Source organism: Symphodus melops (genome assembly GCF_947650265.1).
Source record: "Symphodus melops genome assembly, chromosome: 17".
Classification (NCBI taxonomy): domain Eukaryota; kingdom Metazoa; phylum Chordata; class Actinopteri; order Labriformes; family Labridae; genus Symphodus; species Symphodus melops.
Window position 1 is genome coordinate 2585718 of NC_136707.1, and position 139381 is coordinate 2725098.

The following is a 139381-nucleotide window of genomic DNA, read 5'->3' on the forward strand; positions in this document are numbered from 1 at the left end:
TTGAGCTCTATGGGTGTTTACTCACTTTTGGTGGCAGCCTCAAGTGGCAAATCGAGGAACTGCAGTGTTTTTTTTGGCACTTTGTTGTTTCCATCTTTTCTTGCTTCGTGAGGTTTCTTCCTGCTCTGGCACCAGACTGCTCTGCAAACTTCAGTCATGTCATTTTATTTCCTTTAAAGATAATAGTGAAACATCAGCAAAGTCGAAAACCGTTTTCTAAAAGTCTGCACATTCCCCAGGTGATGCTGTAGCTGCGAAAGAAGTGTGCATAATATATACAACAGCTTGTATTGTGATGTTGAAGTCTCTTGATTACGGTCACTGATTGGTCCCCTGCAGAGCTCACAGATCAGGACGAACAAGTGAAAGAGCAACTTCCACACAAAAAAAAAACAACCCCAGAGACAGACAACTGAAGTAAATCAGCCCTGCAACAAATCTCTTCTCCTCGCCTCTTACAATCAAGCGTTCTGCACACGCAGAGTATTGCCTGTCCAGAGTAATCACAGAGCTGTCTCAGAGCTCAGCAAGCCGGGATGCTGTGCACCGGAGGCTGAATATGACAGACACATTCAGATAAAACACAGCTGAGTTCAAACAGAAGAAGAAGAAAGAGGGGGTAGAAAGAGAGGTTTTCTGCTGTGACTTCTGCAGCAATGGAAGATATGTTTGTTCTTGAAGTGAAGATGTAAGAAATATTAAGTTGCAACAAACGAGACTGGACGGGTTAAAAGCTGTACACTCAAACAAACAGATGTGTATTTGTGTATGCACTTGAGACCTGCAGGTTGGAGCTGAAAAAAACAACAAGCTGTTATGTTTCAATTATTTATGTATCTCCCCACGTTGATAGGGAGATCAGTGCAGCAACTCTTCATATTCTGGATATTGACGATGTATTAACAACAGAGGGTTACTGGGTTACTGCATGGTGGAGTTGCTTTTTTTTTTTTGTGTGTGTGTGAAGCCAAGCAGCAACATTTTAGTGTTGAAAAATTAAGCCAGGGTGGAAGTGGGAGAAAAAACTGTAGTTCCTTAAATGTCCACTTGAGGCTGGCTGCAGAAGTCACATTAACAACATGGTTAAATGTCCCCGTTTGACATCAGAAATAAAAGTGTTTACAGCCTAGCACAACAATGTTTTTGCTTTTATCTGGATTTGCGCAGGCTGTAGAGGATGTGAACGCTTTATATAACGTATATGTTTTAATAACATTAATGCAAAGAGTTATGTGTAATAGGGGTCTGGCTGAGTTGACAGACAGGTGGGTGCAAAGTAGCTGTTTGTTAGGAGGCTAAGCACCTCTTTGTCTGCTGCTAGGTTGACAGAAAGTTAGTGTGAGACAGCATTTGCAATATGGTGACCACCATTGTTGGGCTTCAAATCCCTGCTCCAGAAACCAACAGGTGACGTCACAGAAATGAAAGGCTATGTGGGAAGCTAACAGCTAATTTGTTTTTAACAAAGCACTGCTGTGATCGTGTGTCTTTCATGAGCTTCCTAATCCGGGCATGAACTGTCTTTATGGGGACTCCAAACAAAGATGCTCATTGTCTTTTTGGCAGTATTTATCCATTCTTCCTTGTTAATTACTTTTAGCTGTCCATTTAGCCCGGTGTTGGGTCCATTGGTCAATGAAAGGCTGTGTTACAAATGTTTGGTGTCTTGACACAGATATTAATCAAAAGTGATGTCAGAAGACAATCTGCTTCCTTAACCGAACCCACGTTTGTCCCAATCGCTAAAAACACTCAAAACATCACAACTAGTAATGCAACTTTTTTTAAATGAGCAGAGAGCTCATTTTAATGATCCTTGTACATCCGTATAATCCTGAAGGGACAGATTAAGGAAGTTTGCCGAGTAGGGAAGTAGATTAATTTGACACAGCTTCTCTTGTTTTTTTTTTATCTTCGACTTTATCTCTCCTGTCGTCTTTGTTTGGAGAAGCCGCACAGCTTCTGCATCATTTGTTTGCATTCTGTACTTCAGTCCCGTCAAGAGCTTCACCTCTTGTTGTGGAATCGCTCACTCCGCATTACAGAGCAAGACCCGGAGCAGAAAAAGGAAACTATGTTGTAAAAGTCTATTTGAAAGCTATTACTGACCCTGCATCCTGAGCAGCAATTTCTTCTCCAATCCTCCATTACTGCCCGTTTTCTCTGGTGTCCTAATTTGCAGGGCGGCCATATTGTTTGTTTTCTCTGTATAATAGGCTGTGCAGTGGAGTAATGTCCACGCTGCTGCAGAGTTTTATCCTTTGCTCATTATTTCTAATGCTGTACGAGGCCATGGTCCCCCATTATTGTCTCTCAAACGGCAGCTCTTTCTCTCTCTCTTTCTTTCTCTTCGTCGTCTCCTTCTCATCATGGGAGTCGGGGATGGAGGGCGAATCTCCCGGGGAAACTGAATCTAGACCGAAGCCTTCCTGTGCACTGGCCTCATAATTAAATTGGCAGATTACATTCTGTCTTATTGTGGAGGGTTTAATGAATATTCAGCAGGCTTTGGTTTGTCCTGGTGATGTGAGCTTTGCTTTAGTTATCACGTTGAAACGTCAGACTGCAGCACACACACTGAAGACCTTTGGAATTAATTGATCTGACACTTAAAGACCAATATCCACTTAATTTGTCTGGAAGTTTATTGATATGTGCCCAGTGCATTCAATACCGTAGAAACGTAACGTATAGGACCATAAAGGGAGTGCAACACGAGAAAAGTGACAGTGTTGGTCACTTCGTGGAACGCCGTCGTCCTCAAGCCGCAAAGGAAGCGATATATGATGTATAACCATCGCCTCCCCTCTCTTGGGAGCGGGCTGAGGGAGATATGAGGCCATCAGAGGGTGTGACTAAGTCGGAGGTCACGGCATCTCACTTCTTCGAGTCGTTCTTCATGTAGGAGTTGGTGGTTGAGAACCGATGGTTTACAGTCTACTATAAAGGCAAACAGAAAAAAAGTGTGAAGCAGAGGAAAAAGTGCTGTTTCCTGAGTCTCCGATATGTCAGCACAGGACGCACACACACACACTCACACACTGATCCTCTCCTCTTCACATTTTTGTTTGTGTGTTTTGTGTTGAAATCTTTTTTTTCTGTCAGCGCTGATGTCCTGTTGGAGCAGACGACAGGGTCTGTCTCCTCATTATGCGTGACCTCCTCCCCGTGTGTGATTGTACATTTGCCCGCTGCTGTCTGTCACACGAGCAAATCACATTCACCCACTGGAAATCACATTACATGTTAACTGACACTGTGGAGGGGTTCAGGGCGAGCGGCTGGAGCGTCCTAATGAAAGACGGACCATCAGAGTGACAGAGATAATGGCATGGAAGAATGTCCACGAATATCTCCAGCTGTCCTCCACCTGTCCTCCTCCTGATCCAAGCAGGCAGGTAACACACACTCCGATGTGTCTGCGTTTCACCTCTGTCCCACGTCCACAGTCAGGGGACACACTACAAGAAATAATCAAGTGGCAACGTCTAAAGCAGTTGTTCAAAAGGTAAAATCCTGCTCTTTGATATCCCATTTTAGCGATCAAGACTCAGACAATGACTTTTACTTTTTTCCTGGTTTTTCAAAGTAAAACTGGACCAATCAACCTGACCCACATATATGCTTTCAACATATCTTTAAACACGTCTATTTGATCACTGTAGCGATTCAGCAATTTAAGATCAAACTTTACACGTAAAATATAAGAACAACAATTTAAGAATATTGTTTTTGTTCTGTTTCATCCAGTCTGAATCCAGCCCTCTGATTGGATCAGGATTAGAACCACAACAACGTCCAATACCTTTTTATCCAATTAGATCACTTTTAGACTATTTCGCCCGGGGGATGAGAAATGACGCCGGTTTACAAATGCCAAAAAAAACTGCAGTTCATCACAGGTCAAGTTGAGTTTGGTTTCCAAAAGTGAGTCACTCCCCGTCAGCAAACTTTACAACTTCACATGTTTTTGTAACTTAATCATTTAAAAAAAACAAAAAAAAACTTTTAGATACCTAATTTACTAAACTGGTCTTCACAAGTCAACACAAACCTTTGAGTAAACTGCTTTGGCTGAAAACAGAAACCGTGTTTGGATGTAATTTCATCCAAACATGTAAAGAGAAGGGAAAAGTCTATATTGGCTCATAAGAGCAAATGAGCATCAAAACACTATTGTGTCTCCGAGCTCTCGTCTAGAGATTTGTTTCCAAACCAAAGACGATTTAAACGACCTCCAGTCCAGTCGAATTAAAGTGTCCGATCCCGGGTTACTCACACAGTTGTATAAATAGAACAACTGTGAGCCCACTGCAGAGAAATGAATGTCTCTGCTCGGACCGGCTCAGGTCCCCGAGGTCTGCCTGCACAGCGGAGGAGACCGGATGTAATCCGTGATAAAAGAAGCTGTATCACATCTACAGTTAGAGTTTCACACTCACAGAGGCCAGATTAGAGAAGTAATAGGATGACCTGCTGTGCCTGAGATTACACAGACTGATCTTTTCCCACTGTTATTTTTTACTCAATTTTACCGGCGGGAGTCCGATTTTTTTCACCTGCAGCTGCCAACGACTTAAAGCGGATCATTTGAGGCCGCAGCGAAGAAGAGACGTATCATCCATTCTTCTCTCTTCGAACCAGAACCTCGCCTTCTTTTTTTTTTCTTTTTTTTTAATGTTTCCTCTGTTTGGGTGAAAGTGCGATAAATCCCCTCAGGAGCACAAAGAACAGCAATAACAACAACAACAACAACTCTGGGAGAAATTATATGATCTGATTGGATTGTGAGGACGATGGGGCAACGAGGAGGAACGATCATTTTCAGCCTGCAGGCTGTGCAGGAAGGAAAAAGAGAATTTTAATCAAATACAATGAAACAGCTTTTTATTGCCTCTGGTCAGGAATGAACAAATATTAAGAGAACTGAAAAAAAAAGACTACAGAATAGTATTTCAATACTTTTTCAGCACATATCAGTGCACACATAATGCCGAAAGTACAAAACATTTTTGGGCTTATTTTCATGTACTGCAGGTGTGAAGCAACCCTGCAGCCAAAGCCAACAGCTGAGATAATACCTGCCAGTCAGTGCTGAGGACAGAGAAGCCCAGGAGTCTTTGGCTAGGCTGGACCTCGGGGCCATCCTGAACAAATCTATGTTGTAAATTCAAGGACTTTATTCCATACATTAAAAAAAATATATAAAAATTACAGAGCATTTCCTGTAAAATTGCATTGTTTTTACAGGTTTCATATTGGTGCACTTAATTTGTATATTCAAAATGTGAAACCTCTGATTAAAAGTCACCCTGTGTCTCTCTCTGCAGCAGTAAAAGTTTTTCTAGCATAAATCTAACCCAAGGACACAGCCTGGGATTTATGGAAAGGCTCAGATTATATCACCACTGTTCGATGATAATAAGCCTCCACCAATTCATCACCAAAGCCGGGAAGCCTTACCTCAGCTAAAGTCTCCATTCATTTCTCCTCAATAGAAACATCCCCCCCCCCACACACACACACACACACATCTCGATCTTCCCCCATGATAAATGAAAAGTTCCCCGGGCTCAGTGTCCACTCTCCTATACGTAATGTCTGCATGTCTTTGAGAAAACATTTGACTGGATTCATTCATTTGGGCTGGGAGTTGATGTATCTCATTCAGCTGACAGAAAAAGCTGTTTGTATTCACTTAAATAAATGCTGTTATCAGGGATTTTGTCCTCTCGGAAATATATTTCCGGTTATTTTGAGTTCTGTTTGGGAGCACACACTCAGCCTTTTTTCTCTCTTCACACAGAGACACACAGGCGTTAAAGGTGAACGCTGGAGGATGGACTTCATAAAAATTGGTGTTTTCCAGTGACTCAGCGTTTTTTATTGCAGAACAATGCTCAAAGAAAATAATGTGTAGTCACATTACAGCTCAGGGGAAGGACAAAAGGGAGACGTCCACGGATGTTTATTCCAGAAAATAACAGCTGAGGAAACAAAACGGGAAGACGGAGAATTATCTGTTGTTTGCAATGAATGAGTTGTGAAATAGAAGTAAAGAGAGCAAACCCAGAGACACAGACTGCTCAGATGCACATCGTGCGTTTTTCAGTAGCTCTGTGAATGTGAATGATCACGAGTTATCAACAGTTTTTTCAACAAACTTGTACTTACTTTTTTACATTTTTGAAAAACGGAGACGACGTCGTCAGCTTATAACTGTGGACTCCACGGGAGGATAAGTCTGCTTTCTGATCAGGGCAGACAACTTCGATCACGCCGTCTCCCTGTAGAGTTCAAGCGCCTGAGAGTCTCTGTCTATAAGTCAATATCACGTGTAAAATAATAACGTATATATCTGATTCATTTACGTGTCCCTGTTGATTAAAGTGCTTTTATATTTTAACTGCCAGATAGATTCTGTAAATGCTCATTCGAAGCTGGTTGATGGATGTTTGGCCTTTTCTCTATCTTAAACATCGACTCCCCCCTAAAATAACCCAGACATCATTTTAGAGTCATTTATTTGTGCTAAGTCTCGTCTCGCAGTGTTCCCTGTTGTCACTAGCACAACAACAGGCGATTTAGTTGATTCCAGAAAACAATGCCAAAGAAGGAATAAAAAACCTCCCAGATGACTCATTGTTTCCTGACAGAAAACACAAAACTCAGGTGTTTCCTAATGAGTACAACATAAAACTAACTCAGCTATTTGTCAAGCTAATAACATTCAAAGACAGGCCAGACACCATTAAGAGCAGGCTGATACATTCCTCACAAAGCTCGCAGTTAAGTTTAAGCTTTAATGCTCTGTTTTTACACGTTGTTAAAACTCATTTACGTCCCAATACCTCGAAGTTTTCTGCAGAGTTTTTTTTAATTAAGGGAACTTTGGGGCTGAAAGGCATCACGTCTTTGCCCACTAAAACAGAGGCCAAGTGACTGCACGAAAAGTCTCGTCGTCTTTTCCTCATTTTAAAAAAAAGTTGGGGGGAAATATTGCTGACATTTTGTGCTGCTAGCATGAGTTGTGAATCCAAAACATTTTGAGCTTCCCCTTACTCCCCTGACTGGCTGCTGTATTGGTTATGAAGGACGCCTGCAGCAAGTGCAGAATAAATTCTAGTCTGGATGGAGTCAAATCCCTGACAATGTACTCTCAGTTGAAAAAGAGTCAAAGATTGGTCTCATAATGAAGGCTCAGTTAATCAAATCTGTGAATGTCACTGGAGCATCTTTAACTCTGAACCTGAATGTGACACTTGTTGGGTTTTTACACTTGCAGAAATCTCTTTTAAAAAAACTCCTGAGTTCGAAGGTCTGGTTCTTGAGATGTTTTCTCTGGACCCAAGTATGAATCGTAAACCTGGGGCACCAGTAGCTGAGTGGTTAGTTTGCACATCCCATGCACGGAGGTCATAGCCCTTTAAGTGCACGGCTCAGCCCGGAGTCTGACCTGTAGCTCGTTTCCCGTATATCATTCCCCGCTCTCTCTCTCTCCCATCCTATCTCTAAATAAAGGCATTTAAAAAAACCACCCAAATTAAAGCTTTAATAATATGAGTTTAGACGTGTTTCTGTCATTTTCACCACAGAATCAGTTCCTATCGTTACGCCTGTTATATGTCTTCCATTCCTACAAATCAAATGCACAAAACAAAAGGTCAAACGCCCAGCTACGAGACAGGAAGTGCAGAGAAAGAGGTTCTGCAGGAGATTCAGTGACAGAGGAACTGAAGTGTGAAGGTCGAAGCATCATGTGCGAGAACTTCTCCACGCTCCGTTGGCGTCAACATGACCTGTGGAAAACAGGTTAGCAGATTCTCTTTAGTTACAGGAACTACTGGTGAATATTGAACATAAGGCAGAGACATGATTTTTGTTTCGCACCTACGATTCTATAAACCTGGATGAAGACACGTGCATGCAGCTGCCAGCTCCTACCTGCCTGCCTGCCTGCCTGCCTGCCTGCTGGCTTGTAGCAATTAACTGGAGCATTGAGGACGTGTGTCTGTGAGCTGGAGTTAGAAAAGGAAGCGGGAGAACGGCAAATTGCACAACAAAACATCAGGTCCATCTGCACTCGATCCACGCGTCGTGAACAGAGAAGAAGCCGGTCTGCTCGTCTCAAGGGAGCCGCCGGCATCGACGCAGACTAAGCAGCTGAATTCACCTGCAGAACAAAAAGGCTCTATGCGGGACTGAGGTTTTTCATTTACAGCAGACGTTTGGCTTGTGTAGAAAGGAGCAGCACAGGTGTAGTTAATTACAATCACTGCGTCGTTGAGATTCTAACAATTAAAAAAAGACCCTGCTTTTGTGTCTCTGGCTTTCTTGGGCTACTTTCTGATTAAACCAAAACAAAGGCGTGTTTTTCAAAGCCACCTTCTAGAAGAATTACTGAAAATTAATGCATGTAGTATGCAGTTTAACAATGAAGGCAGCATCTGCAGAATCCCGGAAATAACCAGATGGCACACAGATTCAAAGAAAATCTCCAGTATGTGTTGGATAAGTCGTCTCATAAATAAATGAATACATCTGCTATGCAAATATTGGTGTTGCCCCTCTCTTCTTTTCTCTTTTGAAAAGAGGGAAAATTAGTCGTACAAGTTCTGACTGCATGCAAATTCAGGATGATAATTTCGCTCCACGGCATGGAAAAAGAATCACTGAGACTTAAAGTTCAAATCCATCTCAGGGAAATGATCACAAACGGATTAGATGGCAAGCGTTGAAGCAGCCAGCTGGTAAAGTTTTTAGGATATCCAGGGATTATAAGACCACATTTGAGTCGATGTGCGCGCAGGTTGCCATGTCATGGACACTGAAGCTTCAGTGTTTAGCCAGCTCTGCAGCAGTCTGCAAAACCTTGCTGCGTTCTAACTTCTCTCTATCTTTCAAAAGCTTCTCGTCGGACTTGAAGCTGGGACATCTGCTTGGAGGACTACAGCCTCCTTACATGGTGCAAACACACTAACCACGAGGCCGCAAGTCCCAACACACTGATGATTATTCAGTAGGATTAGAATTAATATGTGAGTCACTATGACGACCGCGTTTTATTGACGTATGAGGCATGTTATAGGAATGAGTCACTGTGGCCTGAGCATGCAACACATTTTATTAATAAGTACACGACTCATTGCGACAGATCGATGACCTGACTTTAAACAAACAGTATATGCATGACTTTCATTAGAGCAGATCAATAACTGCAATTAATGAACAAGCAGAAGTATTATGAACACAAGGATTTAGTTGTGACGGTGAAACTATAAGATGTGATTTCTGCACAAGATACCAAAAAGACTTAAAAAGTCCCCTTTAAAGAGGATGTAAAATATATAATAAAACTTTGTGTCTGCAACTAAATGCAAAACATAAATGACCACTTACTTCCTGTTCCAGAGAAGAGAGGCCACTTCTGCTCCATCTGCACGGCTCGAGAGCTCGCTCTATAGTTTTGTTATTATGTTAAAGGAGTTTAAGTACGTGTCCTTTAAATTAAAAGTCCACATGTTGTTTTTGGATCATAAAGAACAATCAGCGGATAGTTTTAGAGTCCTTGAAACTTAAAGCAGCGCGTCACCTTCCTGTCACCTCTGTGGAGATACACATACAGCTCAACATGACTCTACACAGAGGCTGCTTGGGGCCCCGGTCCAGGAGGGGGGGCCCCTGAGGGCTGATAAAGTCAAACCAAAGCAGCAGCCCAAAATGTACAAAAGTAGGTAATCTCCCATAGGGGGCCCCATCTGAGAGCCCTCACTCTTCTCCCCTGCTTAACGCTGCTTGCATCATTGCTGTGAAGACCAAAGGTTTGTCAGTAAAGTCAACCAATAAAAATGAAGAGGAATCATCGGACGATAGGAGAGAAAAAAGAAACCGAGAGGAAGAGGAGTAATTGTCGTGACGCTGCAGACATGATGGATGACTGCTGGTTGAAGGGCCCCCCCATTGACTTTTGCTTAGGACCCCAAGAGACTCTAGAATCGCCCACGTCTTGACAAGCCACCCTGAGTTCTGCAGGAGTTTCATAGTCATCGAAGAACATCCAAACAAAACAGCTGAAGTGATGTCAAATCTCTTACATGAAACTAAAGACCTCTGGAGCTGCAGGAGATTTCAAGCACAAGCAAAGCATCAGAAAATGTGAACATTGATCCCCAAGAAAAAATGGTGTACTTTGAGATTTCTTTTAAAGAGAAGCTACCTGATGAAACTCACATCGGAAATGTATATCATAAGTTAAAAGTAATGCATGTGTCGAGCATCTTTTACTGCGCGCCAGCAGGCTCCTTAATCCTCTAGAAGTCTTTATCTGAATGTCAAAATAACAAACCGGGGGAAAAAAAACGAGAAATCAATACGAGTTTATCCAGCTCTCCGTGTATAAAAAAAACAAAGATGCTGCCTTCTGCCAGCAGAGCTCTTCTTTATTCACTCAGCAGCAGGCAGGTGAGATTGATGCGTCGACTTCTTGTGAATATCAGAGCAGCTGATGGTTTTCTCAGGTGTTTGAGGATCTTTACTGAGTGAACATGCAGGGACAGGTGAGCGTCGCTGTCTCTCCTTTCTGTTGCACAATAAAACATTTCTACTGTTAAAGTTATCACGTCTTGCTCAGACATCTGAACCGAGCTGCTGCTGTGTCTGCGTTCAGGTTAAAAGTCTCTTTAACGCTTTTTGTTACCGACCTGCGAGGTGAGCTGCTGCTAACTGTAGCTCATATAAACTGGCTTAAATCTTGAATTTAGTTCAAATCAGTGTCTAAATGATGATATTTGGATTTCAAGGCAGTGTTGGTTATTTAAAAAAAAAAAAAAAACGAGCATGGTTTTGAAAATAGCATTCTGTCTACACCCCTGTGCTCCCTCAGAAGCCACGCCCCCTCACTTACACGCACATGCATTATTTTAGTACTCACAACGGCCAACTATGTACAAACTCGCAGTATAAACTCTGTCATCGGTGTCGCGTTTTGAGTGTGAGCTCGTGCACAAAAGGTGTAGAGAGTGAGCAGTTTTTACAGGCTTACAAACTGCTACTGGTGATTTTCTTTGTTCCTTTTTCGGAGCACATTAGTTATTATTTTCTGTCAGGACCGAAAGACAATTTAAACAAAATCTTAAAACCTAAAGACAATTTAAACAAAATCTTAAAAAGTGGATGGGGGGGGGGGTACTCCTTCAATATGTTCTACAGTAGGAGGAATAAACATCTTACTGCTAACACACACTTAGTATAAGTAGCTCAGTTTAATTATCTAACAGACAAATATTTTTGATGGCTAAACTGACAATGCTGCTGCCATTTCTTCTGTTTTTTTGTTTTTTACATCCACTGGAAAAAAAGGTGTTTGCCCGAATGAAAGTATGGATGTGAGCTGACAGCTGTCGAAGATGCAGGAATCCTGGTCGTATAAGGTGGGAGAGATGGTGTGCACACAATTACTGACCTGTCCGTGTGACGGTGCTGTGCCGAGCAGGACTGTGACCTCCAATCTCAGAAACCAAAAAACCCCCGCGTTTTCTTTTTGTCTTTTCTAAACTCCACACAAGTAACCTCAGCCTTTGATCCTCGCGGGGGCTGCTCTCCGAATCACCAGTCAGGCAGAAAATGTGTGGCGAGGGCGAGCAGGCTGCATAATTGGCTTTGGACTGAAGAAGGGGATTCAGGTGGAGGAGGTGTGTCTGATTGGTGGCGACCTGCTCCGCTCAGATCTGTCTCTCTTCATTCCACGCCAAATAAACAATGACAGGCATAATGTAGTGGACAGGCAGGTTTGGTGAGGTTACATTTTTATGACTTTCACTCTCAGTGTGTGAAGAAAAGTTACTGAACACAGAGATGGTGAAGAGGTCTTTTGAAAAATTGTGTATGATGCAATCAAAGCAACAAAAAAAATGTTTGAAAGCAAAAACCATGTTTCACAAACACTAATATGTGTCTCTAGTCTGTCTATAAACTATGGTGGCCCTGAAGGTCAATTGTCCAAATATTTCCCCTGCTGCTCGTATATAAAGGGCAGGGCTCTGAGGATTGCAATGATTGAAATCAGCAGAGTTTTACATTTCTAATCCTACTTTGTAAAAATGATTAATACTTTGAATAAATATTCATAACTTTGACTTGCTGCAGGGTCCTCAGGAAGTAAAGAATAAAGGATTTTAAAAAAGGGTCAATTGGGGTCATCCTCTGGGGAACATGAATATTGTAATTTATGTCTTTGTAATGAAAATCCAGCCCTTCGTTTAACAACTTTAAGATAATGAGTGCTTCATAGTTTCAGGTGATCTGAGGAGAAGAATCCATAACAACAAAACAAAGGTGTTAGACCTTTAAACAAACTCTGACATCTCTAACAGTTGTAAGAGTATTTAAGTATTCAATCTGACCCAAACAGAAAATTAGTCAAGGAAACATACAGGGTGTCCAGTCAATTTAAAAAAAAAAAAAGATCTTGCAATCATATTTTTCATCACTTTATCTCCATTGTGTCAAAACAGGCACCGAACAAACCTCTTTACGTTCTCCTGCGACGTGTGCGCAGATGATCGTGGCTCCTCTCAAGTTTCAGAAACGGATCCAGGCGCTGTGCAGCAGAACAAAAGCAGTATTCAGGGTTTTGGGACTAGTTTTGTGCCCACCTGGTTTGTGACGTTAACGTAAGCGAAGGTTACTAGAAGTTTGCTAACCTTTGAAGCGCTGCATTACCGCCCCTAACTGGATTGGAGTGGAACAAGAACATTAACCAGGAAAGAAAATAAAGGCTAAATAAATAATGGCTCTTTTATTGTTGGGGTTTTTTGTATGGTCTCTGTTGGTTAAATACATTTCTATTAAACAGTTTAGATTACACTTCCAAACGTTTTGTAAAAGAATTCCTTAGCGAAGTCGATTGAGGGTATGAAACCTCTGCTCTCTGAATACAGAAATATTCCCCACTGCTGCTTTAGCCATGATTAGGTATGTCAAGCCACCTTTCTGACTCTTCCTGCTGCTTATCGTTCATGCCTTCTCTGACAGACGCAGCCCCCCCCGGCTGCAGCAGGGACCCCCTTTAGATGGACTGCAGGCTTAGATAGCGATGCATTTTCATCTCACCTCTTCACACTCCAGAAAAAGAGCTAATCGCCGGCTAACCGCTCAACCCACATTCTGGCACCTGTCTTATCTGCAGAGAGACGGGGATCCTCTCTGTGGCAGAGAGAGCTGACTCTTTAGCTTTGAATTCAGAGTTAACGCATTATATTTAATGGGAAGTTTGATGACTTTAAACTGGGAGGTAGTGCAGGAAAAGTGCTGCAGAACGAGGTGGTGGTGAATGTTTCCTCACTCTCTATAATTGAAAGGTCAAGCCCCTGAAATCAAAGTTCATCTGTGCCTGCAGACACTGTGGATGACATATGTGTTCAAAGGTTACACAAACAAGACAAACCCCATTTTAGAAGTTTAAACCATCTTCACACAGAGCCAGTATCTGTGATATCGTCCCGTGGTGGATGAAACGGAGCGGACAATTACAAACAGCTGACCCCCCCCCCTCTGACAGATGAAATATTTCCTCCTTTCTGTGATCAGAGCAGATTCCTGCAGCCAGTGCGCCCTCATGTGGCTGAAGGCTATAAATCCCTCCTTATTACAAACGTTAGCTCATTTTGTTTTTTTCCATGTATAGACCTGAGTAAAACCAGTAACGGCTCACTTACGCTCCCACGTGGATTAATTTGGAACTGTCATTTAACTCTTTAAGGCCTCTGAAGTTCTTTCATTCCCACCAACAAACACACGTTTTTGTTTGTGGCTAATCTATTAGCTTGTAAATTATTATGTTTTATTTATGAAGCTGTCCTCTCTTTGGGGGAAAAGCCAACTACCATCCTGTCTTTCATGCTCGGGCTGCTGCAAGATATCTAATAAGCCTAAAGGCAGGGTTGGTCATTTTCTTCAGATACACTTTTTAATATGTTGGTTGAATCGTCTTTATGTCCTGACAGTAATTAATAACTCAGGTGCTCTGAAAAAGTTTGACATGGTGTTGCATTGCTTTTATAGTGTTTAATGGTAAAGAAAAACCAGAGTTAGAGCTCGTCTTTGTACACTGCTATGTCATATACATGCTTTCTTTAAATCCTCCACACAGGGAAAGTAAAATTCATTTAAATAGAAGAACTCAGGATGCTCTCAGTGCCAGTCTCTTTTCTGTTTGTCTCAGCTGGTTTTCAGCCTCTTCGTCTCCACGTTGTGCGACGCTGCCTCCTCCTCCTCCTCCTGCTCTCTTTTGGCCCCGGCGCTTCTCCTCTCGTCCCTGTTCACCTCGGAGCCGCCGCCACCTCTCGGCTGTCTCAGCTCCCTCCTCTCTCGTCTCTCCTCCATCTCTTCGATCTCTTCGGCAAAAAGGGTTTTCAGTGCGGGGACGAGTCCGGGGAGGGTTTTAAAGTCCCCGAAGCGGATCTGCGCAAATAGGAGACGGAGAAAATGACTGAAGGAAGGAAAATTAAATACTAACATCGTACGCCAGATTTGTAAAGCTGCTGGAGGGAACAGCTGCTCAAACCTTTGCCGTTGTATTTTTGCATACAACGAAAAATAAAGTTTCTAATTGCGTATCCATGGATCTGAAATGCAGAAGCAGAAAGCTGTCGGGTGCTTTTCAAACACGCCACTGGGATACTTGCTCTCATGTGGTCGAACGATATCCCGACTCTCTCAGTGAAGTCCTCACTGAACAGAGGGATCTTGGCGTAGCGCTGGCTGAAGTGGTTTAGCATGATGAAGTCGGCGTTCATCCTCATGCCGATACCGATGGCCTGCGAGGTCGTGCTGTCAGAGAAAAAAAACAAAAACCAACAAGCTGAAGAGAGAGTCAGAGATGAGGAATACGACTTTCTCTGCTCATAAAAGAAGTCTTTGTGAAGACAGATGCTCGCAGTGACATCATAAAGAAAGGAACTAAAAATCGATGTCAACTCTGACAGAGAGTAAAGAAATGCACAATTCCATGAAACATTACTGCAACAACAAACGGCCTGTAAAGTGAAGTCGTTCTGCTGACTGATGGGACTTTAAGTGCAGCACTTTGCTTTCTTTTTTTATTCTTTTTATTAGTTTGTATAAACCACATTCACTGGGCTTGTGTTTTTACTCATTTTTTTAAAACCTATTTTTTGGGTCTAAATGACAAATAGGTGCATCAAGTGTTTAGAATATTTCAGAGGGCGGTCGTTAAAACGGCTGTAATGGATGCAACCAAGCTTACATTGTCGTGCTACTAACTACTGTTAAAAAAACACCTGTGTCGTTTCTCTACAGCCTCCTCCTCCAGCCCGTCTTCCAGCGTGGCCTCGTGGATGAGCAGGGTTGCATTTTTTCCTGCAAAGAAAAAGAAAGAAAGAAAGAAAGTTGAAACCAGAGGCTTGAATCCAAAGAAGCATTTACAGCCTCTTCCCGTCTCAAAGGAAATCAATCAGGTCGTGGGCGTAATCAAAGAGCGGCACGCCCCGACTGTCTGCTGCAGCAGGCCGTCTGTAATGAACAGACCGGGGATGCACTCCGCGTCTTTGGGACGATTGGCTTGGACTGGATCCAGTCAAGCAATTTAAGAAGAGTCAATGAAGAGGGATCCCGCAGGAACCGTTAGAAGAGGCTGCCAGCTGTGTGTGTGGCTCGTCGAGAGCATTAAGAAAAGATCCGATCAATTATTCAGAAGCAGCCGAGGATCAGGCTGCCGAGGTGACCCGACGTGAATCTGTGCAGTATGAAATGCTCGTTCAGTTTGCCGTTAGCAGCGAGTTATAGCTACAGTGGAACTCACCGATGTGCACGAAGGCATCGCAGGGCATGGTGTCCCCAGAGAAAGCCAGCTTCCAGCCGGAGCGGTGCGTGAAGCTGCAGGCGAAGGCGTTCTTACAGTGACGCACGAAGCACGTCTGGAACTGAGACACAAAGAAAACCAAGAGGCATCAAACAGGAAGTCAAGCTTTATTTACACGACACAAATAAAACAGCATCACGGCCTCCAAACACTCATTGAAGAGATCAGTACTTTGTTGATCTCCAGGGAAGTAGGGGTGGGAAGCGAGGAACTTGCTTTAATTTTGAAAGATTTGAAATTAAAAAAAAATAAAAATAAAAAACAAAAAAAAGGCTGCCAACCTTTTCCAGATCGTTCTTTTTCAGCAGCGCTTTGATGAACGATTGAGTCTTCGGCCAGGGAGCCTCGGCACCGTCAAACAGACTCCTGTTGGGGATGAGACTGAAACACGGCACGACAGAAAACTGAGTGAGCAGAAGAGCAGACACATTCATTAAGCAGACTTTTTTTTTTATTCTGCACTTTTCTGAAAAAAAACGATGTAAAATACTCCAGACGACTGGAGGAGTCACTGAGACGTGAAGGCACAAACGTGACCTTTGATCTGCTCATCCTTTAGCACCTTTAGCATCATTTTTGTTAAAAAGCTGAAATATCCCCTCTTGGAGTTCTTCTTCTACATCCTGAGCATGAAGCTACAGTGTTAAAAAGAGGACGGGGGTAAAGTACACAGGACAGAAACAGGACGAGGCTGATTCATCCACAGTGTGAAGTCTGCGTTGTCATGACGACAGTGCGTCTTCATACCTGATGTGTTGGAGGATCTCCTCACAGTGATGGTGGTACTGGTTCAACCAGGTCATGAGGGGCGTCGGAGCCACCAGGTAGACGGGGCTGAACGTCTTTCCTAAAGATGCCTGAGAGAGAAAAAACAAAAAAACAGGTTTTAAACACAACCTTCAAACTGGCCCCGCCTCCTGAGCTCAGCGCTACCACTGCACGACGCTACGCAGCAAGCTAACGCACCCGAGCTCAAGACACAGAGTCACATGCATGAGGCACAGAAGTGATCACTGAACGGCTTTACTTTTATTACAGGTCTATATTTGAGAAGGAAATTCATCCTTTTGCATTTGGCGCCTTTTTTTACTTCTTACAAGAAATTCACGACCTCTTTGTTTCGCTTGTGAAATCTTCAAACCAGACGTGTATCTGGACTTGTCAGGTGAGTGGGGCCGAATATTTCTGACTACAAAGAAGAGAAATAATGGCTCAGATTGGAGTGTTTGCAGTGTGTGATGTCGTACCAGTGCTCGCTCCCTCTGATACAGCAGCTTCAGAAGCCCCTACAACAAAACAAGAGGCCCGTTAAGATCAGCGTTTGAAGCAGCTGAACTCATGTTGAGACACGGCGAGGTGTTTCATTGGCTCACTGTGTGGTGGTCGGCGTGCAGGTGTGAGATGAAGACGGTGGAGATCTTTGACAGAGCGTCGTCCACGCGCTCCCCGTAGTGTCTGCAGAGCTGACCGAACGTTCCCTCTCCACAGTCGAGCAGCAGAGACTGAGCCGGGCTGATGTGGAGGACGGAGAGAGTTTCAAAGGAGGAAACAACAAGAGGAAAGAATCTCACTGTCATCTACTGGCAGATTTGGTTCGTACCCGATGTTCACCAAAGTGCCGCTGACGTTTCTGATCTTCATCGGGAGAGCCGATCCTGTTCCCAGGAAGACCACCTCGGGGTATTTCTCTGCGTTTCCTGCAGCGGAAAACAAAAAAAAGACAAATGAAGCACCGAGGAGGAACAAACAAAAGAAAACTTCAGAAGTTGTTCAACTTTTTGTGACAGGAGACGTCACTTCCAGAGTTCAGAGACGCTTTGTTAAAAGCTGAAAACCTCTTTGTGGGCTTTCAGAGGAGGGCTCACCCGAAGCCTCTGCAGCGTCAGCGGAGCAGAGCCTCCTGCACGCCTCCACCTCCCGCAGAAAGTTCGGGACCTCGGACGCCTCCTTCACAAACTCGTCCGTGTTGCAGCGGGGGATGGCATCTCTAACGAGCGCAGAAGACACACACCGCTGCGTTTAAAAACAGCTCCACCGGTACAGAAAAAAAAAAAAAAAACTGACACTTGCGAGACGAGGTTAGAAAAGAAGAAAGCGTCTGAGTGCATCGGTCCGCTCCAGATTGTTGCTCTGAGACGAGGCGTTGCTCGGAGCTGCAGAGACAACGTCGGCTAAATTGGGCAGATTGAAGGACAAACTAACCTTTGCCACTCCATCACAGGTCTGAGCTGGAACTTCAGCAGACACTCGGCTCGCACGTTCGGAGTGTGCAGGGCGGCCTGAGGCTCCTGGAGAATACAAAGCACACAGAGACAAAAGTTTTGATTTCCTCTAACTACGCCTCTTGCACAACTCTTGAAAGAAGAGTCCACACTGCTGTAAACAAACAAAACTTTATAAAGAACATGACGATCACACCAAGTTTCTATCAGTACAAATGAAGTTCTGCCACAAAGGTTGGCATTAGCACGAGTCTCACTTTTGTTCTGTACGACTGGAGTTCTGGAAAGATCTCTGGGTGGATCATGTTCAGCTGCGTCTGCAGTTTGTGACTCCTGATGTTGTGGACCGTGCAGACATGTTCGTTCAGAATCAGGTGTTCTGTCGAGGACGGAAAGCTGCAAAAAAAAAAAAAAAAAAAAGATTCAACCTCAGAGTGTTTGAAATCAGCAGAAATCTTCATGGAGTCTGGTTTAGAGAAAGAGAACTCCAACCTGTCCATCCACGCCTTGTACTGATCTGAATTTAAAACAGACTCTGGAGTCATGTGGACCACGAGCGCTGCAGGGTCCTCTGACCCTCCTTTTTGGAATCTGGAGGAGATCATACACAGGTTGAAACAGATTTTAAAAACGTTTTACATTTAGAGAAAGAAAGGAGGATCGATTACTTTCTGAGCTGCTGATTGGTGCAAACAGCGTCGACGAAATCCTCCGACGGACACTCTGTGACGATAAATATCGGACCCGGGTCAGTGGGAGTGCAAACCTGCTCGGGTCGGATCTGCAGGACCACAGAAACAGGTTTCATAAATCCAGATCAGAGCTGCAGGCTGATGAAGACACTCAGGTCAGAGAGCTTTTTTCCCACCTCTTTCCCTTCATACGTGATGCTCCGCCCGTCCTTTAGAGCTCCTATAAGTGGACCAATCCCTGCGGTGCCTCTGAGGGGAAACGAGGAGAATTATTAATCATTAACTGTATAACACGTGGACGTAGAATCAGTGATTTCACTAATTGATTACTGAAGGGGAATTTTGAAGCCAACTGGAAATGGAATATGATGAGGAGAGGAGAGAAGTGATGCTCCAGCTTTTTTTCCATTCTGAGGTTTAATGTAAATTTTTAGAAAAATAATAGAAAATATTTTGATGAGACGGGACGTTCTCCCATCAAATTTCAAAACACCACCGTTCTCTTCTAGATATTTTGTCCTGACATTTAATGAACCAAAAAAACCTTGATTGCAGTCTGTGACATGCAGAAACACAGATTCAGATTTATCCTCTCATTATTAAAACACACATCATAGTTTGTTCCTGTGCGTGTGTATTTATATCGTCACTTACACGGGCAGGCCGAGCTCTTTGGCCTGAGCCACGAGGAAGTTTCCTTTCTTTGGGTGAAGCTGTGAAATCAGAGAAGAAGAAACTCAGACACACAAACTTTCTCATAGCGTGTGCGTGTTACAAACAAACAGAACAGGTTTTTTTTACCTTACATATGAAGGCGACGACCAAAGAAGGATCTCGAGTTGTTCGTTTTTCGCCTAAAAAAAACATGACATCCGTCTCTTATTGCTGATTACTTCAAGACAACGTTACAAAAATGACGTAAACACATGAAAGGTGGAGTCAGTAACATTTGTTTGTTGTAAACACAACATTCAAACGTGGCCCCTCCCCCTCGTCTCATCACCCCCAGACGCTCACACTCCCTGCAGGTCGTGGCGTGCATGTTCACTCTTTGTACCTACACTCCAAGCTATGCTAGCACAAGCTAACCGCCCAGCCTGTTCAACAACAATCTGACCAACTGTGTCTGAGGGTGCAAGCCAACCCAAAGTGTGTGCAGACACATTCACCAGCACACACATAAAGAGGCCTATAAGTGATGACTGACTGACATCACTTTAGTAAAAGTCTAAACATTTAGTTGAGGAAAAAAGTTACCGACTCTCCCTTCTTCAATCAAACATCCATCTTCAGCCCAGAGGCGACACTTGGACTCACCTGGAGTGCCCGTGTCCTCCCCGAGGCTGTTAGCGAGGACGTCGTCTTTCCTGGGAGACGGAGGACTTGGAGACGGGCTGCTTCCGCCTGATCGGGGTGACGGCTGTCCGCTGTCAGCTCTCAGCTTGGCTACAGAGAGAGGACACGAGAGTCAGAGGTCGACGGAACACTTCAAAACGTCTCAGTGAAACAACAAAAAAAAAAAATCACGAGAAGAAAAATGAGAAGCAAGAGCTTACCAAATATGGGCACTTGATTCACCGTCATGGTTTCATCTGTGTGTGTGTCTTCAGTGTACGGTCGGACCGCTGTAAAAGAGAGACTCAGTGAATACACACTAAACAAACCCGGAACAGACTCTTTTCTTGAGTTAAAGAAACACTTCTTACACAGTTTGATGTCTTCCAGCGGTCCAGAAAATGACTTGATGGCAGTCAGGTAGTTCTCCTGTGAAGACAAAGAGACAGACATAGATACCATGACAACTTCATTTAGAAAGGCACCTTTAAAAACAAACCACATGTTGTTCATCGGGTGTTTGAGGGCCTCACCAGCTGAGGAGGTCCAGAAAGGACGCACTCTGGGACACCGGTGTCCTTCAGGGTCAAAATCATTCCTGCACATCAAACAGACTGAATTAAACATTCAGAAGCTCTGATAGTAAGAGATTCAAATAGCAAGAAAATTCACAATCAAAGAAAAAAAAAGTAATTTTCAGCAGATTAGAGTGAAGTTCTGCAGCATGCTGTGGAGTCGATCACTGATCACTGTCTTTCTCAGAGCCATTTGTCTTACCTGACAAACCTCCCACGTTCTCCCAGCTCAGTCTGGTCAAGAAGATGTTGTCCAACCGCGCAGCCTTTAGTCTGTCAGAAGAAAAAAAAAAAGAAAATCAATGACTTCTTTCTGTTTTTGTCCATCCATAATAACAAAATGAGCACAAAGAGATGCTCAAACCAGCGTACTTGTGCTCCTGCATGAGTCTCTGCGTTCCTTCGCCACAGTTGAACAAATATCTGCAGCAGAGAGGAGAAGGAGGGTCAGACACATTTAGGCCTTCATATTATCATTGGACAATATGATTATGTAGTATTCCGTTTCCCTTTGACTGATTCCAGATTTGACTTTAAATCATCCGACAACACTTTGTATCTCAGATAATTAAGTCCCATAAAAAAGGTAGAGGAAAGAGGAAGAGGTTTCTACAGGGTCATATCATGTCTTCTTTAAAAGAAAACCTCAGAGAGGGAGGACAACAGACCCAGTGACAGCTAAGAACAGAACAACAATAATCCGATCAGACAGCGTCGTAGTTACCTGTTGTATTCAGAGAAGACGTAAAGTGACGCAGAGTTGTCTCTGCTCCCGGCACCGAGCACCTGCACGTGCACCGTGGACGGTCCGTGAAGGTCCCCCCTCCGGGCCCGGCTCTCTTTGGTTTTGACCCTCCGCAGAGGCTCCTTCGGCTTGTTCTTCCTCTGACCCGGCGGCTGCTTCGCCTCCACGTTGTTTTTATTATTATTATTATTGTTAGATGGAGTGGAAGCCATTGTTCGGAAAAACTGAAACCCAGTCCAGTGAAAATAAAAATGAGAAGGTGCGACAGGAGCAGACAGAGCTGTGCCTCTCAGCAGCAGGAAAGTGAAGGACCTGAGCTTTGAATGGACAGCATTCATAATAAAAAAAATACGTCAATAAATGAATAAAACGACACGAGCAAGTTGATGCATTTAAAAATAATCGACTTCATACATTTCCACACGCTGCTTCTCAACAATGCATTACCTAAAAGTAGCTGAGTGCACACTAAGCTGGACTTTAGAGGTTGGTTGACACATGTGACACTTGATTTCCGGCATCTAATGATGACGTAATTCAGTCTTATTGCTCATTGGTTTCATCAGACGTTGTGTGGACCAATCACACATGCGCTTCAAAGAAGGGGGCGCGGCTAAAAGTAGCGATAAAGACGGATTAAAAAACGTGATAAAGTTATTTAAAAAAAAAATAATAATATATATATATATATATATATATATACATTTTAAGCATAAGCGTCTCTCATTGTATTAATTAAACATGCAGTAACTCCTAATATTATGATTATTTCTAATTCAAACAAATAACTTAATACTAAATGCATTTCTCTCTACATAAACATTTTCGTGACATCCGGCTGTGCAGGAAAATGAAAGCAGTTTTTTACAAATGCACAGTGACAAAAGCTCAATCCATTTACCATTTCAAACTGGATAACATAGTCTGTTATTAATCCCAGTTTGGAACACCCTCCCAGTTCACTTTTCCCCTTTAAGTCCCTGCATTTTTAGTTCACAGCTTTATTTCTTCAAAAGTTCTTTTTGTTCCTATTTCTGTTTCTTACAGACAAACTGTGTAAAGTAGCAACTGTAAAGACCATGTTTAACCCTGAGGATAAATATTATCAATATTGCATCTATCATCTATCAGTGGAATTTGATTCTTGAAAGATGACAAAGGTGAATCCCAAATTTAAAAAAGAAGTAGTCAGACAGCGAACTGCTTCGCCGTCAAATACGAAGTTGACCTGACAGCATGCTGAAAACAAATAGTTGAATAATAGAAACAAAAAGAGATTCATCAATGCAAGCAAACCTTGCATTTTCCTTTCATGGATTATAGTTCTGACTGCTTTAAAAAACAATTGCTGAAGGTCTGTCATGGAAACAGATGATGTAAAAACGACTCAGGTGACACGTTTCTTTGTCTTCGTTTATTCATATATCAGCATATATTCCACTGCAGAGAGGACAGCTGCCTGTCAGCACCGACCGCCCGCAGGTCTAACACGATTCAGACCACCCACACTTTAAAACAGCTTAATACCCGGAGAAGCAAAGTTCCATTAAGATAGCAAACACAATGCTTTTCATTGACGCACATGGAAGAGGTGGTTTGATTCACAAAGAGCATAACTCCATTACGTTGCAGAATCTCCAAATCAAAATACTCCACATGATTTTGGTTTTATAAATACAACGTTCCAGGCTTTCTTTTTTTTCTTTCTTTTTTTTAATTCAATCACTGTACTAAGCACTGAGATGTGTCCATGATTACTTGATTTATCGAGCTGCTATTATACTTACATGACTGTGCGTTTGTGTGTGAACAAGAGAGAAACAGAAGTGTTGATATATTATACAGACATGACTGGAACAAACACCATCTCTATCGCAAATGGAGTTTGTTTTTAGGCCTTTTTTTTTTCTTTTCTTTTTTTTTACATTTCTCTTTTAACACTGCAAGATGGGAACCAAGCAAATTTACACGAGGGATTTTTGTTGTGTTTTCTTTTTCTTTTCGTTTTTTCTTGTTGCAGACTAGTGTGTGTGTTTTTATTTATTTATTGTGGATTTGTCGTCCCGTCCTTTCTTCAGTCCATGTACATGGGGGAGCTGGGAGACGCCGGCATCTGATCCATGAGCCTGCAGACGTAACTGGCGACATCGACCGAGCGCTCCTCGTACATCTGGATGAATGGATCTTTCTGTAACGGGGAAAAAAATCGTCAGTAAAACACCTTCAAAATATGTCTATTAGTCATTTAAAATTCGGTCTCAGAAATTAGGAACAATGTTTAAAAACAGCAGCATTCCTCTTTGAAACATATAAATGCCTGACTTTGTGCTTTGAGTGCGTTTACAGAGAGGATGAACTCACCAGCAGCTCTTTGTACTTTGGCCTCTTCGATTCATCCTTTGTAAGGCTAGAGAGAGGAAAGAAGACGTTAAAAAGGAAGAGGGTGCAGTTGAGCCATTTGTCCACTAGAGGGACACAAGAACAAACGGGAGCTGGAGACTGTGCTTCATGAGAATGTGAACGTTCCACTGTTTCCTTTCCCTGATTAAATAAAAATCTAATTTAAGCCAATAAAACTAAAACGGACAGCTGCAGTTTGTTCTTTAGAAGCAGCTTAAAAACACATATGCATATTTTACTAGCTCTTTAATTATTGTTTTGATGCATATTTTTTTCTACACTTTTATATTTTTATCTATTTTAATTTTTTGCACCGAGTGATTTTCTTCTGTAACACTGTAAATCCGCCGATGAATAAAGGATTATCTTATCTAACACAACTTAAGTAAATTTATCGTCAATTACAAATAATGTTTTGGGTTTTTTTAGCTCATGAAGTCTGTTGCTGAATCATTTGGACTTGTACTAAATTTTCCTGCTTCACAGTTCTGGGACTCGGTTGGTTTCCCAACAGTGATTCCTCACCACAGGTTGACAAAGGAGATGAATTTTGGCGAGAAGCGTCTCTCCTCGGAGTTGCTGAGCTGCGGCGGGTCTCCTCTCACCACCTGGGTCAGCTGGTCGAAGACGCTGTTCCACTTCGGGTACGGAAACCGCCCTGTGGCCAGCTCGTACTGAAACACACACACACACACACTTGAAAGCACATGGCGAAACGTGCATACTGAAACACACAATCACAGTGGAACACTGAGACTCACCAGTGTGATTCCCAAACTCCAAACATCTGAGCGCACGTCGTAGCCCTGCCGGGACGCACTCGGATCTATTCGCTCCGGCTGGAAATTAGAAACAGGAAACAATATGAATTTGTGTTAGCAAGGGCAAACAAAAACTGTGCAAGTGAAGCCAGACAAAAAGCTCCATGGCAACAAGGATCCAGAGAGCAAATCAAATGTGATCAAATATAAGCAGAGATCTGTTTTGTTGTTCACCAGAGGAAACAAACACTTGAATGAACGACCAGATTCTTCATCCTGATGCACCGAATGATGATCTACTCCATTCACAGAGGAGACGCCACACGACCCTGTTCGGATGTGTGTGCACTGAATTTAAAACCTCAGAGCCAACTTGTTCTTCAAAGTTCTTCCACTGTTTTCCTGATCCAGGATCAGAGAACCCGTCTTTGGTTTTCAGACCTGATCCAGCTTGAGAAGACTTTTTTACCATCACAGAATCGGGGTTAGCTGATCTTTTAAAGGGGGACTGCAGAAGACACACACGGTCCACAGGGGGCTCCAAAATCCACACAATCATCAAATCTATTCACTTTACATTTAAAGAGTGGACACTGATGCTTCCAATACTCTGTCAGCATTATGAGAAACCCAAAGCTAACACTCTTCACATCAGTAGAAGAAAAAAAAAAAAAAAGGAAAGTCGATGAAGCTTTAAATCACTCGTGCTTCGTGACGCAAGATTTGGGGGAGATTTTTTTTTTAACAAAACAGAAACAGGTGTTTAAGTCCAAAGTGGGACAAAACAAACCCAGTGAGAATACCAGACAGCCTCCTCACCTGTGGGCATGTTTCCACCTGCAGCTCTGTAATCCCTGCTCTTTGTCTCAAAGGAAACAGTGCAGCTCGGCGTGACAACATGTCCGCAGGCTCTTTCGCTTTTCAGCCTCCCCCCCCCCACTCCGCTACATCTTCATCACAACAGAAACAAGATGTGGTGATGAAGAGGAGTGAGGAGAGGAGGGAAGCACGGTGCTGGCCCATTTACAGCTCCTGATTTAGACGCTGATGTCACCCACAGCAGAGCGGTACACTCTGTGCTGCAGAGAGACGCTGCAGCAGCAGCAGCACACACACATCTGCACTCACTGCAGGAGTTCAGCCTCCAAATTCATTCCTCCAAATAAAACAATTTGACGAGTATTTAGACAGAAAGTCATGGCAGTGAAGTATGAAATATGAATGGATGAAGTCTGAGTGACATCTTCCATCTGTTCCTGCAGCTCTGGGGGCTTATCAGCGGCAGCCGCCATGCTGGACATGCTGTCTCAGTCGACCTAAAGACAGGCTGAGAGCTGGAGCTGAGGCGGGTTTAAAGCTCTTACACCATCCCCACCTGTCAATCATGTCAGCTATGCGCCTAACTAGCCATCCATCCGTCTTCGACCACCTATCCAGGGCGGGGTCGCGGGGGCAGCAGTCTTAGCAGAGACGCACAGACTTCCCTACCCAGCATGTCCTGGGTCTAACCCGAGGCCTCACCTCCCCAGGGAGGCGTCCAGGGGGCATCGGGATCAGATGCCCGAGCCACCTCAGCTGACTCATGTTTTTTTTTGTTAAGTTTTATTGTGCTGCGTGGCGGTAAAGAGAAGCTGTTTGAGAGTTTAAAAGAAGTGAAATCAGGAAACAGAAATGTGTAAAAATGTCTGCGACAAACCACAACATGTCAAAGAATCACCATCGAGCGGAACAACTTCTGTTCAAACGAGCTGTGAGTCACAGCTTCTGTTCATCTGCACCTGCACGCCGCCTGAGGTGAAACACACGGCGTGCGCCATCCATCCCAGCAGCATTATTTCAGGCGGCCAGCTGCTCTGAGGTCAGCTTTGTTCGTCATCTCACGCGTCTGATCCAACACCTGCACGGTCAGAAAGTGGAGCCCAGATTCCTGCTGAGTGAGCTCAGCGCTGTGACTCCACCCACATCCACCCTGTCATGAATGAAGCCGCCTGCCCGTGTGTGTGTGTGTGTGTGTGTGTTTGGAGGTGATAGTGCCTCACCAAATTTAGAATGGAAACTAGTGTGGAGACCCCCCCCTCGCCCCTCCCCCTCCCCTCCCGCTGACGTAACCCGACAACAGAAAATAACCGGAGTGATGACGACGAGGTGAGATCATCTCTCTGAACCGACAAAGATTCAGTACTCTTCAATAATGTTACACACACACACACACACACAAATACACACACACAACCTAATAATGCATGAGCACGACAGACTCATTCATTCAAAACCCACGGATTCATTCTTCTGTGGACGAGTCACTTCACCCGCCCTGATTCAAATCCAAACCCCGTCTCAGTCCTGACTCACATTTCTTCATGACACTCCACGACTATCACTATGAGTGTCTCTACTTTCTCGTTACGTGAAATAGCTGACATCTCCACGATCACGTTAAGGGTTCAGTTGAAGTCAACGTACAGGAAGGTCAAACCCCGTCCACTCGTCTTTTAATGTGACGAAGCACCAAAATCCAACAACACGGCGCTCATGTTGGCGAGGCAGACCAATGAGGAGACGCTCCTTACAAACCGCCAGCTTGACTTGATGCTTACGCAGAGAGAAATGCAGAGAAGGAAAAACATTGCAGACGTGTGCATCCCCTCCAGGACGATCAAGAAGCAAAGATCAGACTTTTTATGATCTTTTTTTGGTTTGCTGGAAGCTCTAACTTCTCCGCTTTACTTACGGCCATGTACGGCCTGCAGCCTGCATCTCTGGTTTTGGCGATGGAGTCCACCAGCTGACCGCTGATGCCAAAGTCACACAGCTTGATGTTTCCGTTCCTGTCCAGGAGGATGTTTGACGGCTTTATGTCTGCAAGAGAGAGAGAGAGAGAGAGAGAGAGAGAGAGAGAGAGAGAGAGAGAGAGAGAGAGAGAGAGAGAGAGAGAGAGAGAGAGAGAGGGAGAGAGAGGGAGGGAGAGAGAGAGAGAGAGGGCATGGGTTGTGAAAAGACGCCTTTAAATGCACAGCACATAAGATGTTTATGTGTGTGTGTGTGTGTGTGTGTGTGTGTGTGTGTGTGTCGTCTCACCTCTGTGTATTATTTTCAAGTTTTCTTTTAAGTGGTTAAGAGCCTTCACAGTCTGAAAAAAACATGAAGCAGCAGAGTCAGCGAGAGTCTGAAGGGGTTTCTTTTATTTTAGAAAAGAGAGGATGAATCACAAAGATGTAAAAACTTACAGCTAATGTTATTTTTCCTAATATTTCCTCTGGAATCACCTCGTCTAATGAGCAATACACAAATTTGTAAAATTTGTCTAAGGAGGTAGCCATAAGTTCCATACAAATCCAACAGTCGCCCTGAAAGAAGAAAAGAAAGAAAGAAAAGGAAGTCATTAGTTTGAGGGAAATATCTGAGCTTCACAAACACAAGCAAGCTGACAAATCAAGGCAACAGTGGAGCAGAAAATCTGGTTTCTATGTGGTAAATTATCTTTTTAGTAGCCTAGTTGTTATATTACCCAACACTTCCTGTCTCTCTTCAGCTGTCTCATAAAAGGTCCCAAAAAATATTCAAAGAATTCACAATATACGCTGGAGATATCAAAGAGTGTGCTGGCTCTGATGGGAGTGATCTAAAGGCTGCAGAAAAAAGACCTGTAAGTGGACGTACTCTGATCTCCTTAAAAACTTAATAGCAGCTGTTGCAGTCGGTTTCTCTCCTCCGGGCTCAACTTCAGAGCTGGACGGATTTTAAAACTGTTTGTACTTCGCTGCCATTTACACCCCAAATATGTCAGAAAGACAATTTCCCCTTGAATGCAGAAGCTCATTTCACCTCTCTGAACAGAGCGCCATAAAACTGCACGATGTACGGACAATCACTACTCCTCATGACCACGTCCAGGTCCATCAGCAGCTGTTTCTGTTCTTTTTCATCGACGGTGGATCGAATCCTCTGCGGAGAAAACGGAACACGCGTTAAAACACGTTTGGCGATGGCGTCTTTGATCTGCTTCTGGAGAGACACCGAGCGCAGGCTAACGTCTACCTTCACGGCCATGATCTGGTTACTCGGCTTGTGCACCATCTTGTTGACTGAGCCGTAAGCACCTCGGCCGATCTCGCCCAGGTCTTTGAGATCCTCGGCCGTGAAGTCCCAGTGCTGCTCAGGAGAGATCTTCAGCTTCCCTGATGACTCGATGCTGTGTGTTCTCAGTCGCTCTCTGCAGAGAAGAGAAAGAAAAAAAAAACGTGGGCAAAGCTTCAGCTCATGAGGTGAATGTTTGTTGGAGTAATCCCAGGATGAGTCAGCAGAGGGCGCTAAGCCGCTTGTTCTGCAGATCACGCGTACTTCCCCGATTTGGAGAATTGAACGAGAAACTGTTTAAAAAAAATAATAAAAATCAATCAATCAAAGCCGACGGTATCTTGCAGGTCTACTCACATGTGGGGGTTCTGGAAGGGCGGCCCCGCCGTGTTCAGTGTGAATCTAGTGGTGGGTTTGATCGGAGGGTTGGCGAAGTTCAGCTTCAGGGCTTTACGTTTACCTGAGCAGGAGAAGAAACCGTGACGTGATCAGATAAAAAAACAGAAAAAAAAACAACAACAAAAAAATCACACAAAGCAAGAAAGTGAGAGGGATGTGAAGCAACAAACCAAATGATCAAATAAAAAGATGATCCCACAAGAAAGATGAGGTGAGAGAATAAAGGGACGGGGAAACCACTCACATCTAGAGCCGGACTGATTCATCCGCCGGGATGCTATTAGCCTGTCCCGTCGCTATCGGCATCAGCTAATTTAGTCTCTGATTTGTGAAGTTATTACTCGATTTATTCTCCAGTCACAAATTTCACTGGTGAAATTTAACGAGCAGATTTCTTTCACCAGCAGAGGGCGCTATATGGATGACAAGGAGCATCATCACTCTCCAGAGTGTCGAGTGAGTGATGTGCAGTTACTTCCTCGTTGAGTGACCATCTTCTCTTTTTCACAAACGTGAAAACACAATGTTTATGTATCTCTAAAGCGTGACAATAGATCGAAGAGAGATATCGGCCGTTACATCATGATCAGATTATTTCTCTCCCTCGTGTCGGCATCGGCCTCAAACATCGCACATCGGTCTGGCCCTACTGCAATCACTGGATTCATTTGGTGAGAGCAGGTGGATCTTCTTCACTGCCATGACTTTCTGTCGTCGAACATGTTCAGCTTTCTTCTGATTCATCCGTTTTGTGTTTGCGGCTTCCTTCACAGTCGTATTTAAACTCGATATTGGAGACAGAAACGGAAAAACAAAGCATGCTGCTCGAATCCAAAAACACCTACATTCACGGTGCAGACACGACAACCCCACAAGTAAACACAAAACTGGGAGGGAGAAAAAAAAGAAAAAAAAACAACAAACCCACATCAAAGTCATGACATGCTCGTCAAGGCCAACTGCTTTGATTTCACCTTCACATCGCAGGCAAAGCTCTCCACGCTGGCTCCGCCCCCCAAAATACCACAAGAATGTGTGTACTTGAATTCCAATAGAAAAACACGGCTCGAGATGACAACTTTGGAGTGTGTGTGCCGTGTCTCGACAAGCTAAGGTGCACCCATGCCAAAACACATAAAGACAAACCAGTTGAAAACGGGACACTACAGACTTCAGCTTGTTAGTTGCACTCTGAAAACCAGTGAAGAAGAGCTTCCATGAGCGTATTTGACTGGGGGGGGGATTGATTAATAAAGGGAGTGTTTTGTTTTAGTGTTTTATCACACAGACGGGTGAGACGACCTGGCTCCTTCATGTCGATGGAAGCTCTGATTTTTAGGCTTGTGCCGAGGAGAATGAAACCAGCTTACCTCTGACGGGTTTGTTCTTAAAACGCTGCTCGCAACTAAAAAATACAACTTTTATGGCAGCACACAAACTCAAAAGTGAGTCGTTGTTTAGAGAAAAAAAAAATGAAGGTATCGAATACAATTCTGGTTTGTGACTAGCTGCGGCCTGTTCCCTAATGAAGTTACATTAAAAGGGGAATTCCTTTTTCTTTTTTCTTCAGCCAGGACCGTACGCTCACATATTTTGGAGTCTTAATGACTGATGGGTACAAAATGTTTTTGGAGTTTCCCCACTTGATTTCTTCAGCCAAGTTGCTGCAACGTAATCTTTCAAAAGACAAATCAGCACGATCACAATAAGTCCAATAAAACGATTCAGACAAGATTTCAGAGAGGCTCCAAGAGAGAGAGAGAGAGAGACGACGTAACATCGCTCTTTCACGTCCGCCATGTGTGATCGAGTGTCAAACGGTTACCATGACGACCTCGTCCAGCGTCTGACGTTGTCAGACACTTTAAATCGGAGTCTGTCAGTGACAAGAACAGGACGTTCTGCGATATATATAAGCGCACGTTGCAGGACAAATCAGCTGAAGAAACCTCCCGGACAAACTCCAAAATGTTCCCCCTCCCAAAAGAAGAAAATCCCAGGTTTAATATATCAGAGTGCCCGTTTAATCACTGAACTGTTAGTGACCGGCACAAGCCTATTGGAACCGATCAGAAGTCTTGACGTGGATTAGTTGAGAGCAGCAGGACAGACTCCCCCATACCAGACTGTCAGGCGGAAACAAAGGGATGAGAACTGTTGGTGCTGAAGCAAAAGAGGTTTGGCTTACTTGGGGGAGCTCCAGACAGGTTTATCTGAAACCCTAGAGGTGAAAAGACAGCTTTTATTTTCTTCATATTTCAGCGTGTTGTTGTCTTCTGTTCGAGTCTGCGGTTGTTAGTTAGACTTGTGAAAAACCTTCCTGAAGTCACCGCTTCCTGCAGTCAAAAGTCGTTTTGGCTTTTTGTTTGTTTCAGCCTTCATAGCGGGCCCAGCAGGAGGAATCCTGCAGCTTTTTTTTTAAAGGGATCACATACAATCACAGAAATTGGCCTTGCTTTGCTAACATGTGAAACAAACTGGGACAGGAAGGTTGAAGTCATGTTTCTGCAGGGTGGCATGCACAAAGACGAGCACTTCCAATGGTTTCACAGAAAATGAGGAAAGGAAACAAAAACAAAAAAACACCTGAATAAAACAACAGGAGGTAAAAAAAAAATGATGATGGTTCAAAAACAAAACAAAAAAAAACCATCTTAAAGAACATTTTCTCACCATCAGTGGAGATCGTGTCAGGAGTTAGGAATGATTAGTTAGCAGCATTGAGATAAAAAAGTATAACATGGTCAGAAAACTGTGAGAGACTGAGAGGATTACACAATAACGTCTTCTTTGTTATCAGAGCCCGACCGATTCATCTGCCCGCCGATGCCAGCGTTTCCAGTGACTGTCGATATCTGCTAACTGCATCGCAGACGTGCGCCGATGTTACGAGATTTATTCAGCAGTCAGGCTGTGACCAGCAGAGGGCGCTACATGGATCACGACACCCAGTGTGAAGCTCTACAGTTAAGTGAGCATCTATATATGCACAGGTTGACGATAGCTCTAAGAGAGATATCAGCATTGTATTCTTTGTCTACATCAAATCGGCATCGGCCCCAAAAAAAAAATAATAATAATCACAAATCGGTCGGGCCCTCTTCATGAATTAAAGCATTAAAAGCCTGAATTCTTGTTTCAGCTGTTGTTTAAAAACCCTTTTTGTTCAGCACAGAAAGGTAACAGAGAGATCAATCAAACATGCACCAGTTGTTATAAATGTAGTAATCATCAGCTCATCAGAAAGTGAACTCAGCACATCAACTTTGTAAACTTCCTCGAACAGACATTTCAAACGTTAGCTGAAAGTAGAAGTTAAAAAAACCTCATGAAGTTTATGGTCAGTTCAAAGTTAGGTGAAAAGATAAATGTAGCTTCTGAGAACATCCAATGAAAAGCTTCGTCTGTTGTTTCTCTTCTCTCGCTCTACGTAGTGAATTAAAGGTGTAGCTACCTGTTTCACTCTGACATCTCCAGCAGGTGTTGGACTCTGAAAGTTAAAATGAGACAGCGTTTGTACAAAATAAATCACAGCACGGTTTTTTTTTTGTGTGGTTTTTTTCACTTCATGTGGAGTGCGTCGGGAAAGAAGGGAAATGTATTTCTGCTGACAAGTTGTTTGAAAAAAAAAAAAAAAAAACAAGACGAGCAGCTGCATAAAACAGCAGGTAGAGACATGTAGTCGATGAAGCACACTTCACCGTCTCATCTATCTGTCTTTGTAGTCCTGCTTATTGTGACACACTCGGTGGAAAGTGACTTCACTGCTGTGTGAAAATGTAACAGTGACGGCGCTCGCACTTTAAAGAGACGATGGATTTGGAAGACAAATGGAGTTTGGCCGGGCAACGAATCGAGTTTCAATTTCAATCACGATGTTGTCTTCCCACGATCGTGAAAACAAGATCATGGAGATTAAAGGATTATTACGTAGCATGCTGTGCTGCTCTCGTTTGGTCCAAAAGGTTTTCCTCATGTGTGCTCGATGTCTGTCGTTACATTCAGACCAGCAGCTGAAAAATCAAGAGTTCATTTATCGAGTGTTCCTCAAAGAGTTCAGAGCGTTAAAGGCTCAGAGTGTTTAGGATGGAGAGACAGCTGTCATCCAGATGTTGAGCAATCGTGTTTATCAATCAAATGGTTTTTTTTTTGTCATAATCGAGCAGCCCTTTAATGAAGGCGTCTTTTCTTAGAGTTCGAGAATGTCGGGGGGAGATGTACTTCACACGCCCAGCGACGCACTGCTTGAATGTACGCTGAATTATGAGATTTTTATTCTTTGTCAGAAATAGATTTTGTGTATAACTGCCCATGTGTTGCATGGGACTTGATGTGATTCTCAATTTTTAAAAAAAAAAAGAAGAAAACTTAAATGTCAGTGTCAAATCAGTTAAACTGTTGGTCTGAAAAAGTCCCCCCCCCCATCAGGGTACGACCGGTGTCTTGTTATAGTTCAAAGGTGACGGATGTTGACACTACAGCATAGCTAACTCTTTTTCTACTTACATAATAACACAAGAATGACATTAGGAGGTTTTAATTTGGACAGGATGACTCGTCAATGTCTGACAGGAAACTGACTGAGGGTCGACTTTTAGCTCAGTAAAAACTGTAAATAAATCAACGCTGTGCTTTTATGAATCACCTCAAAGATAAATGTCTGAGCAGTGATGATGCACTGAAATGTTAAATAACTGCAATTAAAAAAAAAAAAAACCTTAACAAGCTCTTCTTCTTAAACAGATGTCCCTGAACTTGACCTTTTGTATTTGCACTTTATTGATTCTAAAATATTTGTTGTTTCACAGTTTTTTTTTTGTCCTGGCTGAATTCAAACATATTCTCTATGAAATCCTGATGCTTCTGTCACATTTTTTGTTTGTAATGTTTCCTTCTCTGTGAAGCACTTTACGCTTGTGTTTCTATTAATAACTCTTGATTTTATTCTCAACATGCATGAAGACTTTCATGATTTTATTGAAGACCATCACAACCTGAAGGAGCTTAAAGACAATCCTCATTATAAACGTTGACGTTTCATTTGCTGTCATGGTCGTGCATCCGTGTTTATTTAGGGGGTTTTTTTATTTATTTTTAATGCAAATTTAAAAAAAATGCATGCTGGTATTTAATGACAGCGTTTTTTGGGTTTTTTTAGATGTAATCTGGCATTGCAGGGATTTTCGTGTTGTGTTTAATCTCTAATGAACGCATGATTTCTTATCAACACACAGTCCGCTCCTAAGAGAATTATCCTTGTTCTGTGCTGGGAGCAGCCTGAGCCTCCCACGGCTAACCCTGCTAACATTAACCTTCACTGCAGCAGACCGAGAAGCTGCCGGCTGCAGATCTATCCATCTCCGTTTAAAGCTTCAGCTGCACTCACCCTGCAGGCTGCTCATCGTCGTGATGTGCTGAGGCTGAGACTGGAGGAGGTGGTTTGCTGCAGGTCCTGCGGGTTTGCCGCCGCTCGGTGTTGTCGGGTTGTTAGGACTGGGAGTCGCCATTGTTGTGTGTTTGAATTCCATCAGCAGCAACCGGGCTGCAATGCAGATACTCGGAGAAGCAACTTCACCCTTCCCTCTCCGCCACAACGATCACTGCCTCCCCTCACGGAAACTTCAGGCCGCTTACGCAGCTCGGGCGGGCAGGGACTCACTGGCGCTGTGAAAATTCACTCTAATTCTTAGTGTTTATTTATTTTTTATTTATTTTTTTAGAGTAAGTTTAAGGCTTACCGTTTAAAACTACCTGTGCAGTAACGTTAACAAAAACAAACCTCCTGCTAGGCTAAGCTAACTAAGCTGGCTAGCGGTACACTAGCCGAGAAGCTTTACGTCCCGCAATCAGCTGACCAAGTGACACTGACATGTCAACACCCTCCGCGTCCCGAAGCGAGCGGCAAGCTAACGGAAGTGCTAACTAGTCACCGGATTTGACATATTTATTTCAAAATAAAATAAAAAAAGTGCCTTTTAAAACTAGAAACAACCTGACGTTCAATTAATTGTATGTTTGTAATAATTATATTTTGACATATTATTAGCGGTATAATATAAGCAGACCATTTTTTGTGTGTTTTCTGTGTTTTCATTTTTTACAATTCCATATATTGGATTGTGGTGAATAACGGTTTGAATTTTTTTTAAATCTAACCGGCAGAGACGTCTCTTCTGTGTAACTGTATCTACCTTGACATCACTGCGGTCGCGGACAAGACGTGCTCGTTTTGTTGTACCGAGCAGCCCGGTACAAAAAAAAAAAAATATATATATATATATATATATTATATTTTCCACAGTAGGAAATAAGAATTATGTGTTCAGCTGTAATCCTGGGTATTGTTTTGACATTATGCAACACAACGTTACAACAACAAAAACATAATTTAATTTATTTATAATTTGTTTGTTTTTTGTTTGTTTGTTTTTTTTTTTACAAAGAAGGCGGTGTAATAAAACGTACCAGTAGTTTAAAACCCAATGCAGATGTTTCATACAGACTCTGGTTTATGCGCCTGTTTTTAGTTTGTGTATGTCCCGCCGGGCCGGGCGGGTAAGTGAAAGGTTAAGAAACAACAATGGGTGAAGTTAGTGAGAAGAACTCATGGCTTTCTGTAATTTGGCAAGTTTGCAACGCTTCCATGTCTTTATTTTTCGCTCTTGCAACATACGTACAGGTGAAGAATAGATCTGTTTTAAAAGATATCCTCGTGCATTCATAATTCTGGATCCATACATATAATCTTTGTTTTGTTTTGTTTTTGACTGTAGATCAATGATCCAGACGCAGGGTTATGGATGGTAAGATTCATGTCACATGCCGTTCTGATATGATTTTAATGTTTTATTTACATCACTTGTCTACCTCTGTGCAGGTCGGTTATGGTGTTCCTGCAGTCCTGTGTGCATGTTTAAGCTTCCAGCCGCACGTGACAGGTACTCCGATTTTGACAGTTTTAGTCTACAGTGTCTGTCCCTGTTCGTTAATAATTTAATATCCAAGAATATGAACCTCTTAATAACCCAGATACCTTCTAAGAGCTTCCTTAATTACCGCTGACAGTTTGCATATTGCTGTTTTCCTATTAAAAACTGTTCAACTCTGAATGAAAATGTTGTTTTCCATTGCTAATAGCGCCATCAAGTGGCTTTATCGTGTCATTTCAGCTCATGTAAATTTGATTAAACTGCGGTAGATCTGGCCTGCACATTTTTTTGTTTTCGCAGAAACTTTGGTCTGGAGGCGTGTTGCTGATCTCCATGTGATGATCTCCAGCGCTGTTGTTGCCATGCTGGGGTGGAGGATTCACAAAGACAGAATTACAGAGATTTTCCAGCAGGAGGAGGGCAGGTAAGTTGTTCAACTGTTTACTTAAAATAGGTGTGCAGTCTGCAAGACTGTTGTGATAAGGATGACTTTTGCAAACATCTTCACACCCCATTTATCTGTACTAAAGGTCACATATTACATTTATTTCAGCCAGTTTGAATAGGTCTCAGATCTCCCCAAAACATGTGTGTGAAGGTTCTGGCCAAAATCCACTCTGATCCTGTAATTGAGAATGCCTCTTAAACCCCTCTGTTTTCGCCCTGCTCAGAACACGCTGTTTCTATGTCTGTAGCTTTAAATATGTAAATGAGCTGTGTCTGACCACGCCCCCTCTCTGGAAGAGCTCGGGTGACTCAGGCTTTCTTGCTCTATGTCCTTTTGTTTATGATGAGAAGGCAGACTCGGAGGGCAGAACAAACTAGCTGTGGGCATGTCATCCACCTAGGGGAGGGGCTACTGCCCTTTGTGATGTCATAAAGACAAAATCTCAAAATGGTCTGTTTGAGCACACATTTTTTGAAAAGTGGAGCTGACAGAAGACGAAGAGGATGGACTTTTCTCGACTAGAGACACATTAGTGTTAGAAAAACATGTGTAGTTGCATACTATGGTACCTTTAAATCACATTTTTCTTGTATGGCTCTCCTCTTTTTTATGATTTGAATTTGAATTTAACATTCTCCCCTTCAGAGAATTTTCCGGTCTCATGTTGACTCTTGTTTGGCTTCTCCTGTGTCGTCACTCTGGAAGGTAAAATCTAAACATACCAGGAAATGTAATTCCACATCTATATTTGGAAAAACTAATGCCAGAGTGGAAAGTGAACTGCTCAATGGTTCTACTATAAAAGTTTGTTGCGCTCTCTTCGGACAGGAGTCCAGTCGGGATGCTCAGAGTCTCAACGGCTGCTGCCATTACAGTCTTTCCCTTTGTGGCCTGGCTTTACTACTACATCAACAAAGAACTCAGACTGAACTGGCCTTCACATTGCAAAACTGCCTTATAAACTTCAAACTCTTCCCTTTTCTTTACTGACAATATTCCTCTTTGATTTTATATTTTTTGACTGAATATCCTGGACCAAGACTGCTGATTTAATAATTGTTTGAAGTATGATCAAATGTAGAAATATGACAACTAAATGTGCATTGAAAGTGTCGATTGATGTGTCATTTTTTTTACTCAAAAAAATTGCGAAGATTTGGGATTTAAAACATGTAATTCTACTGTAGTCTGTTGAAAGTTTGATTGGTGCCTAAAGAAATGGGTGTGGTCTTTATTTTTACCCAAAATGGATAAACGGCTTCTTTTATAAGCAGTGACATGTAAAACTTCTCTTGCATATTTAGCCAGTGCGTACTAACTAATTAAAGCCAGACTAGAGAAGGTTAATCCCTTCGCCATCCTAGAAAGTGCAGCATATTGCTAAATATTATCAATCGATCAATGGTGTGAATCAGAGAGGATTTAAAAGTCAGTATACACCAGGGAGACTGAAAAAAATCTGTATACTCTGAATCTATGTTTACCCCGCACTACAACAGTCTTTTATAATTATTTCAGTATCTTCTCCATGAAATGAAGTACATATCTTAACCTTCTCCTAATACGCCATTAAAAAAAAATAGGTACAATTTTAAGCCATACGTATAATTTGTATTAAAGTTTAAAAAATAAAAAAAAGTATAAAATGTAAATAATTGACCCATAAAAATGTAATGCATCGATAGAGGGCAGCAGAGAGCTCAGGAGCTGCTCAGGTAAATGAAGAAGACGTAACGACGTCACTTCCTGTGTTTGATAACAGCTCCCGGTATACTGATCTGAGAGCAGTACTTTCTCAATGAAATAATCTGTATTGACGTAACACGACTGTTAAGAACTGACTCCAGATCAGGAGCTTGTATTCGCCTCCCCTGTCGTCACGTTTCTGCAGAGTTGTAGCGGCTTCCTGGTTCCAGAAGCGGCTCTGTCAAGGTCCAAAATGGCCATGAGTGTGTTATATCTAAGCCCGAGCTGCAGGCTGTTTCACAGTCACCTGAAGCTCGTGCACAGGTGTGTGCAGACTCAGGCGGTCAGACTGCTGGACACTGAGCTGAGACACACACTGTCCCCGCAGAGACTTCACAGCTGCATGGTAGGTCAAAGCTGACTTCATATAACAAGTTGTCACACCAAACCCCATTCACAAATTTGACAAGTTAAGGGTTTCGATTCGGGTTGAGTTCGTTGTGACTCTTCATGTATGCAAATAATATTGTTAAACTACTTTTATGTAAATTCAGCACAGTCAGAAAGCCTTTTTTTCGTGCCATGAAACATTTTTCTTGCGGCGAAAAGCTTATAAAAACATTGCCAAACCATTTTAAATTTGAAAACATTGTATGGACTTTTGGCTTTTTCAGTGTTGCATTAAGGGAGACTCTTGTTACCCCGCCTATCCTTTCATTGTGCATCACCACCTGATATTGGTCATTATTTGAATGGAGTTTGGCATAACACCTGGTCCAGCTGGCTCAAAACATGACTTGTTTATTTGTGATGAGACGAATTAACTCCAGCTCCACCGCTCTCCTTTTTTTCCTGTATGTACTTACCACAGGTGAGCGTGAGTCACTGGAACACCTGCAGAATAAATCAACATCTGCATCAACGCTCCTCCAGAACTTTTTCCTCACTACCTCCTCCGCCTTCATCAAAAGACAAGCAGAAAAAGTCTGGGGTAAGTGGCAAACAATTTATCTTGAACTTAACTAAACTAGTAGTAACAATATATCACGACAGGGCAAAAGTTATTATTTCAAAACTTCAGTTTTTAAAGTATAACTTGAACAAATCTTCAATCCTGTTGATAATACTGAGTAGTTAAAACAATGGGATTAAATGAAGGGTACGTTTGTTTCTTCCCACAGAGAGAGCATTGTAAGTTCATTCTTCCATAGCGGGTGAAATGTAAAGATTTTTCATTGTTTTTCTCTCTTTTAAAGCCTGTGACGTGGAAATCTTTAGCAATAACATGTGCTATTGGAGGTACTCTGCTCGGAGCGATGAAATATTTCAAAAAAGAAAAAGAAGAATGTGAGTATTTTCATCCCAAATCACACAAAAGTTTACTTAATGTGTCAAATGTGTTGAATCCCCTGACTGGTTAACTTCGCAGTGATTGAAAAAGAAAGGACCAGATCGATTGGTAGACCGGCGCTGGGTGGTCCATTCTCGCTTGTCGATCACAACAATAAGCCGACAAAGAGCGAGGACTTCCTGGGTCAGTGGGTCCTCATCTACTTTGGGTTCACTCACTGCCCGGACATCTGCCCGGACGAGATCGAGAAAATGATCGAAGTCGTCGACGAAATAGGCAAATTGACCTTTTCATCAAATTCTATTTAAACCTGGAAGAGGGCCTAAATGTTGCTTATTTATCTAAAACATTTCTTCATCTTTTTTGTTTCTGACAGATAAAATAAAGTCTCTTCCCAACCTGACGCCCATCCTGATCACCATCGATCCTGACAGAGATACGCCTGAGGCCATGGCTGCATATGTGAAAGGTACAAAAAACACAACAGCTGATCTGCTGCATATACAATTAAGAGTTTTTTTTTAATGTGATTTTTTTTCCCCCTCCAGAGTTTTCACCAAAGCTGATCGGTCTGACGGGAACAACCGCTCAGGTGGAGGAGGTCTCCAGAGCTTACAGAGTCTATTACAGCCAGGGACCGAAGGATGAAGACAACGACTACATCGTGAGTAGCACCGCCATGATTAATCATACCCTTCTTCATGACGATAAATTGGACCATCATTAACAAAATTAACACGATGTTTTTTACAACTTGAAACCATAAACTGTGTATAAGAAGTGGACGTTTATCAGCAAAGCCAACACTGAAGCATCTTAAACTTGCGTTATTTCTGATGACCAGCAGGGGACAAACACAAGACCTTTGTATACACTGTATATGCTCTATGCTTCTATGATAACATCTGAGTAAATATCAGGATAATACATTTCTCCATCTGAGCTCCCCCTTTGTGTCTTCTGTAGGTCGATCACACCATCATCATGTACCTGGTTGGACCTGACGGAGAGTTTTTGGAGTATTATGGACAGAACAAGAAAAATGTGGAGATCTCTAACTCGATAGCGGCAAACATGAGGAAGTACAAGAAGGCCAATTGAGCGCTAGCTGGGTGGCTAAAAGCTAATCACGGACTGACACATCCTGTCCTCGGATGTTTGATTCGGGTTCACTGAAATCACTTCTTTTATTTATTTTTGAAAGTGTCTGCTGTGCTGTCACATTCCTTTAGTGGAAAAAGACTGATTCCTGCTCGTGTTCAACTCATCAACTCCAGTGTGGTCAATATCACTGATTTTTGACTCAAAGAATGAGGACTATCTGATGACAAATGCTGTAAATTATTTGATTTTATGGTAAAGTAACAAAAAAAAAATAACAGAGTGCCTTTGGTATTTTTTGGGCCTCCACTTCTTGTTCCAAAGATATGTACTTCATCTGTTAAATAAACAGCCTAGTTGGTAAACTCTAATATTTTTCTCTCCAGGATCAGGTAATCTATTTTACATTTGTTCTGATTAAAACAAAGAACTAGATTGGATCCTTTCCATTTATTGTTCTTCACCTGTAGGGGGCAGTGTCTGAAAGGAATTATACTGGAACGTGTGCAGAGAATGAGCTAACACATGAAACCAAATAGAGCTGGTCCATTTCATTGATCTGACTGCAGAAACTTGTCTGTGGTCTTAATTGTGCCAATTCGCCAGCAGGTGGCGCCACTTTTCTCTCTTCTAATGCAAGTGCACAACAGGTGACTGCGGTTCCACTCCACTCGTCACTGGTTTGAAACTTCAAAGTAAAGCTGATTCATAGATGTCACGATACAGTGCTTTTTGTATCATTTTCTGATGTGTTAGTTTATTCACCTTCATATAATTAAATACAGATAATTAGGCCTGTCTGCATTAACTAGTGAATGACGATTACTTAAGGACTGAAATTAAAGGATTTTTTTTAAATTCCGTGCAGCATCTCTTAAACTCACCGAGGACAAGCTTTCTCAGTGTCTCCCTGTGGTAACAAAAATGTGAAAGAACAATCCTGTTGCATCTTTAAAAGTCTTAATTCACTTTATGGAAACTTCTAGACGTCTCAGTCGACAAGTCAAAAGCAATATCCACCTCGAGACATCCAACCTTTCACTTTTTCACCATTAATTTTAGCTGTTTTCGTTAAATACTTTATGATCTTTAACAAGTTCCTTTTTCCGTGGTTAAGCTAATGTTGTAACCTTTAATCTACCAGAAGGTCATTGCTATATTTTAAGATAAAAGCAGGTTTTAATTAAAACAGCAAATCAAGTAAATCACAATTAACTAACAAGCATTCATTATACGCAGGCACTCAGGAAGAGAGCATTCAGGGTATGCTTTTAATATTTTAGCATCTTAGCTTTTAGTATTAAGCATTTCAAATGTCAGAATTTAGACATCAAGCATTTAGTTTAGCCAGCCTGTTGGTATTCAACATGTTTACCATCCAAAATCAGCATTCAGAAGATTGCATGCTGTATAAATCATAGGCTATCTTGTATTTTAGGGTTTAGCCTGTGAGTCTAAGCATTTAGAAGGCGAGTTAGCATCTAGCATGTTGGTATTATAGCACTTTTATCAGCATGTTGCTGCCGTATCTGCATGTTGCAACATAGGCAGTTAGCATGTTGGCAATCAGCACACTAGTTTCCTATATTAGAAATATGCATGTGTGCGTTTGACCTGACTTTCACCTGATGGTGACACTTTTAGTTTGTTTGATTTTGGACAAGAGGCAGGTGAGCAGACAGGTGAAACAGATGAGCCTGGAAGACGAATAAATATAATCTGGTAGGTGAATGACAAGGGAGTGTAATGGGTTTACCATAGGCATAATCAAGGGTAGGTGAGTCATGAGCACACATTTAGGTAATCAATGGATCCCATGAGGACACATGAGGGAAAATAAATTATTTCCTAACTAGATGTTTCACACGGTTTTTGTATATAATTTCTCTTTAGATCCACAACATAAGTTTTACTCTGTGCCATTACCATGGATACTGAAGTGATCGATTCTGATTCATTTTAATATCAAGAGGATCCTTGGTTTGACCTGTGTTAAATATTAGAGTCATTTTTTAATATATTTATCACATGATTTAAAGAAGCCTTGATGTGAACTACCCAACATGTGACTTGTGTGTGTGTGTGTGTGTGTGTGTGATGACACACTACCTGACCTCTCAGGTTTCAGTCAGGGAGGCAAAGCAAGGCGAGGCCAGAAGACACCAGACAGACAGTTAGAGCGACAGACAGACAGGCTAACAGAGAGAGAGAGAGAGAGACAGTCTCACAGAAAGACACAGGTTGACTGACAGGTGGACGGACAATCATACAGGTAGCGAGGCAGAAGGGCTGCTGGGATTTATTTTCAAATAACGGACAGAAGCAGGTATGATTGATCCAGCATCTGTTTATCAGCAGCGACAGGACGGTCAGTGTGTGTGTGTGTGTGTGTGTGTGTGTGTGTGTGTGTGTTTATCAGTGTGTATTCAGTACGTGTGAGCGTGGGAATTCTTCAGCATTAAGACGCCACGGCAGAGATCACATTATTATTATAAATATGATTAAATTCAGTAGAAATTCAACAGTGTAATTCAAATAAAGTTAACGTGACGTCATGTGATGGACGGTAAAATCATAAACCGTTTAAATAAAGTTAGATTCTGTGTTTTCAGATCAAACTGTTCTGGAGACTTTTTGAAGAGGAACTATCCACTAGAGAGTTCCCTGAGAACTGGGGATGTAAAGATTTATTGTGAAATCGTGATAAATCGATCCAAAGGCGTCAAGATTCACCTCGATATACTTTAAAAAATGCATTGCAATAATATGGTGAGTGTCAGCAGCTGCAGAACAGATGCAACTGGCAGCTGCAGAGCCAGATTTTGAAATTGAAAATGCATCACCTTCTTTTAAATCTGAGGTCTGGAAGCATTTTGCCCTTTCCAATCACTTCCTCTTGTTAAGAGAAAAAAACACGTTGAAAAGCCACTGGTAAGCAGGTTAACAGCCCCTATAGGAATCTTTTTTCATATCATTTGTCCACAGTCTCATTTTGTAAAATAAATCGTGAGGGAATCGTATCATTAGTTTAGTGAATCGTTACATCCCTACTGAGAACTACACACGATGGGAACTTTCTTCCCACCGCCATGGTACCTTCTCTGAAGCAGGAGCTAAAAAGGTTCCTTTAAACAGGGTTCTAGGAACTAAGATAGTTCATACTTCCTGCGGTGCAGAATCAATAACAAATGAGAAGGGTTCCCAATGGTTCCTAGAAATATGAAGAAGTTCCTTTAGATTGATTGAACATCTGAGCATCACTGTTGATGGAATAATGGGCCTTAAAAATGAAGTGAACTTGACTTGAGATGTGAATGTTATCGTCTGTGTCATGATGGACTGTTTGAGTAAAGTTGTCTTACGTTGCTATGGTTACATTTGTTACCATGATGGATTTAAATCAAGTTAACTTTATGAAGGTGTGATTAATGTTGTCGTGCTGATGTGCTGTGTTAATAATGGCGACTTCAGCTGTGACCTTACCGTCTGTGTCCTGATTGACAGTTTCAATAAAGTTTTGTCGGCTTAGATTTTTGCTTGTTTTAATTAAGGGCTGTATAAAATAAGGTTCACCTTGCCTTGAGGTATGATATTATTGTTTGATGTCACGCTGGATTTTATAAATAAAGTTGACTCGAGGTGAAGGTTTCTTATTGTCAAATTAAGCAGTTTGATGAAGGTACAAACTCTAGTACACCTGCTGATAAAGTGATTCTCTCTCTCTCTCTCTCTCTCTCTCTTTCTCTCTCTTTCACAGCGCTTCAAAGAACTTGAATAGTTTTTTAATCCCAACAGGAAGCTGAAGATGTCAGCTGGTTATCACAGGTGTCGCAGGGCTAAAAAAAAGTGGCAGTATTTTAAATCCCCGGTGGTAGCAGGTGCCTTCCCTGTACCTGGTCTGGAAGACTAGTGTGTGTAAGAGGGAGATGAACAGGGTGACAGAGTTGTCAGTTTTGTTTTGTTCAGACAGCACACTCAGGATGACACAACTGTTTGTTTTCAGGTGTTTGTTTTGGGGTTTTTTAGGGGGGGTTATTGCAGGTGTCACATGTGATGCCTCTTTTCCAGGTGTTGCAGGTGTATCAGTGCTACAGCAGTTTCAAGTGGTTCGGGTGTTTTTTTAAGTGTTGTGGGTTTTGCATTGCTTTTGCTTTAGTTGTTGTCTGTTTTTCAGGTGTTTATTTCAGGTGTAAACTGGGTTTAGTTGCAGCAGAGTCAGGTGTTGCAGGTGTTCAAAGTGTCGACAGTCATGAATGGCTGTACCGGTCAAAGTGATTTTGTTGGTCGAAGGTCATGTAAACTGATAACTATTTGTCCATTTTTGATTTTTGACATCATTCCTCTGTGACGAAGGCTTCAGACTGCAGCAGCAATGTTCTTCTTGGGAAGATTAGCATCTCTGTGTTACATGGGATTCAGGCTGTTAATAGTTTTAAAGAGCAGCTCTCCGGCTCCACGATATGGTTCAGGTTTGGTTTTATACGTCAGACTTCTGACTCGAGGCGGCAGGTTGGGGTTAGAGTTTAAGACATCTAGCAGACGCAGTATTTTTAGGACATCTGACTGTGTTGAACAAGCTGATCAGGGATCAGATATTAACAACTGCTGCAGTCCAATTTAGCACAGTGGCTGTGGCCAGGCTAACGGCTAGAGGAGCAGGGTCACACTAAAAGGTCAACAGCTCGCCAGAGGAAATAGATTTTAGCTGGTCAGATTAGCGCTGCTAACTTCATTTCAGGATTGTATGTTACTCTATCAGACGGGGTGGGGGGTCCCGACTTAGGAAGGCTTCAATTTACATGGATTATCACACAGCTCTGGTTACAAAAGATATCTGTGACATAGCAGTGATGACAGAGGAGCTAATGCTATCTAGCTAAACACATCGGCTCAAACAGCTGCTAACATCTGCTGGGATATATTCAGATAAATAATATGAATAAGGTAACGAGAAGGTGGATCCTCTCTAAAGTTTAATGTTTACAGTCTTAACATGGTAAACAGTAAATGTCTTATATACACATGTACTGCTCAAATTCACAGTTTGATGTACTGCATACCCCATGTGTTTATGAGACATTTAGCCTATTTTGTTTATTTATCCATGTGTGTCATTAAAGATATTGTTGGGCTATTGTTGCCTTTATGAGAAAGGACATCTGAAGAGAGACAGGGAATGATGTGAGGAGGAAATGGGGGATGACATGGAGCAAATAGCAGAGGCTCGATTCAAACCCACAGCCCCTGTGGCGAGGACTAAATCCTCTGCACATGGGGTGTGCAACATAACCGCTAGGCTATCTGGCGCCCAGTTCTTTATGGGACAGGACAGTGGATAGAGTAGGTAATAATGAGGACAGAGCGGGGAATTACACTTTGTTAGCAGGCTAATGTTAGCATACTTTGGTTAACTCATAACTCATAAATTAAAATAGAACAACTTACCTCACTTATGGGACATCCAAATAATAAGTAGTGAAATTCTTCTTCTTTTCTCGAGTCGTCGACTAAAACAGCTTTATACAAGAGGGCCGTCCCGTCCATGAACATGATGTAAACACAACTCAGATAACAGTAGAGCTAGCAGTCTCGCGCTTCTCACCCATTATTGACAGACAGAGGATGTACATGATGTCTGCTATATTTACATATGTGTGAATACACAGACAGTTATAGTTAAAACTTTAACTTAGAATGAGCTACATAGGACTCTATGACACAAGAAATAGCATAACGTGACACGAAGTACAATAGTTCTCTGTAATAATTTACACATAACGAACACATTGATGGCACAACTCTGGGCCTCTTCCCACGTTTCTTTCTATTCAGAATCTCAGTGGATTTAGGCAGTAATACTTTAGATGCATCGTAAAGTGGTTTCACTTCTTTCGACTTTCTGCCACCTCTCTCCTCCCGGCTCCTCATCTCCATCATCTGCACAGACTGGAGGTGAAAGCAGCTCTTCTACACATTCAAATGCACAACAAGAACAAAAACGCAATATGTTTGCATCATATGTGAATCTGATGTTTAGATGGTGCAGATTTGTAAAAAAGTGATGCACATTGCGTGACTTCATGTACCCTTTCGCCCGGATATTACAACTTTGTACCGAGTGTTGATGTTCTGCTAACTGTGTTAATCCTTCTGACAACCAGCTGGTTTTTAATTGAGATAGTTAAGTTCAAATATTTCACACATATCAGCTAATTAACATGTTTCAACACAGGATGTAGAAATTAACTTGAGATGAACATAATTTATAGACACTGAGCTGTTTACAGGATTACTGAAATCATCCCTACAGGAGGAGTGCATCAGCTGTAGTCTGTCATTCACTGGCTGCAGAACGCTGCAACTCTCTCACACACAAACACACACACACACACACACACACACACACACACACACACACACACACATACGTACGTATCGTTTTATTTTAGCGTGGAGAGCTGACAGAGGAGAGGAAATGCCGGGCGTCTCTGCCTGCGTCCAACAACATTCTGTGGTCTACAGTTGCAAACACACACACACACACACACACACACACACACACACACACACACACACACACACGAACGACGCCACACACACATTAAGCAGAATGACTTTTCTTTATCAGTGTGACACAACACCACACTCTGCTGGAACAACAACAGCGATAACAGCTGTGTGTGCGCGAGTGTTTGTGTGTGTGCGTCAGAGACAGCTTCTTGTCACCTCTTGCACTCTCTGAAAGAAACAGATTTATTTGACTAAAACGCTGAAGTATCCTTTTCACAGTCAGATAATAATTTTCACTTTTTCAGTCCCGGAAAGACAACAAATTAGCTTAGCTTAGCACAAAGAATGATACCAGTGAGAAACTGATATGAATGAATATGAATGCTTGATATACAATACATGTTTGCATTGATACACATTACTTTTTGTAACATGATAGCATTGCTAGCCAACAAGTCAGATTTGTTTTGGGTGAGCATTAAAACAAACAAACAAACAGAATTGTTCTGTATTCTCAATGTTGCAGTACATGTTGAGTTAGCATGTAGGCTATTTTGCAGCTCACTGCAATAAAATACTACAAAACTGCTTTTTATTTGCAATCTCTGAACAGTGATGTAAAGTATAGATAACCATATTTGGCAGCAAGAGTTGCCATCAGCTCTAAACATGTACTGCTATGAACTTAAAACATTTATTAGCTGACTCACTTTCAATGTAGAGACAAATGAATCGGCGCCCTCTTCTGGTGATACGCGACATTGTGACCGACCGATGTTACTGCAGTTAGACTCTGCGAGTCTCTGTGTGGCGCCTGTTATCACGAAGACAAGAGGCTGAATGACATGTTACTGATGGACACACATTCATACAGTACACACACGGGCACTAACACACGTGTTCAACACACACACACACAGACACACACACACACACACACACACAGACACCTTCATTTTAAAGCAGTGAATGAACCACCGACAGCTGACAAAGTAAGTCTTGTTTTCATACGTTAATATTCTTATTGTGGTCGTGTTTGATTAGTTGAGTGTTCAGATAATGTGCACTCATAGTTGAATGTTGTATTTGCCGTACAAGTGTTCAGATATATATGTTCATACATTCTTTGAGATAAGTTCTGTGAATATGTTGTTTTATAAGCAATCCTGTTTTAGAGTGTGTTACAGGTGCACTATGGAGCTTTGGTAGACAAAGTTGAAAAGGTGAAAGTTGGAGATATGTACAGATTCTTAACTCTATGCACAAACTGTCCTCAGAAGAACATTTGGTCCCTGTAAGACTGTTTGGTGATTAAATACACAGTGTCCAGCGAAAGTTTGTGTATTTAATTCAGAAAATACATAGAATTGTTTTACCTCTCCAATGTTCAAATTTGAAATCTTCATATTGCACTTTTAATAATTTTAATGTTACGCTTTAAACTTACAGGCTTAGATGAGCTTGAATGATTATTATTACTGTGAGTGCTTTCAGACCTTTTTTTTAAGAAAATAAGTTTTAGACTAAAGTTGGAACATATGGGAGCCACATTGTTAAGGAAGAGCTGGATGTTTAAATAAATGGATATAATCAGATTTTTGCAACTAAAACACTTTTATTTGCAAAGTTAATGAAAAATGTGTTGGTAACTAACCTAACGTTTGTTTCTATGCAACACATGTTCTCTAAACAGATCTCAACCCGCAGTGGCCAAGCGCTTGATGTGTCACTTTCTTCAGTGGAACTAACCTTCAGTGCTGTAATGATGTTATGCATGGAGCAAAGCCACGACTGTCACCCTCAATGGGTTCACATAGTTTACACAGCGTCCTCCACACTCAAATAACAGGTTTGAGTAGTCCGCTCTGTGTTTTTTTGAGTTCTCCTCTTTTAAGTCACTTCGAGGACTCAGATCTGAAATCCTCCCTGTTTCTGTCTGTATTGTTACACCGGGGTATTTGAGCTGTGGGTGCCTCCTGTTATGGATCCTGGTGATGTACAAGCTGAGGATTCTTGTGTCACGTGCCACGCCCACTCACTAAATGCCATTAGCTGTCTGTGGTTTTAGGCCCAGCTTGAGCCGTAAGAGGAAGCCATTAGAGAGGTCTCCATTCAGGGCACCTGCTGTAGCTGTTGGCTATTTACCAAAGCACATGTCAAATACAGGGGCAGCTGCCTATACTGAGATACCAGTGTAGCACGATTTGACGGTAAAAGCCACTGTTCATGGAAACAGAGGTTAAAAATGGTGGGAGAAGTAGGGAAACTGCTGTAGAAGTTGAGACACTGTGGTACCTGACTGAACCTTTTTTTTTTTTTTTTAAATCAAAGCAATTAAAACATGCAAGTGTCCAAGTAACAAGCCGTGTGGAACTCCATAACTTACTCCTGATTTGCTTCAGGTCCTATAACTCAAGGCTTCTTCACCCCCCCTGAGTGAGCTGAATTTAACATTGTTTATACTTTTTATCTAGCCTTCAAACTTTACAGGGATCCAAACAACATTTGGTTTTAACACAGTGTGGCTGCCTGATAGTGAATACTGCTGTAAAAAATCAGACGTGTCTTATATCTGTTTAGGCAGCTTTGCATGTCCAAATATAAATCATGTATTCTGCATCATCCCCTTTCCCACCCCTTGTATACCTTATCCTTTCATGTCCTTAATTCCTCCTGTGTATCCTTTGCTCCTCTCTGGTATCCGTATGTCCCCTTTCTATGTCCTTATCAGTGACACATCAAACCACCTCCCTATATAGACAGTTCTATGGAAGACTATATTTGTAGCCTTACGCAAAATAAAACCCCAAAGGAACACTACTCAATATGTTTATACACTTGTTGTTGTTGTTGCTGCAGTGATCATAAAATTGTTGCCTTTTTTATTTTCTTTCAGCACAATGCTTATGGTACATATTACTGTGATAGTGAGCATTCGCCGAATTTAGTTAATTTAACAATGTGCAAAATAGTTAATTTTGCACATTGTTAAAAGAAGAATCAAACAAAAACAGTTAAAATAAATCACATGTGCAGGTGAGGTAGAAACCATGAGGACTTGTTTCAAAACCTCACCTTAGGAGATGAAGCAAATTAAAATAAAATAAAAGATTAAGGTTAGGGTAAACCATCACTAATCCCTGATGCACTTTCACTAAACATTTAGACAGAGCTTAAATGTCTCAAACTCAACATCTAAAATAAATAGGGAGTGGGAATTTTATATTTTTACATTATCAGATGTTTAACAGGTGATTTAAAGTGATGTTGTGTTCTGAATAATATTAAAGAGGAAAGAATCTAAATCTGCAGCTTGTTTCAATTTTTATCTTGTTCAATCACTTTATGGATTTGCTTACAAAAAAACGTTACAGCTGATATCTTGATCCTCAACTGACAGCACAGAAAACGTGTGTGTGTGTTTGTGTATGCATGTGCCGTATGTGTGTGTGTGCTGCTGTATTTAGCTGCCTGTAGCCTAATATTTGTGGGAACCAGCAGAGTCTGATAGACGATCTTTGACAGACGGACAGAAAATGGAGCAGACAGTCAGACAGACAGACAGCGAATCAGATGGATTAACAGACAGATAGACGGACAGATAGTCTTACTGACAGACAAAGAGTCAGTGATAGAGACAGACAGAAAACAGCTTTGCAGATAGACTTTCGGTTGGGGTAGTCAGACTGTGAAACACACAGATTGCTTCTCTGACAATGGGACAGATGATCAACAGACACACACACAAACATTTAGACACACACACAAATATTTTCTGCAGCTCTTGGTTCGATCTGACTTGACACAGAATAGAAACAGTTTGATGCACACAGAATCAATAGTGTGCACCAATAATATCAGATAATACAAACAATCTTTCTTTATCTCCCCTCTCAGTGTTACATCAGTGACTTATCATGAGATTTTGGGTCATTTCTCCAGTTCAAGTTTTGCGCCCTCTGTTACAAAGTTACTTATTAAATTTTTTTTATTTTTTATAATGGCGTTCAGTGCCGGCATTTACCTTTGAATCACTGTTACCTAAAACACTTCATTATCATCATCATCATCATCATCATCATCATCTTCATCAGTGACTGAGGGAGTTTAAATCAGCTCAAACAGTTCCTGAAGTTCAGAAAAACTCAGAGAAATAAATCAATCAAGGACATGAAACGAGGAAAGGAAACGAGCGGAGGAGAAGAGGTCAGCGGTTGATCAGAGGGAGGTGAGGAGGGGCTGAAAGAAAATCATGTAGGAACACAGTGTGTGTGTGTGTAAATGTGTGTGTGTGTGTTGTTGGAATGAGCTGGGTCATCGTAGTGGCTGTAATGTTACACCGGAGGGTTAAAATGATGACTCGAAACAGCTGCTACTGCCATGGCAACGCAAGGGTGGGGTCAACCCTGGCAACGATGAAGATTGCGTGTGTGTGTGTGTGTATGTGTGTGTGTGTGTGTTTGCTGCTCTCTATTCACACTCTAACATGTGAACAACTTCCTGCCAGGTGGCTTCAGACTTGTTGCAGGTTTATAAAGTTCATTCAGTACATTGCAGGACCCTGCAGTGAATGTGTGTGTGGTTGAGTGTCAAGTGGGTGACCGTGTGGTTGGCTGAGCTAATATCATCCCAGTCTAAACCAAAGGGCATGATGTGCACTGGCTCTGCAGGAAAGAGGTACAGCAGTTCTGACGAGGAACATGTTTAAAGTTTGTGCATTGAATCTTCAGAAGAAAATTGAAGAATCCTGAAGGTGTGCAGAGTCTTTAAGGTTGGCGATGTCAAGAGACTAAAGTGGACAAGTGCTGGGAGTGTGCAGAAGACAGTGAGCAGTGAATGTGAAGAACCTAAGCAATAACTCGGTCGAAGATGTGCAATTACTTTGCAGTGGTGGTGAAGAGGAAATGTGAAGTTGCTCTGCAAAAGACAATGTACAGTGTTTTTTCCTGCTGAAAATTCTTAGAGACACTGCAGTTCAAAATGTGTTTGGAAGATGTACAGTAAAACGGAGAACGATATGCAGTGGCCCTGCAGTAGATTTGTAGTAACTTTGCAATGGGAGATGTCCAGTGGCTCTGGAGTAGAGAACGTGCAGTGACTCTTAACTAGAAAGTGTCCAGTGACTTTATTCTTAGAATAAAATCAAGAGTGATTTCGCAGAAGATTTTCAGCGACTATCCAGCAGATAATACACAGTGAAGGTGAGCCCTGACTGCAGTGTCTCTGAAGAGGAAAATATGCAGGTAAAAGTGATTATAACAAATATGTAAAATAACTCTGTGATAAACAGTGACGACAAAGTGAGTTACTCTACTGTAAGAGATGTTCAGTGACTGAGGAGGAAAATGTGCAGTTAATCAGAAGTCATTGATGTGCTGGGACTCTTAAGAAGAACTTTCACAATTATTCTGCAGCGTAAAATGTGAAGTGACTTTCCAGGCAGACATGTGCAGTGACTTTGTGTATTTGTTGATTTGTTAGGAGCCCCATTAGCTGTACCCCGAGAGCTCAGCTATTTTCTCCCACAAGATGTTTCACTAACTCTGGAGTAGAATATGTCGTATGTGCAGAAACGTTTCAGAAGATGCTGTGCAGTGACTTTTTAAACAATGAGCAGTGACTCTGCAGTAAGAGGAACGCAGTGACTCTGGAGAGGTACATTTGTAGTGATTTTACAGTCGACTTTGTGTCATGTATGCAAAAAATGTTCAGTGACATTGAAGTAGCAGAAGTGCAGTTGCTTTACAGTAGTAGTACAGTGACTCTGAAGAATAAAATGCCCAAGGACTTCAAAGTAGTTGATATTTCGTGACTCCGCAGTAGAGGAAATGAAGTGACTGCAGTATAGGTGAGCAGTGAATACAAAGTGGTCAGCTAGGGACTGATGCAAGAGGTATGATGTTTTGTGAAGAAAGAAATGTACGTTGATTTTGCAGGAGAAAATGTGTATTGCCTTTGCAATCATGTGCAGTGTACTTGCAATAGAAGATGTAAAGTAACTCTGACTGTTGTGATGAATGTACAGCCAGTAAGATGTGCAGTGACTTGTTAGTTGATTTGCAGTGACTCAGCAGTCTGACATTTAAAAAAAAAAAAAAAAAGTTTTCTTGCAGATAATGAAGCTTTTGAGTTTCTTCTGCATGTCTCCGTGTTTGCTTTTTCCACATGAATGTTTCACTGCATCATTATGTCGCTCTTCCTCTCACCTGACAGGAGGTAGTTGCTAGGTGAAGGTGGGGTTCAGGCAGATCTGCATGATGCCAGGATGGCACCTTTGCTGCCCCCTGTTGGTTCAGAAGTCTTCAGACGGTTCACACCAGCCTCGTTGGAGGAAGCCCAGCGAAGACGTGAGGCGGAGGAGCAGGAGCAACAAAGGAGGAAGGAGAAGAACATAGAGGTAAGCATAGTGAGCAGTACGTATTTCTCTGTGATTGGATGTCTCTCTGATTGGCTGTTGCTGTGATTGACAGATACCAGAAGAAAAGCTTCCTAAACCTGCCAGTGACCTTGAGGCTGGCAAGGCCCTCCCCTTCATCTATGGAGATCCGCCGCCTGAGCTTCTCAACACCCCATTGGAGGAACTGGATCCCTTCTACCAATCACAGATGGTATCTACATATCTGACTTGTCTCTTTCCCTCGTCTTTCTTTCTTTCTCTGTCTCTCTCACCTCCTTCTGACCTGTCTTTCTCTCTCCAGACCTTTATCGTGCTCGGTAAAGGAAACGTCATCTACAGATTCAATGCTGAGCCGGCTTGTTACCTGCTGACTCCGTTCAACCTACTGAGGCGTATCGCCATCAAAGTCCTCATTCACTCATATCCTTTATGATGTCTCACTGTACTCTTTCATGATGCACTTGTTGATAAAGTGCACACTTTGTTTTCGCCTGACAAGTCACGTATTTTAAGATTCACAGTCACAGATTTGAAGCTTCCATCAGCAGGTTACTTATTATGTCCTTAAAACTAAAACTTTATTCAGTTTGTTCATCATGGTGACAATTCTGGCAAACTGCGCGTTCATGACGTTGAGCGACCCTCCACCCTGGAGCAAGACTGTGGAGTGAGAGAGCACACAAACACCAATGCAATAAAATCAGAGAAAAAACATGTTTACAGCATGCAAAAAAGGATTTGACCTGAATATCTCTTTTTTTTTTTTATGGAAACTGTTAAGCATGTTGGAGCTGTTTCCAGGACACGTATGGCTGCATGTTTGACTGTTAGGTTGAGTTAGTATTTCCAACATGGCGACCACTATCATTTGGCTTCAAATCATAACGTTGCATAAACCAATGGGTGACTGAGACTACATCCATGATCAGTCAGCATTTCTAGTCTCAACTTGACATTTTCCTTGTTTTTGGTGTTTCTGTGAAACAGATATGTGTTTACATTCATCTACACGTTTGAAGCTACAATCAAAGTTCTGTCGCGAGGATTCTGTCGTGGAGGGTTCACTTTCCTGAAAGACCCCTGGAACTGGCTGGACTTCATGGTCATCAGCATGGCGTGAGGCTTAGTGTCACTTAATGATGACAATGATGATTAGGATGGCGTTGGTGATGATGATGTTAATGATGGTGTCTTGCTGTGTAATAGGTACCTGACAGAGTTTGTGGATTTGGGAAACGTTTCTGTGTTGAGGACGTTCAGAGTTCTCCGAGCTCTGAAGACCATTACAGTCATCCCTGGTCAGTGAGCATGTGTCGCCTTTTTAAGGCTTCCTTAACACCCAATACCCACCCGAAAAAGCATCATGACATACCGCCAAAAAAGCTGAACCATCAAAAACCATCAGTGTTGATGACCCCATCTCACAGGTCTGAAGACGATTGTCGGAGCTCTCATCCAATCCGTGAAGAAGCTGGCTGATGTCATGATCTTGACAGTGTTCTGCCTCTGCGTCTTCGCTCTGATTGGTCTGCAGCTCTTCATGGGAAACCTGCGGCAGAAATGTGTCCTGATACCACCCATGCTTCTTGGCAACCAAACGTCTGACGTTGAACTTGATACTGGATACCGTGCCAATGATACCTATGGCAACCATACCAATGGCAATGATACAGACTTTTTATTCTATGAGCACATAAACAACCCAGGTACTAACTCTACCACTCAAACTCCAATATCAATCACTCAGTCTTAATTTGTCTATTTGTGCCTGTTCAACATAAACTAACCCGTCTGCCTGCCTGTCTGTCTTCATGATAGACAACTACTACCACGTCCCTGGCCAGGCTGATGCTCTGCTGTGTGGAAATGGCTCTGATGCCGGGTACACTCTTATCACTTTAACACATTTTAGTGAGAAGGATTATAATGATGATCTCTATGATGACCATGTTTCTAATAATGGTGGTGTTTTCAGAGCCTGTCCAGAGGGTTACATGTGTCTGAAGGCAGGCAGAAATCCAAACTATGGCTACACCAGCTACGACTCGTTTTGGTGGGCATACCTGTCACTCTTCAGACTGATGACTCAGGACTTCTGGGAAAACCTCTTCCATCTGGTCAGTAACTCACCAGTTCCAGTACAGACACATGGTCCTCACGTGTAGGCCGTAACTCAATGTGAAATCACACACTGGGACACCGCTATTAGCCGTTGTTGTGGATGCAATTCGTGATTACAGAGCTTCTTTACAGTGCTGCTGCGAAATCAAAATCTGTAAGCGGCTCAAAGGAGTTGAATCATTGTAATGGTTAATAAATCATTCAACCAATCAAAGCAGAATGGATGAACAGAGAGAAATCAACGTTTACACATGCTCTTCTTTATGAAATAAATGTATATGCTTTTTGAAGGTTCAGTGCTAAAGGACAAAAGCCGAACTTGTGGTCTCTCACTTGTTGCTTTCTCTCCGTAGACTCTGCGAGCAGCAGGTAAAACCTACATGATCTTCTTCGTAGTCGTCATCTTCCTCGGGTCCTTCTACCTCATTAACCTCATCCTGGCTGTGGTTGCCATGGCGTACGCTGAGCAGAATGAGGCAACCTTGGCAGAGGCCAAACAGAAGGAGGAGGAGTACGCTCAGATCCTGGAGGCGCTGAAGGCTAGAGAGGAGGAGGTTTGAAGGATGATGCAACAAACAACTTCCCCATTTTCATCAACCAAACTAGCGAGCCAACATTTGGTCTTTTCCTTACAGCAGGCAGCCTGCAGAGCAGCGCTGGCTGAGCAACAGGAGAGAAGGAATTCATCAGGAGAAATAATTAGCCAGGAGCAAGAACATACTGCCATGGGTGGTATGTTCAGTATTCATAAAGGCTTGAAAGTGTTGTTTTGAAAAGCATGCTGATGTACACTGACCCTAATGCATGAAAACATAATGACGATGAGGGGTTTTATGAATAAAACTGGCCTGACTCAATCAGTTTCTTACTTATTGTTTTTTAAGGTTAAGTCTGGAGGCCTTCGTCTTATTAACCTGATGTGTATTTCAGACTTTGAAGAAGACCAGCGTCCCTGTCCACCATGTTGGTATGCCTTCGCCAATATTTTCCTGAAATGGGACTGCTGTGGCTGTTGGCGGTGGCTCAAAGGATGGCTCTACATCATTGTCATGGACCCATTTGTGGACCTTGGCATCACTATCTGCATCGTCCTCAACACCGTCTTCATGGCCATGGAGCATTATCCAATGACGGACGAGTTTGATAACGTTCTGAGCGTTGGAAATCTGGTCAGTGAGGGATAAAATGACTGGCTGTCGTTTGTCAAAGAGTGAAGCAGCTATGGTTTCATCAAAAAATCTAAATCTTTAAGATGAATAAATGACTTTATACCACAGACTGTTAAAGAAAGAAAAGAAAAAGATAACAGCTCCCAGCTAGCAAACCTAAAGTATTTGGTGCTTCCCCTATTGACTGTCTGCAGAATAGGAAATAAGCTAATAATTAATATATGAGACATTGGTCGAACTATAAACTCAAAATTTTATTCTGAAAGGCCCCGTGTCAGTTTTTCTGATAATTTTTAAAAAGGTAAAACTCCATAAATGGCAACAGAGTAGAGGGAACCGCAATAAGAAATGTAACATCAAACACTCCATCAAACCGACGTAAAAATCAAAAAATCAATTCTTCTGTGGACTGAATTGAAGTGAAGGAGCCGTTTTATCTAAAAGTTTTATGTTTGTTTTGGTCAGCGGAAAGGGTGGGATGTCAAAACTGCTACAAAGTCTACTGCCCAACTCTGGCTCCAAATAAAGTTAACTGCACAAAATGTCAGCGCCTGTCGTGAGGCTTAAGTTGCACGACAACAGGAGGAGGTGAAGACACATCATCCATCTCTTCATGTCGCCTGTGGTTTGCACACATTATCACTGCATGGTGCAGCATAGTAAAGACAAGCATAGACACCATCTATTCACCCATAAGCAAACACTTGCAAGAAAAATCTTTCCTTTAACAGTTGGAAACGTTGAACAGATGCAGAATCATTGATAAACAGCAATCTGCTGAGACAGCCTGTGTTGAGGGAAAACAGAGAGGGGTTTTTGGAATACGATGTGAACAATTACAAAAGACAATGGATGAATTCCTAAAAGTAGTGCAAAATGTAACACTTCTGTAAAGTTTATTAAATCTAATCCAACAAGTTCACATTACTCCAAAAATGTACTCAAGTACATGTAAAGGATTCAATTATTACGCACTTCCTCCGGCCCCTTGTTCTTACCGCCTCCTGCTGACTCTCCTCAGGTCTTCACAGGGATCTTCACCGCTGAGATGGTCCTCAAACTTTTGGCCATGGACCCGTACTACTACTTCCAGGTCAGACGTCCTGTTTGCCAGGGCACACTTATAATGATTGGCAGCTGCTCCCATGGTAAGACCAACGGTTCTTTTTTTATGGTTTCAGGTGGGCTGGAACATCTTCGACAGCATCATCGTCACCATGAGTCTGGTAGAGTTGGGATTGGCTGATGTTCAAGGCCTGTCTGTGCTGCGCTCCTTCCGATTGGTTAGAGCGAGATAATCTTCATCTTTTTCACTTTAACAATGAACAAAGTGTTGTTCACTTGTGTGTCTACCTGTTTCCTTGCCTCTCCTTACCTGCCTCTCTGCCTTTCACAAATCCAGATGCGAGTGTTCAAGCTGGCCAAGTCGTGGCCAACCCTCAACATGTTGATTAAAATCATCGGAAACTCTGTGGGCGCTCTGGGAAATCTGACTCTGGTTCTGGCCATCATTGTCTTCATCTTTGCGGTTGTCGGCATGCAGCTGTTTGGAAAGAATTACAAAGACTGCGTGTGTCGGATCTCAGACGATTGCGAGCTTCCTCGGTGGCACATGTTCGATTTTTTCCATGCCTTCCTCATCATCTTCAGGGTCCTGTGTGGAGAGTGGATAGAGACCATGTGGGACTGCATGGAGGTCTCTGGTCAGGCCATGTGCCTGATCGTCTTCATGATGGTTCTCGTCATTGGAAACCTGGTGGTGAGTTGTGCTTTGACCTAAGCCTGTTTTGATAGGTCTTTAATCCAGCCCACCAAGCTTGGCTATGAACAAATGAATGTTTAGGATAGATGGCTTTGGGTTCGGATTTGAATCAAGCTGACGTCTTGAATCTGTTACTTCTATTTGTGTAGATTGTTGAACCCCTTCCAGTCTTTGTGTCTTTGTCCTTTTTGTGTTTAGGTCTTGAACTGTGTTTGGCCCTTTTGGTCATGATTTAGTTCCTATCTTTTTTATCCATTCCTTTCTTTGTTTTAGCATGGTTGTGACTTCGTGCTAGGGTCAGTTGTCTTCCTGTCGAAAAGTTGCCCAGTCGACATGTTGAATATATCTTGGAAAAGTCCCGAAAGTCCTCAGTAAAACTGCCACTTCTGATGGGCACTTCACACAGCATCATCTGCTACCTGTAGTGGTAATGGGTGAAAGTGACCTGTAGTGTAAAAAGCACTTTGAGTGGTTCGGAGAAAAGTGCCTTAAAAGTACCTTTTTTCTCTATCTGGTTTAAGGTCCTAAATCTTTTCCTGGCCTTGTTGCTGAGTTCATTCAGTGGGGATAATCTGGCAGCTCCTGAAGAAGAAGGAGAAAACAATTTGCAGATTGCCATAAACAGAATCAATCGTGCCATTGCCTGGATAAAGACATGGATCATAGAACATATATGGCTTTTAATTGGAAAGAGAGACCACGTAAACCCAAGCCAAAATGGTAAGACTAGACCTGGAGGGATTAAAATACTGCATCACGGTGTAAAATAAATTCACTGCTGCTGAATCTCTGTGTCTCAGTGAAAACACAGCAGCATTTTTATAGTATGTTTAAGTGGCATGGCTTTTTGTACAAATGTGAAGACGAATCAGTGTTAATGGGAACGTGTAGATAAAAGATGCAAAACATAATTAAGATTCATAGAGATGGATGAAGACCTTTTTTTCTTTGGCAGATCCAAAATAAACAACCTGTGACACAAATCAATTAGGTGTTACTATTCTTGGTGGTTTCGAATTTCTGTTGAGCTCCAGTTGTTATAACAGTTCAGTGTTCAAATGTTAAAAACACTTGTTTTTAAAGGTTTGAGTTCCAAAATGTTTCTTTATCAATAATAATACCAGTTTGTGGTTATATCACCAGCTGTCTGCAGTGAGGAGGATAACAACACTACATCAAAGGAAGTCTTGGCGTTGACTTATGTGCCCTCAGACCAGAGCATGTCAGATGTCAAAGCCCCCAACTATAAACATAGCAACCTGAGCAGCAACTACCACAACATCGCTTCTCTGAGGGTTCCCATCGCTGAGGCCGAGTCCGACTTTGAGACCCCTGATAACGATGAGGATGATGAAGAAGACGAGGAGGAAGATGATGAGGAGGAAGAAGAGACAGAAAAGAACATGGAAAAAAACTCCCAGGTAAACCTGTCTTTCTTTAATTCATTAGTAAGATGTCTCGAGTAGAGCATAGAAAGAGTGGAAATAGAAAGGACAAAAACACAAATACGACCGTATACATGAACTCAACAATCAACACAAACACAACCCTAATGTAAACACAATAAGATCATAGATATGAATCCTTAAAATTAATATGAATAATAATGTTTGAGAGTATGACCCTGAAAACAAGGACAAACACATTCAGGAATAACAACACAAACATGGATTCATGGATTCATGGATAGGAACAACAAGCTGCATCGTATCACTAAATCTAAATCTCGATGTGTCTTGTCCAGTGTGATGATTCATCGATTTGCAGCACCGTACAGAAAATTCCTGAAGTCCAGGAAGACGAAGAAGATATGGATCAAGATTCAAACGCACCAGTGGACTGCTTCACTGAAAGTACAAACACACACCTGCAAAACACACTCAAACATTTGCATTCTTAACCCAAGTGGCTGATTACTATAAAAGGACTTTATGTTTATATTTAAGAGTGTTACAAACGCTGTCCATGTCTGGACATCGACACGTCCCAGGGTAGAGGAAAGACGTGGGCTAACTTAAGGAGGACATGTTTCACCATTGTGGAGCACAACTACTTTGAGACCTTTATCATCTTCATGATCCTGATGAGCAGCGGAGCTCTGGTAAAAAAAAAAAAAAAAAGTGACTTTCTGGTATCATGGGTTATTGAAGCATATTGTCATTTTGTTTGTGTACCTACTGCTCAGTGCTCCTGGATTGTGATTGGTGTGTTTACTTAGCAGGTCAGATCTTATTGGATCTTAGGATTGTGTGCAGTTTGGAACTAACCCTTTGGAGACAACATGGCTGACAGCAGAGCACTGATGTACTGACTGTAGGGCCACTAACAAGCCTGATGTGTGGACAACGAAAAACGATTTGAAGTCTCACTACTAACATTGCTTCCTAAAGTATCTCAGGTAGTATCATTGTTGTTGCACTGCTTATTTTTTTCATGATTTTGAAATTTAATATACTAGCCATTTTTTTCGTTACTGAAATTTGAACTGTTGGTTAAACATACTGCTTTACACAGACTTCAATATGAGACACAAGTGATTCCTAGTCCCCATATTGATGTACTGTAATGTATTACACACCTGTTGGAGAACACCTGGTCAGATGGTAATGTTCATCTGTATGCTAACAGGCCTTTGAGGATATCCACTTGGAGCAACGGCGTGCCATAAAGATCATTCTGGAGTATGCTGACCAGGTGTTTACCTACGTGTTCGTGGTGGAGATGATTCTCAAGTGGGTTGCCTATGGATTCAAGACTTACTTCACCAACGCCTGGTGCTGGCTCGACTTTCTCATTGTAGACGTAAGAACACGGTTTATGAGAAAAAACAAGCTGAAGAAAGTGCCATCCCATCAGTGTGAACAGAGCTGAAAACAAACCCAGAAGGGGAGTGGCCTCACTCTTCTATTAGAAAGTCATCACTCAGAGATATAATTAATGAGCATATCATTGATATATAAATGATTAAAATGTATTGTACTTGTATTAAATGTAGTGACCTATACCAACAGCAGTGATGCTACAATGATGTATTTGGTAGTCAAACATGAAGCAAGACAGGTTGATTATGGGAGGGAGTGTGGTGTGATGTCTTCAACAGGTGTGCTGTGTCTTCCAGGTGTCTCTGATATCTCTGACGGCAAACATCCTGGGATACTCTGACCTGGGAGCCATAAAGTCTTTAAGGACTCTGAGAGCCCTGAGGCCCCTGAGGGCCCTGTCTCGCTTTGAGGGCATGAGGGTAAGACTGAAACGTAAAGCAAAAAATGTGACCCTCTATCCTCATGTTTCTTTTGCCCCCTATCTTCCTCTTAACCTTTGCCCCCAAATGGTGCTAACCATCCAGAGTATTACCTGTCACGCTTGCCCTTCTCTACATGTGAAAATCGCAGGTCCAGACTCTTCACACTTATCACATGTCCTTCCTCTTGGGTTCTCTTTTCATCTGTATAAAACCTTTTGTTTCTCCAGCAAGCTATTTTTACTGTCATTTTATGTCTGGTGTTCAAGCTGGCTTCCTACACAGTTAAAACATGTAAGCATGTTTTGTTTTCAAGCTGCAAAGTAAACTGAAACAGTCCTCGACTTGGATTACAGCATTTCGTGTCTTTGCAGGCTCTTGTCTGTTTAAAAAAAGTTATTATAAAAGTTTTGCTTTCTTCCAATTGTGACCTTACCTGTGTCCATGCAGGTGGTTGTGAACGCCCTGGTTGGAGCCATCCCATCCATTTTTAATGTCCTGCTGGTGTGTCTGATCTTCTGGCTGATCTTCAGCATCATGGGCGTAAATTTGTTTGCGGGTAAGTTTTATTACTGTTTTAATGAGACGTCTGAGGAGCCGTTCAGCCCAGAAGAAGTCAACAACAAGACGCAGTGTTTGAACCTCATCGCCGAAAACTTCACCGAAGTCCGCTGGAGGAACGTTAAAGTCAACTATGACAACGTCGGGATGGGATACCTATCGCTGTTGCAAATAGTGAGTCTTACCACTCAACATATGCTGTTAGATATAGAAAAGTATCAGTCTGATATACAATTATTAAAGCATTAATATAACCGCAAAACACTATTTTCGAATTTCTTATTCCCTTTGAATCTCAAATGTTAAGAGGGGAATTTTATAACAGAAAAAACTCTCAAAGCAAAAACATGTGAACTTGATTTTTGTAGTTGTGTGAGTCTCACTGTCTATACAGACAACTGGACTCTTTGATAAGCAGTCGTAGCTACATTAAAACTCATCTTCTTGTTTTTTTTCAGGCCACATTTAAAGGGTGGATGGATATTATGTATGCCGCTGTGGACACCAGAAACGTCAGTTCACCAACGTATAGTTTTATAAACACTGGAACTATAATTCTTGATCTAATATTTTTCGTATTTATGTAATATGTTTGTATTTATGCTAGCACTATTACTGAAACCGATGCCGTCGCTACGACTAAAACTGGCAGTCAGTTTGGTTCTAAAACTGGCCTTGGCTCTAATAGAGGAACTAATACTTGAACAAATACTAAGAAATTATTTTTTGCTGAGACTGATGCTAGAACTAATATTGGTCATAATAATAACACTTGCATTAATAGTATGAGTAAATACTTAGGGGAAGACAAATGCGAGAACTGATTCTGGTTAAATGTAGTTATGGAACTTTAACACCATTATTACGTGCTAGGTTTCTACATAACTGATGTACAGTATCTAGTTACTGTCCAAATTTAAAGATATTTACAGTGTTTCTTATTACTTTATGTGAAACAGCTAACAACAACATACAACAGTTTATTGACATAGATTCAGTGTGTGAGGTTATGCTAACGTCAGTACTGTAGCATCCTGGTAGAAAGGATTGTCACCTGCAATGAACAAAAACAGGAGGTCATGAGTTTTCTCTCTGGGACATACCAACGTTATTTTTTCCTGCTTTAGTTAAACAACAAGAATATATAGCAGTGAGTTTTAGTTTGTGTGCAGGAAGGAAAACCTATCTTACAAGAACGAAGCACAGAGCAAAACAACAACACACACTACACTAGCTGTCAGAGAGCCCAGTGATGCAGACACCGGAGAACCAGTTTCTGCTAATGTTAGCTTGGCTGACCAAGAAGGAGATCATATGATTATACAAATACGAAGCTTGATTTAAAACTCTGCCTGTCCTACGATCTGTAAAACCTGACTGGTAAACTTTTTAAAAATGATAAACAGGTAAAGGAATGGAAAGATACTAACAAAATGTGTATTGACGGGGGGGGGGGGGGGGGGGGGGGGGGGGGGTGCAGATGCTATTACTCATACCTGCATGATAACTGGTCTTGTGTAACCAAAGATAACATGTTTATGAAGTATGTTTTTGTACACAGGTGTTTTGGTTCTTAAAATGATCAAATGATAACTATTTTAAACTGACTTGACTTTAGTCAGGTTACCATTGTTACCATACTGTGTTTGTACAGGTGGAGGATCAGCCGATGTATGAGGCCAATTTGTACATGTACATTTACTTTGTCTGCTTCATCATCTTCGGCTCCTTCTTCACCCTGAACCTCTTCATCGGAGTCATCATTGACAACTTCAACCAGCAGAAATCTAAGATATGTTTTAAACCAAACAGACTTTATTTTATCTGATAAAAGGGATTCAGTTGAATTTTCTATTTCTCTGTGAGTAAATGTAATCTCTTTGTTTCTTTACATGGGGGGACAAGATCTTTTCATGACAGAAGAGCAGAAGAAATATTACAATGCAATGAAAAAACTAGGCTCCAAAAAACCACAGAAACCAGTCCCACGACCGGAGGTCAGTCAACTTAATTTCTGTGTAATTTAACTAAACCCGACACTTGATTCTGATTCAGGATTTCTTTGTTAACTTGTTTTCTCTGATTCTGTTGCCATAGAATAAGTTCCAAGGTCTGGTCTTTGACCTGGTCACCCAACAGATTTTCGACATCTTCATCATGGTGTTGATCTGCCTCAACATGGTGACAATGATGGTGGAGACAGATGAGCAGAGCCCAGAGAAAGAAAACCTCCTGTACTGGATTAACCTGGTCTTCATTGTGGTCTTCACCACGGAGTGTAGTCTAAAGATCATTGCGCTCCGGCAGCACTACTTTGCTATTGGCTGGAACATATTCGACTTTGTTGTCGTCATCTTGTCCATCGTTGGTGAGTTGGCTGATCCATGTCATCCTTTCATCTGATGATGTCATATTGTGATCAGTCGTTCCAATGTGTCCAAATGTCTTCTCTTTACGTTCAAGGATAAATCCCTTCATATTCAACTGAATCCAAATATAAACTAAGTGTTCAAGACTTTATGTAGTCTGAACATGCTGTCTGATATTTTATATACCAAATAATCAATTACTTCTATGTTCTTTGATTCCTTCAGGACTCCTCCTTGCTGACATCATAGAGAAGTATTTTGTCTCACCCACACTCTTTCGTGTGATCCGATTGGCTCGTATTGGCCGAGTTCTCCGGCTCATTCGTGGAGCCAAGGGAATCCGCACTCTGCTGTTTGCCCTGATGATGTCGCTTCCTGCCCTCTTCAATATCGGCCTCCTCCTCTTCCTCATAATGTTCATCTTCTCAATCTTCGGCATGTCCAACTTTGCCTACGTCAAAAAGGAGGCAATGATTGACGACATGTTCAACTTTGAGACTTTTGGGAACAGCATGATCTGCTTGTTTATGATTACCACGTCAGCTGGATGGGACGGGCTGCTGAACCCCATCATGAACACGCCGCCCGACTGTGACCCCAACGTAGAGAACCCTGGATCCCCAGTTAGAGGGAACTGTGGCAGCCCAGCCATTGGCATCGTCTTCTTCACCACCTACATCATTATGTCTTTCCTGGTGGTGGTCAACATGTACATCGCCATCATCCTGGAGAACTTTAATGTAGCCACAGAGGAGAGTGCGGACCCTCTGTGTGAGGACGACTTTGAAATGTTCTATGAAACCTGGGAGAAGTTTGACCCCGACGCTTCACAGTTCATCCAATACAGGTGAGTCCACACAGCCTAAAGTATGTGTAACTGATCCAAACATAACTTCCATACTGTTGCTCATTTCCTTTTTTCGTGCTCCACAGTAAGCTGTCCAACTTTTGTGACACTCTGAAGGATCCTCTGAGGATTCCTAAACCAAACACCATCCAGCTGATCCACATGGATCTGCCTCTGGTTCCTGGAGATAAAATTCACTGTCTGGACATCCTGCTAGCCCTCACTGCACAGGTAAACTTACCTTGTCAGCAAAATAGGTTGGGTCAACATTTACTTACATTGTATTCTGAGTTGGTGTTGGGATTGTGTTAGTGTTGATCTGGATCTGATAAAGTATTAAAATGTCTCACCTTGTGCAGGTTTTGGGAGATGCAGGCGGGATGGATGCCCTCAAAGCCAGTATGGAGGAAAAGTTCATGGCCAACAACCCCTCCAAGGTTCTACTTTATTCTATTACTCCAACTTCTGTTTTAAAATCTAAAAAGACGTGTTAAAGGAAGAATGTGCGACTTTTTGATCCAGTAGCTGTCGCCCTTGAGCACCAGCATTAAACCGAAACAAATTATTGTTTGTCAAAACCTCCGCTAATCTGCAGCCTCTCTGACAGCGGCACACCTCTAAACCCTCTCCACTTGCTCGAATGAAGGATTTATCAATTGGAATGAACAATAATTAAGCCCAAGGGCCGGTCAAAATTGTCCTTTGCTCGAGTTGCAATTGGCTGTGGCCTGCATTGTTGTGTTAGCAGGCTAATGGTAGCACACTTAGCCTTTTGAGTAGGCTATGTTTTTCTTCTTTTCTCTAGTCCTTGACTAAAAGGCTTTATACCCAAGCGGCTCAAAGTTTCTGCAACCCCTCGTGCACCCCTAAGGTTTTTAAATTTAAAAAAAGTTCTGATATAAAAGCATAATCAAACTCTTGCTGTATGCAGACGATTTGGCTTACTATGTTTCAGTATGACAATGAGAGACCAAGTTCATTGATGGGATCATAGTTTAGGGTTGGGATTTTATATGTCTGATTTGGTTATGTTTTATCAAAGCAAACTAATGCCACATGCTTGTTACAGGTGTCGTATGAACCAATCAGCAGCACTCTGCGGAGGAAACAGGAAGAGGTGGCAGCAAGTGTGATCCAGAGAGCATACAGAAAACATCTCCTCCAGAGAACAATCAAACTTGCGTCCTACAAATACCGAGAGAAGCAGGAGGGTGGACGAGATAAGGAATCGCCACCTGAGACTGAAGGACTACTCTGTGAACGAATGAGTCAGCTGTACGGAGACAAGGAGGAGACAGAGCAGCAGCCTTCGCGCATTTCACGTGCGGGTTCTCCTGCCAGAGTGGAGCTGCAGAGTGAGATTCTCCTGCACGCTGCTCCTCCCATCAGAGTCCCTGACTTCCTGCGAGATGAGGACCTGAAGGAGTCTATTGTTTAATAATAGCCAAAGCTTGTGAAGTTTTCACTTTGGGAGGGATGAGGACTCAACAGAGCGACAAATCGCAGCAGAGACGGCTGTGTGTCTGATAAGTGGATGCGGCAGATTGACTGTTAGTGACGGTTAAAATCTGCTACAAGGTTATAAAACTGTCATTGGATCTTTTGCTCTTCTTCTGGCTTTTGCACTTGAAAACATTTTATCAATGTGTTTTTATTTATTATTTGTGCTAAGGTGTGGTGAAAGTTTTTAAAACTATCTATGTGTTACTAACGTAAGCTATTTATAATCCAGACTACTAACAATTTACAGCTTCATCAGTCGGTCAAAATGTAAACCAACTCTTTGACTCTCATACTGCTGCAACGATCAGACCCTCAGGTCACTTTTCAACACATTTAATTAGGTCTCAGAGGTCCCCAAAACTTGTCTGAAGTTTCTTGCCAAAACTCCACTCCGATGCTGCATGCCTATAAACCCTCTATTTAAGCCAAGAAACAGTCTGTTTCTGTGTCTGTAGCTTTAAATGCAAGTCAGCTGTGTCTGACCGCTCCCCTTTGGAAGGGCTTGGGTGGCTTGGGCATTCTTGTGTCAATCCCAATTCTTCACTTTTAGAAGGCCGATTTAGAGGGCAGAATAACCACCTATAGCTGTGGGAGTGTCACCCACCTGGAGGTGAAGTTACTGCCCTTTGTGATGTCACAAAGGGAAAAGCTCCAAAACGGCCTGTTTTTTTGGCAAAAGGCGAAGAGGACGGAGTTTTTTTCACATTTTGGGGGTTGAAGACTGACTACTACTAAAATAGGGGAAAGTGTTTTTGCACAGTATGTGACCTTAAATGGACCAGTTAACAGCCAATCAAAGCGGTTTTAGACCCCGAGGGTAAATTCGGATTTTACACTCGATTATTCTAGAGACATGCTTCACAAATGCACAAACCCAACCTGTGGAGATGTAATAATGGACAGATGTCAGAGTGTGGGGGCAGCCCACAGGAGGCGCCCCTGAGCTGGTGGGGGTGCCTCCAGCTACAAGACTTACTTCCATATTTTGGTCAGGACTTGAATCGGCGACCCTTCGGTTCCCAACCCAAATCCCTTCAGATTGAGCTCCTGCCACCCCTTCTTCATACTGCCGCCCTTACTTCAGTGTCTCACAAAGTGGTTTTGTGACTTACCTAATAACATGGACTGTGTCTCGACCGTGAGAGTTCGGCCCCGAATCATGGTTGACAGATACAGTTACCAATATGAACAAGTTACATGAGGTGAGAGGAAGCAGACAGCATGCATCTGATCATAACTTCACAATAAAATAAACAGGTTGCAGTTTGACAACATTATTTATTCTACGATCATATTGTGTTAAGAACTGAGTTTTTTGGTCTCTCGGATCTCAGATTGAATTTATATTTAAAAAGCAGAAAGCTCAATGTGTCATTGGCTCACATAACTTTTTTAATTAACAATGTTTTATTAGGATTTTATTTCCTGTTTCACTGTAATGTAAAGAGAAGGTTCAGATGTTGTCTCTCACGTGCAGGTTGCTCAGTAAAAATGGATTTACCTGAAGCTCTCTCTGCTTCAACGAGCAGATCCTTCACTTTCTTTCTTTTTTTCTTTCTTGATCTCTTCGCTTTGTGTCTTTATTATTTGAAATATTTTTCTATGAAATCTCGTCTTTCAGTGTTTAATATCATATTTAATGCTTCAATGTAATTCATGAGTCAGCGCAGTAAAGATTTGTTCACTGAAACATGTTTTTCTTTTCGTCTTTGGCTTTATTCAAAGAATAAACTCAGAGATTAGGTGTGCTAAACTTGTTGTTAAGCGCTTCAAGTGATTGGCTGTTTGAGTGTCAGACATCAGCCTGCTAATTGGTCAATTTAAAAATGTTTGAAGGAATATGCTCATCAGTTGAAACCTGCAGTGATGAAAAAGTCATTAAAGCTTGAAACTGTCCTGAAAATGTTTCTTCTGTCGTTCTTCAGGATCACCTGAACTTCACATTTAGCTTTATAACACCAAACACCCAATGAATGCCACCCTGTTTTATATGTCTCACAAGAGGCTGCCTCTGTGTGGTGGCTCTGCAGTATGAGGAATATTAAAGAAGTAATGAAAACTTGTCAACAAAGTTCGGGTATCGACACCGACATTAAGTTAAGAAGGACCAACATGCAGCACGGCTGGAACTACACCATGCTTTTTACTATTTACCACTTTAATTAATAAACACTCACAACATGTCCATCTGTAAATTTATATACACGTGTCCAACTCTAAATGTCCGCCTCTAAAGCTGTTAAATACCTGGACATCAGCACACCTTTATATGTCATACTTTTAAACCAGTTAAACTTTATGACGTGCTTTTTTTTATTGTATAATCACAGTTACATCTTTAACTTTGTATTCACCACGTTTGAGCTGTATGTCTTTATACCTGCACACACCTGTACATTTGTATACCTCAGTACAGTGCCAGGGGTCATCGACTTCATTTGTTCAAGGGCCAGCTTTTCTCTTCTCACACACTGTGGAAGCAGGACTTTAAAATATGCTTACACATAAGCCTGGCAGCTGTCAAGCACGATGGGAAGAAGCTGGTGTCACCTAATGCGAGTATTTCAGCCATGAGATTTTATTTTTCTGCTTATTGTTTAATCACCCGAGATAATTCATATTCTGAGGGGCCGGATGGGAAACATTGGGGGGGGCGGATGTGGCCCGCGGGCCGCCAGCTAACGATCACTGCTCTTTAATTGAACACGCTGTACACGTCTGTAAAAATCTCGGGGTATGGTTCCTCTTCCTGCCTGGCTCAGAGGCCGTGCAGCAGCAGCTGTTCTCAGATCTAAACGGCCAAAGTTCAAAGAGAAAGACAAGAAGAGCAACAGCTGCCAACACAACTGACAAACTGAGTATTACGTCACACAAACACACACACACACACACACACACACACCCCATGCACACATTTTAAGTTTCTTGTTTCAGTCATCGAATGTTTCAAAGGAAATCTCTCTGCAAGCTGAAGTCGCTTCACTTTTAACTTTAAATAAATAAACTGAAGAAGACATTTCAGAGCTCGCCGTGACAATTTCACCCAGAAAAACGTGTTGGAAATTCAACAGATCAAACATCAAACAAAGGAATTGTTCAAATTTGATGTCAACATGATATCATTTGCTGCTGACGGAAATGTTTCTGGTGTAACTTAATTCAAACTGTGTGTCTGTCGCCCTCTGCTGGCCGTCCTGTGAGCTACAGCTCTGTTTCTCTCACACAGACAAAAATCCTGCAGCAGGCGAGAAAATACTTGGTGGGCAATTTTGAGTAAAATCAAGAGCAAATGATGAAGTTCTCCTGAGAAACAATGTGCTCAAACACTGACACCTGACTGTTAGTACTGTCAACAATGTCTGAATGATTCAAAAACACAACGCAGAGGCAAGAGACTTCTGAATTCTTTATATTGAATTTTTAAACTTTTCATCTCATCGTGTCTGTATCGAGGACAGCAAAGACTCGGTGTGTCTCCGGGGGGCGTGTCCACAGGGGTGGCATGGGCACCCTGTGAAATGAAAAAAAATCTTGATTATTTGGCTTGCCAGAGGTGGGACTTGTTTGTATCCAGTTTGCAGATTTTTGTTTGCAAATTAAAATACTTAAAATTGTGACTTCTATCATCCATCTTTTTTTTTGAGTCCCTGAAGAATTAAGACGTACAGTAAGACCTGTCTCTCTTCAAAGACAACAAGAGACACATGTTAAACGTGCATATACCTGCATCTCATCATAGTACAGGTGAGAGATCATCTGTCTTCTTAGAGGACATCATTGAAATGACTTGTCTTGTTTGAGGACATGTTCACCATGACATCTTTGTAAACAGTCGATATTTTGCGTCTCCATAGAGGACACAGTCGACTCGAGTTGACGGTACAGAGGACATGATGTGTCTCTCTTCAAGGGGACACTTTGAACATGACGTGTCATCACAGTGTAACCTGCGACAGGTGAGCTGTGTGAGGTTTTTTTGATTATCACCATGTGGATGAGGTGATGGAGGTTTGTTAAGATGAATGAGCTCGTTTCTGCTGTCAGAGGGTGAATATTTAAAGTGAAAAAAAAAATGTGTCAGCTAGAAGGTCACACCGTACGTAAACACTTCATCATCACACACACACACACACACACACACACACACACACACACACACACACACACGGTTAACATGGCAACAGAATAAGCATATTGACAATATTTGACTGCTGGTTGATTAATGCACTGAAAATGTAATTCAGACACGTCATCTCTTACATGCTCTGTAGAATCTCTGACAGAGATGCTGGATATCATGAAGGGAAGTGAAGTGTTTCGTTGTTGAGCAGGTTTCTTCTTCAGGGTTTGTGGACAGTCACATGTAAGGAGCATCTCGTGCATGATTCCTGCGTAAACACGAGTTTGTCAGTGAAAATGAAGAGTAATTATCCGTCTTGGAGTGCAAAAAGAAATGAAGAGAAGTAAGTGGTGGTACACTAGAAGACATGATGATGGTGATCCTTTTGCACTGCTCACCACCGCACTATTATCTTATTTAGTTGTGTACATATTAGTCTTTAATTACTTGTCTATATTATTAGCTAATCGTTATTATTTGATGTTTGTGCAGAGGGAGCACAGTCTACCCATAAGCACACCTGGCCACTCTTTTTTTTTTAAAGATTTATTTTTGGGCTTCTTTTGCCTTTATTGGAGAGATAGGACAGTGGACAGAAAGGGAAGTCAGAGAGAGAGAGAGTGGGGATTAACACGAGGGAAAGGAGCCACCAGCGATTTTAAGATCGCAGCCCAAAGGGTGAAGACAGAAGCCCTCAGGCAGGGCGGTGATACTTGACCAAGGGTTAGGCCGACCCTGCACCCTGGCAGGAGGAGGACGTAGTTTAGAGAGAAGCTCTGGAAGTCACACCGGAGAGCTGCAGTGTAGATGAAACGCTGGATTCAAACAGTTTAGAAAAAAACATGTAAAAAATTATTTTATATTATATTTATATTTTATATTTTGAGATGAATGAGTTTGTTAACTCCCTCGGGATCAATAAAGTATCTATCTATCTATCTATCTATCTATCTATCTATCTATCTATCTATCTATCTATCTATCTATCTATCTATCTATCTCGCGTTAACTGAGCTCCATAAGATCAGCGTGTGTTTGTAGTGTTTTGACGCTCTGCTTGTATCACTGCCACGGAGCCATGAATACATTCAGTTTCCAGAGGAATACACCCGTTAAAGGTCTAACGTCAGATCAGTGTCAAGCTGTGAATAAATTCAGATCTCTGAGGACAAAAACATCTAACTCTGTTTTCCAAAAGTAGAGCTGACATTTTTACATTTTCACAGCAGCAGCAGCAAGTCCGCTATCAAATCTGCTCTCAATATTGAAACGGCTTCTCTCTGAAATGTTTATTGAATCATTTTGTTCGATGTATTCTTGTTATTGTTTTCACTTTATTAATGTGTATAATTTCACGGCCTGCCAGCTGTACTGAGCCTACTGACATCTGTAGATGTTTTTCAGAATCAGATTTCATATTGAAACATTAAAAAAAAAAACACTTCGCGTGTTATCATTTCTAGAGTTTTAGAGAATATCTGTATTCAGAGCCAAACCCAAAATCAAGTATTTTATCATTTTCCTTCAGATATTTTTTGTTCAAACTTCGATGTTGAAATGCTTAACACCTTAGAGATAATCATTCTCTACGTATTGTAAGGTTTCTGACCTTTTTTTTTAGAGGTTGACATTCTGTTGGGACTTGGGTTGGTCATAAGAGGGTCACGGGTTCAAGTCCACCTTATGTAACTTGGGACGGGATGCTGGAGAGGTGCCACTTCACTTCCTGAGCACTGATGAGGTGTCCTTGAGGTGAGTAAGGACCCTCTCTTTAGTGTGCAGCCCCTCACCCTGACATCTCTCAGGCCCATGGGATCGTGTTTCTGTGTCTGCGTTACACTATGTCTTCTATAAACACTAAAATACTGAACAAGCAGAAAGTCATGTTTTGTGATTTGAACTGGATGAGTGTCGATATGTCGAACACAAGTCCAGGCTGGATTTGAAAAAAACACCCAGAAATGTAAAAGTGACATATGATGACGACGTGATCTCCAAAACTGACTTTTTTATTTTATTTTTATTTTACATTCTCTCCCTGAGGGTCATTAATCAGGTCGGTGTGTTCTTATCATCAGTAAGCCTTCATTTGAAAAGTTGTGATTTATTTCTATTGTCTATGTTATTATCAATATGTGTGCACTGGAAACGAGGAAAACCTTAATGTCCTATTGGGGAATAAATACAGTTTTAATTGATTTATATTTTTTTGGTTTCCACAGTTACCATCAAATACAGTTTACACGTTTAGATAGAAATGGTCTTATGTTGGGTTTTATAATCTCTTATTTGTGTAAATATATAGCACTGATTTTGACGTTTTTGTTTTTTTCTTTCAAGAGAACTTGAACCTACTGTTCCAGTTTTTATTTTTCCTCTAACAATCGGCCTTTTCCTATCTCTACATATTAATTTGAAGGTGTTCACAAACACACACATGCACGCAAGCGTAGTTTCATGTTTCTGGCTGTACATTTATTCATCACGTTTTCTTCAATAAAACTGGAATATTGGGCTGAAAACATCAGTCAGCTCTGAACTCCAGTTAGATAAACTACAAACAGAACGGAACCAGAACCTGAACCCACCATGGAAAAAGGTCAGACTCTTTATTCTTATTTCGTCTGATTTCACAAACTTTACTTGTTACAAGTTACTTTAAATGTTTGTTTTTCTCTGAGCCTTAAAATCAGGTCCCACCAGTTTGTCTCATTTTTCCTTCTCTTCAGTGTCTGACTTTTACTTATTCGTCTAACACCTGTTGATCCCTTATCTGGCTGTTTCTAACCTACCTGTCTCACAGCTGTTGTTCTCCTATCTGTCTGTCTGTCTCCCAGTGGTCCTCCTGCTGTCCATGTTGTCCCTGGGGGTCTCCTCTCAGCCAATCACAGACGTCCAACGTTTGTTCTCTATTGCTGTCAGCAGAGTACAACACCTTCACCTGCTCGCTCAGAGACTCATCTCTGACTTTGTGAGTCTATGGCAGCCTAGAGGGACAAAATACTAACAACAGAGATTTTTTTTTTAAAAACACCACAAAACAATAACATAGAAGACGCTCTACATGTCATCTAATGTCATTAACTATCACTGTGTTTATAACTGTTTTCAGTTTTGCAGCTGTTTGTATTTCTGTGTTTGTTAGGAGAGCTCACTGCAGGTCGAGGATCAACGTCAACTCAACAAAATCTTCCTGCAGGATTCTTGCAACTCTGATTACATCATCAGCCCCATCGACAAGCACGAGACGCAGCGCAGCTCTGTGAGCGCACGACACACTCTTACACACGACCATAAGGAACACGTCGCGAGGCTAAACACTGCACCATGTCATGAAACGCATGGCAACAAATAAAAGCACAGAACGCTGCGCAAATCTTTGTGAGGATTTCACAGAAGCAGGACAACACGATGCTATCTTGTACTACACAAAATTACAAAGTATTGAAGAAAACTGTGAAAGTACAATATTTGAATTGAGTATTGAAAAAGCATAATAATGTTGTTCTTCTATCACTGTGTTGTTGTCGCCTGATTGTGTTGAACTGTTTTCTTATTTATTTTGTAGTTAACATTTTCATGTCAGTTCTTTGTTTTTATTATGACAGGTAATAGGAGAGCCTCACACAGCAGATATTACAGTCTGATGGTATTGTACAAAAGTCCTGAATATTCCGTAAAATTCTCGGGGTGATCTAGAACTTCAACTAGAAATGTTCCTTCTAGCCACCTAAGAACGTTGTTTAAGTCTGAGGTGAGCAGATGTGTAAAAGCAGTAGCATTATGTTTATAGCCAGCAGGTGTGGTGGAGATGTTTATATCCTTTGACCAAGCGAACTTTGGGAATGTAACAAAGTGGTTTCATGCTTTTCTTCTCCGTATCTATCTCCTATATTCTCATTGGTTTGAGAGTCTGAAGCTGTGTTCTGAATGGTTCAGAAGGTTTTGTCATTTTAGTTCTTTGTGATTCATAAACTAGAGCCAGACTTAGACTTTGAGTGAAGCCGTGGTTCTAAATGGTTCTAAGTTCTTAAGCTGTGTTGTTTTTGGTTCCAGGTTCTGAAGCTGTTGTCTATCTCCTATCAATTGGTTGAGTGTTGGGAGTTTCCCAGTCGTTCTCTGTCTGGAGGTTCTGCTCCAAGGAACCAGATTTCCCGTTCTTTAACTGAATTGAAGACTGGAATCCTGCTGCTTATCAGGGTGAGAACACACACACACACACACACACACACATGATTAAATCATGTACACTAATGTGACCGACCAACCCACCTGCCTAATTCTGCAGGCCAATCAGGATGGAGCGGAGATCCTCCCTGAGAGTTCCCCCCTTCAGCTGGCTCCTTACGGAAACTTTTATCAAGGTCTGGGAGCTGACGAGTCGCTGCGACGGACCTACGAACTGCTGGCCTGTTTCAAGAAAGACATGCACAAGGTAAGGAAGAGGAGAGCATGAAGTAATGATGATGAAGATACTGATGATTAAATTAAGTACCAATAATGTCTACGTTTACAGGTGGAGACCTACCTGACAGTGGCAAAATGTCGACTCTCTCCAGAAGCAAACTGCACCTTGTAGCCTGGCCTCTCTAACCATGAAGCCACACCCCTGTTACTGATGTCAGTTGTGTGTTTGGTAGCGCTGCGTCCATGTTCTCTTACTCTGCTGCCTAGTATTAGCATTAGCTTAACCTCTGTCAGTGTTAATATGAAGCATGTTTCGTTGCTGAACTCTAAAGATATGCTTTAAAGGCTTTACAGTGACATCATGATAACAATAGAAAGTGATGTAATCCTGTCACAATGTGTAATAAAGTGTCTGCTGTGTTGCATTCAGAAGTATGTTAGTGTCTTCATGATTGTGTCTTCTTTGTGGCTCAAGACTAATTTGGTTCTTTTGTTTTGTTTTCTAAAAATTCTGATGTTTTTATGTTTGTTGGGGTTTTGTTTTTTTTAGCTATTTTGCATTTGTTATTCTTTTCCTCTGATGGATGTATGAGGCCTTAGTACCACCAACCAAACTGAGGCCCTATAATCAAAATAGCACAAACAAAATTTTCAAATTATTTCATCAATGAGCAACCAAAGGCCTGACACACATGCCACCAACATAGAACTGATTTAACCAGTGTTAGTTAAAAAAGGAAAAATGTCAAAAGAGAGGTCCATTAGAAGGTTGAAAAAAAAAAGCCAATCTCAGCCACCAGGAAGATCACAGCTTCAAAGCACTTACTGTATACACTATATGTACTCTATCTATACCGACCATGAGGAAGAATAGTGACCAATAATGGAACTGTAATATCCGTAAACACCACCAAAATGTTGCACACATACACACACATACAACACAGATGACAGTTTTCTCTGTCACCACCAGGGAGCGACAAACACCCTTGCTTTACTTACTTTTCACCACCAGGGGGCGCAGCATTTTCTTCGGCTCTTTCCGTTTGGCCCTCGTACATCTTCGCTTCGCCTTCGTCTCCTCCTCGGCTTTTATCGGATTGTTTCGGGTGTTAACGGTCGGTGTGTTCAAATGTTCGGCCGCAGCTCCTCCTGCAGACCGTAGTGAAGAAAGAGCGCAGATAATAAAAAAAAGAATAGGGGGAAACAGACGACAAGAGCGGATAGACGGAGTGTGGAAGCGGAATGACGGTGCTGCAGGAACCTGTCCAGGTAAACACACAGGTTCAGGTCGTTGTCATGAGCGGGGCTTCGAGTATTCCTTAAAAAAAAAAAACCCAGGGCTCCCTTCTCCGTCCCCGGCCACAACGGCTGGTCCAGTCCGCGGTGTAAGAGCTTCTCCCCCGCCACAGGCCCCGCATCCCGCGGCTAGCAGCTCCGTGTGTTTTTTATCAGCGTTATTGCTGTTATAAAAGTTGATCATCATTACGAGCGAATGCCCATCAAAGGATTCATCACCTAATCATATTTTTGGTTCGCTCTCTTAGGTTACGGTAGTTATAGTTCAGAGAGGTCACGCCAGACTCCTTTAAAAAATCTGTCACATTCAGGTTTCAACTTGTGTCGGTACAGAAATCAGCCCAGAAAATTGGTCCTGATTAGTTTTTAAGACAATGTTGGTACTGTCAGTCTCTTCGGCGTGGATTTGATGGTTGCTGCATTGCTTGGTTACATAATCTGACATTTAATTCACGTATTGGTCTCATGTTTCTGTGCTCAGGCTCAGCTCAAAATGAAGCCCCTCGGTTCCGACAAAACACTTACTAAAGTTGATATTCTTCTTCCATTGACTATGTCTACTTGAATTTGAGCACGCCGAATAAAAGAGTAAACGTTACATGTGGTTTAGAAATGTGTTCGTCTCCACTGTTTAGCAATGTATTAACAATCAACTAGAATGTAAACGGAGTTCTGTGTTATTAGCGGATGCTAACGCTAGTAGCCGGCTAACGCGGTGGCTAATGTGTAGCCGAGCGGCTTCACCAGAAATCCTTCCATTTAAAGTTTACGAGAGAACAGAGACGGCTCCATTAGACTGTTCTCGGATTGAACTGAAAACGGGACCTCTGCTTGAAGGGCTTAAGCCAACCAACAACACGTTTAATGTGCTTGTTTCTTGCGTTTACTAACCACAGCTAACTTAGCTGGCTGCTAACAATATTAGCCATCAGCTGGTGAGCTGCCATGTCAGCCAGTCCGAGCAAATTGAACGATTAATTAAAACACTATGTAGTTTAATGTTGAGGTTCAGGCTCACGATAAATACTAACTGTTGTGTTTGTGATATCACTGAGGACTTAACATTAGTCAATAACATTTGCATTGACTGTAAGCTATTACAATGCTGTGTTGAAAGGATATTAATGGATGTGGTAATTCAAGTTTTATAAACGCCATATAATCTCGGACAGTAAGGATTAATAATCAGTCATTGCATTTTAACCTGTGCAACTGACTCTTACTTTGTCTCTGTCTCTTTTTACTGAAAAAAAGAAAGCTGCAGTAAACACTTAAGAAAACTGATGGTTATTCTTACAGCTCAGTTTATTACATAACTGCTTGTTATTGTAATAAACGTTTAATAACAATGATGCTTGGTGTGGTTCACATTCAGCTCCGCTGACCTGGATTTCACAAAAGGTGTCTGTTCCTGTAAATGTACAGGGATTGTGCACACACTTACAGGGATGTGGGAGGAAACGTTTAAATGTCTTCACTCAGGTCACAGCATGATTTTGACCTGCACAGATTGTTTTTGAATCCAGCTGGAAAAGAACAGCACTTTCTCTCTGAATGCTGCTTAGAAGCAACACTGCTTTCTATAACCTGTCATTCCAACGTCTTCGGATGAGCCGCGATGGCGTTTTGCTGCATGGAGCGGAGTGCATGTCTGTCAGCCTTTTAAGCATGTCACTCAGAGAGCTGCAAAACAAGCGCTGTGTCCAGAAATGAACCTGGTCTGAACTTGGGGCCCTGTGATGTTAATATCAGCGTACGATCGGATATCTAAAAAGGCCTTGATATTTGTGTGTTGTAGCTGGTCTTCCTGACACCTGTAAAGCACTTCCTAACACACAAGTTCTATTTTAGGTCAGGTTGGACTGGTTGTCTTTGTGGCGTCAGGAGGATCAGTTGACTATTTGGGTCAAGAGTTGTTGACGATGCGGGGTTGGACAAAGCTGAGATAGTTATAAGATAGTTGTTCATATTCTTTGTTTTTTGTTGCCTCAGGAGGTGGAAGGTTCAGGGTCAGGACTAGCTGTTTGATCAGCTCTAGCTGACAACTGGTGTTCAGGACCTGTTCACCATATGGGGTTCGCTTATTGTCTGTGTCGTTGGTTGAAGACGTGTAAACATTGTAGGACCAGGACGAGTTGAACATGTTATAACAGGAGTCAGGACGAGTTAATGAAGACGGTTGGGGACTCGTTGAGATTACATCGCGTCTTATTGTTTATTTTGGCTCAAGACTAGAGATGAATTGTTTTGATTGAAGTGTCTGATAGTGGTCCTGTTTGGACTCAGATAGCTAGATTGAGTATGGGCTGATCTATGGTGCCGAACATTTCAGTTCTATGCTGTCCTGTGTTTCCAGTAAGCATTGAGTACATACTATGGCTCTGTCATTGTATGTAGCATGGAGGGAACTGAAGACAAACTAAGACGTTGCAGTTTAGAGGTGTGTCACATTTGTCATGCTAAGAACGTCTACAGTTACCTGCTGAATGTGTGCACGAGAAGCTTCCTCGTGATGGTTTGAAAGCGATGAAAACAATTTGAACCACGGTCACTTTGGCCATAGCGTTAAAAAAGTATCAGTGCTCTCCGTGGCTCTCTATAAGAATGTCTTAAGAATACTGATGAGCAGAGTGAGTGGATGTAAAAGCTATATGCTTCATCGGATACCTGGAGCTCTGACATGCGCCAGTTTTCACATTTAATGGTTGACTGTTTGGACGATGAGCTGCAGGGAAATAAGCACGAGACGATGCGAGCAAAATGAAAAAGCAATGGACAACATGCAGAGGGTGCAGAGTTTAGGCTGCTTTGCACATGTAATACAGCTCAAAGAGGGTTCATGTCGACTTCCCCTGAAAGGATCCTGACTGAGTGGTGTGTTCGCACAGACAGATTCTTATTGATCCCGAGGGAAATACAAAATTGCACCTCACGGTGGGAGTTATATTCTGTCTCAGGACTCAGGAGACGCATAAAAAGGAAAAAAAATGGACATGACGGTCAAAGCGACAGAGCCTGACGGTTTGATGACAGTTTCATCTGCAGTTCAACATATTTACAACATCAACTGGAGAACATACAGGCGAACAGAAAAACATCATGAAGCCACACAGCGATCATACCGGTCAGCTCATAAAGTCTTCTGTCGTGCACTTTGCCCAGGAAATACAAATCATCCCTCCTGCTCGTTTCACGGTGAATTATTCTGTGATTTCTGCTGCCTTCTCACATCAGCACCGGTCTGTGTGTCTCATCTTAAACTCTCCTCTCTGTGTGTGTTCAGGCTGCAGTGTGGCAGGCTCTGAACCACTACGCCTACCTGGACGCCGTTTTTCTCGCCGAGAGACTCTATGCTGAAGGTAACGCTCGTCTGTCTTCTGGTTTGCTCTGTGTGTCTTTCTGATCGGACTCTTCTCTGTCTGTCCTGCCTCTTGGTGAGGCTGTGAGTCTGACTAAACACCTGTGTGTCTCTCAGTGAGGTCAGAGGAAGCCCTTTACCTGTTGGCTACATGTTACTACCGCTCGGGGAAGCCATATAAAGCGTACCGGCTGCTGAAGGCTCACAGCTGCTCCACGCCGCAAGTTCGATTCCTGCTGGCAAAATGCTGCGTCGAACTCAGCAAGTAAGACACACACAAACACACACACACTCTTCGAATACTTGCCTCTGATTGGTTTGCCTATTAAAGGACTCCGTCTAAGTCTGTCTCCTGTGTTTCTTTCAGACTGGCAGAAGGAGAACAGGTTCTGATTGGTGGAGTGTTAAATAAACAGAAGAGTCAGGATGACATCATTACAGAGTTTGGAGACTCTGCCTCCTTCACGCTGTCGTTACTGGGACACATTTACTGGTAAGAACCCCCCCTCCCCCCCAGTCTGTGTGTCGTTTTAGACTAAGACATTATTTTGATCTCTCTCTCTCTCTCTCTCTCTCTCTCTCTCTCTCTCTCTCTCTCACTCGCTCGCTCTCTGAGCAGTAAGACAGATCGTGTTGCTAAAGGTGCTGAGTGTTTTCAGAGAAGTCTAACTCTCAATCCGTTCCTGTGGTCACCTTTCCAGAACCTCTGTCATCTAGGTATATCTCTCACACGCACACACACACACACACACACCTGGAGTTCATCGACGTCATCATATGACAAATGTATTAACTTCTGTGGTCCTTGTCTCAGGAGAGAAACCAGATCCAGATCAGGTCTTCAGGTTGTCCTCTCTACAAAACTCCTCTATAGCCCCGCCCCCTCCTTCAGTTAGCCCTGCCCAGAACCCCTCCCACCGCTTAGACACAGCCCTGATGGAGACGCCACAGGACACTCTAGTACGTACTTCTAGCTAAATGTAATTACTGCGTATTGTAGCTGTAATCTGATAAGTGAGTTGATTAAACGTGCTTTTTCTTTTTGCCTCTCTTCAGGAGTTAAATCGTTTGAATTTAGAATCTTCTAATGGAAAGCTGACATCTGATTTGTCAGTCTCCTACATTGACTCCTCCCTCATCTCCCCGGAGACTGGCTCACTATTGGGTAACACTGTTTCCATGGCGTCAGCTGGCTCCTTACTGGCTAAACAGAATAAGCCTAAGAGTGGGCGGAGTTTACTCGGAGGAACCGCTGCACTCAGCCCACTGACGCCCAGGTGAGTTCATCGGAACACGACCCTCGTGTGAGTTACACACTGTTCCTCCTCCGACACATCTGCAAGTTAGCGGACATTTGATGATTCGACCAATCACACGATGCTCACTTTGTGGCCATCAGTGGACAAATAGCGACACAGCACATCGTGATTAGCCGCCAAAAAGCGGCATCACGTGCTGTAGAACCACATGAAGAAAAACCTGTTTCAGTGTTCACCTGAACACCTGTCACTGTAACACGCGTGTCACTGTACTTAACAATCTCTGTGTGTCTGTGTAGTTTTGGCATCCTGCCCCTGGAGCCAAGCCCGGGAGACCCCACATATCTACAGAACTACTCGGCTACGATGGAAACACAATCTACAGCTCCCAACAAGAAGGTACATGCATCTGATGCGTACCTAATAATAATAAACGCTCATTGCACACGTCTGAGTCTCCTCTCACCTGTCTCCTGATCCTGATCCTCTCCTCCCCGTTCTTTCTCTCTCTCTGTCCTTTTTCCGGTCTCTCTCTCTCTCTCCTCCCCTCTTATCTCTCTCAGTCTGTTTCCAGGATCAGTCAGTCAAAGTCTGTATTCAGCCAGAGCGGTAACAGCAGAGATGTCCTCCCTATCCCCTTCAACCAATCGCAGACCACTGCTCCTCACACCAGGTAACTACATTAACCAATCACAGATCTCCAACCCTCATTCAGGTATCTCTTTATGAAGAAACCTGTAAGAGGGGTGAGATTGTTTCTCTCACTTTTTTGTTAATTTCAGTGAGGGCTGTGTGCAGCCAATCAGAAAGAGGGACGGTGTTTTCTCACCGCGTGACTGTAGTGACTGTATCTCACTGATGAGCTGTCTGTTTCTTAGGCTGCGTTCACACTGCAGCTAAAAGTGACTCAGATCTGAACAGCACAAGTCACATGGAGTCTGATCTTTTCAAATCAGACTTCATGTGTCGGCTCAGCTACAGGCCTCATTTAAAGCAATGTGAACCGCCACACAAAAACAAGTGTGAACAGTGTGAACTCGTCCTCAGTAACCTGTCTGTCTCTCAGTGGCTCCCCTCAGGTTCTCAGTCCCAGTATGTCTGGTCCTCCAAACGTGCAGCCCAGAAGGAGCTCCAGACTGTTTACAAGTGCCAGCTCTACTGCCAAGGTACCTCAGTAAAACTCAGGAATACTGATGTATACTAATACTGTGTCTGCATGGAAGTGCACTGCTGATTTACAAGTCTATTAAACTGGTACTATTACTTAAAGCACTGCAAAACTTCTGTTGTTACAACCACTTAAACAATCATGTTTTTGGTAAAGCAGTACCTCATTTATACTACAACACATATTAAAGGTGACAGTGCAGTACTTATCACTACTATCTAGTTATCAATCACCTGTGGAAAAGATGTACAGAATGACAAAGACAGGATGTTCACTTGGCTGGAATGTACGTACATCTGCGCTTGATACTGTGGATAGCGATGATGCTCGTCGTAATCCATATAGCGCCCTCTGCTGGTGACGGAGCTGCTAGTGTGACACAATGACACTCGGATGAAATGCTTTTTGACAGGTGAATAAATCATCTTTTAAATATGCTAATATAATCTTCCTCTGTGTGTGTTTGTGTTTGTAGGAGAACAGTAAGAAGTTAAAGATGAAGTTTCCTACAAAGATCCCAAACAGGAAGACAAAATGTAAATCAGCGAAGACGACGAACAGCAGCAACCTGAACGAGAGTCTGGACATCCTGAGACTGGATCCCAGTCTGAGTCTACCGGACACCAGGATCCCCCAGTACCAGAGAGCTGCTGCAGGTAACACCGCTGCTCATACAAAGAAACACTGCAGGCTTAGGTTGGTAGCACGACGTCCACTATTCTGTAGTACCAGATCAACCCTTCGTGTAGCTGCTGTTTGCAGACATGGAGGATGTTCCTCCAGTTTGACAAACGGCATCAGCTCCTCCAAGTCTTTTCAGTGAACAACACTAAACGGGAGCACATCTTGAGTTATTAGAAGGATGTCATCACCACGACGTGTTCGAACACGGCAAGCAAATGATGAGTGCTGCAAGACGTTCCTGTTGTTGGTCGAGTTTAAAGCCACGTATCTTGCACTACACGTCATCTTTGTCCGAGTCTCGAGTGACATCATGCGTGCAACACTAACTCAGTGTACAGCGTGCAAGTAGTAAAATGTCCCTTGTTAGAACAGGAAGTGATGTGATAGATGTGAAGTGTGAAATCACTCTGACAGTGGGGTGTTGTGTGTGTGTGTGTGCAGACAGCGTGATGGCTTTGCTACGGGAGCTTGGGCGTGGTTACCAGGCGCTGTGCTCGTACAACTGCAGAGAAGCCATCAACATCCTGACCTCCCTCCCTCCCCAGCACTACAACACAGGCTGGGTCCTCACACACATCGGCAGGGCGTACTTCGAGCTGGCCGAGTACACACAGGTAACGCACGTCTCAGACACCGCTGACGCCTTCATCCTGGTCAGTGGGCTTCAGTTACGCGCTTGCTTTTCGTTCAGGTGAGTCTCGCTGTAACGATGTCACGATGGCGTTTGTTTGTAGGCGGAGCGTCTCTTCAGCGAGGTGCGCAGGATCGAGTCGTACAGAGTCGAGGGGATGGAGATTTATTCGACCACACTGTGGCACCTGCAGAAGGACGTCGCACTCTCCGCCCTGTCCAAAGACCTGACTGACATGGACAAGAACTGTCCCGAGGTAAGAAACTACACCTCTTAAGAGAACACGGCCACATGATGTGTCGTTTACGTCTGTCACTCAAGTAATCGCCAAACCTGACACTGTGACCTGCGTCAGATCACTTATTCTGAGTCTCAGACGCTTCCTTTCCGACTACTGCTCTCTCTCTCTGTCCAACTGACTTTTCTTTAACTGACATTTTCTGTCTCTTTATGACCACCTGTCTGTCTCTCTCTTTGATTACCCATCTCTTTTTCTCCTCACCTGCATGTCTCCTTCTGCCAGGCTCTCTCTCTCTCTCTCTCTCTCCTCTCTCTCTCTCTCTCTCTCTCTCTCTCTCTCTTCTCTCTCTCTCTCTCTCTCTCTCTCTCTCTCTCTCTCTCTCTCTCTCTCTCTCTCTCTCTCTCTCTCTCTCTCTCTCTCTCTCTCTCTCTCTCTCTCTCTCTCTCTCTCTCTCTCTCTCTCTCTCTCTCTCTCTCTCTCTCTCTCTCTCTCTCTCTCTCTCTCTCTCTCTCTCTGTGTGTGACCACCTTCTGTATCTGCCAGTCTGACCAACCTTTTGTCCCTTCCTCTGACCACCTGTCTCTCTGCTGACCGCCTTCAGGCTTGGTGTGTAGCAGGTAACTGTTTCAGCCTGCAGAGGGAGCACGACATCGCCATCAAGTTCTTCCAGAGAGCCATCCAGGTGAGCTTCTGTTTCCATGGTTACTGTTACCACAGCAACCAAGGTTATATTAGTTATATTAGTTTAGTGTGTGAATGAGCAGCATAAATAAAGGAAATTGAAATTGGGATACACAGGGGGGACGGGTTTCCGTCGGCCTGCTCTGTGTCCACCTGTCTCTGGTCTCTGACCTGTCTGTTTCTCCCCGTCTCTCAGGTGGACCCCGGGCTTTGCGTACGCCTACACTCTGTTGGGTCACGAGTTTGTTCTGACGGAGGAGTTGGACCGAGCTCTTGCCTGCTTCCGTAACGCCATCAGAGTCAACAACAGACACTACAACGCATGGTCGGCTCACAGAGATGACTGCAGTCTAACATTCTGTACAAAGTTGGCATTCATACATGCTAACTATACATAAGATACATCATCTCTGATGGTGTGTGTCTTTGTTTAGGTATGGTCTGGGGATGATTTACTACAAACAGGAGAAGTTCAACTTGGCAGAAATCCACTTTAAGAAAGCTTTGAGCATCAACCCTCAGAGCTCTGTGCTGCTCTGTCACATCGGAGTGGTACGTTAGCAAGTAGCATCTTCCATCTAAAACAACTGCTCTGTTAGCATGCTGCATCCTCATGCCGAAACAAATACTCAGTAAGCATTGCAGCATCCACCCAGCATCCCCTTTTTCTTCTGCGTGTGTTGTGCAGGTGCAGCACGCCTTGAAGAAGTCGGACGCGGCTTTAGAGACTCTGAACAGAGCAATTGGGATCGACCCCAAGAACCCGCTCTGCAAGTTTCACCGAGCATCCATACTGTTCGCCAACGACAAGTACAAGGTATCAAGAGTAGAATGATCTCAGTCAATAAACGTGATTATTTAGTTAAATGCTAGTCTCTGCCACCATCAGTGTCTTGTCTCTCCGTCACCATGACGACCTGTCTGTCTCTCTGCAGGCGGCTCTGCAGGAGCTGGAGGAGTTGAAACAGATTGTTCCCAAAGAGTCTCTTGTTTACTTCCTCATAGGGAAGGTAAGAAACACCTGCTTACTTTTTAACCTCTGATGGTTACACTCGTCAGTGACCAGTGCTCAGACATTCAGCCTGTCTGTCTGTCCTCCTCAGGTATATAAGAAGCTGGGTCAGACTCACCTGGCTCTGATGAACTTCAGCTGGCAATGGACCTGGACCCTAAAGGAGCAAACAACCAGATTAAAGAAGCCATCGACAAGAGATACCTGCCAGAGGATGAAGGTGAGAGACAGCTGAGTGTCGAATGTTTAGCTTTGTCAGTATCTGCTCAACAGTTAAAAAACGTCTGCTTGAATTGGACTCGGCAAACTTTAGCCTAGCTATTAGCTGCTAACTTGCGTTTCGCTATTAGGCTAGTTCACCTTAGTCGTAGTAGCTAATAAGTTAGCATAGATGGAAGACCTCAACATGTCTTGCCCCACCTGTCTCTCTCACTTCCTGTACCCCTCCGATCTCCTGTCTGTCGTGCTTTCTTCATCTCACTAGCTCCCTCCCCGTCTCCCTAACTATCTTGTTCTTCTCACCTGTCTCTCTCTCTCTCTTGTTTCTCCTCACCTGCGTGTTTTTGGCTTCACACCTGTCTCTCCTTCTCTCACCTTCCACCTTCACTTGTACTCTCTCTTTACTGCTGCCACTTGGATTTTGTACAAACTGTCTCCCTTTATCTTCCCCTGCTCTTTCTCACCCTCTCTCACTCTCTCTCTCTCTCTCTCTCTGCACCTGTCTGTCTGTCTCCAGCTACGGAGGTGGAAGACAGTCAGGACAGCAGCATCATGACGGACGCCGACGACACGCAGCTCCACACGGCCGAGAGCGACGATGTTCTTTAACCCCGCCCCCCTTTCATCTAACCTCGCCCATGCTTGAACCAAGCCCCAACCCCACAATGATGACCCGAAAGGAGTATTGTTGCTAGGCAACATTCTGGCAAACAGATCTTCAGTTTTGCTCCGCCCCCCCGCCCCCCCAGCCCTCCATTCTGTTCTCTGATGGCTGAGACAGACTGCTGCTGCCCTGAAGCCCCGGCCCCCGCTCCATCTCCTCTTAGTGTGTCATCGAGCTTGTCCTCTGACATCACAGCTGTTTTTTATGTTCTTTTTATCATCGTTATGGAAATAAACAATAAAAACATGTAAACCCTTTCTAGTGATGTCTGTCTTAATCCTGACAACAGCAGCTCTGATTGGACCAGGTGAGTAATGGCTGACTGCTGTTTCCCTTCCTAACTCCATTTAATGTTTTTATATTTAATTCAATAATTACATTTATCACTTGTTTTGTTTTTTCACAGAAAACATGATGATTCATGTGAGCCTTTGGGTCATATGCTATCTCAACTTTTGTACTTCAGGATACTTGGACCTTGAATACTTGCAGCTCTGCCCCTTTTTTGCATGAAAGCAGTCCTGCTAATATGGTTGGCCTATAGGTTGACTTGAGTTTCTTTTTAGTCAGCCTACATCTGAAAGTACGAACGACCCCATCTCGTTTATGGAAACGTCTTAAACTGACATCACGTTTTAGAAAGAAAAAAAAAAAAAAGCTGCATCTGTCATGGTGCTACGAGTGTTTCTAAGTTACCTCAATGCCTGTTTTCCCTGAGATGTGGGCATGGTCACCTTGGTGTTGAGGAAGTGACGTTGGACAGCTCCTGTTAATTCGCTCTTCACCTCCGCCTGACAGAAATACTTCAAACCTAATGCCTGCTTAAATGTGCATGCACAAGAATTTCTATTGCTCTCGATGTTTTCAACATTTACACATCCACATTTGAAAATGAATACATGTTCTTCTATGAACAAATGAAACCTTTCACCCCTCCAATGTATCTTTATTTATTTTTTGTTCAACAAACACATCCGATCCAAGAGAAACTTTATTATTACAAAGCACTTCGACAGCCAACAAGCAGAGACAGACGGCATGGATTTGGCACCTGGTATCAAACTGCATTCTGGGATTTTTTTTGTTCATGATGGGGTGTGGGAGTCAAGGGGAACCAACAGCATTCAGAAACACAGAAGAGGTGATGATTGGCTGAGAGATGTGACGTATGAGAGAGAGAGAGAGAGGGTTAATATGATCGGAGAGATTTTATGAAGGAAGCTAACGGACGTGTTTCAAGTTAGCACTAGTTCCATGGAGTCCAATGTTCTTCATTAGGAGTGTTGAACTGGATCATTTCTACGATGCATCACAATGCAGACGTGAAAGATTCTGCATCGATGGTGACATTGAGCTCATTTATCTGACTGCTTTTCTTCAATGATGAAAAAGTAGCCACGTGCAGTAGTAAAGAAAGTTGGGGATGCATCGTGACGTCGAATGAAATCATCAGGATATTGTAGTTGAATTGAATCATGAGTCCAGTGACGATGTACAGGCATATTCTCTGTTTTCTAATACTTGATGGATCTGATAAAGGACAGCATAAACAAACCACAGTGTCTCCTCAAGGACTCCTGTGAATCCTGTACGTAACTGCTTCAATCAAAGTCCTTGTAACTTACTCAAGGATTCCTGTAAAACCTTCCTCAAGAGAGGACTTTATTTTCTCCTTCACATATCTGTAATTTGGATCACTCGGGCTGTTTCAACAAAAAGTTCCCTGGTTTTTGTTTCGATGTTGTGATTGGCTGTGAGCACGACGTTTAACCTAAACTGTCCATGTTTCTTTCCACAGGTTGTGTAACAGTCAGTCCTTCCTGCTGTCCTGAAGTCCATAGCACCGTTTCAAGAACTTTTTTTGCTCTTTTTTTTTCCAGGGACCCTCAAAACCCTTTAAGTACTCCCAGAAACAACTCACAGTTTCCACAATGGCAAAATTCACTTGGTATGCCCGTAAATAGAGCGCAACTCTTAACCTTCCTCAGCATAAATCATAGAAGCTATTAGCCTAGCATAGCACACTGACTGAAGAGCAAACTACTAGCCTTGTTTAGCACAAAGACTCACAGCAGGAGAAATTACTAGCATATCCTAGCTTAGCATTAAGACAAGAAGCAGGGAGAAATACTAACCTAGCCTAGCACAAAGTCTCACAGCAGGGGGGAAAACTACTCGCCAAGCTTTGCATAAACGCTGGCTGCTGACTCCTGAAAATATGTGTACAGGAATCCTCTGTCTGCCCGAGCAACGCTTCATGTGTTACCTGAATACCTGACTAAACTGTGATTGGTTCTTAATTTTTTTTCATCTCGGTAAGTTGCCTTCAGAAAAGCTTCACTTTTACTCCAAAAAATCTCTTCATCATGTTAGTGTGATATCAGGTGAAGGTCATGACGAAAAAGGCAGAATGATGATGGTGATGATGATTTGTTTTTTTTCTTCCTTTAGGTAGTTTCCTTGGTAACATTAGAGGGCGGGGTCTGTAGGCACAGGGTTATCCAATCACAGGCCTTGTTTGGCGAGGGAGGCAGACACCTGAGAGGCAAAGGGAAGTTATTTGTTGATGTGTGATTAAATGTTGCGTCACCTTTAAGTTTGAACCAGTAAAACTGTCACCTGGTCAGCCAAGTCGTTGAGAGGCGGAGCTTCAGCAGCGTTTTGGCTTCCAGGGGAGGAAGTGTTGCTAAGGTGACGAGGGGAGTCAGGCTGGACGACGATGTCTGCACCGTGGTCGGTACGAGCTTTGGCGGTCTCTCGAAAGGTCAGTTTTTGACTCTCGATCTGTAAACACACAACAATCACAACAGTGTTACAGGTGACATTAATGTATTGCTATGTACAGTATGAGACCCTCGCTGAGGGAAAAAGTAAGAGTGTTGGCAGCGTGTCTTCAGCATTTACCTTCTTCTTCCCTCCCCCTGGAACATGAGTGACGTTATCCAAAGAGCCAATTTTAGACTGAACAGTCTTAAAATCCACTTTCTCTGACTTGATCTCCAGCTTCCCTCCACCTGACACACAAACATACACAGTGCGTTTTACTAAAATAACCGAACGTCACACAAGTATGACAGTGTTGGTGTTTACACGCATAAAAAACTCCAGTTGAACTAGTTTAAAACGGCCTCGTAGTTGTGGAGGTCTGGAGAATGACTGCAGCTGTCTGGAGAATAAATGTATTGGCAGAGTCACGCCCTTTTCCCACATGCACAATACTCCAGAAATGTTCTGTGGTAAGCTGCATGTGGGAATGCAATACCTATATATGTGTATGTCTATATATGTATGCATGAATATATGTCATCAACATAGCATGGGACTCATTTGCTATGTCGATCATTACTAAATGGTCTTTTTTACATCATGTCCTCCTTCCTGAGACCCCCCCTCCTCCCCCCGCATGATTGCGGTGCATTATACTGGAATAAAACAAAACATTACGACACATTATACATATATTCAACACATTATATGTGTTACCTGGTTTGTGGTGGATGTTATCCTTCGAGCCACACTTTGATGTCACGTTACTGAGATCCATCTTCTTATAAACAATCTGAACCTGCGAACAAACAGACGGGTGTAACTATCTCTGTGTGGACACACACGCTTCTTTTAAACATGAGTTTAACGGGGCCCCCATCTGACAGTACTCAGCGTTGTTGCATTATTACTGTGAAACCAACGTTTGTCAAAGAAAGTCAACAGATACAAGACAAAGAGGTGATGATGATGGTGATGAACGCTGGTTGATTTATTGATTGATTATGCCAAAAGACTCCAGTATCTCCACCGTCCATGGCCTTGCTTTCTACCAGTGTGAGTCCTCAGAAGTATAGGTAGACAAAGACAGGTGTTACCTTGCCCCCTCCTGGTGAGTGTTTGAGGTTCTCCGTGGATCCCACCTTTGACTTCACGTTGGTGAGGTCAGGCATGGGGTGGGATTGTAGGGGAGGTGTACGTCCACGGGCTGAGCTAGGTGACTTAGGAGGGGTGCGGACCACTGCCACCTGTATGTGATCAGTACCAATAAATTATTTGTGTCTTTACTAACAAAGCTGTGCGACTTGCACCACAAAGGCAGACACAGGTCATCTCTCAGATCTCAGACCTTTTTCAAATCTCTGTTCGGAGTCGAGGATCTGCTGGCAGGAGAACGACTCCCTGGACTGTTGACTCCATCCACTGACTCTGACACACACACACACACACACACACACACACACACACACACACACACACACACACACACACACACACACACGTTAAACTCTGTGATATTGGACAAACTGATGTAAGCGGTTGAACTGCTGTAGTCTTGTACCTGTACTCTTGGCTGTGATCATCTTGGCTGCTTTGGCTCCCCCTGCTGCCCTGGAGGCCTTTAACGCAAATATTATTAGTATTAATTGTTTTTTTTGTTTTTTTTACAAAATCTGACAGAATCATTAAATCGTGTTCATGTTACCTTCCCAGTTTCTTCAGCAGCTCCCTTCACAGCTGCTTTTTCTGAACAGCAGAAGAAGAGTCAAGGGTGTTGTTAATATGACATCATAAATATGCTGTGCATGTCGAGTTTATTCCGCCTCATGTTTTAGACAAAGAGACATCTTATGAAGATATGAAATAAAAAAAAAACTGTGATGTGGCTGGTCAGTATAATTCCCATGATGCAAAGTAGATGAAGATAGAGGAGAGATTTTTTTTAACTTATTGATTATCTTGTATTGTGTCGTTACTAGACAACCTTTTTATTGCTTCATTCCGTTCAATCGATATCTAAAATCAGTCTTTTCCTGCGTCTTCATTTTAATTCAAAACTTAAACTTGCTCTGCTGCATCGTGGGAACTTTGACTGCAAATTAAAAACTACATCAATAAACAGAAGGCGGGCAGCAAACAGGAATCGCTAACTGAGGTGAAATGCCATGTTTCCATGACGACACAAAAAAAAGTAAACGGGAAGTGTTCAGTCTGTGTCACTTTCAAAACAACTGACCAAAAGATAAGAAATGTTACTGAAATCTGACACAGAGACGGAGCGAGAGGAGGAGAAAAAAAAAAAAAAGAAGAAGTGGGAGAGTACAAGGAAAGAAAGGGTGAAAGGGAGAGAAGCTGAGGAAAAGTGTCGAAGCAAGAGAGGAGGAGAGGTTCAGAAAGACAGACCTTTGTTAAGAGGAGGAGGAGCGCCTGATTTCCTAACTTGTGCAGCCTGTTTAGCTGGAGGAGCGCTTTTTGTCTTGGGCGGAGCAGCCTGTTTTAGCGGGGAGGAGGTGCTCGCTTTCCTCACCGAGGCAGCTCCTGTGGGTGGAGCTTTGGTTCTGGACGGAGGAGTGGCAGCAGAAATCGTGCTCTTCTTCTCTTTGCCGACGACTCCATTGGCCCGAGGAGCGCTAGCATTAGCGGCTGAGACCTCCTCGTCAGCAGACGGTGGAGGAACAGAAGGAACGTGGTGGATCAGCGTGTTTGCTTTCACCTCCTGGAGGTCGAGCTGCTCCACAGCAGGACATGCTGAACTGCTGGGAGGGCTTGTTTTTTCTACGTCTTGGGGAGGATGAAGCTCTGAGGGCTCTTGCTCCTCCTCAGCTCCATCAGAACTCTCCTTCCTCATCTGATCCTCCTCCTCTTCCCTTTTAACTCCTCCTTCATCCGGAGGTGTGATGGAGGAGCCGGGGGATTCAGCCTGAGCCTCCTTCTCCATTACAATCTCTTTGTCTTCTCCTTCTCGCTGCTCCTCTTTCTTCATCAGTACAACTTCTTCATCCTCTTCCACCTCCTTGTCCTCCTTGTAAATGTGTTTCCTCTCTTCCTTTCCTTGTTCTTCTCCTCTCGCTTCCTCTTGCTCCTCTTCTTCTTCTGCTTCTTCTTCTCTCGCTTCCTTCTCTTCTTTTTGTCCTACATCCTCATCCTCCTTCTGTTCTTCTCCTGTTAATTCCTTCTCCTCTCCTTCGACAGCCTCCTCGTCGTCGTGTTGTTCTCCTCTGACCTCCTCCTCCTTCTCGATCTGCTCCTCGCCTTTGACCTCCTCAATCTCTGCTCCTTCTTCCTCTTCCTGCTCTGAAGGAGGAGTTCTGAGTTGCTCCTGCTTCTTCTCTTCCCCTCCATTTTTATCTTCCACCTCTTCCTCCTTTGACACCTTCTCATTTTCTTCTCCTCCTTCCTTCTCTTCTCCTCCTTCCTTCTCTTCTCCTACTTCTTCCTCCTCTTCTTTGTCTGCACCTCCGTCATCAGAGGGAGGTCTGGTGGGGGAGCAGGGAAGCTCTGGCTGCTCCTCTTCTTTTTCCTCCTCCTCTTTCTCATTCACAAATCTTTCATTTTTCTCTTCCTTATCCATCCTTTCTGGCTGCTCCTCCGGGCTGCTCCTCATCACTTCCCCCTCATCCCGTTGCTCCTTCAACTCCTCCTCCCGCTTTGCTATGCTTCCATTTGGAAGTTTATTATCCAGAGAACTGATGGAGTCAAGGTCTGAGGGAGGAGGAGACAAGAGGAGACAGGAGAGAGGAGGAGAGGAAAGCAGGAGAGGACAACAGGAGACGAAGACACACACTGAGAACAAATAAACTGACTGGATGTAATTGAACGCATCACCATGGTAACGAAGATGTCTTTGTCAAAGTGGTTGCTAATGGTAACGGGAGTTCCTGTTTCCATCAACAAGCTGACACATCATCACACAGGAGGACGATAAGGACAAGAATCCACCAGTCAGCATAGCGAAGGGACGGCTCTAGAAGCTAGCTGTTAGCTCACTTTTATTCACCTGAAAAGTGGTCTGCCTCCTATAAATACCCCCACCAGTATGCCAGTATAAAACGCTGACACATGCGCTTCTCATGAGCACAAGTTGAGCTGCCACACCCACTGCTCACAACCTGAGAATACGCATCACTTAGAATAGATGTTAACTTACAGATAATGGGGAGCTGAAGCAGCGTTGTTTCACCATCCCTACTACTATAGCTTCTACATTTATTTTGGTAACCTGAGTGTCTATCGACCCACAAAATTTCACATAAATCCATCCAGTCCTTTTTGTGGTCTGCGTTAAGTGTTACCACACAAAGAAAAATGCTCCGTTTCAAATGTTCCCAGTTTGTGATGTCACAAGTTGGATTCTGTTAATTAAATCCCCTCCCCTGGTATCTCCACCCATAGACTCCACCTCCAGCCTAGAGAAACACTTTTGCACAGTTCAGCCATTTTTATTGTCTCTAAAGAGTGATGTCTACTAGGAAAACTCAGGGGGGCGGGGTCATTGCATTTAAAGAGACACACACACCAAAACGGAGCGTTCATTATATTATGACCAAAGCACAGCACAGATATTTCATTTAGACCACAGGGGACTGTTTGAAAAGGTCAACAAGGGTAAAATATGTCCCCTTTAAGCTTGTGGCTAACCTTAATAGCCTATGGATATGTAAGCTAATGGATAGCAGGTGCCTAATAGTTATTAGTTCATGAATAATTGAAAGGCTGTGGATAGGTGTTATCAAGAACTGTCAGCATATGAGTGGATAGCTTTTGGATAAAATACTAAGTAATTCACGTTGAGCCTCTGGACGGTTGGATGCAGATTTGGCAGTTTTGGTTGCTTCAGGAAACCACGTCACTGACACAAAATACTGCAGTTTCTTAACGATTGTACAAAGTATGGCAATGTTGTTAAAATAAATACAGTTTTTATTTTTTAAATGCTCCTACCGCCTGACATGCTCTGGTCTGCAGGGGCGGGACCACCTCCAACGGGGGCGGAGTATCCATCCATCTTCACTCCTACAGAGGAGAAAGATGAGAGGAAAAGGAGGAGGAAGAGAGGAGATGAGGAAGGAAAGAGAGGAAGGAAAAATAGGGAGCAGAGTGGATGTGTAAGAAAAGGAAAGTAAGTAGGGGGATACGAAATAGTGAAAGAAAGGAGGGGATGGAAGGGAGAGGGAGAGGAGATGATAATAGCAGGAGAAGGATGGGAGAATGACAAGAGTTGAGGAGCTTTAGTGGAGTCAGTGCGCATGCTCAGTAACACAGTAAATCCTCCATGATGATGATGCAGCAACAAAACCAGTAAATTCAGTTTCTAATAAATTCTCTCTTTCCTCCACCTGTCAGTCACTGGCTTGCACATGAGTAAGCGCGTTCACGTGCATGCCAATATCTCCTCTGTCTGTCTGATCTGAATCCTAATTAGCCAGAAGGCTAACAGGCGGCAAAGCAGCGGCACTGGTGCGGCTTATGTAACGGTGGCAGGCGGTGAGAGAGCGGAAAATACCTCAGCGAGCGGCTGCCGCCTCTGCCGCCGCCCCCACCCAACCTCCAGACAGGGGAGCGGCAGAGACACATGGAGCACAAACAGAGAAGCAGACAGACAGAGACTTTACAGGCAAACAGAGGGAGAGAAACTAAGATTAACGTAAAGAGACAGACAGAAGAGGGAAGAAAAGAAAAAGGAACACAGAAACAAAAAAAATCCGCAGAAAGAGAATTTTTCAGTGTCTCACCTCCTTGCTGATGTCCGTCTGTCTGCTGCTCCACCCTGCTGCACTTCCACCTGCTGCCGCTCTCTGTGGAGGGGGCGCTCTGCTACTGCTGCATGCCGGGAGACGAGGCGGTCATTGCCGTGGCAACCTGCGGCACCTGCGCACTGTAAAGTCATCAAAGTACATGTATTTATAGGGAAAATATTCTGAATTAAGTCACTCACAAACTTAATATAGGCTACTCAGTGTTGTTTTACCTTACTTTGTTAGGTACATTACTGGTTTTTATTATTCTGAGAGCAGCAGATAAAAAACATTTCAAATGAAATAGCTTCATTGGCTTTACAATTGGTACATTTATTATAATAACGAAATAGAAAATTTTGTCTTGATAATTAGGACTATAGCAATAATAATGCAATCATACAGCTCAGTTATTTTTTACATACGGTGACTCTGTCTGTCTGTCTGTCTGTCTGTCTATCAAAGTTTAGCTGCTTTGGTTCTGATCAGAGTTTCATCACACACACAAAAAAACGTGACTCGTATCATTTGGATCAATTTATTGATTAAATATAAGACATCAAAAGACACAGAGGAGTCTCACATACACAGTATCAGGCTGATGCCAGTTAAAAATCCACTCAGGTGATCATGAAACATTATTTTACTTCAGTATCTGGTGAATAGAACAAGTGCCCCCTGATATCAGAACGTCAATTTAATCTGCAAACATTATAAACAAGTATTTACAAAATGTTTTGATATCAGGTATTGTTCCAGCAATTTCAAGCAAACAATGTCAGTGATGTCATAGTTATACCAATATGAATTCATTCATTAGAACAACCATGCATGCACACACACACACGCGCACGCACGCACACGCACACACACACACACGTTAAGGACGACTTCAGGTCCAGAAGGAAGAGTAGCAGTTTATGTTTTATCCTGAGTGTTTCCCTCTACTCACACTGCTACCTGCTATGCTACGGTTACTATGGTTACTGCTGTTACTGTTAGTACTATACTATTCTCTATGAGGGCAAGTTTTCTTCACTTCAAGACACAGTTAACGCAGCACAGTGCAAATGTGCACAACTTTACAATTAAAGATGAATATATATTAAATATCATATATATAACTTTTGTGTACAGCGCTCATCGCATGGAAAGTGCAAATATTCAAAGTACAAAAGCAAGTCTGCAACAAATTGAAGAGAAACTCCTGCAGCCAGTCCTGATGCTCACAAATTATCAAAATATAATTTCAGTGAATATTTGTTCTCAGACTGTTTTTTTAAATTAAGAATACGTATAGTATGTGTTTGTTTATCCGTAGCAGTTTATAAAAAATATATATTTTAACAATCACCTGTGTGTTTTTAAAGTGCTGCAGTAATCATCTGATGTCCCATAATGTTCATGCTGTTGTGCACCGAAACACTGCGGAGGAGTCTATGTTGAAATACTTCACAAGCAACAAAGTTCACACTGTGTGTTTGAACAAAAACAGTTAAAAATAATAAATAAATACAAAATGCAGAATTTGTAATAAATAATAAAACATTTGTTCACTCTAAAATCGGTACATTGTGCTTGTAGACTCTGGTTTCATCATGTCATCATTGATGGGAAAAACTTACGTTACTAAATTGGTTATTCTTTATTAAAGCAGCTTGTTGATTTGAGTGAAAGTGCCCCATAATAGTCACGTTTTCAGATTCATGTTTTCTGTGTTCACGCTGCACGCTCTGGTCACCCGTCTGAGATCAGTCAAATGCCAATTTCTGCTCACAGAAAGGTCTTGAACTGCAATGCATGATGGTATATATTGCTTGGATAGTGACCATCAATTGAACACTACTTTTTACAACGCATCGTGGGATACATCGAGTGCACTAGTGTAGGACAATGCGCACTTAGATTCACTTCTAAATGGCGTATTTAGTGCACTATATAGTGAGTAGCAGCATATACACTGTTGTTTGGGTTAATAAGCAGGTAGTATACATTGTTTGAGTATGTAGTAGGCAGAACGTTAGTATGTGGTTTCTGACACAGTCTATGTCTCCGTTTAAGTCGATGATTGGTCGACTCGTGCCTGCAGAGAAACATCTTAGTCGTGTTTGTCTCACTGACTTGATACCGAGAACAAAACTGATATAGAACCTGAAACCAGAATCCCTATGAGGGTCCGAAGTGATCCACCTGAAGACTGTTTGACATATCAACCAATTTATGTGTGTTTTGTTGTGACTGTTAAACCGGAGAAAGCTGGTGATCAATATAATATCAGCTCATGAACAGTTAGTAACACTGGTAAGTCAATAAATTAATTATATCAACACAGTCCTGCTGCTTGATGCCACACCTGTAACGCTGTAGAGGCTGCTGATTGGTGGAGTCCAGTGATTGGTCAGTACATCAAGAGGGGGCGGAGCCATACAGAGTCCTGACTTAATTGGTAGTTGGCTCCAAAAGTCTGTGTCCTGCTCTGTAAATCCCTGCTTTAACCTGATCCAAAGGTTGGTTAGGTGAGCATCTGATTGGCTGACTGGAGTGACATCAAATGTTGTAGTTGGACGAGTTTAGACGAATTAGAGGTCAGAGGTTGGAGGACTGTTTGATGCTGTGGAAGGAGACTCTGCTTGGGGAGGTGGGTATTGATGTGGCACGTACCACCCGGCTCCGGAAGGAGTGACGATCCTGCCAACGAGTCCAACGCTTCCTGACCGCAGAGCGCACCTGCACACGGACAGACAAACAAAGTTGTCAAGGTTTCATCAAAGTTATAATAACAACGCAAAGGGGTTTTAAGGAAAGAACCGTGTGGCACACCAGAAACACAGGAATAGAATAGAATAGAAATTACCTCACTGTTGAGAAAACAGTAGAAAACAGAAACAAAGAAACCCTGTAGTGATAGACAGAGGGAGAGAGAGTTAGCTGCTAACGCTGCTGATAGGTTGCTAACAGTGAACATATACCGCGAACAGTAACAGGCTGCCTACATTACTAATATGCAGCTAACATTGCTAACAGGATTCTAATAGGGCTTTAAGACTATAAGGTATTAAGCTGCTAATGGAGCTAGGCTGTTACCAATGCTACAGACGTAGGGTCGCTTGCTTAGCTTAGCTTAGTTTAGCTTAGCTGTGCCATAGTTTAGAGTCGAAGGTCAGTCAGATGGTCATGGTGTACATGGATGACGTGCACCTGGAAGGACTCCAAGATGGAGTTAAAGTAGATGAAGACAATCTGAGCGACTTCGTCTTCTCCTCCAGGATTCACAAAGAACAACATGTAGGTGATTCCCAACAGAGGCAGCAGCACCAGAGTCGCCTTCACTGCCTTCCTGCAGGAAGTAAACGACGGCAGGATTCAACAGAAGTGACCGTTCATCGAAAACAGCTTTCTTACACGTTAGACAGATCTCTACTTCCTGTTTTGAGTCTCGTACCTGTACTGCATGGTCTCTGAGGTGGTCGACGCCCTCAGTTTGGTCATCAGAATCCGAACGATATTGAACAGGAAGACAAAGTTAATCTGAAAAAAAAAATAAAAAAAAAAATGGAATAGGACACAATGCTGATCTACCTGTTGTACTCTGTGTCTGTCTGTCTAACTTATTCATCTCCACAGCTCTAAATCTATTTGTAATAAAGCTGTATGTGTAATTGTGGACTGAATGTGTTTTTACCAGCAGGACCAGGATCATGGGACCTTGGTAGATGTAGTCTGTATAAACCCCCGCCTTCTTTCCAAACCAGCACCTGTCAGTCAAAAGATACAGCCATTATCTCCTCCTAAGGAGGTTAACTAGAAGACGTTAAACCGACAGGTGAATCAGGAGACAGGTTGGGAGAGGAAGAGTTAAAGAGAGAGGCGGATTCAGAGAGAGACAAGGGGTGAAGGGAGACAGTTCATTACTGTGGTAGTGTGACTCACTTTTCATTGTCGTAGTAAAGCTTGCCAAAGGCCCAGAACACTATGATGGGGAAAGGAATACCTGCAGACAAAGAGACAGGTAGACAGTCGGTCAGACAGACAGGGAGGAAAACTGACAAGTAGCCAGACAGAAAGGCAGGAAGACGGCGATGAAGACGGGTACCCCAGCCGATGCAGATGAACATCCACTTCCTGAGTTTGTCAGTGGAGTATGTGAGGACGACTGCCGTGTGAAGATAACAACCTTCACCAAACATCCAGAAGAAGTTTGTCACATGGAAATAATTATAACCTGCTGTCACCAACCTGCACCACACCTGAAGGAGGAAGAGGAGGAGCAGAAAGGGAAGGAGCGGTAAAAGGTGTGTAAACTGTCAAGTTCAGTCTGACGGGTCAATTTATCACTTTAGACTTTGTGTGTGTGTGTGTGCGTGTGTGTGTGTGTGTGGTCACCTGGTTGCTCTCGGTCACAGCAGGGTTCATGGTGAGCTGGACGATGAACCAGGTGGCGTTCCTCAGGATGAACGCGGAGATCAGATTCCAGTGGATGATGTTCCTCAGACAACGAATGCTCCTGTAACACAAACACGCAGTCACACTCTGCAGGAGAGGACGTCAATGTGAGTATGCTGAGATTTAACTGTAGTTTTATTTTAAGCCTCAGGAGGGCACTGCAGCCTTAGAAATGTTTGTGTCCCTTTCCCATTGGCCGGAGAGCGACACAGACAACACAGGCAGACAGAATGAGAGACGGTCAGGTGGGTTACCTGAGTCTCATGAAGACTGTAAAGGCGAGCAGCAGAGCTCCCAGAGAGATGCAGTGACCCAGGTAGTTGATGATCACTGCAACTTGATAGTGAACTTTACTCTTCCTCTGCAGAGACAACACAAACACACAAACAAATGTTAGAAGTTAAAATAAACAGACAGCGGTTGTTGTTGTTGCTGTCTGTTCGTGACCCTGTTTTTCTGACCCCTCCAGTCACAGCACATGGTTGTTCATCATTAACTGGATCTGCTCATCCTTTCTTTCTTTCTTTCTTTCTTTCTTTCTTCTCGCTTGTGGTGGATAATGTACGTATGACAACTTAAGTAACTAGCAGAGCTGAGCAAACATCTGTTAATCCATTCATTTAAAAAAGAAAATGATCCAAACTTTTTACTTAGTTAGATTCCATTATTTCTAGCCCTTATCTTGCAGCAGTGCAGCGCTAACTTGCTCTGCAGGAAGTGGGGCAACAATTGAATTATGAGCCAAAAAGCCCGCCTCTGCCCCTGGTGCTTTTATTAAGACAAGCTGCTTGACCTACATGAACATCTGGAGCACCACTGAAGTGAAAACAGTTGGTGATATATCATATGTATCAAAAAAATAATAATAATTAAAGATTTCCAATACAGATCTGTGTGTAATTGGAGTTTTAGTCATCATGGCTTCTTAAGAAGTCCAACCTTTCAGCAATGCAAAGAGCTGATGTCTTTTTATTAACAGAATTAACTAAATAAGTACAGACGTTAACAGACTACTGATTAACGTAGTTACATTTTTAACTCTAAGTCACCAGATATCTCCACCTCTCCTCCAGACCTCTGTCACTAGACCTACGTTTCTGGAACCAATCCCAAGATCTCTTTATCTAATCTATATATTTATGTAACTGGACATCCAACAAGCCCTAAAAGATCCCTCAGCTGCTGTAACTACTCTGTGGATAAGTTACCGCGCTGCTCTAACATGTCATTAAGCAACCTTAACTAGTTCGACCTGAGAAGCTTCTAACTCGTCCGTACCTAGTCCTGAGAGATCTGCAACTAGTCCCAGTCCTGTGTCAGAAATATTTCACAGTAGTTCCCAGTGTTACAGAGATATCTGTAAGTATCCCATGACCTCTGTTATTAGTCTTTGGATGTTTGTGTCCTGAGATAACCAGTCCACAGACCGCTAGATCAGAAACTTGTCATCGATCCCTCTAGTTACTCGGACTAGTTACAGAAGTCTGAAGACGAGTCCGCTGCCCCTGAACCAAACTGTACCTACAGACCGCAGACCGCGAAACATGTCCACACATTTATTTTATATACAACTTTTAAAGTTTAAAATGTTTCAGACTCCACAAGGACAAGATATATATCAAGTGTCATGATGAGTGGGTCTGTTGCCATGGTGACAGCAACATAACTGTCGGCCTTAGTTTTGTTTATAGGAGAGAAAATGATGCCAAGTATACAAACACAAACAAAAGTGAAGAAATGCTCGCAGAGTGTGTCCTGTCATGATGAATATTTATGCAACTTGTATTTCATCGTCGGTTTCCTTCAACAACACAAACACAAACACACACACACACACACACACACACACATTTCTCTCATAATAATTACGCCTCTGTGACTGGCTGGTAGCCATTTGCTGCTGTCAAAGTAGGGAGGAGAAGGAAATAAGCGACATATTCTCCCAGTTGGAAAGAGAGAGAGGGAGACATTTACAGTGTTACATGTTAGAGTGTATGCACACACACGCACACACACGCACACACACGCACACACACGCACACACACTGAGTCCAGATGGTTCTCGCTGACGTTTTGATCTCTCACTCTTTCACTTGTCTTCTCACTCTTTTCATTAAGGTTTCTTTCGTTTTCAAATTTTTTTTTTTCTCTTTTAATCGGGTGTGTGTGTGTGTGTGTGTGTGTGTGTTTGTGTGTGTGTGTGTGTGTGTGTGTGTGTGTGTGTGTGTGTGTGTGTGTGTGTGTGTGTGTGTGTGTGTGTGTGTGTGTGTGTGTGTGTGTGTGTGTGTGTCAGCCTGGACAAAGAAAACCTGCCAGTCTTATTAAAACAAGTGTCCAGCTTGTGTCACCAGAACAGAAGATGTGTGTGATCTGAATTATGACTGTGAACATTTCAATGTGCCTAACATAGAAACTAGGATTATTAATGTTGCTATAAATTAAAATGTATTTTTAAACTGAACTTTATATAACAAGATTAAATTCCGTTTTTTTGCTCCTCCCTCAGAATTTTTTTCTTGTTGCTTCGACATTTAGTCTCCAGATTTCAGACAGTTTCTACAAAATGATGCAAGGTTGACAAACTGTTTTAAAAAAAAATATAAAAATCTCTGCCCTCTGAGTGATTCATTATAAATGACAGGATCAGAAAAACACATTATCACCCAATAGATGTGTTCGGTCATCCAAACGAACACACACTTTGTCTCTCACACACACAAACACACACACACACACACACACACACACACACAGGTCCTAAAAGTGTTTTCTTGTCGGGTGTCTCGGAGGACAGAAGTGTTCTATGTGTGTGTTTAGGAAGGACACGGTTTTTCCTCTTTAAAAAAGACTTTGCTCTTCAGTCGAGGATAAAAATCCTCGTACGTCAGAACGGTTTCTGCTGCAGCTGTTCGTACTTAACGAACATACCTGTGACATCAAAAATCAGCCGCAAAAGCTGCGAAGAACTGTAAGGTCTCCAGCTGCATCCTCTCACCTGTTTGAGACAGACCTCTCCTGTCAGTCAGTCACACCTCAGTATGTGTGTGTGTGTGTGTGTGTGTGTGTGTGTGTGTGTGTGTGTGTGCCACATTTCATTTACCTGTGCTGCTGCTGCTTCTGTTGAACCCTGATTGGTATGCAGCTGCAGCTAAACAATCAACCAATCAGATGGGAGCTCCTGTCCACTCAACCCTAAAGAAGATTGGCTGGCTTATTGACAGTCTGGGCGCAGCGTCGTTTGTTTTCAGCTCGCCACTCTGCCTCTCGTTGTCTTTTAGTCCTTATTTGTTAAATGTTTTTTTAACTCGTTCTAAAAACACACACACACTCACATTAGCTTTAGTCTACAGTATGTTTAGAAACACAAGGTTAGGGATGCTGTACATTTGATTTGAGTCAGTTGGATTAAACTTTAAGTAAATGAGCTAAATGTTATTGATCAGACAAACTGGCCCTGTTTTCATCTCTTATTTCCCCTAAGTTCTCCACCTCCCCACCAGAGACCCTAAAAACTCTCTTTCTATTTCTTTAAAAATAAACTCATGTGGTAAGTGCAAAAAAAACCCTGCAGTTTCTCGAGTGTCCACTAGAGGCCGGTTTCCAAAGATCACACACACATACCCCTTATTATAATATCTGATTTGACAGCAGAAAAAAGATTGTGGAGTCACAGCAGGGGGAATTTATGAAGGATTAGCTGAATTCATAATTAAGCGCGTCGCTGACCTGACTGACAGGAGGTCACGGTGAAGAGGACTCGTCTCTGACTGTCTTTATGTAGACTGAAAGTTAGGTTAAGACAGCATTGACGGAAGCACGGAAGCCCCCTTTATTGACCAATGGCAGACGCCACTCAGGCTTTATCCACTATTATTTACACTCCACGGTCTCCACCTGTTCTCTTTTCCAATTACCTGATATTGACGGATGTATTGATCGCACTCACCAGGACGATGATCTCGGTGCACTGACTGTAGTTTCCTCGAGGAGCCCAGCTGCCGTTGGACTGACACTCTCTGTACACCTTGTCTGTGCGCGACACACACACACACACACACACACACACACACACACACACACACACACACAAAGTTAAAAAGACAAAGATCATGGCATGTAATTGAAGGCAGCTAATTGAAACGTGTCGATGGGTGAGCAAATCAGAGAAATCTTCAGATGAGGAAGAAGAAGAAGTGGAAGTGAAGGAAGAAAAAAGAAGAGCAAGATGAAGAAGTATAAAAGCATGAAGAAGAATTTAAAAAAAAGGAAGAAGAAGGAGCAAGAGAAGAAGAAGAATTAGAATAGGCTCATCAGGAGAAGAAGAAAAGGGACAAGAAGGAGAAAAAGAACAACCTTTCATTTCTGTTCAGCTATTTCACAAACATGTTCCTCCTTCTTTACTTATTAATATCGCTGTTTCGTCCTGTGTGCCTTTCTTCTTCTTCTACTTCCTGTGTGTGTAGTTCCGTGTATAATTTGTGTATTTTTAACATGTGCTGCCAACGTGAGCAGGACTCCTGTGTAGAAGGCATCTTGCGTCTCAGCGGGATCATCCTGCCTAAATAAGGGATTAATTAAATTTGCTAAAAATTAAAAAAAACTCATTCACTGAACTGTTTTATTACAATGAATCTTTCGAATGGATGCCTGTGTGCTTTAAACGGTGTTCGGCGCAACACGGCAACACCAAAGATTTCATTTGGTCCTAACTGATGTGACATCGCCCCGAGTCCCCCGAGGAGGAGGAGGGCGGGCTCAAGCAGCCGGTTCGATCAATAAGTCCAGGCTTAGCTGCTCCGGTAACTGATAAGCTGAATGAATCAATACAGCCAGTCACTGCTGGTGACAGTTAGCTCATTAGCATGTAGCGTAGCTGAGCCAATCCGAGGCGACAGATTTAATGAAAAGGGAAGGGAGGCAGAGATGGTTTTTCACCGAATGTGAAGGTGATGATGTTGAAGATGATGGAGTGAGACTTAAGCTCCAGCTGGTCCCACATGCAAACACACACACACACACAGACACACACACACACACTGATGACTCATGCTATTAAGTCAGATCAACAACTAAACCTCTAATTAAACACCAAATTGAATGCCACCCACATACACTCAGTAATACACTCACACAAACATTTGAATGCAAACACACATCTTAACACACACACACACACACACACACACACACACACACACACACACACACAGATGGATGTAATTGAGCCAGCTGGCAGCCGAAGAGAAGTCACAGATCTTCTGCTGTGTCTCCTCACTGTTTGTAAAAGCTCAGAGTGCAGAGCTGGGATTGGCTCACATTTATTAGCTCCCCCCTGATTGGCTGACGGTTGAGAGCAGTTAAGACAGTATTATATTGACAATGAGCAGAGTCCCAGTTCTGTGTACATCATAACAGGATGCCGTATTGGGACGCTGCTGTTCCTTGGGTGTCTACTTGTTTATTTGATGAAAATGGGCATTTTAAAATGGGTGTTACTGTCAGGTTTTTCAGCCAGCCTCATGTTTACATTTTGGTCTCTATGTTGGTCATGGCGACCGCCATTGTTTGAACCTTAAAAAAAACTGCTTCAGTAAGGAATGTGTGTCTGTGGAAACACTTTAGCCCAGTCAGCTGTTATTACATCTTTGTACACTCATATTGGTTCCAGGATAGTGTAAGATTGGTTTTTCAGTCTGTGACTTCACATTACATTTCGGTGTTGCAAACGCAAAGGTCAGCTGGAGCTCAACATACACACAGAGTCAGACCTGTACACACACATACACAGCGCTGCGCTCCCTTTCTGGCCCAGCTGATCCAGTCTTGCCTCTGTTACTACCCCCCCCCCCCCTCCCCCACCCATTGCCTTCCCACAATCAGATTAAAAGTGAACCTTCCAGGGTTGTAAAAATCGTACCTTGAAACAGACTGAATAGGGCCACTGTTAAGTCTCTGTCCTAGTTCACAGGTAGACCCACCCTACTTTGTGGGCTGCGTGAGTGTTATGTGAACATCATTAACTAAATGAACTAAATGAAACTAGAGCTTGAAACCAGAAACTAATTCTTAATTTGATATTGAATAAATTAAATGAGAAGTTGGCTCAATTTCTTCTTCAGCACAGTGAGAAATGAGTGAAGTCGCCCCCCGCAGACCATCAGAAAGAATGCATATGTAAGACACTGGCTTCACCTTTGAAGCATTGAATACATGCTCTCTTTCTTTGGAGTCCATGAGACCGACGGGGACTTACTGGTGGTGTTGTAGTGGATGCCGTTGAACTGTTCAGGACAGGGTCTGGAGATCAGCTCTCCCGCTGCACTGCGAGGCCAACACGTTCCTATGCCATCCACGGACAGGTCACAGTACAGACCTGCAACCAGACACACTGCCTTAGAGTTATCTCAGAAGAGAAATATGTCTTTTGACCGAAGAAAAAAAAAAAAAGGATCGATTGTTGCAGCTTTAGATGTTATTTTATGACAAATTGACTGACCTAATCTTACCTCACATACATTTAAACATAAAACAGATCCACAGCTAGCCGTACAAACCTGAAGTGTTGCTCACGGTGAACGTCTGGTTAAAAAACGCCAACGTCCTCGCTAACACAGAAACGAGCAGGGGGAAAAAAAGGAAAGGCAGAAAATGTAAGCTTTTATTTTTTTTATGTTGGGAGATGGGGAGGGGTTAATAAAATGTAAGAGAGACAGGAGAGCTACCTGTGAGGTTGGTCGACAGCAGGACGAGAGTCTCACAGGTTAACTCTGCGGGAGAAACTCGCCCACAGAATAACAAACAGACACACACCACCTGGAAAACACCGAGTCACAACGTTACAACCATGTGGTCGGAGAAACCGTATCAACTCTGAGATCTCTGTTCACTGAGTAGATAAAGAAGTAAACAGACGCACACACGTAGACAGGTAGACAGAAACGAGTGTGTTTGTCAAGCCTTTTATAAACACACCTTACATTGACTGAAAGGTAGACAGGCAGGTAGATATGTAGGCACGCAGTCAGACAGGTAGACACACAGAGGGAGACAGACAGGCGCTGGTTTGTCCAAACTTTAATAAGCACATTAAACATCTCGCAGACAGACCGCCTCACAGGAACCAGGACCGAAATAGCTGAAAATAAATCAGCTAATAAAAACACATCTTAGTTTGAATGATTTCATAACTTTATTCCTTTCTTTTGTTTTCTCTCTGGGCTCTGTCGTGTTCATCCAACATGGCAGACGCACCGCCCGTCACTCAAGTGCTGTTTAAAATGTTCACATGACTGAGGGGGTTTTTGTGCGAGCAGATCCTCCACCAGACGCTCTCATCTGATGCCAGGAGGAAAGATTCACTCGACCGTGATTAAATAATTCAGCAATTAAAGTTATTAAATAATATCTGTGTGTTCATTATTCGCTGATTAGGATTCATTGGGCGTGACATACACACACACACACACACACACACACACAAACAGATTTATGAACATAATAATACAGCAGGCTGTGAGCAGTAGTCTCGTGTTTCTCGGGGATGGCAAACGCAGCAGGTCAGTGGGAGGAGTCAAGTGTAAACCAACACCTCGGTATCTCTGAGCAAACACTTAAAGTCATTACTATTATTCTTAGTTGCATTCTTATGTTAGCATGTCAGCTTAAAGCAAACCAGCGCATTTCTCTGAAGGGCAAGTCATCAATGAAATCATTTTTTGTGCCAACATTTATTTTTAAAGGGAGACGCATTATGGAAAATCAACTTCTACATTGTTTCTACAGCATATACTGTATTTTGGTGTATGTACCGACCCACACAATGTGAAATAGACTCATCCAGTCCTTTGTTTGTTGCCTGCCTAAGTCTTACAACACAGAGAAAAACACTCCATTTTAAAATTGCTCTCCTTGTGATGTCACAGTGGGATCCTGTTAAAAAAAAGATAAATAGATATATTCATTCTCCCCTTGTATCTCCATCAATGGACTCCACCCCTGGCCTAGAGTAAAACTTGCTTTTAAAGGTGCTATATGAATGAAGTTATAATAAGTTTGGGTAAGATACCATGTTATACAATTCTATGATACTCTGATTTAAAATGTAGTAAAATGCCACTGGATGCAATATGATGCGTCACGAATGATTACAATTTGATACCATGAATCGGATATGATAACATACGCCGAAATACTCTTTGATATTATATGATATGATCAAATAAATACAATACGATGTGATGCACATCAACACGTTTTCAAACGAGATTACGTTACGATTAACAATCAATACACATATGATGTGAGGAATCAGGAAATCTGACGAGGACCGATGTGTTGCTTGTATTTAGTTCTTCCACTGCAGCACTGATTTGAAAACGCTGTTCTATTGATCCATCTTTAAACTGGGTGAATTTAAATTTAAGTCTGCTTGATGTTTATCAGACGATCTTCCTTGTTTTGTGGCATGTCTTATAACATTAAGTAAAGAGACACAACTGACTCACATGTTCAAAGAAACATAAACAGGCTAAACACAGCAGGAACTTTGTGTGCGTGTGCGTGTGTGTGCGTGTGTGTGTGTGTGTGTGTGTGTGAGTGTGTGCGTGTGCGTGCGTGAGAGCGAGCATTTTGCAGGCGAAGCGTTCAAATCGGCAGAGAGGTCCCAGGTGGTGTTGTCCATATGGTTGGCTCTTCACTGATGCCTCCCCTATAATTACTGTAAATTACCACATGTACAGTGTAATTATGAAACCCCTGCATTAAAACACTGTATCACCACGTAGACGTGTAGTGTCTGTTGCACAGTATGCATGTCGTTAGCATGTGGATAAATTATCAGTATTTATCGACAGAATACATAAATACAAATGTAACGATGAATCACGATGAAGAGGATGCATTGTGCAAGTCCTAGAAATGAAAATCTACATATCTAATGTGGTGATTTTTATAAATGTTTTTAATCGAGTTTTTCATGTTTTCTTTGTCTGTTTTATTTTGATCACTACTCAATAAAAAAACTTTTCCATCCACAGCCTGTTCATTAACCTGAGCTTAATGGGATGCACCCCCATGAGATCTAACAGCTGCAAGAGTCGAACATTGAAAATGGGGTCACGTTCATCGAAGCCCCCCCCCCCCCCCCCCCCCCCCCCGAGTCCAAAAGAGACGTCTAACACTACGCTCAGAGGAGCAGAGGTCAGTGAAGGCAGCACAGCAGGTCGCCACAGAGCAAAGGTCATGACCAATAATTACCACAGAACGACAAAACGGAGAGTCAGTCCACCTTAAATCATAATCTGGAGCTCATGTGGCAATCAGCTGTTACTGATGTGGTGTGTGCATGTGCGTGTGTGTGTGCTTGTGCACAAGCGTGTTTGTGTGTTGGGGGGGTCACATATGTTTGACAAGAAGAGACACATTTTTACAAGCTCACATCTGCTCTTTGAATGTTTTTATCTTTTAATAGATTCATATTGTGACGCTTTCTCCGACATGGCATGTTTAAAATAATCGAACACTTTTCGTTTTTATTAAATTCTCATAAAAAATGGTTGTTGTATAATCTTTGAATTAAATTAGCAAGGGAGTTTATACGTCACAATTAAAGTAAGAAAATGAAGGGTAATTTTTGTAATCACATATATTTGAGTCAATATTGTAACCATAACCATTTTTATAATTAGTCCATAAATTGATCTAATGACCCGCCAGCTACTTGCTGTGAGACAACAGCACTAATTATTTCGCCGAAGTTAAAAAAAAGCAAATAAAAGAATCAGCAATAAGAGATGAAAAACAGTGAAAGTGAAGGCTTAATTTGACCCGAACAAAAGCAAAGAAAGAAATCAAGGACAACTCCACACTGACCCGAATCAGTTTGTGACAGAAGATGAAAAGATCATTTCATTTCGTTTCTTTTCTTCGTCTCTCTGACTGCAACCCATCCGACTCGAGTCTCTCTCCACCATGCTTTGTTATTTAACATGTACACCTTTAGTTTCTGTTTTCCCACCAGGCCGTAGAGTTGAATCTTTTTCCCAGTTTGTTTTTGTTTTCACGCTACCTCAAGCATCAATCGGACCATTAAATTCCTGCATGTGTGTGTACTCGCTGGACTCTGTGTGTATCCGTGTGGCAGCAGCAGGTGGTGTTTAGCTGAATCACCGGCGTTTCAGACAGAAACAACACATTCCCTGCAGTTTTCAAATCTTATAAAACGTGAAATGTGAGATGTTTCTTGTCAGTGAGGAGGTGTGATGAATAAGAACATCAGCCCACCTCCTCCTCAAAAAAAATCTTAAGTGGACAAACAGCAGGAGGCTTGATTTGTGAAGCGACCAGTCAGCACCAGCAGCTAAAAACATCTACGGAGAAGCTAATTCAGACCCTCAAACCACCAACCACTTTGTTAGTCCACTTGCTAGGTACATGGCGTTATCATTGCTAAGATGCTACAGAGCTATATAGTGATTGCTCAGAGTAAAGGTTATAGGTTGAAAAACATTCAAGTGGATTACAAGTCTTGACTTTCTGATTTCATGAATGTTCTTCTATACACTGTTAGGTTATTCAAAGTGATAGCCAATATGTTGCTAAGTGTTTTTTAAGTGGTTGAATATTGACGGCTAAGATTTACAGGTTCTTGCTTTGTGTTTGCTATGTTGCTGCTTTGTGGTTACTAAAACGCTGCTTGGAGATTTCCAAGGGTTTGTTAATGGGTTGCTTAGCTGTTTATCATTAGTTGCCAATTGGTTGCCAAGCGATTCTTTAGATTGATTTTTCTTTTACTGTGTTCTTAGTAAGGGCTTAGTGGGAAGTAAGTGGTTGATTATCCAAAGTGGTTCCTTATTGGTTGTCTAAGGGTGTTTTAGTGGTTGCCAGATGGATAAGTTTCAGCTTTTTTTTTCATTGTGAAGTGGTTAATAAGTTGTTTCTCAGTGGTTGCCAAATGGTAGGGGATGGCTTAGTGGTTGCTAGGTGGTTACCAAGTGATAGCAGGATGAAAACAGGAAACTTGTCATGGCGTTGAAAATATTTGAGCCGTGATACGAGCAGCCCTCTGCAGGAGGACTTCATTACCCAGACACCAAATCTCTCCATGTATCTCTTTCTCTGTCTAAATAAATTGTGATGAGATGAGAGGCAGAGGAGGAAGAGGCCGAAGGAATGAATAGAGAAGATAGAAACAGGAAGTGATGGATGAGTGTGTCGATCGCCCCCTCAGGTGCTGACAGTCATTTTATGCCCCTCTCGCTCTCTCTCTCTGTCTCTCTCTTCTTCTTCCCATTTCATTGTCCGTCCTTTAAAACTGAATGAAACAGACCTCAGCTGTGTGTGTGTGTGAGTGTGTGTGTGTGTGTCTCTGTGTGTGTGTGTGTGATCCAGTGTGTGTGTGAGTTCTATATATAGAATGATGTATGTTGGTAAAACGCCAGCACCCTCCAGCATTAATACACCCCTCTCTCTCTCTCTATGCGTCTTTCTCCTCTCTCTCTACGTGACAATCAGACAAAAACGAGGAAACTTCAAGACTTTCCAAAAATGTAAAGTTGTCTCTAGAATTTTTTTTTAACTCCGTCAAAATAAATTTGACCACTGTCCACAGAATCATGAAACATGGGACATTATGGAAAACTGTCCATCGTGCCAATGGGTGCTATACGATCTGAGCTAACCTAAGATAAAATGACTTAACCTGCGTTTATCTGAGTTTTAGGTTTTAGGTGTTTTAGGGTTAGAAGTGAAGTTCTGACAACATATCTGTTCTTGGTTCCTCTGTGTTCCTTCTTGTTGGATCTTCAGTGTCCTTGTTTGTTTGTGTGGGTTCTTCTCTGTTTATAAGTCTTTCCATGAGTTTCTCATCGTTATTCTTGGTTCCTCTTGGTTTCCCTGTGCTTATAGATCCAGTGGGTTCTGTTTGGTTCCCTTGACCTACGTTATGCTCCTTTGGTGTCCTCCTGCTTACTCTGTTCCGGTTCATGTGGGGGCACCTTTAGCTTACTCCATGGGTTCTTCTGTGTTTCTGCTTGGTTCTCTTGGATCCTGTTTCTGTGGGTTTCTTTTGGTCCTCTGGATTTTTCAAAGAAACGTGAGTTTTTTGAGGATTCTCGTAGCTTCTTTCTGGTCTACGTTCCTTTGGGGTCTCTTTGTTGTTGGTTCTTTCTATTGGTTTCTCAGGGCTTTTTTTTTTTTGGCTTTACGTTGGGCTACTCTGGGTCCTTGTTCCTGTTGATAATTGTGGATTGATTTGGGCTCCTTTGGGTTTTAGGAAGTAAATGATGGTTTATCTGCAGGATTCTGTATGATTGAGCTGATTGGTCTCAGATTCCAGCTGTTCCAAGTCCCAGAAGGCTAAATTGTCCTCTTGCTGTGTTTTAAAGGTTAAAGACGAGCTTCGGGGTGTAATTGGCTGTTAAAGCATCAGCGACTCCTCCTCCAACCGTTTGACATTTTTCCCTTTTTTTTTTATCAAAACATTTTTGATTCATCTGTCTGTCAAACAGATAAGACTACATTGCAGAACTGATCTGGTCCTTTGATGCAGGCCTATCACACTGTCTTCATCAGAGACGTTTATGTTTTTTCTTTATTTATAAAATATGCTCAGAAACATCTAAACCACTGCACTTCAAACTCCTGCTGTACATAAGAGCTGGGCACTATAGTTCATCTTTCACAGGGACACTTCAACAGTTCAGGATCAAACTGATTGCCTATATATAATTGGACATCCACTCTACCGCTGAGCCACAGAGCCCAGATGTCTTCGTTATGGGTCTTCAGCAGCATACAGATGAGGTACACCAAATGGCAAGCAGATTTTTAATTATTAATATTTAGTTTAAATAGAAATGTTTGATCAATTAATGTTTATTTTACAAATATATACTATACAGACACACACACGCACACACACACACCTACACACACACTTAAACACGCTGTGGCTCACATGCACGCGCTCTTACCTGCTTCAATAGTTTCTCCATCTCTCTCTCTCATTCGTACGGTCGCGTGTGCTTTGGCACGCGGTGCTCACAGCGTTCCGGTCCGGTTTCCCACCCGTGACATTTCGTTCCAAGTCAATACAGACGGACCACACACAGATCCACAACAGAGAAGCTGAGCCGCAAAACCGAGTAGAACCGAGCCCAAGAGAGTCGGTTAAGATCCTTCACACTACACAGAGGAAAGAATAAAGAGATTCGGTTCAGCCGGTTCGTTTTGGCACGAGTCTGTCCTGTTCGGGGTCTGTCATTAGTCCTGCGTACAGAGAGCCGGTCCTGCAACAGAACACTGATAGAGCGGAGCAGCGCATGCTGCTGAGGGGAGGCTGCTGCAGGGTGCGAGCCAATCAGAGAGGAGAGAGAGTGAAGTCGAGAGGGAGAGGTGATAACTCACAGTAAATACTGACTTTCTCCTACACCGACGTATTCATTGTTTGTTTTCACTTTCATTTCCTATATTCATTTCACATTCATCTACGATATTGAATTTTATGATCTGATTTTTATGATGTCTTAGATTGATTTTAAGCGTTGGGATTTTTCTCGGTGTTTGAGCAGTTGGACTCTATAAATGAAGTCAGTTTTATTTTTTGAAGACAAATAAAGCAGCTGAAACCTGTTTGTGAATAAAAACATCATAATAGAAAACTGCAAATCTGGAAAGCAATGAGGAGGTCAAAGTGCCTTTGGGTTCAGGTGGTCTCATAAAATCAATAAATATTCACCTGGGGTGCATTTTAAACTTGCCAGGACTGTTTTTTCAGATTATAAGGATTCAGATTTGTTGAAAATTAATTTCAAATTAAATAAACTGTAAGCTGTTTAATCAACACTTGCTTTTTTCTTTTTCATAAGAAATGTATTTACTTCTGAAATGTTGTTTTTCTTCCTCTCTGTGCCGGCTGAGCTCCACAGATCAAGGTCAAGCCTCCTTAAAGCCCCCGCCAAGCTGCACGCAAGGTCTGGATTCTTTTGATGTTCTTTGAGGACAACCGGAGCATGCTCTGATGTCACTGCATGATAGAAAGCTAATATCTGCAGTAACTTCAATATTTACGCTAACATTAGATACACTTAATTGTCCCCTTTGGGAAACGTGTCTTGGACTGCAAGTGAAACGTTCAGCTGCTTCGGAATCAATAAATCAAATCAATAGCAGCAAACACATCCACACAGCAATTCAAACCAAAAGACACAGCCACATATATTGCACATTACCTATATTGCACGAATGTCACCATGTCAACAAAGTCTGCTCATATGTGTCATGTGAAATTAATGCAAAGTGGAAGGAGCAAAAAACATTTATTCCTTAAGTGTCCACTGGAGGCAGACTCCAAAAGTGAGTCACTTAAGTCAAGGTCTAGAGAAAAGCAGAGGAATATAATGTACTTACTGCTTATTTTGATGTCACATAAGAGTGTTTAGGTCACGGTCATTTTGTGTAAATCTACTCGGTTTAGATGTTATGTGAACCTACGAGTTTATCAAAGTGTGCTAACATTTGCCTGCTGACGCAACAACGCAGGACACAGGTAACTTACAGCTCGAGCGAAGGACAATCCTGTCTGCTGCTTATGCTTAATGGTGCATCATTATGCTGCGTTCTGATTGGTATCTCCTTTGTGCGAACACGAGGGCAGAGAAGTCGCTGGAGGAGCTTCAGAATAGCGCAGGGGTCCCCAAACAGAAATTTGTTTTGGTTTTCACACTGGTGCTCAAGGGCGACATCTACTGGATGAAAAAGTTGCACACTCTACCTTTAAATGTTTGAATAAATAAATGCTTCCTAATTTGTCAGTGCGATATTTGTTCTGATGTGTTCAGGTTAGAAGGAGAGGATAGTCAGAAGGATAGGGATAGGACCAGTTTGTGCCTGACAGTAGTTCCTGCTGAGGGATTGTGATAACAAAGTGTCTGTACGGATCTTCAGTGAACATCAGAAATATTCTTGATGAAACATGAAGTGTAATTGTCATCGAGGTCATCTTTTGCCCCCTCACATTTTAATCTGAGTTTAGTTAATGAGAAGGAAATGTCTCATTAGCAACTCGGGTGATACCATGACTCCAGCGTTAAAGTCTGAGCCTTAAGCTATAACGAGCCGAACAGCTGTCAGAAGACGTTTCAGCGCTTACATCCCAGAGCTGTTTGTATCTCCGCTGGAAGAATTTGTTCTGACAATGTGTCCACATTTTATTTTTATCCTCCATTCCTTCTTCATCCTGCTCTCCAGAGACACAGCAGCACCTTGTTTTACCTGCCAAGAGGAAGACCCACCTGGGACCAGACACACACACACACACACACACACACACACACACACACACACACACACACACACACAGTGATTTTACTACACGGCCGAGAAAAATCTGTTACTGAAGTGTCAGGTTAGACAACTTTGTGTCATTTGGACTTGGAACCTTAGAGTGTGTCCGTTAAATGCATATACAGTACATAGAGGCAGCAGCAAATCTACAAGCGCTGGACATTGGACAGGGCAACAGATGACATGCTTCTCGTCATCACAAGAAAAGTTACTAAACACATTCAAAAACATGCAGTACGGTCTTACTGATTTTTGAGCGAGTCTGCAGGACGTTTACTGAGTTTAGGACGTGGAGGGGAGGTTCGCTGAGAGTTAATTCATAGTAAGTTTACAGTCTGAGAGTCCAGTGTGAGTTTTAAAAGTATGTAAGAACAGTGATTTTGCTGTGAGTTTTTTTCAGGTGAGTTTACAATAAGTTTAACTCACCTGTTCTTTTTTTCTTTTTGCTATTTGATGCTCTTTATATTCCCTGTTTTACTGTTTTTGGAGCTATTGTAACACCCAAAATTTCCCCCATTGGGGGATCAATAAAGTCTATCCTTATCCTTAAAAAATGTATCCTTATCCTTACACGATGTGAGTTTACAATAAGTTTGCCGAATCTATGTGAGTTTTAATGTGAGTGTCATTGACTAATTGACTTTGCATTAAATTTGCAGTGAATTTGCAGTCAGTGAATCTTACAGTGAGTTTACGGTGAGTTTTTTGGATGGATTTACAGGGACATTACAGTGAACTTTTCAGTATGTCCTGTGGGTTTGCACTGAGTTTACACTCTGTGTGATGTCTTCAGTGAATTGCAAAAACTTTAAAATACATATGCAATGAGATAATATGAGAAATGAGTGTGCATTACATTTGCAGCATGCTTACAGAGAGTAAGATCAAAGTGAGTCTGCAGTGATTTTAAAGGAAGTTTACAGTGACTGTCATGTTTACGTTGAGTTTCATGGGTTTGTAGTGAATTAACAGTGAGTCAAGAGAGACGTCTTACAGAGAGTCCTCAGTGAGTTTGCACTGAGCATGTAACAAGGTTGTAATGCTTGTCCATGCAGCGATGCTTTCCAGTGTGTGTGTGTTGTGTTTGCAGTGAGTCTGCAGTGGGTTAACATTGACTCTCGTGAGTTTCCAGTCAGCTTACAGTGAGTCAAGAATGTTTGACAATGATGAGCAGACAGTGTGTGCGGCATGTCTGCAGCGGCTCTATTTTAAAGAGAGTTGGATTAATAAGAGGATCAGGTTTAGATGTTCCTGTCCTCCATCTGTGGAGCCACATACTCAATCACACCCTGCAGTGCTTTCAGGCTGAAGTGGGCTACATTAGATTACAGACGGAATGACTTTAAATGCTGACCAGGTCAACCCGCCGTTTAACCTTCCTCGTGTGTAAATTGTAAAATTAGTAAGCAGCAAATCAAGCAACATTTAGTCGATCAACCTACATCTGTGCAGAGGACGCACAGGCACACACACAAACACACGGGCACACACACAGGCACACACACAAACACACAGGCACACACACAAGCACACACACAGGCACACACACAGGCACACACACAAACACTGCCGTATGATATTGCACTTGTTCTGCACTACACAACGGGACTGTCCTGATTGTCTTTCAGCTGCAGGGACCTTACTCATACACAAACACACACACACACACACACACACACACTCACACACACACACACACACACACACACACACACACACACACACACACACACAAGTGAGTTCTGTAATGGATCAGACTTTGAAGCTGATAGATTATTGATCAGGAGCCAAGATGGATGATTCCGCTACTTCTCCCGTCCTCCAACATTAACAAAAGAAACAGGAGAAAAAGGAGAAGGACAAAGAAGAGGGGGAGGAGGGAGGAAAAGAAGGGGAGGAAAAAGGGGGACAGGAGGAGTTGGAGAAAGAAAAGGAGGAAGAGGAGCACTTAGCATTTATCACTGCTCACTGTCTCTGCTGCCCTCTGTTGGACAGAATCAACACTACAGCTGTAAAAAAAAGAAAACGTTACAAATATTAGAGATTAGCCCCCCAAAAACACCCATTCAGAATAAAACAAGAGATACAAGTCAAATTATATATATATATATATATATAATTTGACTTGTATCTCTTGTACATGAAACTTTTACAACTACAGTTTAAATATTTAAAGAAAAAAGTAAAGAGAATTAAAAACAAGCAAACACAAGAAAAATAAATAACTGAGCTAATGAAATTCAATCTGAAAACTACGGTGGCCGGGAAGTGAAAACTAAAGTCACGAACACTTTTCATAAAGTTTGGGACAAATTTTTACATAGAAAAAAAACAGACAGGAGGACAAAGTGCACTTTCTGGACCTTTAGTCTTGGAGGTGTCAAAAACTTCTCATCAAAACAAAACTGCTTCATCTGGCTCAAGTGCTCAAAACGGACAAAACGTCCTCTGGTCTGAACCAAACTCATTTACCCATCAGTCCTCTTCGGAAAGATTCAGTCGTTTGTAATTTGTAAATTTGTGTCGGTGAGCGTTTAAATACACTTTGCTTTGTTTTGTAGATCACGTGTTCAGTAGATCATGCTGACCTCTGTGAGTCCTCCAGGTTACACAAACATGTCAGAGCTGGTGTCCTCACATTGTTTCCGATCAAACTGATGAAGCAGGGGAAGAAATAAAAAGACACTGAGGTCACGTTGATGTATGGACGAATCTTACAAAATGCCATTCTGTGTTTCCAGTAACAGATAAGCATAACAGGCGTCACACACATCTATATAATGTTACACACTGAACTGACTGTTTGTGTATGTGAGTGGGTCGGTCAAGGGCAACCAAGTCATGCTGGCCACATGAAGGGACTCACCTCCCAGCTGTCTGCAGTGTTTGGTCATTACTTGCACCATCCCCTGTTTTACAATATTAAGTCCATGCTTTGCTTTTCCTAAAGGGGCTGAGATTAAAAAGAACATACAAGGTTTTCATTCCTTAGTATTAATAAAACAAAACTGAAAGAAAATGTAGGTTACAGAGGAGCTGTCTTGGGACTGCTTTTGGAGGTCTTTAAACTAGAAACCAGCAAGAGCTGTCTTGGAAAGTTGAAGAGGACAGGGGGCTTGTTTATCATTCACCGAGGTGAAGAGATGAGAAAATGTGACCTCACACAAAAAGGTCTAAAAAAAAGGTGACAGGGCCAACCACTGGACTCCTGCTGTACCAGCCCTGAGCTCCTCAGTTATAAGGCCATGAATTGGAAAGTAGGACAGACAGGTGGTGTGAAAGAGAGACATGCAGGTGGGTAGTGAGTGGGAGGGATGGACGGACACAGACAGACAAATATCTGCAGTATAATGGCTCTGTTTCCTGTCTGAAGGTCGCTAAGGACGCCCGGTGAAAGTGAAGAAATCTCGGAGCTTTCCAGAAATGTGAGACCTCGTTAATGGAGGGATAACACCCACACACTCATGTACACAGGGACACACAAGCACCCAAACACACACACACACACACACACACACACACACACAGAAACGCAGTCCGTCAAACACACACTAGTGTGTGGTCTTTAAGTCTAAAAAAAAGAAGCAGCTTCCGTGGGTTTTTCACTCATTATTTGGTCGTTAATCCTGTCCTTAAATGTCAGAGCAGCAGAAAGTCAGCCAGTCAGAAAGCAGAATCACACACACACACACACACGCACACACACACCTACACACACACACACACACAGCTCTCTCAGGTTGCAGCATGAAGGACAGGCAGTGTTATTGCCCTGGTTAAAGCTTCTCTATATGCGCTTGAATGTAGGCTAACGGTAACACACACACCCACACCCACACCCACACACACACACACACACACACACACACACACACACACACACACACACATTAGCAGCTCTAGATTTGTGAGGACCGTTTCTTGACAGAATTCACGCTTTGGTTCTCAGGCACAGTCTTAAAAGCACGATACAAATAAACAGAAGACAGGTAGTTATAGTTCATCACAGAGTGCTGTAAAGAGACGAAGTACAGAGAAATAAAGAAACACGACAGAGTGCAGAAGAGACACAGACAGCTATTATTAAGAACGTGGTAGAGAGCAGCAAAGAAACAGTACAGTGAAGAAATGCAGCACAGCAGTGAATGAACTAAGTACTGTGCAGGGAAATTAAGAAGGAATGGCGTGTTAAAAAAAAATGCAGAAAAGTCAGATAAAGAAAAAGTCGAATATATATCAAGGAAGTAACTTAAAAATGCAGAAAGTATAACACGAAAAAAAAAATCATGTAGTTTATTAATACAAAAAAATCATGTAGTTTATTAATTTAAAAAAGTCATGTAGTTTATTAATAAAAAAATCATGTAATTTATTAATAAAAAAAATCATGTAGTTTATTTGATTTTTCCATCGAACAATTACATTTATTTTTGCTGCTTCCTTTGATTATTATTGATGTTAACACAGGTTGTTTAATTGTATTCCTATAATTGTGATCAACAGAACAGAAAGAGAAGCCGTCCTCCCTGGAGAGAGGACCCCCCCCCCCCACACACACACACACACACACACACACACACACACACACACCTGGTCAGCTCTATAAGAGACGCAGCAGAAACACAGGACTCACCTGAACCCCACCTGTGATCCTCGGCTCTGATCCTCTGACTCCTTTTTATGTTCGACGGGTATGTTTCAAGTTTTCTTATCCGAGCTTGTTGATGCTGCAGGAACAGATGAGGGTCTGCAGACAGACGACATTAACCAGTCGTGTTTTTATCACTTACTTCAATCACATCTTTGGTAAATGTGCGGGAAGCCAGATTCTAACCCAGTGGGCGCCTGTCTCTGTGTGTTTGTGGATAATTTTTTAAAAGGATTTTTATCATCAGTTTGAGGCTCAGGCTTCTGTTCAGTCTTAATCACAGTTTGTGGATTCTACTAAAGTGAAGAGGAAAGAACAATAGAGAGACAGCAGGCGAAACGCACAGTCATCAGGTCACCACTTTAACAAAGCAGAGATATCATGTGGTATATACAGCAATTTAAATCATCTAAAATAAACTGTAAAACATGCTTCATGATGTTATTGATGATATTGCTGATGGAAGAAACCTCTAAGAGGACACATGGGCACATTTGAAAAATAACAATGTTTCAATCAGGAGAGACTTAGTAAAAGTTATAATTATTATTTATTATTTATTTAACAGTTCAGGTAAAGACAAACGTCTTTGGTGATTAGACTTGATTTTAGATTTGTTTTATTTGATGTATATATTTTATCAAAATGTTTAGTCAACATTATTATATAGCAGATCTCTAAAGCTTGTCTCTGCTGGTTTGGGTTGCAGGTAAATGATTCAAGCTGCAATCATGCATATCCGTCGTTGCCTGCATCTGATCCTGACTGACATCTGGACACTTTCCTGTTTACATCACTTCTTGCTTGAGTTCTTAGGCACTGCCCTCTTTTTGTCTGCCAGCCTGTCGGCTCTCTTAAAATTTCCACCAGCCACTGGAAGGCTGCAACTGAACCTGAGGTCCGAGGGCAACCAGAGCAACGTAAGTGATCCGTTCCACCTGAGCAACCAGAGAGATGTGTTGAATCAGAGCGTCCTCAACAACTTAGTTGACCAGAGTGACCTGTACAACTCGAGCAACCTGAGCAGCAGGACCAATCAGTGGACCTTAAGCAACCTGTGCAATGAGCGCGACCTGGTCAACCTAGGCAACAACCAAAGCATGCTGTGTAATCATCACCACCTGATCTCCCTACCTGTCTCACCTCCAAGCTGTCTGCATGTGGCGCTGGTGTTTGGTCTGTCACTTGCAATGGCAGCATTCTGTGTGGGTGGGGAAGTCCACCTGAACCCGGCGGTTACTATAGTAATGGTCCTTAGCCTTAGGCTCCGCCCATGGAGGGCAGCCCTATATGTATTTGGACAGCTTTTAGGGGCCGTGACTTCTGCTGCGCTTCTGTTGCTGCTGACTGGAGACGTGACTCCAGCCATCAACCAGGTGAGGTCACCCGTCAGCTAATCAGAGCTCAGCCAATGAGCGCTGAATAACTACTGACCCTATTCTGTTTAGGTTGTTCCAGGTGTTCAGCTTCATCAGGCCGTCACCGTGGAAACACTGGCAACTTTCCAGCTTGCCCTTGCGGTCTTGGCCATGGTTGATGCCTCCCTTCCAGCTGTGGTGTCAAATATGCTGGTTGGCCTGGCTGTCAGTCTGGGTCATTTAATTGCAGTAAGTCTGCCATGAAGTGCAGATAACTAACTCCTGTGATTGCTGATCAGGCCACGCCCCCTTTATTTGAAGAACACCTGTCAAACAAAAGACTCAAACGTGAGCTCGTTTAAGCTTAGATGACCTTATTTGAGACATAACCCAGATTTCCATGTATGAAGTAAGTCTGCAAACACTGTATGTAATGCAGTCTGGAGATCTCATGAATAAGACTGAAGGTCTTATTGATGAGATCAGCTGAAAAACATGTGACCTGTGGCTCCTTCCCTGCATGTGATTCCCCACTCTCTCTCTCTCTCTCTCTCTCTCTCTCCTTGATTTCTGACTGTATCCATTGTCCTGTCTCCAAATAAAGAGCGAGAAAGCCCAAAAAGAAACCTGTAAACAATGTTTTAAAAAGACGTATGATCTCATTTTGGGTCAGTCAAGTTTGCACACGGATTCTGACACCTTAGTCCGATGGAACAGGATTTATAAAAATGAAAGATCTTGTGCAGTTTCAGTATAGTTAGCCTCCAAAAAACCTGATTGAATAAAAGCCAAACTCAGTGTGCAAGGGTCTAAAGTGAAGGGACTCGCATTGTTTTTACCATGAACTGTTGGTCCAGAAGTGCCCAAAACTTGCATTACCGCTAATGCCCAACAGGGGGCGACTCCACTTTTTCCAAAGGAATGACAAGAAGACAAAATGAGACAATTTATTTGTTTTAAAGGTTTAATTTTAGGATTTTTATGCATTTTTTTGAAAGATACAGCCATGAGAGGTCAGTAAGAGAAAGCATGGGGATTGAAATGTTGTAAAAGGGCCACTAGATGGATTTGAACCAGGGCTGCACTAACCACTGTGCTACTAGTTTCGTAGTTGATTAATAACCTCAGCAAACACTTTCCTAGATTATGGTCTTAAATTTTACTTTCGTTTAGGTAATTTTTTCACAATGATTTTCGCATTTCGTTAATTATGGTACCAACGTCAAATGAGACATAACGCTGTGAATGACTAAAAGTAGCTAACACATTTCCTGCCTCTCTCAAATCTGGCTCCAAGTCAATAGCATGCTCACCTTTTTATACACTGTACTCTCTCTCGCTCTCTTTCTCTCTCAAGGTGAGCGCTACAGGATGTGGTATGAATCCAGCTCGTTCATTCGGTCCAGCTGTCGTCACTCTCGACTTCAGCAACCACTGGGTTAGAAAACACACACACACACACACACACACACATACACACACACACACACACACAAACACATATAGTGCCATTCTCAAACTCTGCTTTGATTGGCTGTTCCTTAGGTGTTCTGGGTGGGGCCGAGTCTTGGGGCGTGTCTTGCTGCTCTCCTGAACGATCTGTTGCTCCGGCCACGTTGGCGCCATCAAAGAGACTGGTGGGCGGAGCTAAAACAGCTGTATGTGTTGACGGACAAACAGCAGCAGATGGCGCTGTCGCACAGTCCGTGACCCTGCACACACACACACACACACACACACACACACACACACACACTTTCTTGTTTTCATGACTAAGTAGGACTTAAATAAAAAGTAAACTAAAGGAGGACACTTTGTTTTCTTACTGTTTATTCTTGGTAATCATAACTCCATATATTCAGGATATTTACCTTTTCAATTTGTTTCTATTCTCACTGGTCATATTCACCCACTTTTTTTTAAATTTCTAATTCTATTGTTTTTAGATTTTTTTTCTCAAATTTCAAAGTGTTTATTTCATATTTACATTATTTATGTCAATAAATGATAACTATACTAAAGTGAACAGCTACAACTATGTTTAACTTTTTTTTACAATCGCTTTACAACTGGTCTGTTAACCTTTAGAAAATTAAAATTCCACATTTACTCAACCTTGACTTCAAATGTTTTTTGTTTTTTTTCCATTTTAAATAAACATTTCCTATCCAAGATTTTAATTTAATAATTTTCTCTCTCTATTAGTTTTAAACATTTAAACACAAAATGGGGTAAACGCAAGAACAAGAGGAAACCCTTCATGTTTGTACACTGACAGATGGCGCTCACAATCATCCTATTAACACACACACACACAGACACAGATACACACAGAGACTAACATAGTGGTGTCAGCTATGTCTTATATGGAAACAGAGGATGGATTCAATTATGTCTTTCTTTCTTTATTAGGATTCTCCTTTGGAGTAAGCATACACATCAGCTACAGTATTCTTCCTGGGGTCACATACAGTCAAACACACTTATACACAGTACACTATAACAAACATCAATATGAAGGACAGGGCAGAAGGTAAAGGAGTTCTAGTTGCCCTACATGTAGCCTCGCAGGCAGCACTTCCTTTCATGTAGTGCAAGCCCGCCTCCTTCTTGTTGACTGGGAGACTTGTGTACTAAGATGAAAGAAATCAAACCACTTGATTGGTGGAGACACCCTTCAGCCTGTGAGACTCCACTCAGGGGGAACAAATCCTCACGCTCTCCTGGAGGGGGATGAGAAGGATTAAAGCAGATTACAGTTTACACCAGCAGTGGAGAAGTGGAAAGACCAGTACAGAGAACCATCAGACCCAACTGGACCATATTGGACTAACTGGGCTAAACTATACCAAACTGGGCCAAGCTGGAGTAACTGGAACAAACTGGAACAAACTGGACTGGGACCAACTGAATTTGAGTAGTAACTTACTGGACTGAGCTAGGTGGTGGTCGTGAAAGTGGAGGTGGAGGTGGAGGGATAGAGCAGACTGAGGTGGGCTTTACAGGTCCAAACTAGTCTGAGCCGGTCCAAACTGGTCCGGCAGAACGGGCAGGCGACTGGATGGATGGTTTTCAGGCGTACGGGGCGGGGAAGGCAGGTGGAGCCTTTGACCCGCAGACCTTTTTCAGGCAACCTCAGACGGTGGTGAGGATCCTCTGCTGGGTGAGTGTGATGTGCTTATAACAATGTCAACAGGACAAATATAAATAAATGAATGTTCATGTAAGAGACAAAACAAGCTCACCTGTGAGGCAACACAGACAAGGTCACATTGGTGAGGTCACAACGTTTGAGTCCAGGTGCTCTGAGTGGGCGGGGCTACTTGTCAGAACAGTGAAAAAAATCTCTCTGTTAAATATTTGGTTTGGTGATGTAGCTAAACTGCTGTGGCTTCTAACCAGCAACATGCTAGTTAGTTTGATAGTTAAAGAGACGCTATTCAGTTTTATAAAAGGTTAAAAGTGTTTTAGTTGGGTTTTTTAGTAATTTTCAAGTTACTATAGGCTTAATTTAGTTTTCCTAAATTTCCTAAAAGGAAATTATTGGTACATTTTATTTTACTCTATAAAAAGTTCTGTCATTTTCTCAAGATCTAAATTTTTAACTCATAATAACACCGCTGGTTTCCTGTGATAGAGTTCAGTACAGCTGTTACACTAGATATTCGAAACCAGTGGGCAAACCAGTGCTGTCGTCTCAAGATAATGGGAAAATAATCAGAGCTCTTGGGAAAACAACCTGAGTTCACGGGACGAATTAGTGAATTAAAATGTCTGAATACATGTCCATTTAGGCCTTCTTGGTCTTGATTAGTTATCTCTGGTCTGTTTTTTCCAAGTTATTTACCATTTCTTCCCCTCGAGTTAAACGTTGGTTAATGTTAATTTAGCCTGTGGATTCTCTGGTGTTGGTTAAGATGGTCCAAGTTTCTTTACTTTCGTGTTCTCAGTTGAGCTCCTTGATTGTCAGTTAGGTTAGTTTATTGAACCTTTTGGTCCTTTTTTGTTTCTTTATGGTTTCTACAAGTTTAGTTTTTATTAGTGAAATGGAAGCTTGGTTTTAGATGTTGTGTATACTATGTGTGTGTGTGTGTGTGTGTGTGTGTGTGTGTGTGTGTTGGTCATGAGACTGGTGTTAACATTCCTGAGGCTCAACACAAGACTCCTCAAACAAGACCTCATTTTGTCAAACCGTAGCTGCTCTGATTGTGCAATTCCTTGAGTGGACCGTGTGCTTTAATGAGACGCTAAAGCCAGTGTGATCTGTTCAGATCATTTATATTAGAAGGACGTTAGTAGCATTGATCAGCAAGGGGCAACCTCTGGTTTTGAAAGTGAAGCCAATGTGAGAGTGGAAAACACTGTAGTGCATCAAGCGTCTACTTGAGGTTGGCTTCAAGAACAACTACAATTATAGCAGAATTGAACACAATCACAGCCCGGTACAAGAACAACATTTTGGACTGATTAGTTGAGGTCTTCATGGGCACACCTCATAAACAATATTAGTTGTGCATACGTGCAAGACTGACCTGGTTGATGGGTCGGCGCCTCCTGCAGTTTATAGGAGGCCTGGTGTTAGCATGGATTCTTCTGTTAGCAATCAGCTAGCTTCTGTCTCCTGTGTTTTTCCAGATCTTCTCCATCGTGATCCTCGGCTGTATCGCTAACGAGGGTTACGTGAACCGTCCTGAAGAGGTTGAAGAGTACTGCATCTTTAACCGCAATCAAAACGTCTGTAACTATGCGGTCGCCATGGGAACTCTGTGTTTCCTGTGCTGCAGCGCTTTCCTAGCGCTGGACCTCTACTTTCCTCAAATAAGCGCCGTTAAGGACAGGAAGAAGGCTGTTATGGCTGATATTGGCGTGTCAGGTGAGACTCTGAAATTATTTACTTGTCTAGCAACCTCTTGTAACCTTTGACCTCAACCTGGTAACTTACCGTGTGTAGTATGTGAACTAACCTCTTTACTAACCTTGTGTAACCTGTGACGTTTACCCGATCACTAACCATGCATTACCTTTCAACCACACCAATCTACAAACCTCTTACCAATGTGTAACCTGTGAACTCAATAACTCTTTAGTTAACCATCTTGCCCTGTGAGCTTCACTGGTTTAGCATCCACGTGTAGCCTGTGATCTCTACTAGTTTAATAACGATGTGTCACCATTTACCCTTACCTCCCCAGGTGTAACTTTTGATCCTTAGCTGTTCAGTAGCTATGTGTTTTATCTTATATCTTCACCCACTTTCATTTCCCGCTTATCTGAAATCTTTTGTATCTATGGTCCTTAAGTTAACCTTTTCCTGTGTTTTTTTTGGTAGCTGTCTGGTCTCTGGTCTGGTTCCTGGGTTTCTGTTTTCTGGCCAATCAGTGGCAGGTTTCTAAAGAAGAAGACAACCCTCTAAATGAAGGTGCAGATGCTGCGAGAGCTGCTATTGTCTTCTGCTTCTTCTCGGTTTTCACTTGGGTATGTACCTGAACTTGATACCTGAGCACCTGACACAAACTGTACTCTCTATCGGTCCCTGGTGGTTTAATAATAATTTAGTAGAATTTATTTAGCATTTGTCCTGCTATACTATCTTACAACAACTCTATAAAATGTGTCCAATAAAAACAATGAGCGCTTAACTCACTGAATCTCCAAAAAACACTGGTGACTGTTGTGTAGAAAGATTTAGAAAGTTCACAAATCTCATAAAGACATCTGGGTTTTTATTTGATGAATAAGGAAAGAGTATGTCTTCCCGGTAATCATTCGGAAAATTTATACTCATAGTGAAAAAGAACAGTTTTTCTTCTTGACCTCAACATGTGATCACATAACATGTGGACTCAGTGGTATAAGGTCACATGATAACCTTTGACTGAGAAAGAATCTTTTCTTCTTCTCCTGGACCACATGCTAACGTACGACCAGTAACCCAGATGCAAGCGTGTACATCAGGTCATTGCTAATACAGCGACATTGTCAAATTCCTATCATTTTACAACATTTATGGTTACTCTGTCATATACTGCTAGTTGGCTGGCTGGCTTGCTCAGGCATTGTTTAGTGAGAGTCAGAAAGCATTTTTGGGGCCGTTTCAAGTATGACCAGCGTGCTCCTGTTTCATATTTACAAATTCTGGACGGATCACTTTACATCCAGCGATTTTGCATAGGCTAAATTGCTTATTGTGATTTTGGAACATATTTATGTGAAGTCATATTTACTATGAATAGTATGAAAGTGTTCGGTTTCGGACACAGCCCATGTGTCTTTTGGCTGTTACCAGGCTAGAGCACCATGATTTCCTCCAGCTGGACTGGAGTGTAACAACATAAACCAGAACTACTCATTTGAACTCTCTACCATACGGCTGGTATCTCTTCACTGACTAATGCATCATCTCTCTGCAGCTGCTGAACTTCCCCCACAAAGAGCAATGTCATTAAAATAAACACACTGATTTAACACCCTTCTCTCCTTTGTGTCTGTTCGCGTGTGTTTTCTGTGATTTGTGTTGTTGTGTGTTTGTGTTGTAATGTGTCTGCGTGTTTTCAATGTTGTGATGTGTGTAATTGTGCGTGATGTGCTGTGCAGGGAGGACTCACGCTGCTGTCGATGGAGCGCCTGAAGAGAGTCTCATTCGAAGAAGAATACAACAAACTGTTTAGCCCGCCGATTGCTTGAGACACACGCACACCAAATGCATGAACACACACACACACACACACACACACACACACACACAAACACACAAACAAATAACCTCACCTTTCTCCTTCAGCCAATCAGAGAGGCAGAGACGTCTGCGCCTCCTGCTTACTTCTCATCATTTTCTGAACTCTGATTGGCTGCCCTAAGTGTCTGTAATCCAAAGTGCCTTCTGTGATGGTTTTTTTTCCTCAGCAGAATTATTATTATTATGACACTAATGTCCTGGTATTTACGATGATGTCATCCTAAATTTTGATCCATTATAATGATGTGATGACCTGTGATGAAGATTAAAGTTATAAACTATGACACTGTGTCTTCATAAAGTTCATGAAGGATCTATTATAGTCGCCTGGGCGCCATTTTTCTGCTTGTTTCAGATCGAAAGACATTATTTTGAAACAATCATTGTGATACAAATTGATTCTGATTTGAGACCACACTATACACACTTATACATCAGAATATCCAATACAGAGTAGTACCTGATGAAACAATGTTACAGAACAAAAACAGCAACAAAAAAAAAAAAAGGAGCACAGCAAACAGAGCGACCACACAAGACAATAAAGAGACAGAAAAGCACACATATGTCCTTTAGGTTTCCTTTATCCGGGTAAGCACAGCAAGGACACGTTTCAGCACAAGGAAGGCCTGGTGCTGAAACTCATCCGGAAACTTAAAAGATATGTTTGCTGACTTTTCTGTCTCTTTCTGTAATAGTGTAGAACACAATAAAATAAAGACAATGTGATGCAGCTCAATACTGTCAGGCACAAATTGATACCTTCTTAAAAACTGGTCATTGATGCCTTTTTATCGACTGAAACAGACGATACCATCAATAAATGAATACCTGAAAACACTGCCTCAGGATCAGTGTGAGGCAAGGGGGTTAACAAACCTTTGTCAACATCGGAAAAAAGCAATATTTATACAAACCTTCACATGAAGTTAATAATGCAATAATCATGGCGGATTTAGAGAAACCTTGTGTCAGAAACTGAATACGTAATATTCATTAATATGTTCTGTTTGGTACGTAACAACTGAACGTGAACATTTATATATTTTTGTAACCTCAGAGGGAGTTCTTTTCATTTTCTCAGGGAGGCTCAGGGGCTACAATCTGCCGCCTCACCACTAGATGGCAATAAATCCTTCAAACGGATCACGTTTTTTTTTCTTCAATTGAATAGTTTTTTTCCCCCCAATTTCCTCATTATATTGCTGAATTGATCAATAATCAAAGTTACTGTAAAATGAATCAGATGAATTATTTAGTTATGGCTGGAATCCAAAGGGAACAAGCCCAAAACCTCTGTCTAACTTTATCGGATGAAGCTGTTTTAATAATTTGAATATATTTGAATATTCAATGACTTGATGAATTTTGAAAAGTTTAAAGGTGTACATCCTTTTTGCTGTGAACAAAGTCGGACAGTTTGAATCCTCTGCCATGTAGCCATTTTGATAAGGTGAGAAGTTTTGAATCCTTTGACTGCTGAGCAAGTTAATAAAGTTTGATGGTTTGAATTCCAGCTGTTGCTGTGTTGATGATCGGATCCAGTTTAATTATATAGTCCAGTTTTAAAAAAACACACTGATGTTCACTAAAGTGCGGCACAGTGAAAAAGCACCAATTTAAAAAGATATAAAGCATGAAAGGATGTATTATGGATTAAATCCTCTGACATGTGTCCATTAATAAACTTCAGTGGTTTAAATCCTTATCCAGAGGCTGTTTGAAAGACGTTTGATCATATGAATGTTATTATGGAGAGGGGTTATTGCCCTTTGTGATGTCATGAAGGGAAACAGTCTGTTTGAGCACACATTTTCTGAAAAGTGGAGCAGGCAAAAGACGGAGAGGATGGACTTTCGTCATAATCAGGTTGTTTGTAGACAGGATACGGATACAATATTAGTGTTAGAAAACAATGATAAATTGTGTTTTGCTTCATACGTGACCTTTAAATCATCTCTGTTGTGAAGCCATGTTGATAAAGTTTCAAATTCTATTTCTTTAAATCCTTTTTCTGTCTCTAGGTCGTCCAGTGTCTTCTGGCCGTCTACAAGTTCAAACTTGGAGCTGATTCTGTCACGCTCAACCAGGAGTATGTCGACCCAAACATACAGGACGCTTTTGATGAAACCCTGCCCGCTGAGGAGTAAATGGGCGGGACCTACAGCGTGACAGACAGGTGTTGTTTGTACGGTTTATATATATTGGCACATTAAGAGACACCTAACACTGAAACAGAGCAACAGTGCCAGTTCAATGGTTTGATGATGCCTCTTTCAACAGCCAATTACAGAAGATTTAAATATGTCTGAACTTGTGCTAATACAGCAGACGAGGTGTTGAAAATCAGTATTTAGAGATTATGTTAGCGCCTTGGATCCTAAAACAAACACTGTGTCCTTATATTTTTGTCCTGTTAGCAAGCAAGGCTCATTAGCAAAACGGTCTTAGATTGTTAGCGGCAGCCAAATGAGGAAGCTCGACAATGGCAGCTGACAAGCCGACTGATTTTAGCCTGTTAGCAACAGAGAAACAGGAGCAAAGTAAGTTAAGGTAGTTGCAATGAAGATTAAAGTCAGTTGGACCAAACATGTTTTGTTGTTGTTTTTGTTGTCTTCTGAACAATATTGGGCTGATGAATACTTTTCAATCTTAAATCTCCTCTTTAAAATTCACAACTTTTTGTCACTCATCTACAAGCTTGGTCGATAATTTAGGCCACCATGAAAGTCTGGCTTATAAAAGAGAGCAAACTTACCTCGTACAAAGTTAGCTTTTAGCCTTACAGGAGAAAGTAAAAAAAAGCAACGTCCATTTCACGTTTCTTCAAGGAAGACTGGCGATGTTTCAATGTTTTGTTTGTTGTTGTTGTTTTATTTATATAAATATATAATACAAATACGTTTTTTGAAATGTAGTGATTAAATTATCGCCTTAGGTTCATCAGCAGCAGCCGCCCTGATGGAAATCCTGTCTCAACCTAATGAAATTCTGAGAGCTGGAGCTGAGGCAGATTTAAAGCCTCTTGAAGAACCATTACATCGTGCCTATTAATAACACGTATTGTTTTCAAAATTAAAACAGGGCCATTTTAAAAAAATGGAAAAAAATAGAGCTTTTACAGTGTGTGCCAGTGCTGAGAGTAAGTAATCAGACCTATTATATTTTTTTGTACCAGGCTGTAAAAATGTTTATTAATGCTGTAAAACACATTTTTTTCCAGTCATATTTATACAACTTCCAGTTTACCTAGAGCCACGCTCAAGCGGACACTCAACGCATTGGCTTCATTTTTTAAAACGAGTGGTTGCCACTTGCTCACAACAGGAGCATAACTCGTCGCCCCCTGTTGGTTGGATGACTAAACTGAACTTTATTAACTGATTGACAAAATGAAACAATACAAGCACTACTGTCTGTGAGTTTGTGGTCATTACAGTCACAATAATATCTTTAGATAGTATAAAATGTTCTATAAAAAAATAAATCCTAATAATAATTTTAAGAAGAAACCTCCATCTCTACAGCGGAAATACTTAAACTATTGATTAAAGATTAGCATGACTTATTCTTTACTAGAAACAGAAAGTCAAGGAGAAACAGTGTAAAACAGATTTAAGTGAACTGTCAAAAAATGAATTGTTGTTGAGTTTACGTCGGCGCCATGGAGACAGGAAACAAGTCCGGCTCTGTAAACTCACCGGAGGGGAAACAACTCAGCCAAGTACTGAAACATTAACGAAAGGCCTGAAGCCAGGTTAACATGTTAGATAACATTCGAAGTCAGACGATAATTCTCCTAGACATTTTTCTGTTGTTTGCTAGCAGACCAAAATAACACAGAGACTCATTTTTGAAATACAAAGTCAGTGCGGGGCATGAAGTGTTTCCCCTCAGGTAATGAGCTCTGTCTCCATTTTTGAATTAGTGACAGATTTATCTTCTTGGTATCTTTGGATTAACAGTTGAATCAATGAGTCAGACTGAATCAAATCCAGTTAAATCTGGAGTTTAAAGTGTGCATCACTTTGTTTAGAGTCTGAATGTGTCTGGAGGAAGAGGGACAGCTGACCTGGCTTGACTCTGACAATCAGAGATGGCAAACATTAAAATTGATTCGAACTTTTGATTATTCTTTTCTACAATACCTGTGACAAACATCTCAACCAGCAGGAAGATGTTTAACGTCTCAACCAACCAGAACCAAGCCGCTCAGCTCATGCTTTGAGTGTGGGCTCGTGCATGAATGGGGTTTAGGCTTGATTGGTTTATAACACGTGGTCGAATGCCGACATTGATAGTAACTGCTACAGATGACAGATTTTTTTCAGAGCACACAAGTTATTAATTACTGTCAGGACTTAAAGACAATTTCAACCAAAATCGGGGGAAAAAAGTGTTTCTATAGAAAACTACCAACCCTGCCTTTAATTTCTGAAAAAAATCTCCAGTTTTTGCCAGCAGGAATGGGATAACTTGGATCCGAAATATCAGTAATACAAAATGATTGACAACTTTTAAATACGTCAGTATTTTCCCATGTTTGTAGCGTGAACATTTACATCAATCAAGCAATCATTATTTATCTTGAGACACTTTACAAGACAGCATAATGGGATAATATGGAGGAAGAATTTTCTGAATTTGCATGATTGGCAATATGCATGTAATTGTAATGGACACTGTAAGAGTTAAATAAGGTTGTGGGAGAGACAGGAAGTGAGTAAAAACACCCTTAATATGTTTAGAACTACAAATAAACTCTCCTCTGTTGATTCTTGGTTTTAAAGTGTTTTTTTCTGCCATTGAATTAGGCCATCACTTCACAAAAGACAAAAAAGTCACTAAGAGGATAAAGGAAAGTTTACATGGAGGAAAACCTTATTTAAATAGTACTTGTCTATATGTGGACCAAACTTCATAACTTGAATATTGAAAAACACTTTTCATTGAGGGAATTATGCACTTCTCCTGCAACCAGCGTAGATATAAATACACCTTGGAGCGTATACATTTAAACATAGGGCCAAAGGTTAAAAACGACAGAATTTGAAGCGTGCATTTGTCTGAGCATTTTCCTTCTGCTGTGTGAAACTCAAACTCAAATCAGAGTGATTACTACGTTTACCAGTCCCACAACCCAACCTCGAGTTTCAGTCTGACTGATCATTTCTAACAATGAATCTTTCTTAATGATCAGAAATTCATCAGATTCACAAGAGTGAGTCAAGCAGAGCTGAGTCAGCATGTTAACTGTGTGTGTGTGTTTGTGTGTGTGTGTGTGTGTTTGTGTGTGTGTGTGTGTTAAAATAACATTCAAAGTATTTCAGTTTCTTAATGCTTTAATAAAAAAACAGTGATAAAGAGAGATACAATCTTAGAAAAAAGTTTCAAAAAATAAATATCAATAATTATAAAAGTATAAAATTGGTCTCAATGAAAAAATAAATAGTTTGATAAATAGTTAAATAAATTAACAAGTACGTTCAATCAGCATGATAAATAGGCTTTGGGACAGTGGTTGTGGCCTCCAACATAGGAAAGCATGGCCTCTATAATCTGTTGGATCGGGCAGATCTCCAGATGAAACAGGTGTGGTGTTTCTCCAGGGCGAACTTTAAAAATCGAAGCAGATCCCTCCTCAGAGCCATCCAACCACAAGCAGCACTTTCCTGATTGACAAAGAGAAGAAAAAAAGGTTCAATTCACTTGTTGTCTATTTTGGATTTTTTTTTTTGTGTTGATTAAAAAAATAAAAGGTGTTTGTGTTTGCTGGTTTACCTGCTGCTCCAGAACGGCCATCAAGTTACTGAAGTAAGTAGTTAAAATGTTCGAACCACTGGAGAACTATGGAGGAGGAGAGAGACATCAATTAATTAATAATGGAAAGGTATTTGGCTGAACTTGACTTGCATTCAGACAGACAGGTGAGCACACAGACAGGCAGGTGTGCAAGCGGACTGTTAAAGACAGACGGCTGTACAGACAGGTATGTGGAGAGGTAGGTACTTACACAGCTCTCCTCTCCAACGATACGGTCCTGCAGTCCTTGGAATCGCTCAATCCTCTTCTCGTCCCAGTTGACCGGCAAAGGTTCCTCGGCATCCCCAAACATTTTCCCCGCTCCCCAAAGAGATTCATTCACCAAACTCAGGACTCGGTCACACGGCTGGGAACCAATCAGAGGTCAACGTTAACATCCCGCACCAAGATAAATTTAGCAAATGTTTGAACACAAAAATCTCACAGATGAGATTACCTGCAGGAGATTGAAAGCGGATCTTGGAAAGGAGATGTTTGCATTGTATGGCACGCAGTGGACGGGAAAGTCTTCTCCCTACAGGACAAACAGTTTGACTTTAATCCACAGTTCATATGCTAACAGCCAATGCTAAGCTACCATGTAGACATCTACTGGCTCAGCTAATATTACCTAATAAACAAAAATATCCAACCACTACTTGTACTGAACAATGCTGAAGTGTAAAACAGCTGATTTGTCATGGTCTTACCAGTTCTTTCAGTCGATCATGGGCGCACTTGACCAGGTCCCCCTGCATCCGGCAAGTCGGTCTGGAAACCACAATCAGCTGGAGGCTGCAGAGCTGCAGGGCCACGAGTAGGACAGCGGAGAGCATCATGGTTCTGGTTGTTATGGTTTTGGTGGTTCTGTCTTTTTCAGCCGACACGTCCTGGTTCTGACTCTTCAGGGGACCTTGGAACTTGTTCTGGTTCTGGTCTGAGATACAGTGAGCTCTTCAGGTGCGTAACAGGTAACCTATGACAGGTAAGAGAAGAATGGAACCCCTTCAGTACCGATCAGCCAATCAGTGATCCTGTGTGACTCATCTAACCGCAGAGAGTCTGAGACCTGGACCATGATCTGTCTCCTCTACCAGGTGAGTCACTTCAGGTTCTTTCAGAAGGAATTAACAGATTGATGCACAAGGCAAAGAAAAACAAGTTCTGTGTTTTTAATTTATGGAAAATCTTTTTATTAACTGTTAAAATTCTGATCAAGTTTTGGATTTGCGAATAAATTCTGCCTGTTTTTAAAAACAATGGGAAGAAACAAGACGTGAAAGGATGTTTGATCATTTCCATTGGTCGACTGTTTGTGACCTCTGACCTCTGAGGTTCAACCTGCTCGCAGTAAATCTCTGTTAAAAAACGGTCATGTCATTCCCGATTATCGATGCAGGTCAGAAAATAGATGCAGGTGGAAACATCCCCAGCAGCACAGACTTTAAGTTTCATTTCATCGAGAGCCACACAACAGAGTGACATCTCGACTGTGCTGAGTCACCAACAGTCGACCAGCTAATGTTCGTGAAGACGAGTCAAATTGAAAAGCTGCTTGTGAGTCAAACTGGTCAGTGATTCCACCGAACAGACATCCTCGTCACGGTTTTTTTTTCAAACCGACTAATAATTCCAGCTCTGCTTCGTCACGCTCGGCTTCTAACCGCGGCAGACGAAGAACCTCGACGCTTGGAAATACCGTTACGGTCGCGCTGAGCCTTCGTCATGCCTTCGTCATGGAGCTTGAACGTCAGGTTTATTTTTTTATTTTACTATTTTAGAAAGTAGTATTAGTAGTAGAAATTTTTTTTTATTATTGTTTGTCAGGATGAGATCAAATCTTTCCGATGTTTGATTAGTTTCTGAAAGCTCTAAGGAGTGACGCTTCTGCACACTAGGATCTTTGAAACCAAAACACCTCTAAGAGCGATTGAGGAAATACTGTAATGTGTCACAAATTAACACCTCAAGCCGTATTACAGTAAAAGATAGGAATATTCTGTTATTAATCCTATCCTTTTATTTATTATGCTAAAGCAGTATTTTTCTGTTGGAGGTCATTTGAACGTATTTGTATTATTCATATATTTCATTTTGAGTTAACCAGTTGTTATTTTTTCTTCATGAATCAATTATTTCTTTATATTTATTATAAAATAAGCGAAACGAGTGAAACATCATGAACATGTTAATAATAATAATAAAACGTTCAAATGAGTCAAATCGTCCAATGAGGAAACAGCAACTATAATCTGCTCTATGAAGATTTTCTCACACATAAATGTCTGAAATTAAAAGTGATTCTTTGTTAAAAGTATTAAAGTTTGTCAGAAAATATATTTAAAACAGGGACAAAACTCCATCAGTGTCAAAGCTGGATTTTTCTGTTGGTTTTCTGTCTGAACTTTTAAATGATTTTCTTTGTGGATTGTCTGAGAAATAACTTAGAGTTTATCCAACTGTGACAATGCAACAGTGCAAACCTTTGTCAAAAACACCCGAGGAGCTGGAACCACTCAGTGTTTTTAATTAACAGTTAATCAAAAATGTAGCTAATGCATCTGTTTTGCATTTGCTTGATTATGATTAATTAGCGGTATACTTATTCAAACTCTTAATTAATTATCGAACACATGTTATTCTGAATTACGAAGTCAAGCTGTTCAGCATTTAGCATGTCTTAGATATTATTTGAAACAAAAACACATTTAATAAACTCACAGTGAGTATCGTCCGGTGTCTGCTTGGAGAGGTCTTGAAGTCCTTGAGGTCCTGGAGTTACTTCTGGAGGTGCTGGTGTAGATCTTGATCTGGTGGTTGTTGTGGTTCTGATGAGCATCGCTGTCATCTTGTTGTTTATATAAATCCTGCACATCTAGAAACTGAATCTGTGATGTCAACAAAGCTTAACAGAAAAATTCTATGAATTTTGGAAATTTCCCCTTTGAAATACCTATCACACTCCCCATTACCCTCCCCCCGCCTCCCCCTACCCTTACCACAGACTCACACACACACACACACACTGCCAGTCTTACTATGACTGTTACACCAAAACAATGAGGTGCAAATGAAATGAAAAAGCAAAAGTTCTTAATTTGTCTTTTACTATAAAAACTGAAAGTCGAGTTTCAAGATCCTGAAACAAAAAGGTCAATAAGGAACATGAAACTTCCTCTAAATCATTTGTCAGCCTTTTGGTTTTAATGATGACTGGTGGCCTAGTGGTTAGTCCTTGTCCGCAAAGAAGGCAGCATGTGGTCAAATCCCACCTGGGGATTCTTTTAACGTCATTTTCCAGTTAATCGCCATTTTTTCCAAGAGATGAACTTGTTACCACACGGCTCCTGAAGGCATCAGCGCTGGTTTTTAATGAGTCATTACAATGCACCTAATTATTCAATGAATATGAGTGAAAAATGCTGACATGTAGGTCAAACGGCTTTGGATGGTTGTAAGAGAAAGGAGCTTAAAAAGTTGCCTTCCAGTTCTTATTCGAAGAGACAGTTTGTGAATGTTGAATATTAAACTGAATATTTGAATCTTTTAGAGGTTTTCAACCCTCTCTGCTTTACCTGTTATGTGTAAACGTAGTAATTTTAAACATTTCTTAGAGGCTAAGAACTTTAAAATGGACTTAAAGCTGCTGTGACAAACTTCTAGTCTGCATTGATTTTGGCGCCCCCTGTGGACAAAGTGGTACTTTATTTAAAATCTTTGCAGATCCTTTCCTATACACATGGAGGTAGTTCGTTAATTATAAAAATCACACCCTTCTTTCGTTCCCCATGAAGAACTCTCGCTTTGTGCCGATTTTGGTGTCCCCTGTGGATCGAGCAGTACTTTGCGTCTCTTTGCTGATACTTTCTTGTACACGCCTGATTAGTTGTTATTTTTTCTACCTAAATCAAATATATCACTCAGTGTGAATATTTGCTGTGGAAAAAGTATAAAGTCATTTTCTTAAGTGTGTTGATAATCATCACGTCTAACACCAACCCCGCAGCAGTGTTTACAACCATTAAAAGTAATTACAGCCAAGCTTGTCCCTGATTGTCTGGTTTTCCTTTTGGTGGTTGTGTTGTTTCCAAACGGTTTCATAACCACTTAATAGATTCAGGTGAGGTGTCAGACACATCGCTTGTATCGACATGGTGACCCTTGGTGATTATTTAAATGCAGCCTGTGCTTATTTTAAAGGGGTTAAAGTCACAAAGGATGGAAACTCATACTGTGCTGCATCATTAATGTCTCTCTTAGTTTTTAAAAGGAGACGCAGAGTTTAAGATTCTGTTCAGCGCATTTTTTGTTTTCTGTATGAATCAATGAAAAAAAACAAACCCATCTGTGTCGTCACAGACTCAGATTCACTCAGGATGCGGTCTAACACCAAAATCTCCAGATTACATTTACGGTGAAGAGTGAACAGAGACAGAGTTTAGCTTGAGATGGCAGGAAGCCCGAAGTTCAGCCTCAGTTTACATTTAGACGGAAAAGAAAGAATAGAGGGACAGGAAGGAAACAATGATGCAACCTCAGAGGGTTTTCTCTGCGACTGCAGCGTTTGATTTCTGAATGACTCTCAGCTGCAGTTTGGAGGGAAATGTGATAATAATGAGGATGAGGATGATGGTGATGATGCAGAAAGAAAGAAGGAAAGTCCAGCTCATTCACCCTTTTATTCACTTTCCAACTCAGTTTACTTCAGCTTTAAGGAAAAATGATGAAACAGCCTAAATTTCTTCCCTCGACTCTAAAGCACAATCAGCAACTCTTACACATTTTCCACCAACTCACACATGTGTGGGTGGGGGTGTGGAGAGCTCATTTTAAGGTGAATAGTAAGGTTGTTTTAAGGTGCATAGTCAAACGAAATGAAGTGTATATTGTTAATAATGACATTATGTATTCATAACGACATGATATATTAAAAAAGGACATTGAATGTGACATTTTAAAATAGTCCTGAATCTATAGATTACTAAACAGTGTGTAACAAAATAGAGCTCAGTCCCCCTGTTGTGGTTTTGTTCATTCTGATGGTGTGTTACATCAATTTGAAGCTGTTTGGAGTCTCTTTATTTGTTTTATTTATTTTCGGGCGCTTTTTTTTTGTTGCCTTTATTTGACAGAGAGAGACAGTAACTTACATTTTAAGAGAAGTTTAAAACAACCCTCATGTCTTTGATGGTAGCTTGGAAGTGCAACCTTTTGCAAAATTACGAAAGCAAAATGCTTTTTTGAAGGAGATACACAAAATTATACTGCAAACTGCAAAGCATCATTCTGTCTCCATAGACCACAATCCTACTGACAGGTCACTTCTGAGTCATTTCCGGCATTCGGTCCATCCCCTTAGATGTTTATTTCTTTTGTATGTTTTTCAAATGATTTCACACTTTGTAATTTTGGACTTCCCAGTCACCATGCTTTGGTGTTATTTTTCGTATCCTTGATGTAGTGTTCTGTCTCTTTTATGTTGTTTTCTGTAGTTTTATGTTGTTTCACGCCTGACTCAATGGTTTGTTGAGTCTCTTTGTAATTATTCTTTGTTTCTTTTTTATCCAAAATGACATTCATTGTGTCTTTTTGTTTTAATGTAACATCTTTTTCATCTGTTCAGGTCATGTTGACTCTCTGAAGTAGTTCTTTAGCTGTAGCACCCTTTTTGTCTCATTTTGTTATGTGTGTTTTTGTTGTATTTGAACATCTTTACATAATTGTTGG

The 139381-nt window shown here is 42.0% G+C and overlaps 11 protein-coding genes and 1 long non-coding RNA gene across 17 annotated transcripts; 7 read left to right on the forward strand and 5 right to left on the reverse strand.

The window, feature by feature from the left end:
* Positions 1–14044: 14044 nt before the first annotated feature.
* On the reverse strand, positions 14045–21993 carry elac2 (elaC ribonuclease Z 2). 2 transcript variants are annotated; one of them, XM_079367228.1, is made up of 25 exons: positions 21897–21993; positions 21429–21673; positions 21077–21127; positions 20907–20977; positions 20663–20727; positions 20501–20558; positions 20351–20419; positions 20112–20240; positions 19596–19648; positions 19449–19507; positions 18971–19043; positions 18771–18883; positions 18595–18693; positions 18360–18498; positions 18083–18168; positions 17746–17867; positions 17481–17577; positions 17254–17392; positions 17128–17166; positions 16628–16737; positions 16162–16261; positions 15821–15941; positions 15300–15378; positions 14685–14829; positions 14045–14460 (listed from the first exon to the last, which is right to left on the reverse strand). In XM_079367228.1, the coding sequence occupies exons 2-25, from the start codon at positions 21659–21661 to the stop codon at positions 14218–14220; spliced, it is 2493 nt and encodes an 830-aa protein (XP_079223354.1). In that variant the 5' UTR covers positions 21662–21673; positions 21897–21993; the 3' UTR covers positions 14045–14217. The 2 variants fall into 2 exon arrangements, with proteins under 2 accessions (XP_079223354.1, XP_079223353.1); XM_079367227.1 differs by having other exon boundaries at positions 21429–21986.
* Positions 21994–23143: 1150 nt separating this feature from the next.
* map2k4a (mitogen-activated protein kinase kinase 4a) lies at positions 23144–35013 on the reverse strand. Of its 3 annotated transcripts, XM_079366576.1 has the most exons (13): positions 34473–35013; positions 32541–32576; positions 31275–31307; positions 29045–29147; positions 28649–28823; positions 28436–28555; positions 27838–27957; positions 27689–27740; positions 27342–27469; positions 24611–24688; positions 24375–24523; positions 23811–23856; positions 23144–23637 (listed from the first exon to the last, which is right to left on the reverse strand). In XM_079366576.1, the coding sequence occupies exons 1-13, from the start codon at positions 34612–34614 to the stop codon at positions 23524–23526; spliced, it is 1296 nt and encodes a 431-aa protein (XP_079222702.1). In that variant the 5' UTR covers positions 34615–35013; the 3' UTR covers positions 23144–23523. The 3 variants fall into 3 exon arrangements, with proteins under 3 accessions (XP_079222702.1, XP_079222704.1, XP_079222703.1); XM_079366578.1 differs by lacking the exon at positions 31275–31307 and having other exon boundaries at positions 29045–29135; positions 34473–35011; XM_079366577.1 differs by lacking the exon at positions 31275–31307 and having other exon boundaries at positions 34473–35011.
* Positions 35014–35421: 408 nt separating this feature from the next.
* Positions 35422–37577, forward strand: tmem220 (transmembrane protein 220). The gene is made up of 6 exons (XM_079365467.1): positions 35422–35765; positions 35860–35889; positions 35964–36024; positions 36316–36439; positions 37109–37168; positions 37292–37577. The coding sequence occupies exons 1-6, from the start codon at positions 35667–35669 to the stop codon at positions 37422–37424; spliced, it is 507 nt and encodes a 168-aa protein (XP_079221593.1). The 5' UTR covers positions 35422–35666; the 3' UTR covers positions 37425–37577.
* Positions 37578–38154: 577 nt separating this feature from the next.
* Positions 38155–41036, forward strand: sco1 (synthesis of cytochrome C oxidase 1). Its single transcript, XM_079365466.1, has 7 exons — positions 38155–38555; positions 39021–39140; positions 39406–39496; positions 39579–39776; positions 39877–39969; positions 40049–40164; positions 40467–41036. The coding sequence occupies exons 1-7, from the start codon at positions 38403–38405 to the stop codon at positions 40599–40601; spliced, it is 906 nt and encodes a 301-aa protein (XP_079221592.1). The 5' UTR covers positions 38155–38402; the 3' UTR covers positions 40602–41036.
* A 1735-nt stretch (positions 41037–42771) lies between these two features.
* scn4ab (sodium channel, voltage-gated, type IV, alpha, b) lies at positions 42772–68974 on the forward strand. The gene is made up of 31 exons (XM_079366575.1): positions 42772–42927; positions 53325–53508; positions 53582–53719; positions 53810–53927; positions 54085–54175; positions 54496–54624; positions 54715–54806; positions 54936–55214; positions 55327–55390; positions 55484–55625; positions 55983–56183; positions 56265–56361; positions 56560–56798; positions 57820–57891; positions 57980–58081; positions 58201–58557; positions 59082–59280; positions 59704–59981; positions 60305–60413; positions 60507–60661; positions 61189–61362; positions 61679–61801; positions 62252–62536; positions 62821–62874; positions 64017–64154; positions 64255–64359; positions 64460–64730; positions 64957–65578; positions 65665–65809; positions 65938–66015; positions 66648–68974. Exons 2-31 carry the CDS (start codon positions 53377–53379, stop codon positions 67014–67016), a joined length of 5358 nt encoding a protein of 1785 aa, XP_079222701.1. The 5' UTR covers positions 42772–42927; positions 53325–53376; the 3' UTR covers positions 67017–68974.
* Positions 68975–73700: 4726 nt separating this feature from the next.
* On the forward strand, positions 73701–76040 carry gh1 (growth hormone 1). Its single transcript, XM_079367230.1, has 6 exons — positions 73701–73800; positions 74039–74172; positions 74347–74463; positions 75258–75401; positions 75490–75636; positions 75718–76040. The coding sequence occupies exons 1-6, from the start codon at positions 73791–73793 to the stop codon at positions 75778–75780; spliced, it is 615 nt and encodes a 204-aa protein (XP_079223356.1). The 5' UTR covers positions 73701–73790; the 3' UTR covers positions 75781–76040.
* Positions 76041–76144: 104 nt separating this feature from the next.
* On the reverse strand, positions 76145–76697 carry LOC306838855. Its single transcript, XR_013781133.1, has 2 exons — positions 76611–76697; positions 76145–76230 (listed from the first exon to the last, which is right to left on the reverse strand). It is a non-coding gene; the product is annotated as an uncharacterized lncRNA (long non-coding RNA).
* Positions 76698–76722: 25 nt separating this feature from the next.
* On the forward strand, positions 76723–87081 carry cdc27 (cell division cycle 27). Its single transcript, XM_079367231.1, is given in 22 exon segments — positions 76723–76880; positions 80191–80266; positions 80383–80530; positions 80633–80758; positions 80885–80982; positions 81080–81225; positions 81322–81542; positions 81824–81923; positions 82088–82197; positions 82591–82690; positions 83168–83348; positions 83818–83990; positions 84111–84263; positions 84850–84930; positions 85126–85131; positions 85133–85254; positions 85364–85481; positions 85618–85746; positions 85865–85939; positions 86033–86081; positions 86084–86161; positions 86678–87081. Coding segments are annotated over 22 exon segments (2409 nt in total). The 5' UTR covers positions 76723–76853; the 3' UTR covers positions 86770–87081.
* A 970-nt stretch (positions 87082–88051) lies between these two features.
* On the reverse strand, positions 88052–95440 carry maptb (microtubule-associated protein tau b). The gene is made up of 11 exons (XM_079367229.1): positions 95323–95440; positions 94532–94603; positions 91994–93292; positions 91296–91336; positions 91152–91209; positions 90939–91018; positions 90688–90837; positions 90308–90389; positions 89729–89838; positions 89444–89608; positions 88052–89362 (listed from the first exon to the last, which is right to left on the reverse strand). Exons 2-11 carry the CDS (start codon positions 94593–94595, stop codon positions 89330–89332), a joined length of 2082 nt encoding a protein of 693 aa, XP_079223355.1. The 5' UTR covers positions 94596–94603; positions 95323–95440; the 3' UTR covers positions 88052–89329.
* A 794-nt stretch (positions 95441–96234) lies between these two features.
* Positions 96235–113049, reverse strand: crhr1 (corticotropin releasing hormone receptor 1). 2 transcript variants are annotated; one of them, XM_079366067.1, is made up of 14 exons: positions 112740–113049; positions 106491–106581; positions 106323–106373; positions 106022–106141; positions 103715–103797; positions 100023–100129; positions 99709–99829; positions 99419–99572; positions 99256–99316; positions 99008–99080; positions 98768–98853; positions 98524–98662; positions 98180–98221; positions 96235–98052 (listed from the first exon to the last, which is right to left on the reverse strand). In XM_079366067.1, exons 1-14 carry the CDS (start codon positions 112758–112760, stop codon positions 97912–97914), a joined length of 1290 nt encoding a protein of 429 aa, XP_079222193.1. In that variant the 5' UTR covers positions 112761–113049; the 3' UTR covers positions 96235–97911. The 2 variants fall into 2 exon arrangements, with proteins under 2 accessions (XP_079222193.1, XP_079222192.1); XM_079366066.1 differs by having other exon boundaries at positions 99256–99572.
* Positions 113050–120489: 7440 nt separating this feature from the next.
* Positions 120490–122866, forward strand: LOC306837676 (aquaporin FA-CHIP-like; the record flags this gene model as incomplete). Its single annotated transcript, XM_079365420.1, has 4 exons — positions 120490–121134; positions 121207–121365; positions 122474–122554; positions 122662–122866. 4 exons carry the CDS (start codon positions 120490–120492, stop codon positions 122824–122826), a joined length of 1050 nt encoding a protein of 349 aa, XP_079221546.1. The 3' UTR covers positions 122827–122866.
* A 713-nt stretch (positions 122867–123579) lies between these two features.
* syngr1a (synaptogyrin 1a) lies at positions 123580–130441 on the forward strand. 2 transcript variants are annotated; one of them, XM_079365996.1, is made up of 4 exons: positions 123580–124279; positions 125752–125989; positions 126446–126591; positions 129877–130441. In XM_079365996.1, exons 1-4 carry the CDS (start codon positions 124178–124180, stop codon positions 130000–130002), a joined length of 612 nt encoding a protein of 203 aa, XP_079222122.1. In that variant the 5' UTR covers positions 123580–124177; the 3' UTR covers positions 130003–130441. The 2 variants fall into 2 exon arrangements, with proteins under 2 accessions (XP_079222122.1, XP_079222123.1); XM_079365997.1 differs by lacking the exon at positions 129877–130441 and adding an exon at positions 127711–128130.
* Positions 130442–139381: the final 8940 nt, after the last annotated feature.

What these genes read in the sequence shown, in the direction of transcription:
- sco1 (XM_079365466.1), top strand. Translation starts at nt 38,403, where the DNA reads ATGGCCATGAGTGTGTTATATCTAAGCCCGAGCTGCAGGCTGTTTCAC. An exon ending in CGAAGTCGTCGACGAAATAG is followed by an intron (nt 39,777 to 39,876) that starts GCAAATTGACCT and finishes TGTTTCTGACAG; the next exon opens with ATAAAATAAAGTCTCTTCCC. An exon ending in ATGAAGACAACGACTACATC is followed by an intron (nt 40,165 to 40,466) that starts GTGAGTAGCACC and finishes TGTCTTCTGTAG; the next exon opens with GTCGATCACACCATCATCAT.
- map2k4a (XM_079366576.1), bottom strand. Translation starts at nt 34,614, where the DNA reads ATGGAATTCAAACACACAACAATGGCGACTCCCAGTCCTAACAACCCG. An exon ending in CCCTTCCAGAACCCCCACAT is followed by an intron (nt 28,824 to 29,044) that starts GTGAGTAGACCT and finishes TCTTCTCTGCAG; the next exon opens with AGAGCGACTGAGAACACACA. An exon ending in CTTGAAAATAATACACAGAG is followed by an intron (nt 27,470 to 27,688) that starts GTGAGACGACAC and finishes TCTCTCTTGCAG; the next exon opens with ACATAAAGCCGTCAAACATC.
- crhr1 (XM_079366066.1), bottom strand. Translation starts at nt 112,760, where the DNA reads ATGGAGAAACTATTGAAGCAG. An exon ending in GCTGTCGACCAACCTCACAG is followed by an intron (nt 106,374 to 106,490) that starts GTAGCTCTCCTG and finishes TTTCTGTGTTAG; the next exon opens with CGAGGACGTTGGCGTTTTTT. An exon ending in CCATCTTGGAGTCCTTCCAG is followed by an intron (nt 98,222 to 98,523) that starts GTGCACGTCATC and finishes CTATCACTACAG; the next exon opens with GGTTTCTTTGTTTCTGTTTT.
- maptb (XM_079367229.1), bottom strand. Translation starts at nt 94,595, where the DNA reads ATGGATGGATACTCCGCCCCCGTTGGAGGTGGTCCCGCCCCTGCAGAC. An exon ending in CTGCTGAAGAAACTGGGAAG is followed by an intron (nt 91,210 to 91,295) that starts GTAACATGAACA and finishes TTTGCGTTAAAG; the next exon opens with GCCTCCAGGGCAGCAGGGGG. An exon ending in ACTCACCAGGAGGGGGCAAG is followed by an intron (nt 90,390 to 90,687) that starts GTAACACCTGTC and finishes GTTTGTTCGCAG; the next exon opens with GTTCAGATTGTTTATAAGAA.
- elac2 (XM_079367227.1), bottom strand. Translation starts at nt 21,787, where the DNA reads ATGAATGCTGTCCATTCAAAGCTCAGGTCCTTCACTTTCCTGCTGCTG. An exon ending in TGACGCTGCAGAGGCTTCGG is followed by an intron (nt 17,578 to 17,745) that starts GTGAGCCCTCCT and finishes TTTCCGCTGCAG; the next exon opens with GAAACGCAGAGAAATACCCC. An exon ending in GCTGTAGAGAAACGACACAG is followed by an intron (nt 14,830 to 15,299) that starts GTGTTTTTTTAA and finishes TTTCTCTGACAG; the next exon opens with CACGACCTCGCAGGCCATCG.
- gh1 (XM_079367230.1), top strand. An exon ending in AGAGACTCATCTCTGACTTT is followed by an intron (nt 74,173 to 74,346) that starts GTGAGTCTATGG and finishes TGTGTTTGTTAG; the next exon opens with GAGAGCTCACTGCAGGTCGA. An exon ending in GAATCCTGCTGCTTATCAGG is followed by an intron (nt 75,402 to 75,489) that starts GTGAGAACACAC and finishes CTAATTCTGCAG; the next exon opens with GCCAATCAGGATGGAGCGGA.
- syngr1a (XM_079365996.1), top strand. Translation starts at nt 124,178, where the DNA reads ATGGATGGTTTTCAGGCGTACGGGGCGGGGAAGGCAGGTGGAGCCTTT. An exon ending in TGGTGAGGATCCTCTGCTGG is followed by an intron (nt 124,280 to 125,751) that starts GTGAGTGTGATG and finishes GTGTTTTTCCAG; the next exon opens with ATCTTCTCCATCGTGATCCT. An exon ending in TCTTCTCGGTTTTCACTTGG is followed by an intron (nt 126,592 to 129,876) that starts GTATGTACCTGA and finishes TTCTGTCTCTAG; the next exon opens with GTCGTCCAGTGTCTTCTGGC.
- tmem220 (XM_079365467.1), top strand. Translation starts at nt 35,667, where the DNA reads ATGGGTGAAGTTAGTGAGAAGAACTCATGGCTTTCTGTAATTTGGCAA. An exon ending in CAGACGCAGGGTTATGGATG is followed by an intron (nt 35,890 to 35,963) that starts GTAAGATTCATG and finishes ACCTCTGTGCAG; the next exon opens with GTCGGTTATGGTGTTCCTGC. An exon ending in CTGTGTCGTCACTCTGGAAG is followed by an intron (nt 37,169 to 37,291) that starts GTAAAATCTAAA and finishes CTCTTCGGACAG; the next exon opens with GAGTCCAGTCGGGATGCTCA.
- scn4ab (XM_079366575.1), top strand. Translation starts at nt 53,377, where the DNA reads ATGGCACCTTTGCTGCCCCCTGTTGGTTCAGAAGTCTTCAGACGGTTC. An exon ending in CATCAAAGTCCTCATTCACT is followed by an intron (nt 53,928 to 54,084) that starts CATATCCTTTAT and finishes TTAAAACTAAAA; the next exon opens with CTTTATTCAGTTTGTTCATC. An exon ending in GACCATTACAGTCATCCCTG is followed by an intron (nt 54,807 to 54,935) that starts GTCAGTGAGCAT and finishes CCCATCTCACAG; the next exon opens with GTCTGAAGACGATTGTCGGA.